Consider the following 144,179-nt stretch of genomic DNA (forward strand, 5'->3'; position numbering starts at 1 on the left):
CGCAATGCAACCTAACGAAGTCTTGTCCGCTGTGCCAAGGTCGTCACCTACATATCTTGCATGATATCAACACCGGGGAAAGAAAAGGAGCAACTCCAGCCGTTTCATCACAAGATGGTGGTGAGAGTTCTACCAGAGTGTTATACCTTGGCAGGCCCACAGAGGGCGGAAGGACCCTGGTTAAAGTTGTCCCTGTGTCCCTATACCATGCTAACCGCACCCTCGAGACCTATGCAGTGCTAGATGATGGGTCAGAAAGAACCATGTTACTGCCGATTGCCGCCCAGAAGTTAGGCCTGCAAGGCCCTCCTGAAAGCCTGCCACTACGCACGATCAGACCGGATGTTCAAAACTTTCCGGGCAGTCGTGTGTTCTTCATGATTTCACCCAGGGCTAGGCCAAGGACTCGATATCGTGTCAGCACCACCTTCACTGCAGGTCCAATCGATTTAGCAGACCAGACTTATCCCATAGAATTGCTCCAGAGAAAATACCGACACCTGTCAGGCGTCCCCCTTCAGGCTTTCCAGGATGTCAAACCGCTGCTGCTCATCGGCAGCCACCATCCACACCTTGTCACTCCCACTGCGCCGGTGCGCATGGGACCTCCTGGCAGTCCTGCTGCTGTCCACACCCGGCTGGGCTGGACCCTCCAAGGCCCCTCAAGTGTCATCTGCCTGTCGACCGACCCTCAACAGTGCCTATTTGGCTCTGTGTCACCTCAAGTGAGCGACTTGATAAAGCATGTAGAGAAGGGGTCTCAAACTCGCGGCCCGCGGATGATAGTTTGCGGCCCCCGCCTTATTATGAAAGTTTAATGTTCGTGCGGCCCGCGAATTTGATATGACTGGCACTTTACAGTGTAAACTGCCAGTCTGTAGTTATAAAGCTTTAACTACAGTGTAATTAAAGCTTTATAACTACAGAAGTAGGCCTACTCATCCCAGAACTATGGTTTATGCTTAGGATCTCTGCTATTTGACAAGATTTTGATTTGATTGACAGGAGACCCATGCGCGAACAGGATGTACAGTCTGACGGAGCTTTGCATCAGCACTAGCACAGACGGGACTAATTATAAAATGTAGGATTACCTGGTCACAGTGGATAAAATTGAACCGCGGATTATTGTTGGGCACATCTTCAGCTTTAAAACGAGGGTAGGATTGTAATTTTTTTTCGATGTTTTAGTAGGGGTTTGATTGATGAATGTTCCACTCATGTTCAGGACAATTCATGTTCAGAAGAAGATTAAAGAACTGTTAATACAGACATGTGACTCATTATTATTATTATTATTACTATTATTATTATTTATTACTGATTAATATTTTTATTAATTCCTTATTTCTTTTCTTATTAATTCCTTATTTATTTTTAAATCTTAATTTGTGTTAAAAAATTAAAATAAAGACATTTTAGAAGATTAGATTTTTTTTATTTTTTTCTTGCGGAAAACCTGATGCGGCCCAGCCTCACCCAGAGTCTGCCTCTAGTGGCCCCCAGGTAAATTTAGTTTGAGACCCCTGCACTAGTGTGTATGAGCGAAAACATTTCACCTAGGTGTATGAGCGCATTTCACTAGTGAGTATGAGAGCTATTCCTGAATTATGTCCCGAACGGCGCCTCATAAAGGAAGGTGGTGGTGTCACTCTCCTGAGAGGGCCGGCATGCCAACAAGAACTGTTGGTCAGACGGTTGCCGGTGTTGGTGGCCAGTCCAAAATAGTCCGTAATCTGGATTGGAGTCTTCCAGGATGAGCTGAGTTTGTACGAGTGACTGGGCGGGCAAATACGAACCCAATCTGACACTACAAGTACAGCTTGTTTAACCTGGTCTTTCTCGTCGGACCATTACTGCATTCGCCACTGCCACCCTGCAGGATGGGAACATTTTTCAGATATCAACAAAAACAAACTGCAGGCCAATGGTTCAAGTGGGTCAAGAACTGACACAGGAACACCAAGATAACTTCGCCAATATAGGATTGGAAATGCGCTCTTAACAGACAAGCCAATACTTGCTCTTTTCATTTTTGCACAACAAGACTTCAACTGCCACCTTCCACTTCCAGTCGGTCTTAACCCTTGTCTGCCACAACCTGTACATTTTACGCACCGCTGTTGAGGTGTATGGGTGATCTGCAGCATATTCCATCGGGTGAGAGATACAATACACCCAGGAATGGTCGCCATTTTGCCCGTTAGAGGCAGATAAGATAATCATGAACACTACGGCTGCAACTTCCACACATACGAATTTTTCTTTCTTTTTCATTTTCCCCCCCAAGTTGCAACACACTCTTATTCTCTTCACAGATGTCAAACAAGCAGCCTGACAACCACAGAAGAGGATGGCTCTGCGTTTGTCCTCTGTCTTTACTGGGTTAGTTTGCCATTTATATTGAAGATAAACCAATGGACCACCACTCAAATTTTTTCGAAAAAGGTTTGGACAATTTTGTATTCTATTCAATGCAATGTCTTATATAAAAAGATTGACCAATTGGCCGCCCCTGTAATTGTGAGCCGGTCTTTTAGATGAGTGACTCAGAGGCCTCCCCATTTCTCCAGTGTGCCCAAAGGCCAGGCCAGCCATTGTAGAAGGGGTGAGTTAGTTCTTCACATGATGATTTAAGTTATACAACGACCGTATAGTATATGACTGGAAGGCAGTGTAGAACTCTGTGGTGATAGCATGCTCCATGTTCAGCCAGGAAGAATTCGGATGGATTGGATAGAATGAACATTTTTGTAGTTAATAAATCAAATTTCAACAAAGGAACTGTATGGTCATACATCTTTCTAGGTGGTTTGAATAGGACATAAACTATAAACAAATTAATAAATAATCCCTCAAACTTTAGGAGTGCTGGGGTTCAAATAAAGATTTTTATGGTTACCCTTCATCTGTTTATCTCGTCTCTCTTTTTTTACACTCATTCTAAAAGGACCATGGGTATTTTTATGGTTCATATGAATTTATTTTTCTCTAAAATTTTCTTGACATTTAGCTATAAATGGCACGAATGTGCGACAAAGAAACAAAAGATTTAAAAGCACAATATTTGAATCTGTGGTAGTGTCAAAAAAAAAATTCTCCATCATCATAATCTCATGAACAGCAAACACGCACACTAACGCACACAACCACACGCACGCGTACACGCGCACACACACGCGCGCACACTATGTGCAGGTGTATGACTGCTTGGTGAATGTAGCGTGATTGCTTACGGCTGCCAGAGCCTGTAGCGCACAATGCTTAACCTTTGACCTCTCCCATCTGGCTCCGACACCCCCTCGAACCACTCCGTGCTGCTCTGATACCTTCTCAAAACTGCTTTCTGCCTCAGAAAGGCAGTGTAGTCAGAGGCCTTCTAAGGATGCCAGCTGTTCTTTTGTTGGCACATCTCGTGCAGTTGTACATCTTGGCCTCTAGAGTGCGGTGTGGTAACACTTTTTTTTATAAATATGAACAATGAACTGAACTAGTTGATTAAACTAATTTGTTTTTTAACTCGGTTACGAAGAAAATTAACTTTCTCAACACTGTTATACACAATTTGGGCCACACAAAAATTGCAAGAAATAAGCCATATATAATGTCAAAAATTTACAAGAAAAAACGTATGAATTAAAAGTTTCCTTTTTAAGTTCTAAAATTGAAATCCACCCCAAAACCATGCAAATTTAAATAAAAAATTTCAATGCATGTATAAAAGATCCACTATTCAACAACATGCTGTGCTTTTTTGCGCAGTGCAAAAGACTATCTTGCATTAAAATGACCATACTAACAGATATTGTAGGTGTTTTTCCATGTCAACTTACTCAAAATCTTAAAATTATTGAAGTACTATGTTATCCTGGATAGCATTCTAAATCCACTCAAAAATAATTATTACTCTTGTACCTGGTGCAAATGCAACTAAGCCACGTCTACCATCTAGTGGTGGATTGTGATACTACAAATGAAAACTATCTAGTGGAACCATTCAAATCGTGGGATGGCTCGTGAATTGGAAAAATGTGCATATAATCAATGAACATATATATGCATTGGACAAAACTGCAAACACCCCCCAAAAAAATCTAAAATAGAAAATGCTGTCAAAACTCCAAAAATTGAAAACAAAGAATAAAAATACACATTTGAGACTGGTGCCAAGCCGTGAGTATTTGACATGTTTATAATTCCACATGCATATAATTTATTTATTTATATATTTTAAATTTTTATTTTTTAGGGGGGGCGGTATTCAAGGGGCCACTCAGAATGTGGTTATGGGCCCTCCAGCAGTTTCCCATACCTGGTATATATGATTACATTAACCCAAAGACTTCAGCCCAGCTTCTAACGAACTAACCCAAACATCTGGCCGGTCATTTCAATGTCAATGTTTTTTTGGAGTCACTGATGGCATGGTGGTACATCCACCTGACTTGCGTTCAAGCAGCGTGGGTTTGGGTCCCACTTGGTGACGGTGTCAGTGACTGGCTGCCAACCGGTTTAGGGTGTGGCGTGCCTTTCGCCTGTCGTGAATGACTGTTTGTACTGATGATGTTTTGAACGACCAAAACTGTAAATAATTGTATGGAAAACTTGCACTGTGTAATTCGTCATGATTCATATCAACCGTAACAGACATACGGTACATATTTATGCTTGTACGACGGTATAACAACTTCATCCTCGTTTAAAAAAAAAAAAAAAAACTTTTTCTCTGAAAATTCAAACTTTTTTTATAATATTTGATTTCACACTATTCAGAAATACTTCAACGAGGCCCTCCCACACCGCTGTATACTACTCTAAAAGCTTCGATAGAAAATTAAATCTTAAAAATTATTGAATTTAGCATTAAAGGAAACTGAGGTATTAGGGGCATCAATAACACAACCACAAATATAGACCTCCATCATCTGTTTTATTTTGGCTCCTCACCATTCAATAAATACAAATACAACCCAGCTTCATGTTCTTAAAAAATAGTATTAAAAAAACATCCAATAATACTTGATTCAAAACAGACAGGGGGCAAAAGAGTAACAAGTGAAGCAAAACAAAACTGAGATCAACAAGAGGCTCAAGGTTAGCGGAGAAACAAGAAGCAGCTGAGCATCTTGGAGCTTGTCAATGTGTGATCTGAAGGCTGCCAAAATAGAAAAAGAATAACATTGACGGGCTCACTTGTGTGGAAATACACTCTAAGAGGACAAGGATCTTTTTGGAAACTCACTGAAATGCCCCCAAAACAAACATAAACAAAAGCTGTCCTTGTTTCACTTTTCTCAAAAAGTTGAGCTTGGCCTTGCCACCCAGAAGGTTTGCCGTCACGTCTATCTGAACAGCTGGTTAGCTGTGATTTACAAGGCATCACATGCGCACACACATCTGGACTCAGACAGATTCACACATTCATACGTGTCTTTACGTTGTCCAGTGAGAGCACTTGTAGTCGCTACAGTACAGTAGCTATGGCTGTGCTCCAAAATAGAAGGCCATTCAACTGAAACTCACTCAACAGCCCGAAGCTTCCATTCAAAAGCTGCCTTGTTAAGCTGCTGAACAATTTTTTTTAATTTTTTTTAAAGCAAGCAAAAATCTCCAGGAAAATTTCAAGACAGGAAGCAGGAGTCTGCAAGTTTGTAGCGTCTGTTTGGTCATCTCCAAGGTCACTAATCCCTTGGAAAATTCTGTCATTGGTTAAAGTTTTCTTCTAATTCGGCGCCGGTGCTCCTCTCTGTCCTTTACAATCTTAAAGCTGACAACAGGGTGGGTGGGAGATGGTGAGGTGGGGGGGCTAAGGGTGGAACTTGATCAGCCCAGGGTTTGGGTTTGGGTGAAGGGTCGGTTTGGCAAAGTCGTCATCGGGGTTATTTGAGCGTTCTGTGTTTAGTCAGTGTTTCTGGTTTGGCCGTTTGTCTAGAGCCTTCATCATGAGTTCATCTTCATCGCTCGAGTCTATAGAGGAGGAAAAAAAGTGATGAATACACTTGGGATTGGATCCAGGTTGTAGCAGGCTTTTTTTTTTCTTTTAGAGGCTTGAGAAGCACGTACCGATGCAGTCAGGACAGCACGAGCCTTCTCTGCGAGTGATGTTGGAGCAGGTCAGCACTGGACATTGCTTACGCTGACATTTGGTCACACCATGCTGTGGGAAATAAGAAAGGAACACTGGTTGGACGTCTTGGTGTATGAAAAAAAACAGACATGAAGAAAGAACTGCTGCGTCATTTCTCACTTTTATTAAATTAAACTCAGAGGGACTGGCCATGGTTCCCAAACAAAACACTGACACGTTATTTATTAAAATTGATACGGAAAACAAAAGCAAAGCTTATCGACACATCTGGCAGAAGCAGCGCAACTACTTCTACTTTGGATATAAAAAGAATGCAAGTGCAATATTTACTTTCCGATTAGTTCAGTTTTGGTGCTCTCAAGGGAAATTTGTGCCAATTAATGATGTCATGCACCACAAGTCTCTGCTTTTGTGAACCACATAGCTCTCCTTTCCTATCTCACTGCGAAGGATGTAAATATAGTCGTAGATCCTGTGCACTAATGTGGTTGATGGCTTTCGACAGGAACCAGGGTAAACCACATAAAGGTCCCCAACTTTTAGCCCAACAAACCGGTTATTCGGAATGGTAGAGCAATATCGCAAAATGTTTTTAATTTATACTTGAGTTTATTTTTTTTTTAAGGAGGAATTAATCCCAAAAAGCGTCTTTGCTTTTTTGGGGGTGACTTAACCTTCAAGATCATAAAAACCCCTTAAAAAAAAAAAGCATGAAAACACGGATCTTACTCAAGATCATGGACTTTTACGACAGGAATTGAAAATTTGCAATTTAACTTCAACTTCATATGACTAGCCCGCACTCCGTCGTCAGTGTAATGAAAGCTGGACTCGCCGTTGGTCTTGTTGGCTTTATATCTCTTTACTTTATTTCGATTTACTTTATACTAAACTTTATGTCCGTATTGACTGGGTTCATTTCGCTTAGCTTTGACAATACTTACATCACACCAGCAGTTGATGCATTTCATCTCTCCCACCAACGGCACCCACGGATGCCAGTTGTCGCTGTTCTGGTAATAGTTCTTGCCAAATTTGCAATGTCTCGGCCCATCTGCCTGCATCATGTCGGTATGTACCAGGTCGCCGAGGGTCTTCTCCTCCTCCGGACACTCTTTACAACAGTCCGACGGATTTCGTCTCACTGGATGACTGCACGTCAACGCCGGACATGTCACCTTTTCACAGTGTACCTCACCTGTTGAACCCTGTGAGAGGTGAATACAATTCATGAATCAAAGCGGAAAAAATAGACACAAAAGCATTGTGGAAGGATCCAATGAAATATGAAACAATCAAATAAAAAAAATCATTTTGATGGTAACTGAGCGCGCCTCACAGCCCTAAGGTTCATATTTTCATGAAATCTGGGCATGTTAATGTCTTTTTTCTGCATTTCAGCCCTCAGAAAATGCTCATTGTATTCCCACATTTTACTGAACTCGTGAGACATGTATTCAAGCCTGTTTCTTGGGAGCTAACACAAGTTAAATGACCCATTAGGGGCCTTGCAAAGTAAAGCCAGATGTGAGAGCTGGTGCATGTATACCTTGCAAGTGCAGACGGCACATTTAATGTAACCAAAGGGAGGTACGAAAGGATGCCATGTTGTTCCCGGGGCATGCATCTTCTGGTCTCCCTCGAAATAACAACCTGAGAGAAAGACAGATTGTTACGCTGATGACAGCTGGCAGGAAAATACCCAAATGATTTGCAGTCTATACTTGCAAACGGACACATGACACAAACAAATTCCAGATGAGAGGAAGAAAAACACCCACCTTCAGGATTTTCTTCTACTTTTTCTGGAGCTTTTGTGTCCTTTGCATCCTTCCTCTCTGGATGTCAAGAAAGGGATGGAGACATGAGAATGATTTCATACCAAAAGTGGGATGCATACTGGCAGTACTGTTTGTAAAACAATACTTGAACGTAATCCATCACGATTAAAACAAATACTGCGACCGGTTTAAAAAACAAAAAGTGTCGCCAAAGGTGAATAGGTTTATTGCCATCTATAGTGGAAAAGGATTACATTGTTCTGCCTGTCAATATACGTCACTGACATAGATAAATGATCAAAGATACAATATTTGCAGTCAATAAATTAGTGCTGCCAAGCGATTACTTTTCTTTAACTATCCATCCATTATCTGTCGCGCTTCTCCTCACTAGGGTCACGGGGGGTGCTGGAGCCTATCCCAGCTATCTTCGGGCAGTAGGCGGGGGACACCCTGAACTGGTTGTCAGCCAATCGCAGGGCACTCATAGACAAATAACCATTCCAATCACACTCATACCTAGGGGCAATTTAGAGTGTCCAATCAACCTGTCATGCATGTTTTTGGAATGTGGGAGCAAACCGGAGTACCCGGAGAAAACCCATGCAGGCACGGGGAGAACATGCAAACTCCACACAGGAAGGCCATAGCCAGAATCAAACCCACGACCTCTGCACTCTGAGGCCATCGTGCTAACAAGTCGCCCACTGGGCCGCCTTTCTTTAAGTAATTAATCGCAAAAAAATCCGTAATTAATTAAGATTAATCGCATATTTTCCATTACTATTTTTTGTGAAGCTTGTAACAGTTATTCACTTGAATAATATCTTGTAATTAATGTAAAAATCACCAAATATGAAGTATATTTTAATTCAAAGACTGTTCTAATAGCTTTCTTTGATCCTTGAATGCGATCTAAATGGAGTCAACTGTAGAGGAACTTTTCTTGGAAAAATGTATACGGTTCATTTAGTAGTAAGCACCACACTCCCCACAGTGTTTCTTTGCTAAGCCCAGTGGTAACTTAAGCAGGGTGTTTTGTTCTGAGACGATATGCGAAAGATGTATTTGGCTTTGCAAAGAATCAAAATTAATTTTTGAAGTAAATAAAACTGACTTAACTGAGTTAAAATATTTAATCGTGTGAATTTTGAAAAAAAAAAAATCTTGAGTTAACGCTTTAATTTTGACAGCCATAAAATCTAAACATTTATATACAAGTAAGTAGAATTGGACAATTTCCCGTGGCAACGTCAATGTTGTGAAACCAGAATCTCACCATCACAGATTGGGCAGCATTTATCATCAGGCTGAATTGTTTGGGAACACGTCAACACCGGGCAGATTACGGGATCACAGATCACAGTTCGCTTCTACAAAGATAGAAAAATGGGATTTCCTTACGGTTAGGGTCACACTTGAAAAGTCACAAAAACTTTCTGAAAGATTCAAATTTCACTGTTTCTTTTTATTTACCTGGCAGCTGCAGGAGAAACATTTATCATAGTTGGGAGTCCAGCGGGCACCGTGAGCATGGTACTGGTTCTCAAAGGAGCAAGTATGAGGGTCTTTCTTCAACACTTCAGGATCTTTGACAAAAAGGTCGTCAAATTCAGCCTCATCTACGACCCCTTTAGTCCCAAACTCGCAGTTATTGGGTGCATGGACCTGGACAAATGACAAGATCGTAATGAAAATTAAAAGCGAGCTGTTACTGGACACATGTTCATTGGTTCTAAAGCGAGTTTCTGTGCTCACAGATGGCTATTTATGTGTTGGACGGGTTTGATATTGAAACAGATGGACTCAAATGTTTCTCTTATTAACTGGACAAATTATTAAAGCTGCCAGTCGACTTCCAGTCATAAGAGAAGTGTTCATGTGCGTGTGTCACCACAAAAAACTCACTTTCCAACAACTCTTGCCGTCTTTGCCGTGAGCATTTGTGTGAGTTCGTCAGTGCTAAGTTAACTAGCGCACAGACACATAAACACATTTAGCAAGCCACCTGCAGATCTTTTCTGGTGCTGAGACAATGTTGTCATGTTCAGAAGGTAAATATTTTGGTTTTATGTTATTATTGTTCACCCTCAACTAAAACTAACATCATTCCTCAGTTTACTATTTAGAAGTGATGTCAAGCGATTAATTTCTTTTCACTAATTAATCGCAAAAAATTCCGTAAATAATAGCGTTTAATCACATTTTTCAACTACTATTTTTTAACACGTATTTACTTGAATAATATCTTGGAATTAATGTAAAATCACCTAATATGAAATTTTAAATTTCTTTGTTTTGTGAAAACATTGTTAAAATTTTATTAAAATTTTTTTTTTCTTTGATCCCTGAATATGATCAAAATGGAGTTGGGCATTTTTCTTAGAAGCAAGTCTCAAAACTTCCCGAGTACATTTAGTTGTGCCCACAAGCAGCACACTCCAGCAGTGTTGGTTTGCAAGGCACAGTGGTAACCTGAGCATGGTGTTTTGTTCTGAGATTATGTACAAAAGATGTAAAGTTTATATTTGAATTTCCAATTTGAATTTGAATATAAAAATATTTTTGAAGTAAATAAAACTGAGTTAACTGAGTTGAAATATTTAATTGTGTATTTTTTTTTAAATTAATCTTGAGTTAACGCTTTCATTTTGACAGCCCTACTATTTAGACGTGGTTTGAGACTTTTGAAATTGTACCTTAATAATTCACAACATTCACGACTGTAAAATAATAATAAACATAGTGTTACATGGATACCTAACATCTAACATCTATATCAGGGATGGGCAACTAACAAGAGAGCCCTTTGCACTAAAAAAAAAAAAAGAAAAAAAAAAAACACAATATGTGGGTATTTCTTTGTTTGCTTTAAACCCCTTGGAGTTGGGTTAGGATAGTGAATATTTTATACAACCATTGAGAAAAGTATTATGATTAATGAAATACCATACATTAAGAGCACAGATTATGCGTGCATCCATGTATTTTGTGCATATTTAAAACAACATTATTGTCATACTATTTTTAACAACATAGAGTATTTGACAAGTGCAGCATTAAACAAAAACAAAATATTGTGTAATAAAGTAAAGTAAACTAAAATTATCTAAAAACTATTTAATCGGCCTTCTGTACGGGCGTACTGCAATACCAGAATAAATATATTTGAAATGAACCCTGAAAGCTACGAAATGACCTAGATAAAAACAAAGGGCTTTTTCATAATATTATAGTTAGTTTTACAAACAGAAGTTTCCATAAATGTTTGTTTTTGAAAATGCATTTTTAAAAATCATATTTCGCTGAAGATAATTTGTTTTCCCATTTTCGTTTCAGTTATTTCTTTAGTTTTCATTCACTATTACAACCTTACATCCTAGACAACAACTAATATTTTCTAAGTAAGGTTATTGGAGTCAAAGGTTATGTATCCTCTTTTTGCTATGTTGTTTTGGGATCTGGGGGAAGTTTAGCCTTGCCATATAAAACAGTTTACAAGAGCACTTGTGTGGGTAGGGGCAACGTCCTGCAGCTATCCTTTTAGTAATAAAATAAAGGTGTCTGGTTTTTCCAGTAGGTTTTATCCCTCAGACAAAGTTCCTAACTGCACAAAACAAAAGAACTAATCAACACATGTCAAGCTCTGTCAAAACCTATTATGAATAAAAATGTTATAAATAAATCCCAGTCCACGAAACATGAATGAGCTGAAGAATGTTTAAGTAAGAAAACTTTTCTCCACATACCCGTCCACGAATTTCTCCCCTTGGGTTCAGCTTGGTGCTGACCTGGATGAAGGCTGTTCCTTGATCCAAGTGCTGCAGTAATTCTGCGCTGATATCCCTCAACACTCCTTGAGCCTTCAGGAGACGAGTGAAGGGTTAAAACAAATTGAGATTGTGGACTGCATTTTCTCCAAAGTGTTTGTGGTGATGTACCTGTGAGCCGTAGAAGCCAGTCAGCAGCCTCTTGTGGTTGACACTGCTGTCAGCCAGCTCACCGATCTCAGCGAGGCCGTGCAGGTGGGCGTTCACTGTGAGGTCATCAGCCTTGCTGAGGCCCGCCACAACAATCTCATAATGAAGGTTACAATATTTGTCCACAGATACCCAGGCATGGCCTGAAGCACCGGTTTTGATTGGGGGTGACACAAAGTGGCCAGCAAGAGGAGTGGGCAACTCTAGATTCGGACGGAAATGATTTAATGAGTTGTCGGGATGGTTACGTAGAAGTAGAATGGCTCCAACTGTGTCAAGTTGCCAATGATTCTTACCGTGCCGTGGAGCCTCCAGACCGCTATAGGGCAGTGCTTTGATCTGGCCTCTTAGTTCCCCCTCTTGGTTTTGAGACGTAGCCACATTGATGAAGAGTTCATTCTGCAGCAGCATGTGAATGTTTCGGGCCTCCAAGCGACTCCAGCTTCCCACTGCCCTTCCCGTAGCCTTGTTGTACTCTGGCGTCAAGTCGTACAGTACTGAACGCTTGTTTCGCCGCCTTGGTTTCAGCTCAATTGTGAGGCCGACCATGTCTCCGGTGAGACCCGCAACTTGAATCTGAATATGGGGTAGAAATATGGAATTTGTATTGAAATTGCACATTCCACCAAACAAACATCTTACACGGTCCTGCTAAATTACTGCTAAAAAAACCCTCATCACTTAATAATATCCAAAAGCTATAGAAAACATCAGCATAATGTGAAGAGATCCATACCTGATAATCCAGCGTGCCGTTATCATGGAGGTTAAAGACGGCGGAGCCCGTGCCTCCTGTCTTCCCAGGAGTCAGTGCATCACCGCTGGACAGCACGCTTTGGATAGCTGAACCACACACAAAGTGAGTTTCATCAAAATCTCCGAAAGAGCATTTTTGTGATCAGATTACCACAGTTCAACACAGTCGCCCCACAGCGTAATCCCCCCCTAAAACTGTTGCAGAGACTAATAACATGCAAAATGAGGGAATGATTACTGTCAGATTTGCTTCTTAGATGAGGGTAAAGAGGAGTGGGTAATATTCACACTGGACATATCCAATGAAAAGTCAACGGGGACGCATATTCTAATACCTCCAACATCTGATCGTATGTGAGACATTGCAGCCCCATATGACGATAGAATATGTAGTCGTACTGTCTGGCGACATTCACAAAAACACACCCAAGGTAAAGTCTTGGTATGAGGTAACTCTTGCTGAATGCAGTGGGCTTAAAAGGATTGGGAGGAATTAGAAGCAAAGGGGGGGATAACATCGTATGAAAATGAAAAAAAGGGCAGAATACAGGCAGAATGAACGAGGCCATAGATGTACTCAGAGTCTGAATGATGAAAATGAGAACAGAGGTGAGAGTGAAAAGATCGTCTTGGGTTTAAATTCTTCACATATTATATCACAGCACGAACAGTAACAACCGACAAGGACTGTCATGTCCAGCTGATTATGACCTTGAGGTGTGTAAGCTAACTTTAGGTGTGTGTGATTGTGTGTGGGCGAAGAATAACATGCAGGCATGGGGAGAACATGAAGACTCCAGAAACCCTTCGTCAGAAATGTAAGGAAGATGATAACTACTGTACCACTGCGGTAAGGAGAATTTAGTTGCAAAATTCCACACTTCAGATCTCCAATGCAAGACATAAGCAAGCAAACTTTTTTGTTTAAACAATGACATGAGACATTTCCCAGAACCACATCGCGTTTCAACAAGACATGTTTGGTTGTACTTACTGTCGCAGGATTTTCTGCCAGTAATGAATCCAGAAATATGCTGGGAACGGTGACCGTCTGTTGCCACGGCGATCTCCAGCTGCCCGCGAGAGAGCCAGAAGAGTTCGCGGCTATTCAGGTCTGTCAGCACCTCTGCAAAGTCTGGATCCTGCACAGATTGGAACGGTAAAACAGAAACTAAGATGCTGATTGAACAAACAGCTAAAGTCATAGAAATGAAAAACCTATTCAAACGCAGTCATTAAACCCTTAATGAACATATCAAATATCGAGCAACTCTTTCCACCTTAAAAACATCTCACAAATTTGAGCAAAGAACAGCCAAGACAAGCAAAAGAGTGAAGCAACAATAAAATCTCCCACCGAGAATTTCAGAAACCAAATGAGCATAGAGACTACAAATATCATAAATGACCGTGTTGAAGGAATCCCAGGACTCGCATTAAACAATGCCTTCAAATTCTGGCTTGCGTTGCAGCTGCACGCTGAGATAAATTCCTCGCAGACTGGAAAGATGTGCCTCGGCGAGAACACTGAGGCAACATGCTAGATTAACAAGGCAGATGTACACATGTGATGAAGCAATGTTACTTTGACGACCCTGGGGCCTCAGCTCAGTATAAATATACATATACCATAAAGCGGAGCTGGGAGGAGCCTAAAGTACTTAATGGACGGTACAACATGGATAACAGAGTTTGGGATTAATTACTTGGCATTCTTTCACGCACTTCACAAACTGGTGTCAACACTCATTATCAGGAGAAGGAAGGATGATGTGCAACATGTTTTTGGTTGCCAAAGTGACTCTGCTTGAGCCACAATGAGTCAGTGAATTGGGTTTAGGGCTGGACTTCAAGGCCATTAAAAAGAGGTCATGTGGCAGCGGCTGAACACAAACTTGTCATGTGGTCATGCTCGCCGACAGGCCTGAAAGAGACACGTCGGTGCTTCACGTCATTCCAGGCAGAATTAAAACCAGGCTCTCCTTTCATCGATTCGGCTCCCCCCCTTTCCTCTCTCCATCCATCTCAGCCCACAGACCACTAACCACTGTCATGTGTGAGAAGTGTGGATGCAGTTCATCTTCCGTCTCTCATCCCGGCCTCACCTCACAGCGAGACACTCGCTTGCACTAAAACACTTTCTCTTCTTTGCGCTTTCCCCTCATTCTTCCATCCATTTTTTTCCTTTTATCATGTCTTCGAGTGGTTATTTTAGATCAGACCGAAGGCGAAAACAGTGCTCGGATGTGGTGGTCAGACCACATCCATCTCGGAGGAAAAGAGAGGGCGTCTTACAGTATCTTGTGCTCTTTAACTACAGTAACCGATAATTTTAAATCTGGGACCAAAAACCTTAAACTGCCCCACTTATTATATGATGCCAATGAGGTTATGTTTCTATTCCCTGTTTATTTGTTAGTTACAATGAGTATGCAAAATGTCGGTAGAACGGCAAAAAAATCACAAAAATAGTGATTAATTTTATTCACTTGCAAGCAAAAGGCATTTTTACAGTTACTTTACCGTAAGCAGTCCATGAATATATCAATGAGAAAATATCAGCTCAAGTCGGAGGGGAATAGTTTGCATTGCCTTTATGAAGGGTTCTTGGGTTCCTATTTTGGTGGACTGGTGACGGTGCGTAAAAACAGGCATAACTTCTTTTTCGTGCAAGAGTAAGTCTAGTCTAGCATGTTTGGGGCCGCGTTGCGCCTGTACCGACGCACGATTTACATTTGAAGTCGTTGGTTCTTTTATCACAGACAGACAATTAGATTGTCATTCATCTGACATGTTTCGGTGACAGTAATTTGCCTTCTTCAGAGTACGAGTCTAATTTCTGTTTCCGCATGTCAAGCACGCCGTACTCGATCATGCGCTCTGTACCTCCCTGATTTTTAAGCAAACGAGAGATGTCACGAGGATTATCCTGGAAAACACTATGTTCTGTCCCGCAATGGCACAAAAAGGTGCACACACCCCATTACATCTATTTTTCCCTATGCAAAGTCCAGCCAAGTCCCAAAAGAAAGAAACTGCTACCCATGCACACAGTTAGACTGCACTTTGCGTTCATTTTCTGTTATTTGTCAAAATAAACGTTATCAGCTGCTTGGACTATAACTCACATGAGACGTGATGTTGGCCTGAATCTCTCTCAGGACATGTTGCCTGTAAAGCAGTTGGACTCGAATGGGGAGCAGAAGCGGTTCTGTGGAGAAGAAAAACAAAGAGAAACCAAAATAAATCCCCAGATTTAAGACTTATAATAGATGCAATGAAAGAATGAGTGATGGAATGAAAACCACAACAGAAATGGTTTTTTTCCTCCAAATAAAATGAACTCGGTGTTCTCTTCATTTACTGTCTCCAGTATTTTAAACTTAATTCACTTTGCCTACCTTTGTCTTTGTTTTTGATCAGGCCTTGAAGGATGAGAATGAAGTGGAGGTTGTTCTCCGTGTCACTTAGTGTCAACATGGCGATGCCTCCCATGCCTGCGTTCTCCTCCTCTGATGTCAGAGTTGAGCTGAATGTCTCTGTTCACAATGAATAATAAACATAAACCAAGTATTTGTATTCACTTACAAAACTTTGAAAATGTACATACAATTCGGCCACTCTGTAAACACTGACATTATTGAGCGCTACAAAATAAACACTGGGAGCAAAAAAAAAAAAAAAAATCAATAAATAAAGCACGCTAACCTACTCATTGGTCACTCTATTAGGAACACCTGCAGAATGTAACGGAATGCAGTGTTGCTCTATAGACCAGTTAGAAATTCCACATGAATTGTCTGTTGTGACGAAGGATTTAACAATAACAGTTATCGCAATACTAAAATGCCCCCGATATCATCGTCATCCTGATACATCATGTTACGATATTTAAAGCAGCACATCTGCCCCCAAATAAATTACTTTTTGCCTGTTTCTGCAAAATGCTACATTTTGAACAACATAGACAACAACATGATACTTTGCACCACGTAGCCAACAGGAGCACATGACAATAAAATGACTGGCTAAGCCGATTGCTTTGTTATTGCTGTTGAGTACAAAAATATAATATTATGCATTGCGACCCTCCCGACATGGTTCCCGACCTTCTGAATACTACATGTTACTAGCAAATTTAACTTTAAAATAAAGTAAGAGGAACATGAGCTACAAACCTGAATGCAGACTATTACGACGGAATGTTGGCTAATAACTACATTAAAGTTTTAATTTTTATCCTAAAATTGGCATACCTTAACTCGAAACCTGCAGTGCATTTCGAGCCAAAGGTGGCTATATCTGTATTCATTCTGAAAATGGTGTGATAATTTTCATTCAAAAATCTACGAGGAAATAATCTGTTCTATGATGACCTTGATGGAAAAGAATTACAATCACGATTCACTTTATTTATCTGGGTGATATATAAATAAAAATGTTGTTACTATTTCAGGTGACGATGTCTTTTGTGCCTTTTTTAAGAGCAATGTATGAAACCAATGCATAAAAGGCCAAACCTAACTGCACATATGCAGCATGCTGAGCAATCACTGCTGGGTGCCTCGGTTTGATTGGTGGAAAACAAAAAAGGATGAGATTAATTGTTTTCACCTTTTTCTGCCTTGCCGCCCAACGGAGAAACTAAGCAACATCTGAGGCAGCAAATGGACCCGGACAGTTTTTTGTGCACTTGTCACAGTACAAACCCTGAGAATACTCCCTAAATGGCTGCTTCAAACCAGACTTCTATTTTATTTTCAGCCAGGGGTCTTTCAGACTTTTCCAAGACTCCAATTTCCAAAGAATTTTGCATCAATTGGTTACATTGAAAGGTATCAGTAAGAAGAAGTCAACAATGCGAGGGAAAGTGATGCCCTGAAAAAGCTCACCAGCAAACAGAGCCCTGTGTTTGATGATCTTCCCTTCTACCTCCTCTTGTCTGCCGGTTGACGTACTCATGCTTATGCGCAACTGCTCGTTCTGCAGCTGTCGTAGAAGAGGCTTGGCGACGTTTTTCCATACACCACAGATCTGGAAAAAACAAAACAAAAAATGAGTAACTCATTCATTGTCAACATGGTATAGATTCGGTTTGACAGAGAAGAATTTATCCAATGATACTCGTAGACAAGACATCAGACAAGTTTTTCTTTCAACCCAGGCTGCGAGAGAACAAATATGCGCGCGTGCCGGCACCTCATAACTCAGAGTTCAGGGGTAATCTCCATTCTAATGAACGTGTGTTTGTCGCCTCACTAGGCGGTGATGTCACATGTGAAAAATGCTCTCCTTCCAAAAAAGTTTTGCCCAGGCGAACTCCTTCATCACCTCTCATTCCTTTTATGCGCTGGAGTGTTTTCTCCGCGGCTGTCTGGTGTTTGACACTGGCATTTATCTAAAAATAATAATAGGCCAATTTGTGGGACCTGTGTTTAAGGGGCACCTGCCTTACGGAGCTGCGTGTTGAGCCTGAAATGGAATGTGTGATATGTGAATTTTGGCAGGAAGTGATATGTAGTGATCCCTTCAGACATCGAGGAATATACGGAAATACGTGTAAGAGTACTACTGTTACATGCATACTACCGCTGACTAATTTAAGAGGATAGTCTCAGCCTTTTGAATGCGACAAAACGTCAAACACTCGAGGGCAGTTTCTCAGGGATGTTCCATTTTCTACGTTGGAGTGAATAATTGTTGATAGCTTCCCAAGTGGTTCATGTTTGAGGGATCTCATGAAGCCAGAGACTGCTGCTGTTTATTGCTGCAGCGTGAGTTATGGCAAAAAGTCACGGAGTCAATGCGTAGAGCACGAGAGAACTTCTTCTGTCTCTCAGGAAACACACACATCAATACACACTTCATAAAAACGCTGCTAACAGAAGCAAGATGATTTCCTTTTTCCAGATGAAATCTTACCATGTCTGACTGTCCCTTGGGGACTTTGTATTCAAAAGCAGTGGCACCATCTGTACCCAGGAAGAGGATTTTACTGGGGCGGGCCATTCTGGAATAACAATAGAAATTCATTATATAAGTGAAACTGTTGCAATCAACAACTCTCTTGTTTTGTTCTTTCTTGGCAACTGCTTACTTTTGGTATGTGATGGAGAAGGCCAGGCTGGTTCTGGTCAGAGAAAAACGAGCTCTGGCAACTGCGCTGGAGCTCGGCAGCCATGATTCTGACACTCCTGTCAACAGTGCTACAAAGTCTGCAGAGAGGGTGAGTAATTTGGTCAAAAACACATGCTTGCTTAAATCATCATACATTTGTTTTTTTGTTTTTTTTAATGAATTAAAATGCCATGAATAATGTCAAGTTTTTAAGAAGCGTTTGCGTGGACTGGTGGTTCATCTGTGGGTGTTCCTGCTCACCAGTGCGGCTCTCCTCCGGGCCCATGTCCTCTGAGCTGAGGTAGGATCTGTCGTTGTAAGATTTGTGCAGGTCGTCCTCCTTGCCTTTGCCCTTCTCATGGAAATACTCAAAGCTTTCCAGCATTGGGTCGGCCTGCTTCTTGTCTTCCTCACCTGCACATTGAGAACAATGAAATGCTGTGGGAATTTACCCAAATTTCCCATAAATGCAATTAAAGTGAAATAATTAAGCTCAAGTCACATTTTAAACAATTATAGCTATTTCTCTTCTGGGTATTGTAACGGCTATTCTCTTTTATCTGGCAAGTCTAAACAAACTGCTCAAAGCACATCCTGCTACATGTTCCCCCAAAGTCTGGTGGACAGATGTGACAATAGTGTCAGCTGTTTGCTTTTGTTCCTACATTTGCATTTGAGGATGAAATATGTGAACATGGGCAGCCAAAGAGGAAGTGTGGCGAGTGAGAAAGAAGAAAAGCAAGATGTATTAAAACAAGACGCTTCAAGAGTCAAGACAGCAGACACCACTTCATAAAAGTCAGCGCTGAGTTAATTCTCTTTTACCAACAGAATTGATATCAGACACCATGAATCCCGATGTTAATTCACAACTATACAACAATATTTGGGTATAGAACAGGAGTTCAGAACATTTTGAAAGATTCTCCCACCACATTAAGAATACAGCGGGTATTCTGAAATTCCCAAAATATGCATGTTAGTTTAATTGTAGACTCTAAATTGTCATGAGATGTGAATGTGAGCGTGATTGTTTGCTTACTTTGCAGTGAACATTTGATGACAATAAACTCATATCAGCCAAAGATAACCAAAGTTAAAATAAAATGCAGTTCATATGTCTTTCACATGTCAATGGAGAGGATTTTTGCCCCAATCACTATCGTCACCTTTCGAACATGAACGCCCTTTTAAAGGTTATGACGCAGCTTTTTCAATCAGATTCAAGTCTAGACTTTGTCTAGGCAACTCCAAAACATTATTTATTGATTTATTTTTTTTAAGCCATTCCGAAGCTGACTTGCTGATGTTTTTGATCATTGTCGTGATTAAGAACCCAAATGCGCTTCATCTTGAGGTCACAAACTGATGGACAAACATTCTTCTTCAGGACTTTCAGGTAAAGAGCAGAATTCATGATTCCATCAATCACAGTAAGTCATCCAGGTCCTGGAGTAACAAAGCAGCTGCCGCCACCATGTTTGACTGTTGATATGTTCTTTTTTTTTAAATGCTATTTTCCATTTACGCGACCCACACCTAAAAATGACAACTTTGGTATCATCTGTCCATAGAATATTCTCAGAAAAGCCTTTGGAATCAGTCAAAAATTAGATGAACCTTTATGTTCTTTTTGTTAGCAGCGGTTTTCGTTCTTTCAACTCTGCCATGGCTGTCATTTTTCCCCAGTCTCATCCTCATTGTAGAGTCATGAGCATAGACCTTAATTGATATAAGCGGTTCTTTAGACTTTGTTGTTCTGTGTCGTTTCTCTGTAATTTCTATTGGCTGGCCATTCATGGGCATTTGGATCATTGCATTTTGTTGCAGCTTTTTGAGATCTTTTGGCCAACTTAACTCTTTTGGTCAGACAGGTTCTATTCAGGTTATTTATGGACTGAACAAGTCTCCAGGGAATCAGGTTTTGTTGTAATCAGTGAAAATGAATTGAAAAATGTGATGATTGGAAATCCATGATTTAAAAAGGTGGGGTAGGTACCAGGGGCATTGCTAGGCATAAAGCTGACCTGGTTTACTAGTTTTCCAGTCAGCAGACTACTTTGTACTGGGTTGTAGAGATTTATATATAAAAAAGAATGTACGTTATCGCCACAGCAGAAAAAAACTACCACTTGTGATCTTCATGGATGAACGAATTACCGTAATAAGTCAGATTACCATTTTAAAACTGTACATTATATTTGCGTAGGTTATCTTTGTCTGATATTTACATTTGTTTGATCTGAAACATAAAGTGGGGCAACTATGCAAAAAAAAAATTAGAAGCTGGCACTGTGTCTGTACCCCTGCGAATGACTTGCGAACACATCCAGGAAGTTAGCCGAGATTGACTAACCTGCAAACCTAATAAGAAATCGATGGATGGTCATTTTTGTTTGTTTGTTACCAATATATATTCATACTGAATGTACAAACATGAAGAAATGCAAAAGCGCTGACACTGTGTTAAGGCATTTTTTCCAAAATTAACAGAAGTGGACCTACTGCTTTCTTTTTTTAGTGTAATTTGCATCCACACATCATCACTTGTCAATGCGCCACATGGCACACGCACTATTTGGCTTCTGGGTAGTGTCACACTCAAGTCCCTCTACCTAGTAATACCGAATACTCAGGTGCACCAGCCACACACGCGCACACCCCCACCCACGCACGCAAACACACACACACACTCAAACTTTTTCCATCACTTGCACAAATATACAAGCTGCCTTTGTGCCAAAGCTAAGGCGAACACACTCAATTTTTTTTTGTGAAAACATAACCACAACACACATACACAGTCTTGACCCTATCCTGATTTTGACACGAGACACGCATGCATGCACATACACACACAGACATGCACCCCCCCCCCACACACACACATACACCCCGACACGCGCACACACACAGAACTCAGTGTTGTCCCATTGATGGAGGCTGCAATGCTTTACTTTTTACTTTCCATTCCATTACCAGACAGCAAAAAACACAGAATCTACTGAATAAGAGCAGCATGTACACCCACACAGTGTGCGTTTGTGTGTACATGTGCGTCACTGTAGGAATATTATAATAAGATGGAATTGTGTGTTTGCAGAGGTGTGTAAGCAAGGTGGCAACACCGTGAAGCGAAATAGAGTGGTTGTGTATTTACTGTAGTTAAAAGTTTTATCCCAAATTTTGTCCCATCTTAATTGGACAATCAATTAATCTCTTTACACTGCCTAATGATCCACTCTCCTGAAACTGCAATTCCGCAAACTGTATGGAAGTGCATATGTACAGTATGTACATGTATACATTGGATATATGGATCATTTTCACATAATAGACATAAAGTCCTATTTTCAAAAAGTTATTGATAATGAAGTATAATAGGCCATATTAGAAAAGACATTGAAGAAATAAATATACACATTTCCTGGCAGTCCAAATAAAAATATAATATGACCAAGAAGAGTTCAAGGAAAATCCTAAACAAGATTGAAATTGAGATTTTTTATTATTTATTTATTTATTTATTTTTTGGTCGATGGGGTGGGAGGTTGGTGGCAGGCAACCCTTCAACATTCATCCTAAAACAACTTGAAAATTGAACCCTTGTCTCCGGTTTGGGAGCATAGAATGCTGATCACTGAGTTAAAAGTCTGGGTTGCTAATTTTGCTGAAAACCATATTACAGGGCACCGGGCAAACTTTTTGATTGGCGGGCCACAATGGGTTCTAAAATTTGACAGAGGGGCTGGGTCAGTAGCAGATGGAGTTTTTTGGAAAAAAATTAAATACATTTAATTTGAAATGAAAGTGAACAAAAGCATTACAACAATATATATGTTTTTGAAAAACCACAGTATTTAGAAAATAAAACACTAACAAGGTTTATTCATTTAATTTTTTTCAAGCTCGGCGGGGCCGGATAAAAACGTTTAACGGGCCGCAGGTGGCCCCCGGGCCGTAGTTTGACTACGCCTAATGTAGCGTATGTTCAGTGTAATGGCATAAGTGGCCACTATGAGGCGCCAGTGCTGGAGACTAGAGCGATGAATGGGGTACTGGAGAGGAGGTGCTGTAAACCATACAACACAGGAAGTGAGTTTTTCCAACCACCCAGCTCAAGTTGGCATCGGTTACACATTCGAACCCGCGCCTACAAGATGAATGGCCCTTCACCATGCACATAAATATATTATTGATGCGTTGTGATGGGAAAATGAAGCTTCAAGATGCTTCAATAACCAACCGTTGTAGTTTTTGACTCCTCTAATGGCACTGTTGGTTGGAAAATGGTTTACGAAATGGCAAGTCAGTGTGCTCATCTAGAGTAGTTAAAAAAAATCCAACAACTGGTTCAAGAAGCATCTTGAATGTTCATTTTCTTCTAACCCTAACCCACAACTTTAATACTATTGTTTTTAGCCTGTATCAGCAAAGATTTGAAGTAACTCAATACGTCGGAAATGAAAAACTTAATAATACGTGAAAGTGACATTGCCACCTACTGTAGTGGATGTGCAATTGCATTTTTTCTAGTATGGCAAAAAATAAATAAATAAAGCATGTCCCCATCCCCATAAGTGCCCCCTCTGGCCTACACTCGGGAAGTATAAAATACTACAATATTAAAGTATATATTTACATTTGTGAGGTATGTGCCATCATTAAAGTCAGACCCAGCATTTGTTCAAGAACGATTAAAAAAAGAAATCCAAAGACATCAATATTAATTCGTGTTAGTTTTTATGGAAAATATTCTTTAATTTAAAATCGTATCTATCTAATAATGTTATTAGTGTATTCAGAAAATATGTAACATGTGAGCTAGGACAGGCTCCATCACGCCCGCAACCCTCGCGAGGACAAGTGGCTTGGATAATGGATGGATGAAATTTCATGTAGGACACATAACGGCAAAGAGATTTTCGCATTACAAGTGTGAAAATTATTAATTTAGAAGATCATTTCTTAGAAAAACAATTACCTTTTTAATGATAGCACCTCCCAACAATTCAAATATTCATCAGTATAATTAGTTGATTTCAAAATGAAATTCAGTGGTTCACGTATTTACCGTTATTGATGAAATTATATGAAAATGACCCATTAAAATGTTTTTATTTTTATTTTTCCTCTGTGATGTTGACCACCACAAGCGTAGCTTTATTGTTCAGTGTACTTGAGTTTTTTAATAGGTGCTTCAAATAAAATGCAATAACTAAAACTAATAACGTAATTATGTAGGCTTGATGCGAGAAGGCGAACTGAAGACAGTTTTTAACAGACAAATCATGTATGTGGATTACCTTTTGGACAGGTTTTGCAGCAGTGTCCTGGCAGCAAGATGGGATCCTCACAGTCTGGATCAGGACAGTCCTGCTTTATGTTCTTGCAGTTGACTTTCCCAAACACCTTTCCACGGCGACTCTTTTGCTGCATGACATAAGCGGGAATGGATTTGTTTTACCACGGCGCAAAATTTGAGAAGCACAAATACAAATGCATGCATTGGAAACTTACAGGGTCACAGTGGCACTGGACACAATGCATTACTCCAAAGGGCTCCCCCAAATCCGGGTGCCATGCGTCCTCCAGCGAATAGAACCGACCCCCAAATGAACATCCTGTCGAAGAAATAAAGTTGAATAGTACTCTTGCCTTGACAAAACATTACAACATTTTCTATTTGGCATGACATCACCACTCATTGCTGTTTTAGAGCAAGAAATATGTGACACAAAGAAAGTATCCAATTTTGCAATGAACCAGCAACATCCTGCACAGCTCAATGCCCTGGCATGTTGGAGAGGAATGAAACGCCCAGAATGCCTCACAGGTTTTGGGTCTCACAGTCCTGTATCCTGCCTCATCTCAGTGATCCATGCATGGGAGACATTCAACTTTCCACTCAGAGTTCCCTGACGTACTGTATACTGCATGTTCCAGATTTACCCTTTTAAACAAACATATTTATCTACAAATGGTGCAGAAAAGCGGGTGATTGGATTGAAAATGCATTGGCCGATTAAATTAAATAAGTAGTGTGGTTCAAAACTAGTCAAGTTAGAGCACATTTTGTTTTGACTCACTGCTTGTGTTTTTTTTGTTGTTGTTAAAAGATTTAGTTGTGTGTTTGCTGAGAATAAACAGATTTCCATTGTCCCCTATTAAACTGATTGCACTCTTCAACTAGTCCAAACTGTGAGCCACTCCAGCTTGAAATGAATCATCTGCAAAAGGAGCACATGCTTGTAATGGAAAGTCGATTGATTAGAGTTTCCATTGCAGAATTACACGTCGAGGCGCTCTCCCTGGTCGTTAGGTGCCTCGTAAAAAAGCCACAAGAGGCATTGAACGTGCGGGGATTTTACACATGCATCAAATGCGGTTATGACTCACGTGTTTGTCTTTAGTTTACACATGAAGCAACGCAAAAGCGGATAAAGTCACCAGGACACTTGGGTATGGACAGGCAAGGAAGATAAATGCTTTGTCCGAAAAGAAGTCGTCATGACAATGAGTATATTTCTTGAACGCGCACAATACATTTGAGTTGTAGTAGAGCTCTTTACCTGACAGGCCTTTAGAAGGCAGAGGTTCTCTCTCAGACTGGATGGGTAGCGAGTGAGTCTTGAGGCGTGAGGCGGCCTCCACGCTCGCACTAACGCAGCTGAGCAAGCACAGCAGCGCGCGGAGCACGCGTGCGATCAGCATCGCAGTGGTCCCTTTGCTGAAATTCTGGCCGCGAGAATATTCACACAGCGAAATTAATAAACAAAATGTCTCCAATTGTTTTGCAATGACATGTCTCAAGTCACCTTTATGTCCAAATGGTGCTCTTCTTTTAGCAACAAAAAAAACCCCGATGTGACAAGTTAAGTGCAGTGTGCACCAGAATCCTCCAAAGTGCCGTCCCTCTCACTTTTATAGCCTGCTTCCCTGACAGCTTGAAGCAGCCACCGGCTGGGAAGAGAAAGGGGGCAGATAATAGGTGGGATGGGTGATGGGGGTGGGTCAAGGCTGGATTACCAATTGGAGCCCTTGTCGTTGTTTTTTTTTCTTTTTAGTTTTGTCTTGGTGTTGGGGGAAGAACATGCAAAATATGGCTTATGCACATGTTTCAATCAAATGACTCTCCGATGCAAACTCGTGGAAACAATCCGACGAAAATAGAATGAGATGAAAGTGCTTTTGCAAATTACTGTGTACTGTATTGTGGAAAAATGTATGTGTTTTTAGTTGGCTGAAGCCCTCCCGCCCAACCCCAACTCCCCTAACTTCTCAGATCTAAGTGATTTAACAGAAACGAATGAAAATATTTGGAATATTTGGCTCTCTGCACAACTTTTTCCTCTATTGTTTCCTTTGGCTTGCCAGAGAGCTCAAACCTGGACACTTCCACTTAAAATCCCATGTGCTGTGATGTCATTAATTTGAGTGAGCGCATATGCCAAAAGCTATTTAAAGTCGAATTTATATGCGGGACATTTTTAGCCGTGAAAATGAATTGACATCAAACCAAATTATCATTCAATTATATAGCCCCATATAGTGGCAACAAAAGTGAGCCGTCACATAAATGCGCGTTTAAGTAAAATCAATATACGCCAATTCAACTAGAAGTGAGTGCATTTACTGGCATATTTCAACATCGCATAATCCTACTTTTCTCGTCAGGGACTGTGGGAAATATTTCCACAAGCCTCGAGTGTTTTTCTGTTGCACGACCACGTAAACGTGTCACATCCAATCGGTTTTGTGCGCCAAAAGCGCCCAGCGAGGTGTGAGTGCAAGGTGTTATTTTAATGCATATGTCACATAACGTCTCCTGTGGGAGCCACTTCCCACAGGGTGTGGGGATTCACGCTGCAAACCCCCCAGCAATGGGAGTCGATGATGGCCTGTTTGCACTTCATCATTGGGTGCTAAGCGACGCTTTTCTCCTGCAATGCACACATTCATTAGGCAGACGGCATTCCAAATTGTCCATTGGAGAGTCCACAAAACGCAGGCAATTGGAAGTACTGGGACAATTTTGTGTATTGGACTGAACCCAGTTCATGTTTTCAAGTATACGTTTAACATATGGAAGAAAGTTAACCTTTAGCATTCTGATTTAAACAAACACATTTATATTTCAGCAGAAAACAGTTTATGTTGTTAAATTTGATTTATCTAATAAAAAAAAAGATAAAACATCGCTGTTCAACAATCTTTTCCTTACCTTTTAATCAGAAATGCAAGTAAACATTTCTATATTTTTTGCATTGATTCCAAATTTGCCCTCATTTTTCATAAAAACTATGTATATATATATATATATATATATATATATATATATATATATATATATATATATATATATATATATATATATATATATATAGTTATAATATAATTAAGGGTTAGATTATTCAGCAACGTCATAGCTACAATATATTCCAAAAAACATAGTAAAATCTGCACTACGCAAGCTTTTTTTACGGTCAAAATTAACTCTTTCGAGCGCAAATTTTGATAACCTATAAGGCGGTTTAAAATGTTTTCTTTTTTAAAGATTTGTTCACATAGGAGAGAGAAAATTTTGAAGAGCTGTCCACAGTAGTGACCATTGTCCTGAAAGGGGTTAAACAATATACGCAATATAAAAAAAGTAAATGTAAGTTTTAAATCACCCTTAGTTATACGTCTATACTCACATAAAGCTATCTCTGATTAAAATTTGCTGTTGACACGTGTACTGTATTGGCAAATTCTATCTATCTATCTATCTATCTATCTATCTATTGAAATAAAACATTCCTCTCAAGAAACACGGAGCAGCAGCGGCAACAGATTTCCAAGCGGAAATGCATGGCCATTAAAAGAACATTATCTTGCGCGTGTGCGTGGGCGGTTACACATCCATAATGGTGCGTAATGGTTCCATTGGATGGATACACACTCTCAATCATGGCCCTGTGTATTTGCGGGTGTCTGACAGACGCTTGCGGGGCCATTAATACGGATTGTTTAACGATATCACCCCCATCACAATTAACTTCTCCTCCCCCATGCTGCTTTGCTTGACAACGCAGCGCCCGCTTGGGAGCGCATCCTGTTTGCTGGACCGTCTTGGAGGCGTGAATATTAAACCCGTGAGTTATAATAGCTTGGCAGATGCGCGACCACCTACCCCCATCCTCCCGATTCTGCTCTCCATCTCACCACCTGTTCTCTACCCCATGGTAAACTGCATGACTTAGTGCAGTTTTAAATAGAACGCAGAGGTGTCCGTGTGATATTTTGTAGTTTAAAAATCTATGTCTAATTTGATGCACGAAAGACCGTGCAAGTTGTACATTTTCGCCTTGAATTTAATTGAATCGTTTTATTTCTGACTCAGGTTTGCATAAGATCATGGTGTAATGTGGCGTCTGTCGTGTTTAATACTAGATTAAAGCCAGTATGATAAATTGTTTCCCCACAAAAGGAGAAGCGGTTGTTAATCTAACCTCATCGTTGCATATAGTTAAAAGCAAGATGTGGCAGGGAGCAAAATGACGCAGCAACTCCACAAGAGGCTCATGTTGCTTCCCTGCCACTGTTATGCTGATGTCAATAATGATGGTAATAAGAGGCGTACCGCTCACTTGTAAAGCAAATTTTTGCGCTGCTTCTCCAGCGGAAAGAAGCGGAAGGGCCTTTCCTCTCCCGATATGCAAATGGTAGAAGTCTTGCAGATGCGATGTTTATTCATACAAATGGCATCGATTTACAGACAGTCAAAACTTATGCCAAAAAGAAATCTTTTGTTTCGTACGATTTGTATAGGAACAAACCCCGCACCCTCACCCCCACGGCCCCGCCTGTACATTAATTAGCGAAGCTATTGAAACTGTTATTATTTCGTTGGTTCATTGCAATCAATAGATGTGTAATCTTTGGAAATACATATCCTCAATGGGGATTTAAAAAAAAAATATTTTTGTAAAGTATAGGTTCATAAAACAACATTTTAGAAAATTATGTCATAGAACAATAATTATACATTAGATAACGTCCTGCCAGTAAAAACAACAACGACAACAACAACACATTTCTTTTCAGAGAAAAAGTCATAATGAACATATAGCCCCCAAAATATATTATAATTCAGTTCATAGTTGAAAAACGTGCATGTATGACCTGAGGTATAGATCGTGGCATTGGCAACTATATTGCAGGTAATTAGCCATCACAATATTTTTTTCTGTGTGGAGCGGAACAAGTCCCACACCATTGGAAAAAGGCTACAAATAGGTATAGAGTCACATGAGCAACAATTAAATTCACTAATAAAAGATCATAACAAGACCGAAACAAGGATGCTTTTTTCAAATTTGAAATTCAAAATGAAATTATGATCGTTCACTTAAAGTCGGATTATTGTTAATACTTTAAATCAAAATGTATTTCATATAAGAGAATAAAAAAAAAACAGGCTTTCATCATGGCATAATATTTACATGATCTGCTTCGATTGACGGATACATGCAGTTTGAACTGATTTATTTAATGACTTAAGAACAGTACGAATAAATGAAAATAAACAAAATCATGACCTCTTCTTGAGTCCATGTTTAAGTTGCACATAGAAACAGAAACAGCGGAGTACATAAAGTTGAATTCAAGCCCTTAAATGAATGGGTTCATGAATTTAATATCCATTTAGAATAAACAGAAGTGAAATTGTGAAGAGTTTATACCACCAACCCCTGACCTCTTCCCCCCTCAACCCTTTTAAACACACAGTGCGTCAGGTTGGTCTCATTTCTGTTTACGCAAGTAAAATTGCTTCCACACACTTTCCTGCACATTTCCGAAAGCTGATAGAAGTGCACTTTACCAAAAGCAGTCACGGCACACGCACGTTTTAGTAGTCTGAGCATGAAACATCAACACACAGTCATGCTGATGAATGGTGGTAGAGGCGACAGTCTAATAAGAGCCCATTTGACTCATCGGCTATTATGCCGTCTGCTGGTGTGTGTGCAAACTGAATGTCTTGTTGATAACTGGCCAAAATCAACCTCTTGTTTTTCAGCACTAACTTTTGTTTCAAACCAAACATTTGTTCATCGTATCATAATACTGTAATTTAATTTAATCAGAACAAAACACAACCACTAAAACCAATAGGATAAGACGAGCCTCTTGAGAGTTGACATCAGTGAATCGAAACGTGACAGCATGGAGATTGAAATGAAAAGTGTCCAAGTGTAAATACACAGTACAGTAGATTGGGGCCTCTGAGCTTATTAGCTGGAATAGTCATTTGTGCTTATATATAATCATTGAAATCTCAACAGCTTAATATAACATGATTTGGCCAAGAAATCATAAATAAAATGTGTTTTAAAATAATAAAAGTGAGGACACCGCTGATAATATTGCGAATATTTTTTAATATAATGTCATGGAATAATGTAGACTAAATGAGATTTGCTCCAATCTAGTCAATGTACAGCTTGCATAACAAAATCATTTTACTGTCCCCTCAAATTAACTCAATATTTAGCCATTAATGTCTAAACCACTGTCAACAAAAGCGAGTACACCGGAAAGTGAAACTGTCCAAATTGGGTGCAAAGTTTGACTATGTGGCGTGGCCACTATTATTTTCTCTATTATGTCCTCTCGGGCATGGAGTTTAACAGAGCAGGTATATGTTGCCACTGGAATCCTCTTCCATTCCTCACAGGCGACATCTCTGCGCTAGTGGATGATAGAGAACTGGTGCTCCTTAAACTTCTTGGCACCATAGATACTCAATAGGGTTTAGGTCTGGAGAAACAATTGGACAGTTCACAACCTTTAGCCTGGTTTTTTGCAAGGCAGTGGTAATCCTCAGGGTGAGTTTGGGGTCATTATCTTGTTGGAACACTGCCCTGCGTCTCACTCTCAGAAAGGAGGAGCTCATGCTCAGCTTCAGTAAGTCATGGTAAGGTTGACTTGTTTCCTTTAATAAACTATTAAAGTGCTGTTCTTGGCCACTGTACTGCAGCTCCATTTCAGGGTGTTAGTAAACTTTTTATAGCCTTGGCCGAACCTTTCTGGACAGCAAAAATCCTTATTTCATGTCCTCATAGAGTTCTTTGCCATGAGGCGCCATATTGAACTTTCAGTGACCAGTATGAGAGCGATAACACCAAATTTAACACACCTGTTTATCACTCACACCTGAGAGCTTGTGAAACTATCGAGTCACATGACAACAGGGAGGGGAAATGGCTAACTGAGGCTAATTTGAAAATGATCATTGAGAGCGTTTGTTGGCCCCAAGCTTCAACTTCTTCCACAAGTTTTCTATTGGGTTGAGTTTGGGAGACTGACGTGGCCATACTTTAATGAGTATTAGAAAAAAAAAAATCTCCTTGAGCCACTCCGTTGTTCTCCTGGCAGTATTTTGGGGTTATTAATATGCCGAAGATCCATCCAATCAGCCCAACCTTAGTGTTTTTGCAGGGAAAGATGGTTTTGATCCAAGATTTTACTGTTCAGGGCTCTGTTATTAATTTAAGTGAAGTGGCCCTGTGTGCTTGCTTCCGCCTCTGTGCCTGCTTCTGGGGATAACAATAACAATAACAATAACAACTTTATTTATATAGCGCATTTCACAACAGCTGGAGCTGTAACAAAGCGATTTCCATTCTGGGATGTTGTTGTTTAAGGCATACTCAGATTTTCTTCATCCATTTTACAGAGTGCACCATAAATAATTCAACTTTGGTTTCATCTGACCGCACCACTCTCTAATTCCGATATTCACTGTCAAATTTAAGGCTTGCCTGTCCATGTACTTTCTTGAAGAGGCGGAGCCAGTGGGAAATGCAAGATTTTAGTCACATTATTATTTTGTTTTGTTGGTTAACTGGTGTCCAAATTTCTAGAGGTGGGGGGGACTCGACTCATGACTTGGCTTGAGTTAGACTCAAGTTGCCAATTTTAGCAACATGGCAATTGCTTGGCTAAAACGTATGAAAGAATTGACTAGACTTTGACTTGGTATTTATGAGAATCAAGCTGATTTTGGCTTTAAAAACATGACTTGTAAGTATTTCCTGTTTGCAGATTAATATCAGCATTTTCAACACATTTTGCCATTTTTTTTCTTTTTTTAAATAATTTTTATGACAAAAGCAACACAGAACGTCTCCGTCTGCCATGTCTAATGGCCAGCTACTCTCCTTCCCCTCGCTCCGGGTACATGGCTTTCCCAGACAATCAAATCAGCACTTAACCAACACACATTAATGTCCTTAAACGCATAGAAGTCTTAACACAATTTCACATAACACATAATTGCAGCGTCATTCACAATTTTAAAGAATCCATTCCTAGCAGCAACAAGTTAGGTCAAGCTGGAATTTGTTCTAACCCCGCTAGTTTTCTTGTATTTTACTTTGTTTATAAAATGCACAGCAAAATTTTGTACTGGGTGTTTTTATGCTATTTTGACCAATATTCTGTCTGGTACATACATTAACAACCTGGAAAACTGTAAAGTTGGCCACTGTTAATTTCTTTGTATTTCCCTCATTGTCAAAATATTTGTGAATTCATTTATAACAGACAAATGAGTTGTTTAAACACTAAAGAATAAATACTGACAGCTTTGCCCATACTTATAATGCAACTTATTGGCCAATGCAACTCAGTGAAAGTTTTGATTTAATTTTCAGGCAAAGACTTTTGATCTTTTCAAGGATTCTTGTCATGCAAGCTGTTGGGAAATCATCCCTCAACTCATTTCTTTTTACCGTCACCTGCTGTCTTTACTTCATGCATGCTGTTTTCTCTTTTTCCCCCTCTCTGTTCTCTTGAGCTCTGCTGTCCTTTTGAAGTTTTCGGGAGTCCTGTGGCTTTCAAAGGGTCAAGAAAGGGCAGCCTACTGTCTGATCGAAGGCAGAGCGTGGGATAAACGTGTGGTACCACCTGTCCTTACTGCTCTGAGTTGACACCAATGGTGTCACTGTACTTACACCTCTCTTTTGCACCTCATATTGCTTACGCATTATTTCTGCTTGTTTACTTACCAGCAATGTAGGAACAACATGGAGAAAAGCTCACACTTATGGTCGTCAGGCTTGTGCCCAAGTGCACAGGGATGTGTTGCGAGTGTAAGGAGCCCTACTGTCCGACAACCATCACACAGAGACAAATCAAGAAGTCATACTGGTAAAAGCCAACCCTTTGATTAAACGTCCCAATATTGAGGAGAGCATCGGGGGGTGTTTGATTGAGGGAAAGAACTGTTTCCTGCGGAGAGAGTCAATTATATGTCTGGGGTCACACAGAGAACGGAAGGAGGCATCTGAAAAGTCCTTCAAGATGGAACATTTGCCTTTCAAATAGCAGCCATAGATCAAACCTTTCTGAGGATTTGTGGGTCTGTCAATGGATGTCTCCATTGTAGAGTAAGATTGTCTTCTCCTGCCTTAGTTTCCATTCCTCTGTGCCCGGAGAGATTTGTGCCACAGAATCCTCAGGAATAGGCTGATCCAAAACTCGGCTTCAAAGCAAAGGTTGATGCCGACAATTCCTCAAACTTCTGTATAACTTTACGTACTGACTGGAAGGGAATATCCCTGTGCCTCCGGCCTCTACTGGATCCACAGGGCCCTCGATAGGCTGAGTTTTTACTGAGGAAAACATAGAGCGGTGGGGGGAGGCCACAACGTAACCGTAGCCATCCCTGACCGAGGCCCAGAGTTGGCAACACTCCTGACAGATTAAAACGGGTAGGCAGAGTGACGAGGTGCTCCTGGGTCACAGGGTTATGGAAACTAAGAGCACCTCCTCCAAAGTTAAGAAACAATCCAATGGTTTTGATCTGAGGTGGGACAGTGTTGAGCAACTCCCTTCTCCCGTCATAAACTGTATAAAATGACAAACCCTGTCTTTCCAGCAACCAGCCTTCATGACCGTCCAGAGAGGCCACACCTGAAACAACAAGTGTGCGGTAAGTGACTGATGTCTTAACAAAGCTTACATGCATTTTGCAATCCTTAAGAAGTCCTGTCATTTGGTAATACTGTCCATCCACCTGGTTGTTTGGCCTTGGTCACATAACCATTTGGTTTATGACAGCCATGCAACTCCCTGGTGGCGATCACCCGATGATGAACTGGTCCAAACCAGTTTGTAGTCTGCCTTTTGTGCCTAGTGTGAGCTCTTCACTCACACTCGTCATTGGACCAACTTGACAACTAAAGTTTGGTGTGTTTGACAAGCACTGTTCAGCGCACAAACATTCTACACTTCCGTGGTCCCAGTACAGTAGGAAGAGGTGAGTATGTGCATGAGTACAATTGCTCGTGCTTGAGCACACAACCTGATATTATGCATGTATGATAACATAAATGATATTGTTGCGAGTGTCGTGACAGAACGGATAACAATATATTCAATGGGATCGTTCTGTCGCCAGTGATTAATAACCAGCACTTTTTACAGTTGATATAACCAGACAGTCATGAACTTTGCTGCAGTGCAGTGTTGTATTTTGAAGTGATAACATACAAAAGTGTGCTTTTGGACTCCAGTTTCCAGTCAATCACAGTTACAGCCATTATCCACAAATGGAGAAAACATGGAACATGGAGCCTACAAATATGCGAATAAGAGCACAGAGGAGAGCCAGTCTGAAGATTTACTCCCGCCAGGCATATTATAGTTAGGGGATTTTAATTCAAGTGAGTTTTTATTTTGTTTTGAGTATTTCTGATTTGATTATTAATTTATTTATTTTTTTAGTTAGTTAGTTTTAATTAGTTGTCACGGCGGGTTTGCTTGCATTTATAAGTTTTAGTTTTTTTCAATAACAGTTTTAGTTTAGTTAGGGTTTAGTTAGTTTTAGTATTAGTTTTTGTTTTAAGTAAAAGTTGTATATATGTTTTCTTTCAAGATTTAAAACAAAAGGCCATGGTAAGCAGTGTGCATTTAAAATTCAACAAAAATATTATTACAAAACATTTTGACGATACAGGGTTATGGTTTTAACAGTCCACTGTATATATCTTTGTCATGTAATAAGCAAAAAAACCCAACAAAAACACTTTTTGCCTCACGTTGCGTTTTGGGCTGAGTTAAATGTCAAGAGCAGGTGAGCCATGCTACAAACATTAAGAGGATGACAACTCCCAGATGACTTTTCGACCTTCTCTTCTTCCAGGAAACAGCTGTGCCATTAATATCAAAATATATTAAATGCTTTTAAAATCAACCCACAAAGCTTGTGTATCAAATAAATTGTCAAATACAAAAACAGAGCACATTTTCTCTACAATTATAGTTAGTTTTGTAAACGTTTCTGTTAGTTTTCGTTTACCAAATTGATTTTAGTTTTTAATTAATTTTGTTCTTTCAATCTTTTTTTTCAATTTTAGTTTTAGTTATTTCATTAATTTTCGTTAACTAAAATAACCTTGACTCTCATTCAAGTGCACTAGAAAACATTTGGAGTTATATTCACTCAAAAACAAAAACAAAAAAGTTAAGATTTTTTTTTCTCCTCAGAAACTCAGAGTCAATTTTACAAGGAGAGTTTTTGAGTACATTTTACTTAGATAGATATTCATTTATTTTTTTAAGAAACACAGTCAACGGTTGAAGAGCAAATCCATAACCATCAAGTTACCCCTTGAGTCACGTTGCCCCAACTGTGTGGTAGTAAATTTACAAGAGACATTTATTTTGACTTTACATGGACTTTAAGTGTCATAGAGTCCTTGTATGATCATTAAACTTTAATGCTCCAGCCAAATACTGCAAATGGGATAGGCAAATTCTTTCATACACCGTAAAAGTAATTAAAATTTACTCTGAATATATTACCCTCTTCTAAATGTAAAATTAGAATTGTCATTTAGAAGCTGCATTTTATATTTACTTATTAGCTTTGTCTGACATTTACATGTGTTTGCTGATCTTAAATATTATAGTTCAAGGCACTGTATGTACCTCTCTTTTCATTGCATGAATGATCCCCAGTAGGAATTTCAAATCGGAGTCGGGGCAAACTGTAACGGCAAGACCCTTTATGCTATACATAGCCTCTGCCAAATCAAAGTTTGAGGTAATCCACACACTGTTACGTTAATACAATTTTTAGCAATTACAGTTACAATTGATTATTTATAATCAATGGTGTCACAAAGGTTTGAAACTACGAATGTGGAGTAGGACTGAATCAATATTAATGACAAAACCTTCTTACCAATGTTGTAGACAGAACTGTTGCAGACCTCCACTTCCCAGTAAAACTGCCCTTGCGCAATGATAACATCAGCGCAAACTTGAGGGAGGGAAGCCATTAGCGCAGGATCAGAGGGAATCATTGGCCTGTTGGCGTTGTTGGGAAGTGGATCAAGAGATATTGCTTCTTGGTAAGACACAGTGAGAGAGGAATTGGACAGGTGAAGGGAAGGCGAGGCTGTTACTGGGTTCAGAGCAAAATGTAAACCTATAAAAAAAAAGCAGTTTGTGGCAATGGAACATGCTGACCACCTCATCCAAATTTGGAATCTGAAGCATGATTTCCTTACCAAAAACAGACTGCTCCATCGCCTCCTCCTGTAGTTCTACATTGCCCCCAGCTGGTGATGTGGCGAAACTACATGCACTGAAACCTGGATTTAATATAATAGCATGAAGTGTTATCATAACGGAAAAGAAAACCCACGTCCATCCGCTTTCTACGCCACCTCTCCTCATTAGGGTCGGTCATGTGAACCAAGGCTTTTCCCAGCTGACTTTAGGCGAGAGGTACACCCTTGACTGGTCGCCAGACAATCACATAAAATAAACATTCATGACTATTGACAATGTAGTCTCCAATAAACACATGATGCATGTTTTTTGAGTATTAGAGGGCCTCAAGAAAAAACTCGCATGCATGGGGAGAACATACAAATGAGCCAGTTTGTTTATCCTTCAATACGTCTCCATAACCTGGTGGTGCTGGTCAGTTAAGACATCTTTGGGGGGGGGGGGGCAAAGGCACCTTGATAGAGTTCCCTCTGTCATCAAAAATTGGAATGTGTCATGATGTAGTTGTAGGAAAAATAGTAGTGAATTCGATGAAACCTACTGTGTCTTAATATCTGAAGTATGAGTGTGTTTTTAAATCTCGAACGGGAATATTATGAATCAAAAAGAAAACAAACTTTATTTTTAATTCAAAATAAAACGTGAACATTTGGACTATTATATTATTTGTGAATGGCTGATTTGTGTTCTAGCATACACATTGAAAAGAAAGAATAGCACCATCTGTTGGATGTGGTGTTCTTCACAACATATTTGGACCTGTTACAGTTACACCTCCTCAGTGAAATGGAACCTGTCTGATTGGTCTTCGAAATTCTGAGAGTAAATAACAGAATTGGTAACGATCTGAGCGTATTGCATTCACTTGGGGAAAAAACAAACTTGTTTTTCTGAGTAATTTTTTTGGGGGCCTCTGTTTTTTTATATATATTTCTTTCTTCTCTGTTTTATGGAGTATTTACGGAGCCGTATTTTTTCTGTTTTTTTGAGTATTTTTTTCTGTTTTTCTGAGTTTTTTTTTTTGTTTGTTTTGTTTTTCGGAGTAATTTTTTTCTCTGTTTTTCGGAGTAATTTTTTTTTTACCTCTGAACTCCAAGTCGCTTATGGCGGACTCCTCCCCGCTTACCTCAAACTGCCGACGATTTATACTTAAACCGGTTCAATTAAGGTAAGGCATGTACAGTAATTAGTAACGCAAACATTCGTTGTGTTTTGTGCTTTTTAACTGTATACTTTACTCAAAATATAAGTTTTTATCGTTTTACGGAGCATGTCAAGCGACACGATTTCAATAATGTGTTCTTCACTTCGTTTTGTCATCACCCGGAAGTTCCTTCCTCAACACTTCAATACAAAGCATTATGGGACATGAAGTCCCAAATACCTATTACTACATAAAGTACACAGTTAAAAAGCACAAAACGCAAAGAATGTTTGCGTTACTAATTACTGTACATGGCTTACCTTAATTGAATCGGTTTAAGTATAAATTGAAGGCAGTTTGAGGTAAGCGAGTCTGCAAGACGTCACTTGGAGTTCAGAGTTAAAAAAAAAATACTCAGAAAAACAGAGAAAAAATTACTCCGAAAAACAAACATACAATAAACAAAACTCAGAAAAACTGAAAAGAATTACTCCAAAAAACAGAAAAGAATACTCCAGAAAACAGAGAAGAAAAAGATTACATAAAAAAACAAAGCCCCCCAAAAAATTACTCAGAAAAACAAGTTAGTTTTTTTTCCCCCAAGTGAATGCAATACGCTTCCGTACATTTCTGAGATACATTTGAACATGTGTAATTGTCATCTGGGGGCAAGTGTTCAAAGGTAATCTGATTGGATCTTGGTTATCAGATTAAATCAAATCTAGAAAATGGGTAGTTCAAAAGGGAAAAAAAGGATTCTGAAATTGGATTAGATCATGTAATCCAGACATGTCCAGTTTTGGTCATCGAGAGCGGCTGTCCTGCCCGTTTTATGTCTCCCTAGTGATGGGAAAATGAAGCTTCAAATTTACTTCATGAACCAGTTGTAGTATTTTTGAGTCCTCTAGATGGCACTGTTTGTTTAAATAAAGGGTTTAAAAAATAGCAAGTCAGCGTGCTTTCAGCCCAATGTTGAACAGAGAGTGCCATCTACAGGAGACCAAAAATACTACAACTGGTTCTTGAATCAGATTTGAAGCTTCATTGGTTCATCAATCAGATTTGAAGCTTCATTTAACCATCACTATGTCTCCCTACACACCTGATTCAAATGATCAGATCATCAGCAAACTCTGAAGGAGCTTGATAACGATCCTGATCATTTGAATATGGTGTGTTGGAGCAAGGAGACATCTAAAGCAGGCAGGACAGCGGCCCTCGAGGACCAAAGTTGGTTATCCCTGATGTAATCCAATCCTTCCAAACATTTTTTATTTTGTTCACTAATTTACATATTTTTTGTGTAATGTCAGTCTTACTTTACATTACTTCAAAGTATCCACAATGTAATTGTTTATATTTATTTGTTGTGTTGTGTTTTCATAAAATAAATCTGGAATAGAAGTGGATTGTTTGTTATTTTGTTGTTTTGTCTTAAAATCAGAGGTGGCAAATCCAGTTCCAAAAAGTAAAAAACTTGCCACAATTGGTCTTTAGCCACAAATTCAGCCACAGATGGGTGTGAAAGCCACAATTACTTCTGCTCAACTGGCAGGTAAATTAGCTAATTTTGTGGCTAAAGACCAATTGTGGCAACGTTTTTAGGATTTGCCACATCTGCTCAAATAATAATAATAATAATAATAATAATAATAATAATAATAATAATAATAATAATAATAATAATAAGAATAATAATAATAATAATAATGATAAACATTTCAAGTGACCCAATGTTGGCTCTTCTACCTGTTGGCCTTTAAATTGTTGATAGCTCACATAGTGATACGTTGTCCCATTTAGAGCATTTGTAATCCACATTTGGTAATCTTGAAAATGGTGTTCTGGATCATGGTGATCCAATCCAATGTTGTTTTAAAAATAAACGCCATAAAGTCAGATTACCTGATCCTGGATAGAAAAAAATTGAATTTCCAAATCTGGATAAATTTGCTAAAATTTACATTTTGCAAACTGGCCCATGAGTGTCAAATCAAGTTAACCCGCATTGCACTCTTCTGTTACATTTTTAAAATAATGGATTAATGGATTAGTCAAATGATCAGCATTTTTCTCAAATGTCAAATTTGTAAAAAGTTGACTACTGACTTTGTTTTTCAACTTGTGTGCAAATTTAGAGGCATTTTTCACAAGTGTTGGATTTACTTACACAACTTCATGGGAATTGAAACCACAGAGGTTTCATCTGAATATAAAAAAAAAAGATTTTCAACAAAAATGCCTTGGGTCTCCATGTTATCACCATGTGCAGATAGTTCAACACCACTCTAAACAAGAACAATTAACATTTGGTTATGTAATACCTGTGCAGTCACTCGAATTGTGGACAGTTAAGGATGCTTTCTGAGGAAGCTCTTGTATTTTAGCCGATAAAATAAGACTCGTACATGAATCAACTCACATTGTGTTGTCTCTCTGTACGCAGTCGCAGCAAAGGAGTCCCCCTGAATTTCACAGCGGAAGAAAATTTGACTGTAAATTATACAAATATTACAAGTGCTTCAATAAATTCACAAAAGTGACAACGCTTACTTACTGATGGTGGTGGTTGGTGTGGATCAGATGCTCCCTCGCTTCTGACACCTCCAGATTTAAGAGTGGGAAATTTTGGGAGACAGGATAGCGCAGTTGACCACGTCCTACATGGTAGCTCCACATCATACAGACATAATGGACACAAGACTGAGCAGACACGTTCGCTCAGATCATAGCGGGGGGACTGACCTAACCTCTTCTCCCCTTCCTTTGTTAAACAGTGAATACACATGGTATGAGAACATGGCAGGATTAGGATTTCGTCATTTTCTCTCTTACAAGCAGGACATTTGGAGAACTCCTGAAATCCTTCTGTATACTTGCTCTCATCACGATCAACATGTTTCTTTTTTCTAGGACAAAAGGTCAGTAGCGACATTTTGATGCTTAAACAATAGCTTTCTCCTCTCAGACGGCCTAATTTCTGTCAAAAGTGCCGGTACAGAATTTTTTTTTTTTTGCTCACATGATGTTTGTCATCTGAGTTTACTTTGAATTCATGAGGAAAAAAAGCAATGACATAAAAAATATACAATAATTCCATTCACTATGTGAAAGCGTGACTGTTCCGAATTATGCTCTTCAGAAGGCAAGGCCTCAGGCTTCAGTGAACAGCTTCCCATCCTTTTGTTTAGAAGACATGCGCCTAGATGCAGATGCTGTGGTGTTTAGAGATATCCTGCTTCAGTAAAAATGACAAAATTCACTCTTCTCTAAAAGACCAAAAGCACACCGACAGCCTGGAGGGTATGAAGACCAAAATCCCCATGTTGTGCTAACTCTGTTGTGTCCCAAATGACTGTTGCGGCTGCATTATGTAGAATGGGTTGAGAGCTGATAAAAGAGAAAAAGGGGGTGGTCGTGACAGAGTAGCCCAGCCTTTGAAAAGGCACTTACTGCTTGGTGTTGCTACGGTAACAGCCCTTCCCATAGAGAAGCGCAGCCACACAAGATTATGTGTTGGGAAGATCGCTTGCTTGAATAAAGTGAGTGTGTGCGCTTGTCTATTTCAAAAGCAATGTAATTTTTTTCACTCAAGTTATATTAAAGAGGCCCAAACAATGTGATAAGCAAAGTATTCTGTATTCACACAGAAATACCTCCTACGAGACAACTTTTTATGAATGGCACATATAATCAGAGTGATTTGTTATTGGCATATAGTATCAGTCCCAAAAAACTCGGAATATTATTTGTGACTGCTGTAATGTGCCTGGAAATCAATCCAAAAAGTGACATTGTTAAAATACTGACAAGAGTCTAAACTCATACTGAATGCCACAAACTAGACCAAAGTGTTGGACGAATCACAACATAAGACCTAAAACAGAAATGCCGAACAGCAATTTACCTACGCAAGATTAGAAATAGAATCTCCTTTGTCATACATAAGTGTGAAATACACAAACAACACTATAACAAAAAAAACAGGAACACTACAGGATTCTTGCAAGTTAATTGAGGCAACCAAATACTCAAGCAACTTCACCCTGCGACAGAGTTTCTAATATAGCCGGCTGATTGAAACTGCCAGCAGGTACATCGCTGGAGACTCTACAGAGACTGAGAAAACCAACCAGGCAGGCAAGTAGATGAGCAGGGACATTACAGAGGAAGTTAAACGATTAGAATGTAGACAGGAAATGCGTATTTCCTTATTTTATCAATGCTTCATTCAGTTTGTTAGCATGTGCCACATTGATCACATTGTGAAGGTTGCTGGCAAACTCATTTGTGCCCCTCGGGCACCTCTGATCTGAGGCTTTGATCTGATCTGATTTTGTCACAATGCCTCTGATGGATATTTATTAAAAATATTAATAATTAAAAAAAATCCTCAAATAGGCCAATGCCATACTGGGTTGCTTTAAAGAGGCTAATAAGAGGGTGTTTTCAACTGAACAATGTGTTCAGCGGGTACGTTTATTTTGTCTGTATAGCTTTCCTCCCCTTGAGAAAAAAAAGAGTATATTCATACGGGCTTGTGACTTCGCTATCTCTGATTACTCTTACAAACTCTATATGTTGATGAGTTGAAAGTTGCTATGATATTAATTGTAAAAAAAAGTGTGTAGTTTATCTTCACTTGATGCTACAATCCCTCAAAGAAAAAGAAGTAGACTATCATGATCAAGTGTTGTGACAACATGACCCGTGATTGTTGCAACACCATTGAAAAGTGAATAAAATGGCAGTGTGGTAGTGGATAGAATTGGGGAAAAAATATAATAAACCAACGAAAAAAACCCTGAATTAAACACTCATTATTCTGCTGCTGCTTCTGCTGCAAAAATAAATAAATAAATAAAATTGCTGTAGATGTGAAAAATAATGATCTGCAATAGACCAATTAAAGAATCAACATTTAGAGCCCCCTCATCTCAGAATAATAAGAGACTATGTTGTCTCTGGAGCAATAGAATTACACCAGTAAAGTAGTGTGAACTGAACATAGATAATACAAGCTTTGGGATCAGTGATTATTTTGCGTTTGAAAGAATATCATAAGATTTCAAGATATTTGAGGTCTTCTATGTCACATTCCTTTATGCTTCTTCTTTCCTCCCCCATTGAGCTTTAGAGTGTTTCCATGGCCGCTCGGTGGGAGGTGGCTAGTTCAGTCGATGTTCCTAACCCTGACCTAATTTGTTAACTGTGACTCTTGTGATTAAAGGCTATACAAATAAAGTTGACTTGATGTCATGATGGCTGCCTGCAGTTGGCCGCCGTGCTCCCTCTCAGGTCAGTCTTTGGACTACAACGGACATGTGGTGTAAGACCAGAGACTTGCGATTACTGGTGGAGAGACAATGGCGATGATAAACTTGCCAAATTTGTAAGTTTGGTCACTTTCAAAGAAATTTAAATTCTCCAGTTTTGATTGTTGTTTATTTATTACGGAATATAATATGAGTCTAAAATGTTTACAAATAAAAAGAACACTGTAGAAAATGTGAAAGAAAGTGCACTGTAAATGAAATAAGGGTAAGTAAATATAAGATGTTCTATTCAACATGCAAATTAAAAAAAAAAAAAAAAGCAACTTCCCCCAACTTACGCGCTTCTTCTTTTCCTAAACATTTTTGTAAATTTTGTGTCTACAATCTTGTAAGGAATGGTAACAGTGGTTTGCTTCACATTTGCTTGCCCTCAGGTGAACTCTTCATCCAGCAAATTAGATGAAAACTCTTACCTCATGTGCGCGTGTGCGCAGAGGGGGCTTTCTGGCTGGAGAACATTCAAAAACCTCCTCCAGTACATATTAGATGGAAGCATCAGGGGTGAGCCAGTAGCGTAGATTGCCCAAACAAAACACTCATCTCCATACATCTCTGGCAAGGTTCATCCATCAAAGTAACATCTGATGCCAGAGGGACCGGGAGCTGATGAGAGGGTATCTGACTCTGGCACAGCTGATATAGAATCATTTTCCTCTGGTGTGGATTACTGGCCCATTGCACAAGAATTGCAAATTGGAATTTATTTGCACTTCGTACTATACTGCTGAAGTCACTGATGGTGTAGTGGTACACTCGCCTGAGTTGTGAGCGGGCAGCGTGGGTTCAGTTCCCACTCAGTGATGGTGTCTATGTCTGCCCTGTGACTGGCTGGCGCCCAGTTCAGGGTGTAGTGCGCCTTTCACCCGTAGTCAGCTGGGATAGGCTCCAGCACCCTCCCCTGACACAGTACAGGATAAGTGATGTGGATAATGACATGACTGTACTGCTGCAAGTTTCACGTTCTAACTTTATTTATACCTAAATAATATTTTATTACATTTGCACGTGTGAGGTGTATAGGAAACATATCTTGTTTTTGTTTTTAAACTATAATAGACGATATGATTTTGTGGGATGACTAATGCATAGGCATGGACAGATAAACATAATTACACAAGCTAAACAACTGAATTAAACTTATGAATGTTTTGCAAAATAAAACAATCATGCAGTAGGGTATTTATCAAGATCTATCTATCTGTCTGTCAATCTATCTATCTATCTATCTATCTCCTTATCACCACTGCCTACCCGCATAGCTCTGCGACTGATATCGATGCTGGAGCTGTAACAAAGCGCTTTTTCTAGATTCACTTTGCTGTTTATAGATTAATGGGCTTTTTCCTCTTCGTCTCAATCATGGTTTCTTGGGGAAAATATGAGAAAAATAATAAACTAAACCTCCCTGATGGTATGTCATCAGCAGGTAGATGTGACAGCAGTGTGAAGCGCTTTGAGGGCCTTATTAGGTGTAAAGGCGCTTTCCAAGCGAAAGAGCAAAAGAGCAAAAGACCATTATGTTATGAAGCCGGAATCTTGTCAAAATACACAAAATTGTTGTGATTGGTCTGAACAAAATGTGCGATTTTAATTAATGGGCCGCTGACAGATTTTAATGATACCCTTTCGTCAAGTGTGATTTGCATACAGCAATACTACCGGAAATTGTATTTTTTTTTTTAATTTTTCTGGGTGTCATTTGGTTTACTAATAAAGCTGTTAATTTAAGTAAAGTACTTTGGAAATATCAAATAAACGATTTGCTTTTCCCTGCTGTAGTATCGATTAAGTGAAATGATTATTATAGGAAGAGTTGAGCTCTTAATTTGAATAACAAAGCCGGAAATGCATGCGAATTCTGGAACTTGATGTTTGTGCATCACATGATAGCTCACAAGTGGATTTGCAGAGAAATTAACCAACATGGGAACCTTTTATGGACGTGCACCCGACTTTTAAAACTTTTCGGAACCTTTGCTCAACGTGGTAAACCATCAGATTTTTCCGCCCATATCGATCACCCATTTCCGACGATGCTATGTTGTTAGCCAGCAAACATTTTTTCGAGTCGCCGGTCAGGTCATGTCACTGATTAACTTTCCTGATGTAAAGTTTATAGACGCGCTATTCATTGGAATATCCACCAGAAAAACAAAACAAAGCAAAAGCGTGATATTGTGAAGCAAGTCAAGTTTCAAGATGACAGAGCGGACCCCTCTCCTCCACTATCGTCTCTCCACCAGCGTCAATGAATCCGAGCTGCGGGCATCTCCACCCGGCCCGGTTCCGGAGGAGAACCCGGTCATCACTCGGCACCGGTTCTCCCACTCGAGTCACCCAAAGAAACTTTCCACCTTCTTCGGTGTTGTCATTCCAACCTTGCTGTCAATGTTCAGCGTGGTTGTATTTCTGAGAATCGGTGAGTCTCGATGGAAGTATCCAGTAATCAATATTACTTGTTATGCGCACCCGCGTATGTGAAATCTATGCATACTATTTTGAATCTTGAAACTTTATTATTTTTCCCGTGAACAGTTTTAATAAGATGGATGTCCACCCAAGCGTTATAACATGTCAACAGTTGTGAGTTAACCACATAGTAGGTTTGTTCGTGCTCAGTGTAATTTTCATTCATGAGATCAAGCATTTTTTTTTTTTGCTTACATAAATCACAGATGTTAACAAGGCACATAGAGGATATGTATGGAAACTAACATTACACCTGTACTTCCTGTTAGGAGGTCGTTCCTGTAAGTGTGCGCGCACGTGTATGTGCGTGCGCATGATATCACTTTTATTATGATAAAATGCAGAGCTGGGCACTTCACCCTTTTTGACGGGCAGTTCCGCGCCCTCCGGCCGCAATCTCTATACATTTCTGGCCTTGAGCCTGCAGACTTACTCATAAAAATTGTAGGCAACCGACCCAGTTCTGGTAAAACATGATTCCATACGATTCTTGATTGATGTGGTATAAGACGATTAAAGGACGTAACACATTTAAAATTTAATGACGTAACAATTCGATATGGGGGGTAAGGCTGTAGTTTTTGTCATATTTATTAATATGCAATATGTAAAAGTTCACCAAAGCCAAATATATCCAAGCTAATTTAATTAATAGAAATCGCAAATCATCAGCAACATCAAACCGATTTATATCGTACATTGCGCTGTATAAATAAAGTTGAATTGCATTATATTGTATTTCTCATCAAAGATGTGTGGCACCATTCAAGGTTCCAATCATTTAAAAATCTAACTTTTTGTTTAGTTAAAATGAAACCGATTTTACAATTCAGATCTGGTTTTGTTGCATCTTATATAAAATATATTTTGTTCACATTGTAGCATAGAGGAGGTGTGTGATTTTCTCTTTAGGAATATTGCAATCGACATCATTCCATCATATATCCATTTTCTATAACGCTTAGCCTCAGTACCCAGAGAAAACTCACACAAGCATGGTGAGAACATAAAAACTTCAGAAAGGAAGGCCAGTGTCTAGATTCATACCTCCAACCTCAGAACGATGAGGCAGACTGGCTAACCACTTTTCCGCCATGTTGTCTTTAATGCTTCGTATAAATGGAAATTCTGGGCACTAGATTGCACATCTGTTTCACAGCTCTGGTTTCAAAGTTCAAATTTCAGCTCTGGCCTTTATGTGCGGAGTTTTGATGTTCTCCCCATTTTTTGCATTTATTTTCTCCATAATCCATCTTTCACTCGATGTTGTGGATATGGATCCACAGAATACATATTTCGATTAGTAAAACTACACCCACACATTTTTAGCCTCAGCTTGCTTATAAAGATTTCAATGTTCAAGTTTACGGTCAAACCCCTGCTGTACAAAGGCTGGCTTCAATAGGAATCACCATTTGATTTGGACTAGAGGTGCCCTTCCATCATTATCCAATATTATCTACTATTTTATGCATAACGTATGTCAAAATGAGTCAGTGACCTGGTTGACGTGTTCCATCTATGGGGTTTGTAGATTGGCCTATAAAAACGGCCCTGTTGTGATGTAGGATCATGACTAATTATTATAATTATTGTGTATGTGGCCATTGAGTGGTTGTTACACCTTTGTGAATGTCACGTGACCAAAACCAGAAAAAAAGTGAGCTGTGACGTTTGCAATGCCAGTCTTAGTAGACTTTGACGTCAATTTCAGTTGACAGCAGGGGGCAGTGCTGCCTAAAATGTCTGCCTCCTTGGATGCCTGAAAATGGGCGGATTCATCTTCAAAAATGTTATTACATCAACCTAATATTAATCAGAATAGTATAACATGTTTAGACGAGTGGGAGGTATATCATCATATTTTAAATAACATTTTTAACTTGCCTTCCATTTTAAACCCCCCCAAAAAATCACACGACTCTGTACATTGAGAAGCAGCTGGGGAACGTAACCTCGTTCACGATGGCCAGTCCCCCTCAGAGTGCTCATTAGATGCTCGAGAGGTCATCGGGCGTCACCATTGAGGTGTAAAGCTATTCTGGAGGGATGTGCAGTCTTGCTGAGTACAATTCCACCGACTTCCCGCTAAATTTCAATGGCGCCAAAACAGTAAAGAATCGGTGGCCACAAGACACCCATACTTCGGAAACATTCAGAGGAAAGGTATTTCCCATATCGAATTAAGGAGAAAAAAGACCCAACCATAGCAAAACTTTGAAATATTGGATATTTTTTTTCATGATTAAACGGACCGTTATATATCAGTTCTTTCTGAGTAATGAAATAATTTTGAAACTAGGGCATTTTCAACTCAAATTATGTTGCGAAGCCGATAAGAGGATATGGTAGGTTGGGAAAAAAAATAAAATAAATAATAAAATAAAAAAAGTGATAAAATGGGACCTTTCTGGTTATTAAATTCTCACTCATAAATTCTGGCCACCATTATCCATGTAGATTCTAAAGCAAACACAATTGTTAATGTGAAGCGGGAAATAATAAAATGACATGCAGTTGACGGTTTCACATCATTACTGTGAAAGCATCAAAAAAGGCTAAGACAATCCATGAAGCACTCGGACAGAGCTTCACATTCATGTTACTCCGTGACTTTCATTGAATCTCTAGACAGGCTATGCGAGGGATGATAGACTGTTTCCAGTCTCTTAGTTCTACCACCATGTTATTTTCTACCCCCACCCCAAGTCTCGTGAGATGTCAGCTGCTGTTGAGTGCGTACACATGCCTGCGTGCGCATACGCATGCACACAGTAGCGTCTGTGTACGACTTAAGACTATTCACTCACACTAACATGCTCATGACTTCAACAGTGGTTTTATTGTTTAACTGAAAGCTATAACATACGTGTTTCAATTTTTAACATCACGCTCTTATGGCGCTATTAATATCTATATGTTTATTATTGTTATTATTATTATTATTATTATTATTATTATTATGTGCAGCCTCACATTTCACTAACTCCACTACTAAAAAAAAGTACAAGGACGAGTGGTATTGTACTAACACCTCTGATTTCTGTGAGACTTTCTGATTATATGTCAAGAACAGAGCATATTTTGTTGCACAAAGGAATCAAATGTGGAAATTATTGTACTTTATGAAACAATGAATCCCTTTGCCGATTAACGCAAATAGCACATTCTAATCCGGATTCTACAACACTATGCAGGAGACGATATCAATTCCAACTTCTTGTAACTTTGTGAAGCTGCTTGACGCAAGAATACTGTAATTATAATATTTCACTGAGAAGTTGTTTGAAGATGATGATGTATTATTTGGTGCGATAATGTAATAAGATCAGATAAGATAAGATAAGATAAGATGTCCTTTATTAGTCCCACAATGGGGAAATTTGAGGTGTTGCAGCAGCAAAGATATAGATCACAAAACATTTGCAGATGACTTTCTCATGCTCAAACCAAACAAATAGGTGCCCAACCCAGTTGTGTTGTCTATCCTTCCTCTTGCCAGTTGAGCGATTAAGGTCATCTTGTAAGAACCCAAATGAAAAGAAATACCCAAAATAAGCCACAAATCTGGCAAATTGCATTAATGCTGCCTTTTTTTTTAATAACGTGATGCCACATGCAAACATGCTCAGGAATGGGTCATGAATGCATTTTCATTTTGTGCATGGATGAACCAAGCAAGACAAGTGCAATTCCTTTACAATGCATCAGGTTTGCAGTTGTGTTTCTATCGATATTATGGTAAGATGAGAGCAATATTCCATTTCTTCTATTTTATTCTCAACAGCCAAACTGCGTTTCAATTAAGTCAGTGATGAGCCCTCATTGCCTTTATCATAATTGATATGTTGTTTTTTTTTCTGTAGGCTTCTTGGTTGGCCAGTCTGGACTGTACCAAGGAATTGGCATGTTTATTGTGGCCTACTTCATAATCTGCATGACTGTGCTGTCTGTATGTGCCATCTCCACCAATGGAGCACTAGATGCTGGGGGCGCCTATTGTATCCTCTCACACATATTTAACTGATGTGAAAGCTATGCTTTCTGTCCTATGAATTTTACCATACAGAAGTGACTCAATTGCATGTCTGTTTTCATTTATGTCACACGGCTAACCAATCTCAAGAAAGTTCATATAGAGCAGGTTTAAAAGCCCACAACAATTCCCCTGCATGAGACAAAAAATTTAGCCAAAGTGACAGGGGGAAAAAAACGCTAATTAGGGTTTGATTTGTTCAAAATACAATATTGTCTTTATCACTGTCAATATGATACACATTTAAAATTGAATTTACTGGTCCCAAACTACCTTTTCTTAAAATTCCTCAGATATGATCAGCCGAGCATTGGGCCCAGAATTTGGTGGTAGTATCGGAATTATGTTCTTCTTGGCTAATGTGTGTGCTTGTGCTCTTTACGTGCTGGGTTTAGTCGAAGCCATTGTGGCCACCTTTGGCGTGCCAGAGGGTAAGTTTCAACAAAACTAGTACAATTTTATCAATTGAAAAAACTGTTAGCTTTTCATTTATTGGTTCCTAAATGTACTTTCTATATATGATAAAGAGATGACTACCTATGCATAACATAACACATGACATGAGTTATTGAAGATTTTTTTTGTGAAATAAGGAAATACCATACCATTATGTAGTACTGTATGCGTATTAATAATGACAGAGTCACTTATGCTCATTCATCTTTTAAAACATGGCCTCTCATATCTGATCCTCTCTTAGATGGATCACTTGCCACATCATCCAACCAGGTTCTGCCATCAGGCTACTGGTGGTCTCTGCTTTACGCCACAGCCATCGCCCTGCTATGTTTGATTGTGTGCATGGTCGGCGCTCACATCTATGCCAAGGCCACCTTCCTAATCTTCCTAGTGGTCATGTTTGTCTTGGGCACGATCTTCATCAGCTTTTTTGCCGTGCGTCCTCGCACCATCTTTCTGCCCAGTACTGCTGATTCCAATCCTACGGGAAATGGAACAGGCCCCACCACAGCCAACTTTACTGGCTTCAAATTGGAGACCCTTCAAGGGAACCTGTGGGGTAAGGCCAAATATTAGAGCGTTGAATATTGTGTAAAATCAAAGGAGGCTATGAGTTTCCTTCTCACCTCACAACTGTCTACTGTTCACTTTAAAAAAGTACATTGCATTGTGGGAATTTGTCAACAGATATCATTGACCTTGCTGATTAGAGATGGAAGCAAAGGGAACAACTTCAATAACTTATCTTCCATTGTCTCTTAACACAGCCGACTACACTGTGGATTACACAACCGGAAATCTGATGACCTTTGCCACTGTTTTCGCTGTGATGTTTAATGGTTGCACCGGCATCATGGCGGGATCCAATATGTCAGGTATTTGAGCTGCATGTGCACACTCGTGGCCAAAAACTCTGATGCACTTGTGCTTCTCTCAAATAATGCACCACTTCACCCAGAACATTTTGCAATTACAGATGATTTGGCATTCAAGTTTATTTATTCTGTTTGCATTAAAGCAAAAATAAAAGCCAATAGGTTTGCATGTAAAAATCTCATCGGTACTAAAATGCTCCCTCCGAGAAGACCCTGCAGTGATTTAAAGGTTATTTATTTATTATTTTTGTGATAAGATTCACGACAAATTGGCACGCCCCCTTTTGGAGCTGGGCTTGTTATTTTTTTCCGGGTTCAGCATTGACGTCACTGCAGAGAGGCAAGCGAGGGAATAATTGCTTACATAATTGACAGTTCTGTTGTTTAAAACGGCGACCGATCGCCACCAAAATGCAAATTCACATTACTACTCTTGTCCACTTCATCCTGTGAAAGTATAAAAGCGTTCTGCACAATAGTTTAGATGTATTGACATCAAACATGAGCTCATGTGATCACTTCCACAAAATCAAAAATACCGTGCCAATAGATTCTCCACTTACAAAGGCTGACGCGGACAAGAGAAAGAATGTGCACACAAACCCCAACTGGTTATATTTCGGACATTTAACTATGCTAAACTTTTGTTAGGTGTGAGGAGGCAGCCAGGCATCAATGTTTAAACCTCCCACCCCCCACGGGTAACAACAGTACGTTCTTCGACGGTGTTAAAATTAAAACAAACAGCACTACTCATTGCACCCCGAGTTCTTTGACGGTGTTAAAATTCACAGCACTACTCATTGTACCACAAAGTCTTCAGATTTAAAAAAACCATGAACACATCCAAGGCATCCGGTACAAGCAGTAGCAAAGCAGCACTGAACCTCCACATTGTTACACCGTTGGCACTGTGTTCCTGTCTTTGAAGGCCTCATTTTGTTTTTGGTTGACAGTGCAGCACATTGATTGTGCTTTACAAAAAGGTTCAACTTTGTCCTAATTTGTGCACAGGCATTCTCCCTGAAAACTTAGACTTCTTCAAGTAAGTTTTGGCAAACACCAGCTTGGCTTTTTTATGTGAGTACGTCAGTAGTGGGGTCTTCTAACTTGGTGTCCCTTTTCTTCCAAACATCGATAGTGCAGGCTGCGACTGTTGTAGCCTGTGTTTGCAAAGGTGATTTTGGATATGTTGGAAGTAGTACGAGGTTGTTTAGCCACCATTCCAACTATTCTTCATTGTCATCTTTCAGTTATTACCTTCCGTCCATATCTAGGGAAGTTGGTGACAGTGCCATGGACTGTGAACCGATTGATGTTGCGCACAATGGACGCAAAATATTCAGTTCTTTAAAGATGAAATAAAATCCTTTGCTCTTCTTTCTTCCTCCGTTGCTCAGTGTGGAGCGTACAGAGACACAACACAAAGGTTAAGTTATTTTGTCTCTTTTTTAACTGGCTCCAAGTGAGATTCATAAATTGGCAGCACCTGTTAATTGACATAGGTGAGTTTAATTACAAATGAAAGGAACATGGCATGCTTACAATACGGTTGCTTAGAATTTTGATAAGGTGCCAATAATTTTGTCCAATCCATGTTTTGAGTTCTGTGTGGAATAATCAGATTTGGCTTTTTGGATTTTTTTTCCCAATGCAAAAAAAAAAAAAAAAAAAAGGAAAATCGAATGCTGAATAATATGTAATTGCTCCAGTTTCTGGGAGAAGTGGTGCGGTTACACCGTGTAAATGTTCATGACTATTAGTGGACATTATGTATACAGACTGCCCTATAACTGAACATACTTGACCCAAGGTGACCTCAAGAACCCAAGCTACTCCATTCCACGTGGTACGATCACAGCTGTCATCTTCACCTTTATAATCTACAACCTGCTCAGCGTTCTGGTGGCCTGCTCCTGTGACCGGTCAGTAACATTCAAACAGATCCTCTCAAGCATTTTTCTTAACAAGTTCGTCAAAACCAAGGTTACATAAATGCAAGGTGTGTATTGGATTTCTTACAGCACACCCAAAGCGGTAAACCTACAACAATAAGTTGTGCTGGTTTTACTTTCATCATTTTAAAAATAATTACTTATTAGTTGTCACACAATTTCACTTTATATGCTTCACCCAACTTATTTTACCCCCCCCCCAACAAGTAAATTTATTTGGTTACAGTTGGGTCATGCTTTTGGTGAATTTACTCATCAAAACTGTGAAGAGTTCATTTCTCGGTAATCAGTCAACCAAAATGTGCAGTTTTTGTGACATTATGTTGTCCGTTATTGTTGATAAAACTATCTGTATGACTTCTACGTGTAATTTGACTTTTTAAGAAACCACCACGACTCAGGAAAAACAACCACATCACTTCATTTAATTTTTAAATGATTGTACCCCTCTACATAAAAATGAAACCGGTAACATTTTGTGTTCAAGCAACACTCTGTTACGATAATGTCATGCTGCTATGAGAGCAGCTGAGGTTAACGACGGCTCGTTGACAGTGCATGTCTTATGAACGTTATTGTGGGGCATGGCTTTGTTCAGAGACTCGGGAGTCGGTTGTGGGGGGCGGGATTAATGAACTGAGACTTTGAAATGACATTATATTCACTCACTAACTTGTTTGTGAACTGGAAATAACATCACATTCACGGACGGAATCGTTTGTGAACGGCAATAGCGTGGCAGTATGTTCAGTAAAATTCCTTGGCCAGCTGACGCTGGCAGCGGATTGGTCGTTTGAGAAGATTGATGACTAGCATGTGGCTGAGCTCAAATGAACTGAGAAGAGAACGAATCACTTGAAGAGGTGGTCCATTCACTCACGTTCACTGAAAAGATTTTCGAACAAATTTTTCCACGAACGACACAACAGTACCATCCTTTCATTATCTGAGCCGCTTCTCCTCATGAGGGTTGCGGGTTTGCTTTTTGTTTTTTATTACTATTTGGGTCAGACACTTTCTGCTGGTAGCTTTGGGTGGAATTTTAGCATTTCCAAAATGATCAAATTTCCGGAAAAAAAAAGCATGATTGTTGAGCCAATTACAAACCCATGTGGGGAGTGAACAATAATATCGATTTGTGAAAAAAATGTGACAATGACCAAATTTGGACTTTGGAGTTTTCCGCCTGACAGTGTCGTTGTCAAGAATTTCGATTATTTGTGGAAAAGTCCTTTTGAGAAAGATGACTATGGGAAAGTAAATCAGAACTGCAAGTTACATTTTGCCTTCTGTCACTATAAAAATAAGATTTTTTTTTATTTTTTTATATTTGTATTTTTTTCCCCTAAAATCTTTTTTTCTTGCTCTTTCTTCACGCTCTTCCTCTCTCACATAGTTTTCTCTTTCTACATGCCCATTGCTTAGTGCCAGATTTCACTATTGATTAGCTCTTCAGCAAGTGTTCCTCAGGGGCTAAATTGACATGACAAGACTATTAAAGAGCAATGGAGATCAATGCGGCCATCATTTACTCTGCCACACCATCCTACCGGTATCTGCCTGTGTGCTGCACACACTCACTGAATTAAGACAAAGTTTCATATCAGACCCCCTGGACGTTTCTTACTAAACATTGAACACATACACACTAAAAACAAACAGAAGAAAAAAACTTTGTAGGTGCATATGGATGAACTTTAAGTGTTTTGAACAGAGCCCGCTTTGGCTCTATTCACATGGCGCAACACAGACACGATGTCTGTCACATGGTATGAGTGCATGCGCAAGGGCTTGTTGGTATTTGGGTGTGTCTCTGTCAACACATACACTCTACAAATGTAATTCATGCCATGACGGAAACCTTTGTGACGATGATTAGATAGTGACAGAACACTTGAAATTAGTTACCGTCATTTCGAGAGAATAACACGAACTTAAATATTATACGATCTCCCAATATCATCCTTCAAAAGCAATTTTTGTCTCGGTACTCATGTATTATATGGTCCCCACATTTTCTGCAATCCTTGCTCAAAAACTGAAGTATTGGCTGTATAGTAATTTACTAGATTTGGATTTTCAATGTTCTTACATATATTTTGTGCAAAAAGAAGTTCATCTTCCTTGTTTGCAGCCTCGCGTGTGACGTCACAAATGCAAAGAAGAATTAGAAAAAAAACTCCCGGGTATGCACCGATTGTCTCTGAAGATGACCAAACATTGTAAAAATGGCTACGTGGGCAAAAAGAATATTTATATATATATATATATATATATATATATATATATATATATATATATATATATATACACCAATCCCAAAAACTATAACCTATTGGGGTGCATTAAGTGGTACTGAGTCAAAGCCTACATCTGAAAGACAGCAATTGTCATATTCACATTTTATTCGTAACTTAAGACATTAAATATCATATTTGAATGATATTACAATTTTTTCCAACCCCAAGCTACAACCTAAGCATCTATGCAATATGATATATTTTTCTTTAATCTGCAAACCAAACCCAAGCTTTTTCTCTGTACAGAAATGCAAGTGGCTATAATTTGACTCTTAAAAAAATAATGGTCTTTTGTAATTATTCCAGTTTTTCTTCTACAACAGGAAATTGCAAAACACTTTAAGAGGATTAATAATGCCATTTTCGTATTAAAAACGTCATTAATGATCTCCATTGTGGTGTTACCCATTTACCGAAAATTGTTACTGATCGTCGCGAAATTAGTCGAGCACTATAATAACGCTTGTTTCAAATCTACATTCTGTACCATTGTCATTGATTGCCACTTAAACTTGATTCAGATTTGATACTTGTGGTAATGAGTGACATTTGAGAGCTAAAATTGACAACAGCTAGATTTTGCTGTACCTTTTCTCTACTGTACCTGACGTTAGCTTCGATCACTGCCAATTTTGATCTAGGCCTTACTCTGCACATCTTCTTAAGAAGTTTACCACCCAGCTTTGTCTGGCATCAGCTCAACATGAGGCCCCCGTCTGCCTGTCAGAAGTCTTCTATCACACTGTTGTTGCCTGTCAAGCTGACCGACAATTAGCTACTGCCACTCTTTCTGCCACTCCCCTCACATCCTAACTCTGGAATATTGGCTGCTGGTTACTTTATGGTTGCCTAGCCCACATTAAATCCCTTCAGCTTCATTGTCCTCGCAATGTTAAGGATGCAAGCCAATACAATCTTGCTTTCAGCCCCCTTTACCTTTACACAAAGCCACTCTTAGTTATGTTTATCCTGGGAAGCCTTGTTCTTGGTGTGATGGCTACAATTCACCATTTAGCTGAACAACATATTTAACTTAAATAGCTGACATAAACACCTCATTGAAATATCTGTCTTTCACCCTGACTGGGACCGCCCCACTCCAAATCATATTCATTGACCAAAGTCCCAAACCACTTTGCCTGGTGGTTTCAACATTCGAGTCGACTCAAATACCTGAACACTGGCCATTGAATTCTTCTCACTACTGGACGATTTTAATATCCAACAGTAAATTAATTTTTCCATCCACATCAAATGTAACACATAAAATGTGGTATGCTCCACTGGCAGAAGCCAGACAGTTGCCTGCTTCCCCCTTGAACTAGGTACTATGAATCTCCCTGGACGCAAAGGAGAATAGCACAGAAGACAATCTGGCCTCACTGCCCACCAAGAGGTCTACAATGATTATCATAAAAATAAATAAATAAATAAATAAAAAGCCCTCTCACATAACAAAAAAAAAACCCAAACTTCTCTCCTCTCCCATCATAAGTAAACCGCATAGAAACCCAAGGAACCTCTTCTCGGTTATTAACAGCGTACTCCGCCCAATTTCACACATTTATTAATAAATATTTTGTTTTATGTGGATGTACTGCGGTCTCCCCATTTCTGGCAATCTAGTCTTTCAGGTAATTGTGTGCTTAACTTTATCACTTCAATGAACCTTATCTGATGTTCGGCACTAACTTGCTTGTGATTCCACATGCCTTCGTGCCACTCTTGAAACGTGACAGGTTGATGATAAAGCAATCAGGCACGGGGAGAACATTTATACTCCATACAGGAATGCCGGTGCCTGGACTATGCAAATAGAAACTTGACAGCACAGAATGGTAATTTAATGGATCTGGCCTTAGCTGAAATGATAATAAACACCATCTCTGCTAAGATATACATATACTAATTTCACAGAGGGGATTTCTTTATTATCGTTACTGTTTATCTACTGTATGAGCTGTTGAATAGTGGTGGTTTCGTTTGCTGAAGAGATTGCCACCGTTTCTTTTAGTGAAATTCCATTTTTCCATGTGATAGTTTCGCATGTGCATTGAATGGCACTTCATGCACACGATGGTCTGTTGTTCACAATGATAAGAAAAAAAAAAGTCATGAGGTAATCTTTGACACATATCTTAGAATAATACACTCATTGACTAAGCACTGCTATTTGATACTATGAGGGCAAAGGGATACCCATAATGATTTCTCAAGAATTCTAAGAATTAAAAGTACTGCATGCATACTTCATCTTGCGCATGCAAGCAACCTGTCCACTACTAAAGTGGTTCTTAAACTTTCTACACCGAAACCCCCTCCAAAAATGCACAACTCTCCTAGTACCAACATAATGACACAATTAAAATACAATAGCATAGTAGGCATAATAATTCATCAAAAATGAGGCATAAGCGTCAGTGAAATCGATCCAATGCAAATTTGGTTCAATCTAAATTGATTTTATGTATAGTGCATAGCATCAAATCACGACAGAACTTGTCTTGAGGCTGTCACGATCCGTGCCTCGTCGTTGCAGCAGAGTGGGCGGGGTCGACGGCGCGTTGCCCGGAGACGCGGCCACGAGCGGGGCGAGCTCACGAGACGCTCAGCTGTAACTCATCACCCCATTGATTACTAACTATATAAGCCTCCGACACGCACTTCCGCGTGTCGGATTATTGCTGACCCAACTTGCTCTCGCCATTGTGCCATTGCCGTAGTTTTTGCCAACCTTGTTCCGTGTATTTGTCGTGATTGCTTGCTTGCTTGTTTGTTTGTTTGCTTGCTTGTTTGATTGCTCGTTTTTCCTACATCTACGTTTCGGCTCGCTTTCTGTTTTCGATGTTTGGACTTAACCTTACCCTTTGGAGGAAGGACATTTTCGTTTTCGTGTTTCTTGCATTGCAAGCTCCTTTTGTTAGTCGTTTTGGTTCCCCTGGGGGAAGATCTTTCCCCCAGCGTTTTCCGTTCGTATCTACCGACGCCAGTAAATATAGTTCCTCTATTATTATTGATAGCAACCCTCCTTGCCTATCGCCTGCCAATTGTTTTTTGCCGGCCACAATAAATATTGTTCCTACCATATTTTCCCTTGTCTGCGCTTTAAGAATCCACCCACACCGCTGCCCAGCCCCGGCTGGGGAGCGATCCTCACAGAATAATCCGACCATGGATTCTGCAGACAAGGAGAACATTTTTCATGCCTTGACCAGCCAAGGACGCCTAGTGGGCCAACAGGCGACCGAGCTCGCGACCCTGCGCGCCGCGGTCGGCCAACTGGTCCAGCAACTCATGAGCCTAGGGGTCCGACTGAGTACCCCAGTTCACCCTGCCTCGCCGGTTCCCAACCCGGTCGATCCCCCTTCCGGGGCTCCGCCCCCAGGTTACCCGGTTAAGGAGCCTAACCTGGCTCATCCCGACCGCTACGGCGGAGAGCCTGGCCTTTGCGGCCCATTTATTCATCATTGTATGCTGATTTTTGACCAGCAGCCCCTAACCTATGCGCTAGACAGCTCAAAAGTAGCTTTTATGATGAGCCTCCTGACTGGTCAAGCGAGTGCATGGGCCATGGCCGTGAGCAACGCGCACCCAGCAATCCGCTCCTCATTTCCTAACTTCCTCGCCGAGTTTCAAAGGGTGTTCCACCACCCGGTCCGCGGGAAGGAGGCCGGAGCCGAACTGTTGGACTGTATCCAGGGCTCACGATCTGTTGCGGATTATTCGATCACCTTCCGCATCCGAGCAGCCGAGAGTGGGTTCGACGACTGCGCCCTGAGGTCCGTGTTCCGGAGAGGCCTGAACTCGGCTCTAAAAGATGAGCTGGCAGCCCGTGACAACGCCGAGACGCTGGAGGAGCTGATCACCCTGGCGATTCGGCTGGACAACCGCCTGCGAGAGCGTCGCCGAGAGCGAGGGGTGGAGCAGCGCCGCGCCGAGCTACCGCTTTTCCGGGTACCAGAGCCTGCACCAGCTGACGAGCCCATGCAGATAGGGGCAACCCGCCAGGCGCCCCGGGAGCAGCTTCGAGAGCGGGAGTGGGAGCAGCGCCGTCCCGAACGTCCACGCATCCGGGATTCCGAGTGGTCAACCTCCGACGAGTCCAGGCAGCCGGGTCCGGGCCGCCCGGATCTTCGTGAGAGGGAGCGTCGGCGCAGCACGGGGGCGTGTTTCTACTGTGGCCTGCCAGGACACCGAGTAGCAGGGTGCCCGGAGAAGGCCGCTCGCCAGGGATCGTCTCCTCGCCCCCCAACTAACTGTGAGTCCGCGGACCGCTCCTCCGCGGCCAAAGAACCCCGACAAGAGCCGGCTGCCAGCGTGGCAGGGGATCCGGACAGTCCCGGCACCCCCTTGAGACTGGAGATGGCCGGGGAGATCATGGGACTCGGTGGTAGCATCAAGATTCGCGCACTCATTGACTCTGGCGCTGACGAATGCTTTATTGATGCGGGCTTAGTGTCCCGACTCGGCTGCGTGGTCACCGAGCTCGATAGATCCAAGAAAATCTATGACCTCGACGGGCGCGAGCTGGCCGATGTCCGGCGCTTAACCGAGCCTCTTACCTTAAAGTTGTCGGGTAACCATATCGAGAAGCGCTCCTTCTTCGTCATGCCGGCCAGGTCAGCCCCCGTCGTGCTAGGAATTCCGTGGCTAACCTCACACAACCCAGTCATCGACTGGGGGCGCCTTTCAATCCAAAATTGGAGCCCGTTTTGCTACGCGCATTGCCTACGGTCCGCCGAGGAGGGCGTGCAGGTTAGGGATCAGGTTCCCCGTCTCGGCTGCGCCCGGTCCACCTGCTGCGCCCGGCCCGCCGCAGCCTCTCCGTCAGCGGCACAGACCAGGCCGCCCCTTCGCCAGCTGCTGAGCCCCGTTCCGGGCTCCCCGCCAGCTGCTGAGCCCCGTCCCGGCTCCCCGCCAGCTGCTGAGCCCCGTCCCGGCTCCCCGCCAGCTGCTGAGCCCCGTCCCGGCTCCCCGCCAGCTGCTGAGCCCCGTCCCGGCTCCCCGCCAGCTGCTGAGTCCCGTTCCGGCTCCTCGCCAACTGCTGAGCCCCGTTCTGGCGCTTCAAGTTCCTGTTCCGGCGGTGCACGTCCCGCGTCCGTCCCAAGTCCACGTTCCGGCGGAGCACGTCGTGCGTTCGTCCCAAGTTCTCGTTCAGGCGGAGCACGCCCTGCGTCCGTCTCAAGGTCAAGTCCACGTTCCAGCGGAGCACTCCCTGCGTCCGTCCCAAGTTCACGTCTCGGCGGAGCACATCGTGCGTCCGCCTCAAGTCCACGTTCCCGTCTCGACGGGGTTCGACGATCAGCCGCCGCTCCACGTTCCAGTCCCGGCGGGACTCGACGACCAGCCGCCGCTCCACGTTCCAGTCCCGGCGGGGCTCGACGACCAGCCGCCGCTCCACGTTCCAGTCCCGGCGGGGCTCGACGACCAGCCACCGTTCCACGTTCCTGTCCCTGGTCTGGCCTCCCGGACATCCGCCAGACCGGTCTCGAACTCGGGTGGTGGTCCCACCTCCCAACCCCTTCCGCCCACCCTTGTTCTTGGACTGTGTATTTGTGTTGTTTGGGACGTCTGGAATCCGTCCGTTAAGGGGGGGGTACTGTCACGATCCGTGCCTCGTCGTTGCAGCAGAGTGGGCGGGGTCGACGGCGCGTTGCCCGGAGACGCGGCCACGAGCGGGGCGAGCTCACGAGACGCTCAGCTGTAACTCATCACCCCATTGATTACTAACTATATAAGCCTCCGACACGCACTTCCGCGTGTCGGATTATTGCTGACCCAACTTGCTCTCGCCATTGTGCCATTGCCGTAGTTTTTGCCAACCTTGTTCCGTGTATTTGTCGTGATTGCTTGCTTGCTTGTTTGTTTGTTTGCTTGCTTGTTTGATTGCTCGTTTTTCCTACATCTACGTTTCGGCTCGCTTTCTGTTTTCGATGTTTGGACTTAACCTTACCCTTTGGAGGAAGGACATTTTCGTTTTCGTGTTTCTTGCATTGCAAGCTCCTTTTGTTAGTCGTTTTGGTTCCCCTGGGGGAAGATCTTTCCCCCAGCGTTTTCCGTTCGTATCTACCGACGCCAGTAAATATAGTTCCTCTATTATTATTGATAGCAACCCTCCTTGCCTATCGCCTGCCAATTGTTTTTTGCCGGCCACAATAAATATTGTTCCTACCATATTTTCCCTTGTCTGCGCTTTAAGAATCCACCCACACCGCTGCCCAGCCCCGGCTGGGGAGCGATCCTCACAGAATAATCCGACCATGGATTCTGCAGACAAGGAGAACATTTTTCATGCCTTGACCAGCCAAGGACGCCTAGTGGGCCAACAGGCGACCGAGCTCGCGACCCTGCGCGCCGCGGTCGGCCAACTGGTCCAGCAACTCATGAGCCTAGGGGTCCGACTGAGTACCCCAGTTCACCCTGCCTCGCCGGTTCCCAACCCGGTCGATCCCCCTTCCGGGGCTCCGCCCCCAGGTTACCCGGTTAAGGAGCCTAACCTGGCTCATCCCGACCGCTACGGCGGAGAGCCTGGCCTTTGCGGCCCATTTATTCATCATTGTATGCTGATTTTTGACCAGCAGCCCCTAACCTATGCGCTAGACAGCTCAAAAGTAGCTTTTATGATGAGCCTCCTGACTGGTCAAGCGAGTGCATGGGCCATGGCCGTGAGCAACGCGCACCCAGCAATCCGCTCCTCATTTCCTAACTTCCTCGCCGAGTTTCAAAGGGTGTTCCACCACCCGGTCCGCGGGAAGGAGGCCGGAGCCGAACTGTTGGACTGTATCCAGGGCTCACGATCTGTTGCGGATTATTCGATCACCTTCCGCATCCGAGCAGCCGAGAGTGGGTTCGACGACTGCGCCCTGAGGTCCGTGTTCCGGAGAGGCCTGAACTCGGCTCTAAAAGATGAGCTGGCAGCCCGTGACAACGCCGAGACGCTGGAGGAGCTGATCACCCTGGCGATTCGGCTGGACAACCGCCTGCGAGAGCGTCGCCGAGAGCGAGGGGTGGAGCAGCGCCGCGCCGAGCTACCGCTTTTCCGGGTACCAGAGCCTGCACCAGCTGACGAGCCCATGCAGATAGGGGCAACCCGCCAGGCGCCCCGGGAGCAGCTTCGAGAGCGGGAGTGGGAGCAGCGCCGTCCCGAACGTCCACGCATCCGGGATTCCGAGTGGTCAACCTCCGACGAGTCCAGGCAGCCGGGTCCGGGCCGCCCGGATCTTCGTGAGAGGGAGCGTCGGCGCAGCACGGGGGCGTGTTTCTACTGTGGCCTGCCAGGACACCGAGTAGCAGGGTGCCCGGAGAAGGCCGCTCGCCAGGGATCGTCTCCTCGCCCCCCAACTAACTGTGAGTCCGCGGACCGCTCCTCCGCGGCCAAAGAACCCCGACAAGAGCCGGCTGCCAGCGTGGCAGGGGATCCGGACAGTCCCGGCACCCCCTTGAGACTGGAGATGGCCGGGGAGATCATGGGACTCGGTGGTAGCATCAAGATTCGCGCACTCATTGACTCTGGCGCTGACGAATGCTTTATTGATGCGGGCTTAGTGTCCCGACTCGGCTGCGTGGTCACCGAGCTCGATAGATCCAAGAAAATCTATGACCTCGACGGGCGCGAGCTGGCCGATGTCCGGCGCTTAACCGAGCCTCTTACCTTAAAGTTGTCGGGTAACCATATCGAGAAGCGCTCCTTCTTCGTCATGCCGGCCAGGTCAGCCCCCGTCGTGCTAGGAATTCCGTGGCTAACCTCACACAACCCAGTCATCGACTGGGGGCGCCTTTCAATCCAAAATTGGAGCCCGTTTTGCTACGCGCATTGCCTACGGTCCGCCGAGGAGGGCGTGCAGGTTAGGGATCAGGTTCCCCGTCTCGGCTGCGCCCGGTCCACCTGCTGCGCCCGGCCCGCCGCAGCCTCTCCGTCAGCGGCACAGACCAGGCCGCCCCTTCGCCAGCTGCTGAGCCCCGTTCCGGGCTCCCCGCCAGCTGCTGAGCCCCGTCCCGGCTCCCCGCCAGCTGCTGAGCCCCGTCCCGGCTCCCCGCCAGCTGCTGAGCCCCGTCCCGGCTCCCCGCCAGCTGCTGAGCCCCGTCCCGGCTCCCCGCCAGCTGCTGAGTCCCGTTCCGGCTCCTCGCCAACTGCTGAGCCCCGTTCTGGCGCTTCAAGTTCCTGTTCCGGCGGTGCACGTCCCGCGTCCGTCCCAAGTCCACGTTCCGGCGGAGCACGTCGTGCGTTCGTCCCAAGTTCTCGTTCAGGCGGAGCACGCCCTGCGTCCGTCTCAAGGTCAAGTCCACGTTCCAGCGGAGCACTCCCTGCGTCCGTCCCAAGTTCACGTCTCGGCGGAGCACATCGTGCGTCCGCCTCAAGTCCACGTTCCCGTCTCGACGGGGTTCGACGATCAGCCGCCGCTCCACGTTCCAGTCCCGGCGGGACTCGACGACCAGCCGCCGCTCCACGTTCCAGTCCCGGCGGGGCTCGACGACCAGCCGCCGCTCCACGTTCCAGTCCCGGCGGGGCTCGACGACCAGCCACCGTTCCACGTTCCTGTCCCTGGTCTGGCCTCCCGGACATCCGCCAGACCGGTCTCGAACTCGGGTGGTGGTCCCACCTCCCAACCCCTTCCGCCCACCCTTGTTCTTGGACTGTGTATTTGTGTTGTTTGGGACGTCTGGAATCCGTCCGTTAAGGGGGGGGTACTGTCACGATCCGTGCCTCGTCGTTGCAGCAGAGTGGGCGGGGTCGACGGCGCGTTGCCCGGAGACGCGGCCACGAGCGGGGCGAGCTCACGAGACGCTCAGCTGTAACTCATCACCCCATTGATTACTAACTATATAAGCCTCCGACACGCACTTCCGCGTGTCGGATTATTGCTGACCCAACTTGCTCTCGCCATTGTGCCATTGCCGTAGTTTTTGCCAACCTTGTTCCGTGTATTTGTCGTGATTGCTTGCTTGCTTGTTTGTTTGTTTGCTTGCTTGTTTGATTGCTCGTTTTTCCTACATCTACGTTTCGGCTCGCTTTCTGTTTTCGATGTTTGGACTTAACCTTACCCTTTGGAGGAAGGACATTTTCGTTTTCGTGTTTCTTGCATTGCAAGCTCCTTTTGTTAGTCGTTTTGGTTCCCCTGGGGGAAGATCTTTCCCCCAGCGTTTTCCGTTCGTATCTACCGACGCCAGTAAATATAGTTCCTCTATTATTATTGATAGCAACCCTCCTTGCCTATCGCCTGCCAATTGTTTTTTGCCGGCCACAATAAATATTGTTCCTACCATATTTTCCCTTGTCTGCGCTTTAAGAATCCACCCACACCGCTGCCCAGCCCCGGCTGGGGAGCGATCCTCACAGAGGCACTTTGTACATGGAGCAGGTTTGAGACTCACACTCCTGATTTATTGAAAGATTCACTGAACACCACGTGAGCAAGGAACTGCAAGGAAGAATTCGTGCAAACGTGTTGTACTTAAATGTTAACAAATTTACAGCACTGTACTGGATTAAAAAAAAAAAAACACCAGTAGTATATTAATTACAGTTTGATCACTTAATTTAGTCATTCTTTTGCGCACCACTAGAGGGAGGCTGCATACCAAACTTGGAGAATCACTGCACTCTGACATCTGTCACACAAAAAAATCAAACAAATATACTACAAAAAATCTGAATCACAGATTTATTATCAAGTAATTGAACTTATAAATCTGAAATCCAATTGTATTTTCGCCTCTAATAGTTTGGCGCAGCCAGGAGGGTGGTGCTACCGTAGAGAACACCCCCCCCCTTTTTTTTTTTTTTTACTGATCAGAATAAATTGCATGAAGACTAAAAACAATGTTAATAAAGTTATTCTTTGTTGTAAGTTGATCTAGAATTCTTTGTTAATATGGATACACTCTTATGCAGAGCTATAACAATTTTATTAACAAATAACACTATCTATCTAATCTCTCGTCGTGGCGGAGAGTTGGTGGGGTGCAAACTATTTTCTTCTTTCGGGGAGGTCTAACAAAAAATAATAGAGAAGCACTGGCTGAGGAAATGTTGAAAAAAACACAAGCTATATCACATTTCTGTTAGATTATTTAGAAATATTTGCATATTGAACAACTAAAGCTAGTGCCCAATTGTGTTAGAATTGTTAAGGGAAATCTAAACTCATCTTCCATTTATCTGGTGCTATCTTTACTTTATGTCCACTGACACAAGAATAAAAAAAAATTGTCATTACATTAAAAAGAAAGGAAATCCAAACACATTTTCATGGACTAAAATGTAAGCTTCTAAAAAAGCAAAAAAAAAAAATCATCTCTCATGTCATAATTCCGCCTGTTTACATATCAGGACAAGGATCCATGCACTGCCGCTTTCCAAGGATAGGCAAACATTTCAGAAAGAATATAAGTTGGTTTCATTTACATTCTCCAGGAATCTACTTACTAAAATAATTTCTGATGATAATGTGGTTTGAAAGTTGAACTTATGCATATCATAGCATGTGTTCTGTTGTTTGTGCTTCAAACAATATAAATGAATAAAATACAATAAATAAAGGTCTGCAGAATGACATTTGAGCTCCAATGATAAAGTCGGCCGCCTTCACTGCAATTGTGCAAGTCGTCCAAATGGTGGCAGTCATGCTTTCTAATATACATTACCTGCTCTGCTTCACTCCAGAGGAACATTTAATGACAAACTAACCTCTGCATTTCTAAATTGTTGTTCTGCATCAAATCTTTTAAACAAGTCAATAGTGCATTCAAGAGAATGTCAGGGAGCTTTGAGAATAACTCTTGAAGATGATTGTTGTGCATAACAATTGTACACTTCTAAAAACATAATAATTGCTCAGCCATGTTCGTGGGGAGCGACAATATCACAGCCTCCACGGTAGCAGCAGAGATGAATAATGTCAGCGCTGACTGTAAGAACCAGGTTTTGCAGCAACAGCCGATAACGACGCTCAATCTCTTGCACCGTACTATTATCTGAACCTCCCACTAATCTTTAAGCTCCTTGAACATAAGTTGTGTTTTCTGGCTTCTAGTTGTAGGGAAAAGTTGTGCAAGTTGGTGTCACAATCTATTCCATAGACGTGTTCCCATGAATCACATGTGTTGTTAAAAGTCAATTTGTCAGTGTAGAATATTTGAAGACATTTCTTGGTTAGTAAATCAAAAAAACGTGTGAGTACTTTTTCCTGTCATAGGTCATTGGATCTCCCCATTATACGAAATTTAAATGTTTTATTTCGGCAAAAGAAATCACCACATGGAATAATCTCTTTTGCACTGAAAGGCACAAGTCAACAGGAACAGAATAAAAAAATGTCAGTATGCTGATTCTTGTGAAATATGAGAACGTCAACACATGAACACAGCCTAGTTGCATTCAGTTCCAACCGCTGGAAGCAAACACGGCTAACATGATGTATTGATGCACTAGCTATGGCAGCCAAAGATATGTCATATCAATCACTTTCCATCACTTTAGGTATATACAGTACTGGAGAGAAATAGTTTTCTTTGTCCTCTACTGCAGCAAACAACGTCTTACTTTATGTACTCACGAATGGCATTCTGCAATTTGTATCACCAGAGAACATGTAGTTGCAACTTTTCGTTTGCTGTCAATTTAGGCAGTTTTGGTTTAATTAACATTACCATGATGAGAGAGATATTTGAGCAATGAAATGACATCCAGTCAGACATTTGTATTCAGTCATCTCGTCGTTTTATCATCCTCATCACAATCAATACTTCACTCTCATTAACAGAATAAGAAAATGTAGTTTATCGGGAACCAAATGAAGCTCATTTACAACACCTTGCAATTGGTTTCCAGGTTACCTAATAGAATGTCTTCATATTTAGTCATTTTTTTAGATAACCATAAGTGGTATGACAGAACGGTGAAAGGGACAGCGATGGTGGCGATGAAGACTTAGCCAATATGAGATATGGAAAATCTATTAACCTCCTGTGACCAGCTAGCCAGGCATGACAGATTGCCATGTCCCATTTTATGAAACTTATGTGCGTGTGTGCGCGTGTGTGCGTGTGTGTTTGACCACTCAAAGCAACCGTTATTGTACATTTTAAATCAATTTTTTAATTGAATTACTGTTACATATTTATAATTAACTTCCATCATTAGTAGCGACTATTGTGGAACTCTCTGGCTGACATTTTAAAAATCTTTTTATTTGACATTTTTTCCTCTGCTCCTCATGTAATGCAAATTGTGTATTTGGTGAGTGTAAACAATATGCATGTGTGTTTCTTGCTGCACGATGTTGTTGTGCATCAATGACCTGTGGGCTAATCCGGCCGGAGCTACAGAAGCATTTCTATTAATAAATTACTTGATAATTATATTAGTTTGAATCTGCGCTATCTCTGACATGCAGCCTCGTGGAGGTTTGTTCAGCCCACATATCCCTTGAATTGTCTTTCATCTGCTAAAAATAAAGACAGCCCCACACATACACGCACTGCATCTAATTTTCATTTTTTTTTATGTATTACATTTTCTCAACCTTCTGTATGTCTGTATTCTATTGGCTCTACCATTTATGCTTTATTCATTCTGGTTTTTAGATGGATTGATCAAGCTCATTCTCCAGTTTAATATTTGCATACGTCCAGACTTTCCATGGTCATTTGTAAATTTCATTGAAGAAATCCCCCTTAAGTGAAAAGATTTTAAATTTTAAAATGACATGGCGACGCATTCCAATCTAATTATTTCCATTAGAGATGGGCGAGTACGGTATCGGGCCGATACAGGCCTAGCGTTACAGTCACTGGCGCCCTCTTGTGGCCGGTAGAGTACATTAAGTATTAGAACAGAAATGGCATGCATGGCTGACAGAATGTTTCAAATGTGAATGTGTCAAATAAGATGCAATTTTTGCAAGTTTATTTATGGTTACAAAGTTTATCTTAATGCTTATAGTGCATTATTAGTGTGTTGCTACCACAATATTTCTGTTAATTTTCCTAATCCATATCTACATGTCTGCCCGAGCAATTTTGTCTTTTGAATGTCTATCCTCTTATGTGATCGTTAAAATGGAATTCAATTTTTATCATGTATAAGTACGATCTATGTTAATATGGTTTATTCTCATACTTACATTATTTGGGTTGTTTTGTTATCAAAATTAATTAGTTTTTGATTACTTTCTCCGTTATTTACACATTTACCTCCATTCATTGATTGAGAAAAAGGAAATGTTGTTATTATTCAGTGCTTAGTACTATTTTTTTTGTACTTGTATATACCTATATTTTGTAATATGAATCTAATTTTTATCTGGAAGATTGTACTTTATTTTTTTCTTACATTTATTTAATATTTCTTTTCTCATTTTGAATAGATTATAACAACAAGCATTTATCAATATCAGCTGACAATTACGTGATACATTTTTTGGCTGTATTGCCGAGCACTATTTTACATCTTCAGAGTGCCATGCTTAACATTTCATGAATCATGTATTTTGTACCTCTACCTTTTGAACAAAGACAACTACTGTTAATTTTTCATAAATTTAAATGTATCTATTGTAGAGTGAATGTTCTGCCTTTCGTACCAAATTAAAAAAAGGTCTTTCTTTAAAATTATATGACATTGGTAAAATTGAATTTTGTTGTATCAAATGTTGCAGTGGTATTGATTACTTGTTTTCTGTGAGTACTTGAGAGTTGAGTACACTTACTGGTATCAGTCTGAAAAAAAAAGTGTCAGATATCCCTAATTTCTGTTAAATTCATTGTGATGTTTTTTGACAGAAAGCCGTTCCACCGCAATCACTGTTATGCCATTATTATCAATTGTCGGATGCTCCGTAGCGGGAGCATTTACTACCTCTTGTTAACTTTGGCTTGGTAACATTGTTTTAACATGTCAGTTACTTGTTTTTGAATTGAATGATTTTTTTGCAAATATGTTAAAAATCACCATTTCTACAAACTGCTCAGTACTACTCACTTGTCCCATAAAGGAATGAACATTCTACATAGTAGATACGGTATGATGTTTTATTTGCTGCATTGGCTGGAGTATTGAATGCATTGAAAAAGGAATATCTTTGAGTGTAATATGGCATGTTGGCTTAAGCAGTAAAGGAGGGGTTGTGTCCCAATTTGTGAGACATAGTAAATTGGACAAATAAATTGATGAAATAGATGAAGTTGCTTTGATTTGATTTTCGATGTTTTCCGCCATAATAGATTTGAGATTTGATTCAAATGTGTGAATTATTCACGCTCTTTTTCCCTTCTTTCTGAAGTTTTGGCCACCAAAATGTAATAAGATCCAGAATCAGCAATAGCCTCTCTATCGCTCCACTTTTCTTTCTGTTCCTATCTGGAATATTTTTCCCAGTCATCTCAATCCTTTCTTCTTTTATTTCCGCCTAGTTCACGACTACATAGATTACTACCAATAATGCCTTGTTTTTTTTTCCACTCATTTTCTTATTTAATTTCGGAGCGTTACCATGGGCCTGGCATGTGAGAACCAGAGGAAAACTTGACTTTCTTACAACGTGTCACAGAGCAACAGGCCATGCCCAATTCGATATCACACAATAAAATCGACAACATAAGGACCGTAGCAACTGCATTGCAACTGACAACACACAGTCTCAACAAGTAAGTCACCGCCAGAACACGAAGGGGTGAGGAAAAGAGATACTTTCTTGGGCTTCCGTCAATGGCTTTTACTGGTCAGGGCGAGTCCATGGACTGGCTCGCAAGGGGGCTTTTGGGTTAGGGTGGGCACTTGTTGATAAAATGGCCAGAATTTCCACAAAGATTTCATATCCACAACCCGACTGGTGACTTCCTCCTGGGATAGGTGAGTTCTGCCCAGTTGCATTGGTTTTTCCCCGGCAGAGGCAGGCATCTCGGAGCTTGTGAAGAGACAGTAAAGAAGCAATAGCACGGGGGTGGAAGGCTGGGCTCCGGCGGCTTTTTCTGATGCAATTGTCAATCTGAATCAGAAGAGAGATAAACTGCTCGAGAGACTCTGGTTCTTCTGATTTTGGAGCTCCTCAGACAGTCCGCAAACAAGTTACTTTTCGTCCAACTTCATAATCTAAAATAATTAATTTAATCATATTGTTTGCAACTTATTGTGAGGCCGGATGTTTGCCGGATGCCTGATGAATAAAGTTTGGATCAAAAACATTAGGCATATCAAAAAAGAAAAAGTCTGAAATAATGGTCGGGTGACGGAATGTTGGGATCCTGGTGAAAATGCGGAGCAGCGGCAGGTGAGAAGCTCACTCCCTGATTGGAGGTTGTGGGAGGGGTTGGAACAGCTGATAACATCTGACAGGAAGCGCAATGCTATTGACGTTGATGTTGGGGGAGATGTTCTAAATGGAGTCCATAACCTGAGGTGCGCGTGTCTGCCAAGGAGTTCTCACAGAGTGCTGATAGCGTGATGGATTATGTTTGAGTCTGCTGGGTCCATAACTGGTCACAATGTACAGTCACTTGAGGAACAGAATTCTGAACCAGAAGCAGACAGGACACTCAAATAAAGTAAAGTAACTCTTTATGTACAAAAATACAAAGTAGCAACAGTCAACATACAGTCACGACTGCCTATCTGAATTAAAATCTTACAATGTCAGAGAGTGAGAGGGTGTGATGAAGTGCAATGGACAGAACGGAGAATAAAAGAAGGATTTGGGTGACACTTTGAGATGTTGGCCTTTAAAAATGGTTTGCCAGCCCATTGGTCATGTGTTTTCCATGATGGGCACAATGAAGTTTAGGATTTATGTTCAAGGTGATTGATGAGTACCTCATATTCTCGACATGGCAAGTACTAAATGTGAATTGTAATCCAACCATTTATCATACGCTTGAAAAGAAAATCCACTCTCTTTTCATTTAGAGCCGTTGTAATTTTTTTCAGGATAAGGTTAATCTATATTTCCAAAAACTCATCAATATATCGGGTGTGCTAAAATTGTGTTTACTTTTTTGTTTCCATAATTGACATTTATATAAAGTAATCTACTAATCTAATCTCTCTTATATAAAGTAATAATATATATAATCAATGTACAATGTGCAGTAATTTGGATGACGGTGCAAAGACTAAAAACCTTACAAAGGTCATTGAAATAATTTAATAAATGTGATAATGCATAATCTTTACAAAAAATTACAGCAGCTTTATTTATTTTTATGGTCCAGATTTTTTTTGAAAAATGAACACATGAAACCTGCCAGGATACAAACGGTGATGCCATTATCTTTTGTTGCACCTGTCAATACACTCCTGGTGAGCAAAGTCTTCTGGCGGTTTCTGGTTTGCACAGTTCTTTTTAATGACTGATTGTTTCAGCTACGTCCAGAGCCCTCCAATGAGTTCGGATGATTTTTAGACCCATTTCAATGATTTTTTTTTCTTGTTTTTCTTTCTTTCATGGAAGTGCACCAAAGAGTGTTGTCCATGTTTTGTAGGCGAGGTAGCAACACATTGCCAAATGCGAGGGGGGAAGAAAGGAAACCACAGTTAATGCTTAAAATGCTCAAGACTCCTAAACAGAGACATGGGCTGAATATGAAAATGTGTGTGCGCGCGCGTGTGTGTGTGTATACAAACAGAGATCTTGTTATTTATTGATTCCATTTAATAATCCTTAACCACAGTCAACTCCCTTGAGAGCACTTATCTTTCACTTTCGCTCTGTCTCTCTGCCTCCTACAATTCTCCCCTTGCCTCTCTTTTACGCTCTGCCTCTAGTTTATCTGTCTGTATCTCTTTCTTGCCCCCAGTGTAGCTCAGCTCTACTCTTTAAGTACCTACAAGGTCATGGTAAAGTGGGGTTAAAGATGAACACTAAATCCCAGCAGTAAGGGAATTTAAGTTCGGTGCTAGTGCCTTTGTTTCCATGCAGTTGACTCAGTGGTTTCTTCAAGGCCTCAGATAATACACAACTTGGGCTGGGCGATATGGATAAAAATTCAGATCTTGATATCTTTGCCAAATATCTTGATAATGATATGATAACAACATTACAGCGGGTTCAGTGAAATCCAAACATTTTATTAAAAGAAAAAGCTCATTATTAATCCAAAAGGATGTGGCAAATTAGAACTTAATGGCAGAAATCAACATTAACAAAGTCGACAATAAATAATAAAAAAATCACATTGTACTAAAAAGGAAATTGCAATATCTGTCATAAAAATAGCAATACAATTTTCTCCTAAAATCATTCAGCCCTAGTGGACATATGCATGTATATAAGTAATTCTGAAAGAAAAGCAGGTTGGGTGGTGATTTGCACTCATGGCGAGAAGGAATTTCAGTTCCCCCGCAGCTATTCAAGTTTAAATTACCATCTCAACGCAAAGCATGCGTTTGTTGAATATATGTATGTATAAAATATGGCATATTTTGGAGAGAGTTCGAAATGCAACCAATTATGAATAATACATTTTTGAGCTGTGTTTAACTCAATTAAAATTTGTAATCGTTTGACAGCCCTTATACCAATTTTTATTATTACTGGGAACTCACTTGTGAATTTTCACGCAAGCTATTGAGTGTCAAACGCGTTCAAGAGTGAGGCGGCACAGATGATGAGGTAGCATGCCACAAGCCGTGATAAATGATAAGTCCATTGATGAGTGCCTTTTTTATGGCATATGGAAACAAACCAGAGCTTGAAGGTCCACGCCATACTTTGAAGTCTCCTGTTTGGGAACATTATGGTCTTCCTGTTAAACTCATCAATAGGGAAAGGAATGTGTACAAGTTCAAAGTTGTGTGTCGACGTTGCTACGCAGGGATCGGCTATGGACCATTCTTGCAGCAATACCATTTACAAATGTGTATTTCAATCCACAAATGTGTAAAAAGAAACCGTATCTGTAACTACTGTCACAAATGTGTAGTGATGGGTAAATGAAGCTTCAAATCTGCTTCATGAACCAGTTGTAGTATTTTTGGACTCCTGTCGATGGCACTCTCTGGTCAACATTGGGCTGAAAGCACACTGACTTGCCATTTTTTAAACCCTTTATTTAAACCAACTGTGCCATCTAGAGGACTCAAAAATACAACAACTGGTTCATGAAGCAAATTTGAAGCTTCATTTTCACATCACTACAAATGTGTAACATAAATCTGCAAATGCATGACTGGACTCACTAATGTGTAGCGAGAATCTACTAATGCGTGATTGAAGTCACAAATGCGTAACAAAAATCTGCAAATGTGTACATTGATTTGCATGGGCAAACATGATTATATGCGGATAGAAATCCGTAAACACATGATCTGTATTTGACTGAACAAATGAGTCTATGAAAATAAATGGTAAACTAAAATATTGAAGCAGCATGCCTCAAGGAATGCTAAAAACCGGGAGTAAGATTTCTGTCACTCCGTTTAAGTGATTTTGATTTATTTCCTTTTTACCTTAAGCAAGCTCTGTTAATCCATCACTCTCTGCCCCACACCTTAATTCCCCTCTTCATTGCTCATTTCACACAGATGATTGGATCAATAATTAATATCCAGGCTCCCACAGTCATACACGATAATTCCATTGGTAATAAATTTACACAAAATTATTAAACATACTGCGGAAATTGCACTCATCCAACATGGACCATATACTGTAACTGTAGCCTCAACTTTCTCTTATCTCATGTCTCTTTCACCCAAACCGAGCATTTGTAGTCACTGTCACCAATGCTACAACCTTTTATTTGAAAGCCACTTTGCAAATCTAAAACTTGTCAAGATTTATTTGGCCCTGACTGCACATCAGATAAACCAATAATGAGACCATCAGTTTTAACCCAAACATCACACCCCTGTGGGCCATTAACACAGAACCTTAATTCTTTATCATGGTTGACGCTTAGGCAGTGTTCAATTTGTTGGAACTGTTGTCTGGACCAAACACTTTGAATTATTCCTCTAGTCCAGTGCTTATCAAATAGTGGGGCAGGCCCCTTTGGGGAGGGGGGGTTCGATGCTGAGCGGGGTGTGTATGACCCTTGGGAACATGCTTTTTTTCCGCTGTACTACAATAAAGTGTAATTGCACATCCACTCCGGCAGTTGGCAGTGGCGTTCCCCAGCCCATTGTGCACAGCAAGTATTAACTCTATGGTGTAGCTTTGTTTTGCAATCAAAATGCCATCATTTATAGTTGCGGCGGAGAGTGGGTGGTGGTTGGGGGGCGCAAATTGTTTTCTTCTTGTTAGAGGGGGGCGTAACAGAAAATAATTGAGAAGCACTGCCCTAGTCCTTGATCCCTATACCATTTTTATCATTGCGTCAGCAGGTGCAAAAAAGCTTTTATATTAAGCTTCTGCACAATCATTGGACAGTGTTTATGATGTATTGTGTGGCAAAATTCAAACTTGAATCTAGGGCTGGGCCATATGACCTAAAATCAATATCGCGATAAATTAAGCAATTTTACCTCAATAACGATAAATGCACGATAAATTTCCGCCCGTGGACCAAAATCAAAATAAATGCAGAAAATGCATATTATTACAACTGGTACACATTACTTTCAATGAAAAATAAAAGTACAAAAATAATTTGTATAAACATTCCAAATAGCTTGCTTTGCATGACTTGAACAATGTCACAAAGAACAGGAGAGAAGGAGTACCTCTCGCAAAATCTTTTCTGCAAATAGATTGCGCCAAGGTGCTGTAATGCCATGTGCAAAGGCCTAGATTTGTGTGAACGTCTCTTGTAAACAATATAAATAATGCCATGTGCAAAGGAGCTAGTGTGGTCGGCAAATAAAATGGGAAAAAAGTCAATGCAAATAAACAAGTGTGCATCATCGGGAAAATGTGCCGTCTCGAGTACTCTGGTGCGCAGTCGCCACTTGTTGTCTATATAAAGCACAGTCAAGGCTCAAACAGGGATCCATGTTGCGACTCGACCACAAGTCGGATGTGGATGCAAAATGCTTGACATGTCTAAGCTCCCGTCCCGATGTTGTCCATATTGGGAAGTACGGTTTGCGACAAATATTTGCGGACCTCTTGTCGGCTACTTTCATGAGGCGTTTAAATCCTGTGCGCTCCACTGTAGCCAGAGGAGCTCTATCTTTAGCTATGTGCTAGGCTATTGCGTCCACCTCTTAGACGCTCTCTCGTATAGTGTCGCCTCCGTTATGGGCTGTTGTCACTTGTCCAACCTTGCTTCTCACTTTGAACTTTTAGCACAAGCTCCAAGTCAACAGCATGGTTGTGTTGTGTTTGGTGAAAAAGAAAAGGTTGGACGCGCTGTTTCAGGTGCTTACGACGCACTTTGTAGTTCATGTTCTTTTGCTCAAACATCGTCTTTATGGAACCCAAAACATTTGCAAACGACAGATGTCAAATTTCTTTTTGGGACAAGCGCAACAGGAACAACTTCAACTAACGTTACTTCGTCTTCAGCCGTGTCAGCCGCTTCTTGATTTGAATCGCCAGCTACGACCGTGTCTGTTTTCCTTTTTTTTTTGTTCAGTTGGGTGGAGTCATGTGACTACAGCCGCTGTAAAGGGACATGAATATAGCCGCAGACAAACAACACTTTTTTTTAAACACCGAATATACCGACATGGGCAAAATGATGTCGGTCATTGTATAAAATTTCTGTAACGGTAAATTTTCCGTTTATCGCCCAGCCCTACTTGAATCAATATACTATTTTGTTGTGTTATTTTTCCTACTGAGCTGTCATGAAGAGCTTATAAAATGGATATAATTTCTTCAAGATATGCCATGCAACATCAAGACTTTTAAAACTGTTAGTGATTTACATTTTTTTAATATATTTTTGATCTGACAATACTGGTCCATGTTATCATCACGTACACGCACACTCGTTCAGCTGGTCCAATTCAAAACAGAATTTGCTTGCAAGCAGATAGAGACCACCTCTTCAGTTGGTCTCAATCAGATTTTTGCGCACCAGGATTTGAATTATGGCGTTCACATTTGACCAATGGCACCTCTCTCACAAGAGCAAATATATGTTGACCGAGGGCAGTGGTTCTCAAATAGTGGGGCATGGTGTGATGCTAAGGGGGTTACCCTGGGAAACATGCTTTTTTTCCGTCGTAGTACGAAATTGCAATCTCAGACAACGCAAATTTGAGATTGTCAAAGCTGCGCTCTGTGCCCCTAGTAGGTCACGCAGTACTGATTTAAAAAAAAAACAAAACAAAAAAAGCGTCGCCCTGTCGCTCGTTGTCCCGGAAGTAATTTCTTTCGCCGCTACGTCAATGCTAGCCGCCAAGCTATCTTGAGTCGCAGCTGATAGGTTTGCTGTTCGGCCGAAGCCGACAGCGTTTGGTGGACTCTAAAAACGCTGACCAGAAAAGGAGGTTTCGACAAGATGTTTATGGTGTCCGGCAACAACACCGATTTGACAGAATGAAAGCACGCGAAGCTGACCAGGTATCAACTCACACCCAACATGGGGCTTGAACCCGCAACCCTGAGATTCCTAGTCACATGCGCTACCAAGTGATATGCCAATCCTAACAGAGACTGTATAGCACCCAACGTGGGGTTTGATCCCAGCACCCTGAGATTAAGAGCCGCATGCTCTCCCAACCAAGGTGCCAATCCTACCAGAGATTAAACATCACACAACGTACGGTTTGGACCCATGACCTTGAGATTAAGAGTCTCCTGCTCTATCAACTGAGCTAGCCGGGTAGAAAACCTGCCACAAGTGGAGATTTTCAATCGACAGTAACAGAATAAATGAACTGCCAAAATTGCCTGACGTTTGACAACGCGGGTCACGAAACGATGACGCAGAGATTCAGGGTATCATCCACTACAGACTGAGTCTCATAATCTACCAATTTGACAGAATGAAAGCATGCTAAACCTACCAGAGATTAAACCACTGTCAGAGAAGTTTCTGTAAAAACAACTAGACAAGCCTGCACAAATGAATCAACCAGCCAAGATTGTCTTTGTCACTCGTGAGGAGCAGTCCGCTGTAACTCTCAGTGAGAAGGCCCAGAGAAAAGCTAAAATCTTTCCTGCTCCTGTATGTTTTATTGCATCACAGCAAAGCAATTTGAATATGCAAACTCATACAAAATGAAAAATTTGAACACTGACTTTTTCACACCCGTCCACGTGCTTCTTGCTATTCTAACAGTTTCAGCTTGCAAGACATCTTTTGGTTGACACTTCTGCTAAATTTGAGCTGACCAGTTTCCTGTGCTAAACGGTTTGAGATGTGCCTCTGTTTTTCGGTTTCCTGCCAGCTCAGGCACTTCTATTAACACTGAATCACAAAGGTACATGTTCACTTGTGACCTTCTATTGACCTGTAAGCATAGGTTTGAAACTTGATAATATGACTATTTTATTTCTTTGACAACCACACACACCGCAGGGCTTGGACCCACAAACCTGAGGTTGAGAGTCGCACGCTCTACCAACGGAGTTGCCAATCCTACGCCAATCCTACCATTGACTATACAGCACCCAAGTGGGGGGTTGAACCCACATCCCTGGGATTGAGAGTCTCATGCTCTACCATCTGAGCTAGCTAGGTTGATTAACTGAGTCAACCGGAGATTTTCAATTGACTGTCACAGAATGAAGGCAAACGTGCTACAGATTTAACAATGCAGGTCACAAAACAGAAATTAAGGTTATCATCCTCTATAGTCTGAGTTTCATAATCTACCGATTCGACAGAATGAAAGCACGCGAAACTGACCAGGAATTAAATCACACTCAACGTGGGGTTTAGAACCCACGGCCCTGAGATTAAGAGTCGCATGCTGTCCTAATTGACGTGCCAAATCTACCAGAGATTAATTCGCACCCAACGTGGGGTTTGGACCCAGAAACCTGAGATTAAGAGTCTCAGGCTCTACCAACTGAGCTAGCCGGGTAGAAAACCTACCACAAATGGAGATTTTCAATCCACAGTGACAGAATGAGTGAACTGCCAAAGTTGCCAGAGATTTAACAACACGGTTCACAATAACACTACGCAGAGATTGGTTGTATCATCCACCGCAGACTGAGTCTCATAATCTACCCATGTGACAGAATGAAAGCATGCTAAATCTACCAGAGATTAAAACACACCCAACGTGGGGCCTGAACCCTCAACCCTGATATTAAGAGTCTCGGGTTCTAACAATTGAGTTGCCAATCCCACCAGAGACTATATAACACCCAACGTGGGGTTTGAGCCCAGCACCCGGAGATTAAGAGTCTCATGCTCTACCAACTGGGCTTGCCAACTGTGGAAAACCTCAATCAAAGGGAGAATTTTAATCGACTCTGTGACAGAGTTAACCCACAACCCTGAAAGAGAATTAAGAGTTTAATGCTCTTTCGACTGAGCATCATAATCACATGGATATTTTCACTGGACTATTTTCTCTAATAATCCTAACAGAAATGAATTACACTGCTAAATGTCATTACAATTCGACTCTGTATCATTTATATTTCCATTCATTCCTATGGTAAAGTTTATGAATCTACATCCACTAACATATTTTATTCAATGTTAGAAGTTCTACTTTGGGACATTTAATTTCTGTTAGTTTATACGTACTATTCTTCTTTCAACCTCAGTAGATGCTGCAGAACATGGTCGTGTACGGGCGCATCTCAAATAAGTGAGTGCCACTTGGACTCCATGTATAATAATAGTGTGCTCAGTTCTTCAAGTCGAGTGAACAATACCTAATAGGGCCATAATGGTAAGTATTAAAATCAGTGGACCTTAAAGTTGACGTGATGAGCCTCTTAATTACCATAGCAAGCAGGCAAGAAAGAACAAGAATGAGAGAGAATGCATTAACTGTGCTTTTACTGTAATCTCGACATATGAATTGCAAAAAAGATCAGTCAGAGAGCAACAACGGTTTTGATTCAATGCTCATGAGTCAGGAGTAGATAATGTTGGAAGAAAACACAATGGATTGGGTTTGAGTGTGTGCCAAGTGCTACACAAAAATACATACTTATGTGTTTCTCTTTCTGGAATGCTTTTAATATCGCACTGGGTTGTCATGTACATGAAATGTGCTATACAAATAAACTTGCCTTGCCATTCATTTGGTTAAGCAATTTAGGGGTGGAATTTTTTTTTTCTTCATGTCAGAATTCAGGTAAAATTCTGTGTTTGCCTCCATGTGTGCGCACACAGGTGTGTATGCACTCGCGCATGCATGTTTTGAAACACCACAAGAGATTGAGAGGGATCAGGAGAGAGTGAGAAATGCTTCACACTGTAATTCCGCTCTCTGGCTGTGTTGTATTGGAAGGAGGTGGGGAGCCAGCTGTAATCATGCACATCCTGCTGTGTTTTTTCATCTCGGATCTCACTGCCTCCATGTTGAGTGCAGCATCTTGTGCGCTAATACACGTGAGCACAGTCACACTCATGCACACTTACTCACAGTAGCTCTCTGGAGTGAGTCCCTTCATGGAGCTCATCATTAGGCACCTTGGCAGAACAATCATCACTTTGCTCTCTACATTTTCATTTGAAAAACCACTTTGCCCCTACAATAACTGAGTTTAAAATGACAACACCTTTTGAGCCACTTGATTTTGATCCCTGATGTGAAGGTAATAAATTCATCATCTCTTTTTATGCCTGGAAAAAATGGATATGTTCCATACCATTCTTTCAGACACAGCTCAATGCCGTATTGTATTAACGATTGAAGGTATACTTCTCATTTTCAAGCCTCTAGGTCTACTGTTACTGTTGGCCAAGTGTTTCTGCTAATCCACTGATACAAAAAAAACCACTCATGCTCAAACCATATATCACTTAATGTAAACATAGTGTCATTAGCCATTAGCAATGGGAGAACAAATAATAAAATGTGGCAAATTAGTTATTTTCTTACTTAAATGTGTGACAGATGAGCAAATGTGTGTTTGGTGAAGATGGATTCTAAAGGTATAACGTTGAATATAGTGAAAAATAAAGCCTATATAATACAGGTGGAGAAACCCTGTCTTCTCCACTGTATATATTGGCGCCACATCTTTAGCGATGGACAACTCTCACGCTTTGCTGATCGCTCTCTAACATGCCCCTTTCTTGGCATATGTGCTTACTTGTGTGAATTACTCCTCCACAGCAAGCTGCTTTTTAGCGGGAGTTTGTTGGTTCTTCCCTGTTTAAAGTTTGGCCTTTCACACCCTCGGCTGGAGGCCTCTTTTTGAGATGCCCAAATAAGTTCATTGTGTTACTGCTTGTAGTTGCAATGAGCTTTAAATAAACTCAGCGACATGCAAACCCTTTTTGTTGTACCTCTGTCGCCACAAACGCAGACCAATCCCAAACGACTGACGAAAACTATTTTCTTGGAAACAAATGTTTCGCACTCTAGCGATAGCCACAGCTGGGCACTTTTTTGACAGTCAGTCCCTCGTTGTCCGGCCGCGACCGAGGTACCATTCCGGCCTCAAAACCCTCCGGCCATATTCATAAAAATTGTCGGGAAAAAAATCGTCTACAACAACATTCAAATTTATCTTCAAAAGTCGATATAGCGCCAAGTCTAGTGGAACCTCCGCCTACTTATGAAACAGCTTTCGGTTTCTGCCTCAAGCCGCGGAAAGATACAACTACTTTTCAGTTTACAGCAATGTATATATATTCATGTTACTAATTACAAATACGCAGCAAGAAGAAACACAACATAGATCCATCCACTTGTCCATGCCAAGACCGTTCGTTTGTTGACAATAGGATATAATTAGAGGTAATATTGCCGCGAAACATTTGTGCATAACGCGAATTGTACTTAAAAAGAGGCATGTAACTTGAGGCTCCACTATGATCATATTTATCATTTAATTGTTTATTTATCGTCGTTCTTTTTAAAAGCCTGCCACACAATGCATAATTAGTTCGGACCAAGCCTGGTTAGTAACAGTCGGATGAGGATGTGAAAGAAAATAATTAGGATCAAATTAATCATTTGAATGAATTTGAATGTGCGGACGCTGTACGTAATATTCGCTAGACATGATTGGCCACAAGATTTCGCTATTTCACCAAAATGAAATTAGAAAAATGGTTAAGGATTTTTTTTGGAAACATAAGGTATAAATCGTTGGCGTCAGACAGAATCCTCATACCTCCAAAATCCCCACTTTTGAAAATGCCGCCTTCAACACTTATTAAAGAAGACCTGTACGCATGGAAAATCACCAACGCTTCCACTCCCAAAACGGTCACTATTTAAAAAGATGACTTTCAGAACCGAAACAAGGTGCAATTTTTTATTTCACGTGACCCGTGTTCGGTAGTACTGACCCCAAGAGAGAATATTTCACACTCCCCTGATGCACAACAAACTGCTCTCAGATAAAAAGGCACCCAGAGACACCATCCTGTGTGATCATGCAGCTAAGCAGGAAAGTTAGAACATTTACATGTGGTAAAAGTGCAAATAAAAATGGGAAACCAAAGGGTCTGGGTGATTTGAATCATTGATTGCTATGTTTTTTCCCTTCCAGGGTGCTGCTTCAAAAAGATTACAGTTTCCTGAGAGACATCAATGTCTGGAACCCCTTTGTCACCATCGGAGTTTACTCTTCCACGCTTTCAGCAGCCATGAGCAACCTCATTGGAGCCTCACGCATCCTTTACGCATTGGCCAGAGATGACTTGTTTGGTACGTAGCACATTTTCTTTCTAGTTCTTTCAAAACACATTGCAATGGTATGTTGTATATACTTTCACAGGTGATGTTATAAGAACTCACACAGTCACTTTCTAACAGCTCACATTTTTACGATTTTCATTTAGTTTTTTGTACTTTATGCAAAGTAAATAATTGAGGCACCAATGAATTAAGACATTAAACTAATTACTTAATAACAAACATATCAGTCAATCTAATGACTTAAAACTGTGGTTAACGATATACAGTGTATAGATTTGTATTTTATTCATAATTTGGCGCCATAAAAATATTCTTTAGTTCTACTGCAGTCCATTTTTGGGCAGAAACATGTTAATGTATTTCTTTTTGTTTTTACAGTCAGGTATAGACTTAGTGTGTCTGGAAGATAAAGCTATCTTTGTGATTTTACCTCAATGCACCACCACAGTGTATATTGCATTAATGAATATTTTTTTTGAAATAAAAACTTTGAGCTTTATTTTAAGAAGTTTAAAACAAATCTGACATAAACAATTCAGGTAATTACATCTTATTACTGCATTCAACCATTCCCCTACACATTTATCCTGTTCAGGTTCAGTGGTGAGCAGGAGTCTATCTCTAGGTGAATGGCAGTGTACACAATCTGGCCTGTTCTCCACTCATGGGGCACATTTTTGGCAGACAAGCCTTCACATTCACTCACATGGACAATCCAGCGTCTTTAATTACTTTAACCTGCCCATTTTTAACACAGTGCCTGTGGTAAATCCATGCAAGCACACAGACTTAAAAAACCCCCAGAAAAGCCAGATTTGAGGTTGGAAACCGGACCCTCTGACTCGAAGGCAGAAGTGCTGGTCAAAAACAATTTTTGGTACATTATTACATGTACATAAGGCCAGCTCCACATCCCAGCGCGGAGGCACCACACGAGGAAGCACTGGAGGTAAAATATCTAAAAGAAAAACAATGCTAAAAGACAAAACAATGACGCTAAAAAAATTAAAAGACAATCATAGTAGATAAAACAACAGTCCTGAATTAAAATAATAAAATAAATCATTTAAAAGCCAAACTAAAAAGGCGTGTCTTGAGCCTCCTCTTAAAAATACCAAAAGTCTCTGCAGACCTGATGTCCTCTGGCAGGCTATTCCATAGACGAGGACCAGAATGGCTGAATGCAGCCTCACTGTGTGTTCCGGTCCTCACCCTAGGAATAACTAAAAGGCCGATGCCAGAGGACCTCAGGGTCCGTGAGGGTTAATATAATAAGAGTAGCTCAGATAAATAAGATGGCCCAAGTCCGTTTTAAAAACTAATAAAAGCACCTTAAAATCAATCCTGAAACACATGGGGAGCCAACAGCCATTTTAAAAGTGGTGTAATATGTGCCTGCCCTCTGGTCCTCGTCAGCACCCGTGCTGCGGAATTCTTAAGTAATTGTAACCTGGAAATACTCTTTTTAGGAAGACCAGAGAGCAGGGCATTACAATAATATAAACGGCAGGAAATAAAAGCATGCATCAGCACTTCCGTGTTAGCCTGAGAGAGAAATGGGTGGACACCAAATGACACAACATCTCATAAGAAGACGATAAATTTTGAATGTTGGTTTGCTTTTCTTCCTTCAGGTAAAGTGCTGTCGCCTGCTAAGAAGACGTCCAGCAGTGGCAACCCCTGGGTTTCTGTGCTCATTTCCTGGTTCCTTGTACAAGTAAGTGAAGAACACCATTGCGATATAATCCTTAAATTCTAATTCATTAATTAATGTAAAATCGAAAAAAAAAAAATTCTAACATTGGAACTGTGAGTGCCAATTCATTTATTTCTGCTGTACACTTTTGGGTTTGATGACAAAAGAAGAGATGAGAGATCAACTGTTAAGCTGTCATTTCCAGATGACAAGAAGACAATGCCTGTTGTATGAACACACCAATTTTCTAATGTGAGCAAAGGTTTAAGAACACGTGGATGCTGTTTGTTTTGTTACCTAGGTGTGTCCAGGAACATTGATAATCAAAAAACAATAGTTTCATATAATTTTCTTGTATTTTGCCTGCGATGAATATGAAGACCATAGAGCGCAGTCTGCTCAATGGGGGTAAAACAAAAACTATTTGCAATGTTCTGAAGAAGAAGCCCAAAATACTAGTGAACTAAATAATTGATGCCAAATGAGTGTCTCACGAATAACAACTGACATTAATGACAGGAAACATAATTAGAGTTGTAAAAACAAAAAGCTAAAATAACTTTATCAGTTACATCGTAAGAGGACATGTTTGAAGATCATGAACAGGAGCACTATTTACCCAGAAGTCCTCACCCAAGCAAAAACATCAAAATGATTTTGCAAAAGATCCGTTGAATATAATGTAAGTGGTTTAAAGAAGTCATTTTTTGGTTGAAGATGAGACTATTGGCAGAGAGGATTGGCTGAGGATAGAGAAACACAGGGGTAAGCTTTTGCCGTTTAGAGGCCTGAGAGAACCATCATTATTCAAAGAGAGAGGAAGAGGCAGAATGGTTTATCATTACTTGCCTTCTTTGTTTCTTTTTCTCTCTTTGTCCCGCTTGTGTCCTTTTCACCCATCTCAACTGCCAGTGAGTTGAAGGGGAGCAATTAGATGGAAATCGTTAGCTCCTCGAAGATCATTGACTCTCATCTTCCTGCTCTATTGCGCCACCATTCCAATAATTCACTGATGACATAACTCGGATTGTAATCTTGCCTCTAGCACACACACATTATTGAATTGTGAAGAGCTCAGCATATATTTATTTTCAGAATTTTTCATTTATGTAATAGTATACAGTATGGTGAGTAAATAAGAGGCAGTCAAAGTCATAATGCAATACACGGAATAGTGCAGGCGATGTAAAACAGTCTTGTTTGAAATATTCTTGTTTTCGAAGCATAATTTACAGACACATTTCAAAACATCATGAACTGTAGATATATATATATATACAGTAATACCCCGGTTATCGCGGTTAATGGGGACCGAGACCACCCGCAAAAACTGAAAATCCGCGAAGTAGCGGCGCACCTTCAAAAATTCTTAAAAAAAAAAAAAAAGTGCGAAGTAGCGGCGCACCTTCAAAAATGCTTAAAAAAAAAAAAAATTAAAAAAAAAAATAAATAAATAAATATATATATATATATATATATATATATATATATATATATATATATATATACGGGTAGAGAGAGAGAGAATGAAATTCATGTTATAACAAAAAAAAAAATTATTATTATAACTTATTTTTTTATTCCCCAGCCATTATTTTTGTATTTATTCAATTACTTCTTTTTGTATTTATTTAATTACTTCGACTTTTACCTGCTGGTACGCCGTCCGGTGTGCCCTGTGAAATGAAAGGTGGCATTCTTCATTTATTTATTTATTCATTTATTCATTCATAACTGACAGCCTCGCTCTGCGCTCGTGCCCGGGCGGAAGAGGTGCTCCTCTCCGGCTTAATTGTCACGTACGCCGGACCTGCTCCCCCGAAGCGTGTCTCCGTTTGGTTGAACTCGGTTTCATTTCGGCCCGCCCGTGCCTGGGGAAGGTGCTCCTATTCGGCTTAACTGTGACACAAGCCCGCCCTCCTCCCCCGGAGCTTCCATTCGGTTAAACTTAGGGGCCGCTTGGAACCGCCCGTGCCCGGGGAAGGTGCTCCTCTTCGGCTTACAGTGACGCGAGCATGCCCTCCTCCTCCGGAGCTTCCATTCGGTTAAACTTAGGGGCCGCTTGACACCGCCCGTGCCCGGGGAAGGTGCTCCTATTCGGCGTAACTGTCACGCACGCCGGGCTGCCTCCTCCGGAGCTCTCGTACGGTCCAAACCGCGGGGAAACGTCGCCCCGGATCGTGCCCGGGGGACGTGCTCTTCTTCGTCCACTCTCCTCTTCGCCCACGCTCTTCTTCGGCGCACGCCGGCCGTCTAACCGCTCCAGCGCCCCCTCGTGCCGCTCGGTGAAACTACAATGCCCCCGAATATTTTTTAGACCCGCGAAGCACTGAACCCGCGAAAGGTGAACCACGAAGTAGCGGGGTATTACTGTATATATATATATATATATATATATATATATATATATATATATATAGCTTGATCTCTGTCCCTAAAATGGGCATCCATTCATAGATATACTGTATACACAAATAATAGATGGCGAGTAAGATGAATGTAAATGTATAATGTAATTATATATGATGTGAAAAATAATTATATAATTATCTGGGATCAACTCCAGCATGCCCACGACCCTTGTGAAGATAAGCGGTGTATATATTTTTTATCGCAAACCCCACCCTCCGCCAGCAGCCACTTACTCTAGTATTAATTTTATACTAATCAGTGAAACAAAATTCAAAATTTTACTTATACAATCCACCATTAAAGAATCAAATGTTTTTTGTCTTTGTCTTCATCATTTGTTCGTGCTTGTTTCCGTCGGTGTGGATGCATTTGTCATAAGGCAGTGGAGATTTCACCATTAAATACTGTATTTTAGGCCGCTTGACTGGCATTTAGTGTTGTTCCTTTCCTTTGTTGCAAATCCGGTGGTCGAGGGTCGTCCTTAGCTGCAGCTACTGAATAAAAAGCATGTTCCAGATATGTGTCTAGCACGTCCTGTCTTTTGCGTCTTTCAAGCTTGGTTTTCATCCGTCAATCGTGGGTGTTTGAGGAAATATGGCAGGCAATGCATTGAGTTGTAACCGTCGTTTATAGCTAGACACACAACAGTTATCTATCTAATGAGGAGAAGGCGATGAAAGTCCAAGAATGCGTTTGATCTAAAATGACGACATCCGTGGGTCAAGTGGACTCGTCCAAGCGCAACCTCCCAGTGTGTTCTTAACTTTCTTACTTTCATTCTCGTTCTATCTTTCTTTCTTTGTTTCTTTCTTTCTTTCAGAAAGCAATGGAGCCTTGCCTTGATTTACTTAATTCTACTTTGAAAATTTCAAAAGCTGCACAGCGTGGCATTTTGACTCCTTTTTGCTGATGCTAGTATAGTTCATAATTGTTTTGCTTTGATTGACAGAGAGCAGCAATGTGGGCAGCAGCCATATCACGTTACCTTCCCAGAATGCATTGTGCATGCATGGCGGTCGCTGTGTATGAAATTATGACGCAATTGTTTTTACTGAGTTGTTATATATTCCTAACAATGTGTTTATATAGTATAGGTTAGCGATTGTATTTTGAGAGCCATTTGTCATTATGGTCGGGGTTAATTTTAACAACAAAAAAATTTCTTTTTGCAATATGCATTTTGATAGTTTCTTTCAACTGCCCATTGGGAGTCAGACAAGAACTAAGGCGTATACGCAATGAAAAATAGTTATCACGCGCATAGGTTTTCCAGAGCTTGTATCCTCTCATTTTCCTTAACTGCCGCAGGTGAAGAAGTATGTGATAGTGGAATTTTGTCTGAAAAAGAGGATAGTGAATATTATTTCAAAGTTGTTTGAAAATTTGTCACAGTTACATCACTCTGATTCAGGTTCCGCATATTAAGCAAGCAAGCATTGATCTTGAGACTCCATCTGTTCCATCTGTAGTCTTGTTGCCAAGTACTCCGGGTCATATGCTTTACCGAAAAAGATAATTGGTAATTTCACAAGACAGATTTGATAAAGGATGAATGTGTCCAATAGCACTTTACCTAGAGCCGGTCAACCTAATTTGGAATTAATCAGTGAGCGAGTTGAAAAAGAGCATGGGTTTCAATGTAGAAAACTTGGGTAGAAATTTCAAGGTTCAAGGAGTGTTGTGCCTGGTTTCCTGTACACTTTCCATTTAGAATAGAGGCCATGAGGTTTGGGTTCATGCGATCAGAAAATCTTGTTTCCGGCTGTCTGGGGGCCCTTTAGGTGTTTTGGGGAAACTCTTTAGTGGCCTTCTTGCACAGAGCGGAGGATAATGATATTTGACCAATTATTTTCTTTCTTTTTTTTTTGTACAGTTAGATTTACATTTTTTCTGCATTCAATGCTGCAAAATGCGGCTTTTTTCCTCCCATGACATTTATGTTCCTTTCTTGTTTTGTTTTCTTCTTTTGTGTATTTGCTGTAGTTGGTGCTGTTTTCTGGGAAGCTCAACACCATTGCCAGTATTGTGACCATTTTTTTCCTGCTGGTTTATGCTGCTGTGGATTTGGCATGCCTCGCTCTGGAATGGGCCTCTGCACCCAATTTCAGGTAAGACAACTATCCAAATATGCATTCAGCTAGAGTGTTATAATCCACCACTTTCAGATATGCAGTTGTACGTCTTACCTGTCACACCCTCACACAGGTCACATTTTGATAATAAAAGCAATACATAAAACTCGCTAAGATATATTATTTTGTTGCACATTTTCCCTTTTCCTCTCTAATCATACTCTCCTCCTGTTCTCTCTTCTCTACGGGTACCATTGTTTATGTGTGAAAGGGCTGCTTGTATTCCAGCTGGATGCTACTATGGCAACTGTGTACTAATTAAAAGACATAAACCTGGTCGCTGCTTATGGCCCCATATTGGAGAGGGACCAGCAATAAAAGTGTTTGTGTTGGAGGGTGTACAGTGTGAATTGGTCGTTCAAGTACCTGGGATTGGAGATGCTAAGAGATTTAAATTTACAATGTTTGTGTTTTGGCGTGTTGCTTGTATTCCTTGGACACTGGTAATGATCCTGATTTATAAAAGCTCCCTAACGCTGTGTTCACACATGAGGACAGAGTCAGTGTGTCTTTAGCTCAATGATTACATTGTGACACTGCTGGCATTTGGTATTTGAATCACTTTTTATGAGTCATTTCATATTTCTGGTTTCTGCTGCTTCTGCTGCTGCTATCTGTCATTACAGATGTGCATCTCCAAACGTAGTAACTGGGACTGATTTCCTAAAGTCATACCTTGCAGGATTAAACCCTTCCTTGGGCTGAGAATGTATCTACATTCTAAACATGATAAGTGCAACTGCTTTTAATTTGTCGCACTGGAGAGAAGCTGTTTAGGCACATTGCATCACTCCCTTGTTATGACATATCACCTCCAGTATTGCATTTTGTATTATGGATTCCCCTGCAGTAAAAACTTGATATTAGTCCTGAAATTTATGAGAATACTTGGAGCTCCCCCAAGCATGTATCAGGCCGAGTGCAGCTATATTGAAGATACCAAAACCGACGGTGTAAACACAAAATTATTTAAAAGCAACAAAAAGGTTGAGCACTGGTTCAAATCAAAGATGTTTTGCCAAATGTGAGAAAGTTGCATTTATTAAATTTAGCATTTTGACAGAGGTCTATAAATTCGTTTTAGATTATTCTGAGCAAAAATGCATTAATCAAAACCAGCAAATTTCACAAACATTGCAATGGTTTCTTGAATTTAATACGAGCCCGTCGCTCAATTGATATATATATCAAATGAATTCTCCTCATTGAAATTAATTGAAGGGCCGCACGGTGGACGAAGGGTTAGCATGATGGCCTCACAGTGCAGAGGTCGTGGGTTCGATTCCGGCACAGGCCTTCCTATGTGGAGTTTGCATGTTCTCCCCGTGCCTGCGTGGGTTTCCTCCGGGTATTCCGGTTTCCTCCCACATTTCAAAAACATGCATGGCAGGCTGATTGGACACTCTAAGTTGCCCCTAGGTATGAGTGTGAGCGCCGATGGTTGTTCGTCTATGTGTGCCCTGCGATTGGCTGGCAACCAGTTTAGGGTGTACCCCCGTCTACTGCCCGATGATAGCTGGGATAGGCTCCAGCGCCCCCGCGACCCTCGTGTGGACAAGCGGTACAGATAATGGATGGATGGATGAAATGAATTGAAATTCCTTTAATTACGTTTAAAAAAAAACCACCTCAGACTCAAACAAATAATCCTTTTCAACCTGTATTTAATTGAATGTACTACAAAGATATTGAATGTTTACTCTAGCATATTAATATATAATTGGTTATATAACGACTGCAATGAGGCATCACATGGATTGATTTTAAACAAACAAGCCAATTTAATCCAGCAAACATTGCCATTCCCACTTATTGTCTAGAAAAAAACATGCAGACGTCAAAGAAAGGCAACATTTATGCCACACAGCTTCAGCAGAAAGGGGAAAGTGAAGTAGTTTGCCATACTTTTGCCACATTTCTCAAACATAAGTTACAGACCAAGTTGGGTATGGAACATGAGTATCAATTTCTGGAAAAAAAAAAGAATTTGACCTTATTTGGACGGACGAGAGGTCCATTGGACAGCGACGATAAACAAGTCGCACCTGAGAATAAGTCACAACACCAGCCAAACTATGCAATCAAGAACGATACGGAACTTCGTTTGAAGCTGCAACTGTTTCCGCCGTGACCAGTTTGATGCAATCCATACATTTCAATAAGAAATATTGAAGCAATAATTTCTTAACGATTATGGTTACATAGGAAAAAAAACATGTTTTGCTGTTGAATGCATAATTCATAATTAATTTTACTTACAATATAATACAAAAACTGTTTTGCAGTAACGTTCTAGACAAAATGTAAAAAAAGTGTAGTTTTTAATTGAGACAAATTGAGATGGAAATGAATTTGTATAGGCTGGGAACTGAATTCAGTGCAATTGTACGTTGAGAAACTTTATTCTTGAACTGTTGACTATTTGCACACACAATTGTTCAAGCGCATGTGTCTCAAGCTTGCTCTAAAAAAAAAAATTTAAAAAAACAAAGCCGAAACTTAAGAAACTCGTAAGTTGGGGCTTTCGTAAGTCAAAACACGTCCTGTTCAAGAAATGTATAGCCTTAGTCTTAATTTGTTTAAAGTTAATAGTGTCTATACACAGTAGCACGATCATGTTTGAATTTGGCTCTCTCCCTTAATTTGTTTGCTTAAATATCTCCTCATATATTTTGGGAGATGGGAAATTTATTTTTTTTTGCTCTTCAGCTCACAGAGCAGGCTTTAGTCATTTTCTAAATTGCCAATTCTCAGTTACTCAACCACAACATTTTATGTCTATATTAATAACAAATGCTGCTGTTTCTGCAGTAATATGCACTGCTTTAAGATCTGAAAGCTATACTGGGGAATAATTCTAACAATCCTGTTTCTCTTTGTTGTGTATTGACTGTGGGTGCAAAGCAGGTAAAACAATATAGGTTTGGAGACAAATGTAAATGCAATACAATATAGTACAATACAATTTTATTCATATAGGGCATTTCACAACAGCTGGAGCTGTAACAAAGCGCTTTCCATATAATGCAGTGGCGGGCCAAGCATTTCACACCTAGGCCTTCAGTGAAGTCCTGCTTAGTCCCACTTGAATAAATCCCCCTCATAATACCATCATTTATGACACCACGGCTGGACAAATATACAGAAACACACTTAGACAGTACGAAGTGAGTGTTGGATGACATAGCTTCTCTTGAAAGGTGTATCCGCAATTAAATCCACACGTTTCTGTTACGCTCCGCGGGTGGAGGAGGTAGGAGAGGAAGAGGGGAACCCAAAATGCAGGGAAGCCAAAGCAAGGGTAAAGGGTAACTTAAGGGAGTTTAATTAACAAAACAAACCAAAAGCAAACAAGGTACTTGGAACCAATAAACGAAACAATGAGGACAAACAAAACGCGACTGGATAGAACTAAACTTGACTATGAAACCGGGACAGTGACAAATAACCATGAGCTGTGAGCTATGAGCATGAACGAGAGCAAAAAGCAACAGTGACATGAAGAACGGTTAAGGCAAGGGCATCCAAAAAGGGGCAATGCACCGACCCGAATAGTCAGCGCCGGGCGTTTAAGTAGTGAATATTAAATGAGTATGACGACGAATGACGTCTCTCCAGCGGCGAGGTGATCACGGAGTCAACGAGTGACAGGTACGTGGATGGTGGGCGCGTCTCTCCAGCCAACACGACACGCGCTGGAAGGGAACGCCCCCACGCCCGTTGAGCAAAACATAAACAAAAACCTAACATGACGGAACGGACCATGACAGTACCCCCCTCTTAAGGGACGGATCCCAGACGTCCCAAAACGTAAACAAAAAAGGGAAAAAATATCCAAAATGAGGGTGGGCGGAAGGCGGGACCACGAACCGCAATCGAGACCGGTCAGGCGGGCGTCAGGGAGGCCAGACCAGGGAGTCCAGTCGTGGCCACTCAGGCGGACGTCCGGGAGGCCAGACCAGCGAGTCCAGTCGTGGCCATTCAGGCGGCCGTCCGGGAGGCCAGACCAGCGATTCCAGCCGCCTGGAGGGTGAGGCAGAGACGAGAAGCGGCGGCGGTTCGTCGGGCGCCGCAGAGGCAGTGACTTGGAGCGGCGGCGGGTCGTCGGGCGCCGCCGAAGCAGAGAAGAGACGCGACTTTGACGTGACTGCTGCCCAAAGTCTACCCCAGTGTCCTCAATAAATAACTTTTTTACAGACTGTCCTTTTCAAATGACTTCTCATTCACCGGCCCCCGTCCATAACATGTGCGTCTGTCCGAGAAGGACCGTTCCGTCCCTGGGACGGAATGCCCAGCTCTGATTTTGAACCACAAACCAGAGCCAACAACAAAATTTAAGAGCTAATACATGTTTTTTTCTCAATCAAGGGTGAATAAAAATGTGAGCAAAAAAGTCTAAAAAAATCAATCAAACAAAAAAACTACAAAATCATCATAACAGGGAAACAAAAAATACATAAAAGTGAACTCGTTGAGTACAACGGACGATACACGACGGCTGTTATGAATTGTACATGTAAATGAAAATAGTAGCAACAAAACATGTTACAATAACAAAAAATCACAGCTGCATAGGGAGTACCAGAGGGGTAAGTACAAAACATAAATTCTGATAAGAGAAAAAGGATAACAGACAAAAGAAGAGATATTTCTCAAATACACAGGCTTAAAAACTGAATATGGAAGTCAGCAGCAGACCACAGGATCATACCATGGTGAGACAGGTTTTTTTTTTTTAAAGATTGAGAGATGCTATGGCATAAATCAAGAATAGTGGTTCTGTTGGCAGAGTGGTACTACGCAGCAGTAGTATCGCGTCCAACTACTTTCAGGATCAGCAAACCAGAATTTCTGTATTGACAGAGGAATAACTGCACACAACCTGTCTCGTCTGACAGTGTGGAAGAAGTGAAGATTTTATTCTGAGGCTACAAAGGATGAAAGGGGCGGCACATCATAAGCATGCTAGTGATAAAGTATTACACCATAAACATATACGTAACAAAGTAAGGACTTTGAGAGCACATCTTTAACAGGTTCGATGTTTGCCTGCAAGATTTTCTGCTTGGACAGCAGAATTCAATGTTGCATTCATAACAGGAGGTTGTCCAGGTCCTGAAGTAATGGGGTAGCCCCAGACCGTCACACTGTTTTCTCCCTTAAATAAAATAATAATTTAGAAAATAATGTATCTGTTTGTCTCTGACGTATTTCTATCAACTAGATAAAACCATTACGTGTGATGGAACATGCAGAAAATGGGTACAGATTGTCTGTTCCGAGAGCCTGTGTCAGAGTCGCCGGTCGGCGAGGAGGGGGGTGGACCCAGAATGCGAGGAAGCAGGGCAAAGGGTAAACTAAAGGGAATTTATTTACAAAACAAAACCAAAAGGCAAACAAGGTACTAGGACAAACAAACGTGGCAGGGTGCAAAATAAAGTCGAACTAAACGTGACTAAACAGAACAAAAACCGAGGAACGAAGACAGTGACAAAAACTAGGGACAAGAGCGGGAGCAAGAGCGGGAGCGAAGCGAGAACATGAGCGTGAACGAGATCAGGGAGCGGTCGTGACAGTCCAAATGGAGCAATGTTCCGACGCTGAGCTGTCGGCAAGGGGTGGTTAAATAGTCCATTGATTAGGGGAGCAGATGGGAGTCAGGTGTGTGATTGTTAACGGGGGGCAGGTGTGTGGCTGACGAGGATGAGTGCTGAGGGGAAACGCCCCGAAAACAAGCAAAACAATAACACAAAAGCATGGAATGAAAAAACAATAACAAAAACCTGTCATGCCCGACGCGGATCATGACAGCCTGTTCAGAGGATGAATAGTTCTTAAGTCGAGAAAAACTTAATTTCACTCTATAAATGCCATTTGAGGTCCATCATTAAAAAATTACTTTAATCTGGTGCGGAGGAAAAGGAGCTGCAGGAGGTATATCGCAAAATTAACGTTGCGTCACCAAAATTCAAAATGACCACTTACCCACTTAACTTAAGAGCGACTCGATGTGCATACCTCAACGGTGGGTGAGGAAGGAATTATTGTATTAGAGTTTTTATTGGAGAGTTTGTCATTGTAGATTTTTTTGGAGACGTCTGCAGTGGAATTCCTTGGCGATATCTTCGGTAGATTAAGAGTGCAAAGTTCAGGTGATACGGTATTTTGCAAACAGTTATGACAATTATGGACATCAGTCAACATTAATTCGTGCCCGTGAATGTTTGTAAGTGGGATTTTTGTAACTCTGGGACTTTTAGATATATTTACAAGATTTTAGTGACATAATGAATTGTTGGTTACAATGTATTAACTGATTAATGTAATGTACAGTGCAAATAATTTGAAAATGTTATTCTTTGCTTTCTGTTATTTCTGGAAATTGTGCTCTGTTGATTTCTGGTACAGGCTTGGAAGACTTACTGTAAAGACTGAGGCAAAACCTTCCCCAGTGCTGCTTTCCCAGTCAGCCCAGGGACCTGGAGTCACCACAGCTGATAATGCAGCTTGTATGCTTGCCGTACTGTTTTTTTCATCTCTAGTTCTTTCCCCCTTTTAAACTGTCTGCTTCTTTCATTGCTTCGTTCATTGTGCCCAAGCTGTCTCCCACGTCTCTTTCCAGGCGAAAAGAATTAAAAGCCATTTAGCAGCATCTTTCCCCGAAGAGCTTCTCTGTAATTAGCATAACTAATTTAGCAGAAATATTTCTCTTTCCCTTAAATTTGGCATTGTGTAGGAGTGGGTTTGAAATTATGATGTAGCGTAAAAAATATCTGCTTGTTAAGTGTGTCTGTGTGCAAGTGTGTGTTTGCAGAGGCAGTATACAACAGAAGCGTAAAGGCATGAAATTTAGAGAAGGCCTTTGTGTGAAGTCATGCTGCAGGTTTTTTTTTTTTTTTGTTCCCGATCATCGGTGTGTGAGTAAAGCTGCCTGACTCTAGTATTGTGTGTGTGTACGTGTGTGTCAGGGATTGTGTTGTGGTGTGTGTGTCTGTGTGTGTTTCAGTTGTTATCTTTGAGTGTGATGTGGCCTGTGTGTGGGCTACAGCTTTATCAGTAGCGGTTCCAGCAATGCAGACTATTCCTTAAGGCCATCTGCGGTCACTTTGCAGGACTGCCTAAGCACACACAAGTGCACACACGCGTACCTAATAGAACATACACATGCAGCATTATTTTGTCACTGAGCAAGATTTCGGGAAAACCAAAACTCATCGTTTCAATGTGATTTAATTGTATTTGTGACAGCTATTAGGGTGCATAGTCCCGGTGCAAATGGAAGACACCCAGATTCCCTTCATCAACCACATTCTATGAATCCACTTTGAATGGCCCCTGTTTTAATGTGAATTGACCATCTGAATGAACCGCCAAATGCTCTATATGCTGCTAAATATTACGTGCGGACTGACGGGGAACACTTGATACAAGAATCACTATGAAACAAATAAAAGTTTTTTAAGCTTTAAAATATGAACTATATAACATGAACCCTGACACCACGGATACATTTTAGCACATTTGTGAAGTACTTCGAAGTAGAAACCTTTTTCACCTCTTCTATTTGTACAAGCACCACACAGGCACTTTTCAGTTACGTCCATGTCCCAAATAATCATAACCTGTTAGTGTTTAACATCTGGTTTTGCCCTAACTGCTCAAATATGTTTCTTTTTATTGACTTAACAAATCTACAATTCAAATGTTCCATTGTTCCCCTGTCAAACTTCGAGTCAATACTCGGAAAATACAAACTTGGACATTTCTGACAGCCTTGAAACAGAACATTTTCATGTATTGCGGGAGCGGCATGGCTCGGTGGTAGTAGAGTGGTCATCTCCCAACTCAGAGGTTGGGAGTTCGATCCCCAGCAAGTGTGACCTTGTTGAAGTGTCCTTGAGCAAGATACTGAACCCCCAGTTGCTCCTGATGCTGTGTCATCAGTAGGTAGATGAGGTAACAGTGTGAAGCGCATTCAGTTCAGAAGGTAATAAAGTTTTCACGCAAACTTTCAAATTATAAAATCTTAAACTTTTTGAAAGATATTTTGATAGTAGGAGCTTTCTCAGAAACATGACAAACTGATAATTTAGTTAACAAAACTTATTTCTGGCTTACAAGTCTGTTCTGTAACTGTAAATCTGTAAGACGTAGACGAGTCTCAATTTTTGTTAAGAAAATTAAAATCCCACTGTTGGCTGGACTTGAACTTGAATGTATTCTCATTTCGTCGTGAAAATATTTTTCAAATGTAACTATTACGGTCCAATGTCTATGATCAACACAACTTTTAATCTCCGGCATTTATAGAAAACCGGGATCCAATATGGAGCAATATAACTATTCTTTGAAAGGGCTACTATGGTCATTTAGATGTAGAAAATGTGTATTGTGGAGACTTGAATATTCATTTGCTTGAATATGAATCGAATTATGCATCACAACGGTATTTAGATTTAATGTTTTCTTTCGGCTTTTTCCATCTTGTTACCAAACCAACAAGAATCACATTGAATTGTTCTGAGGGAACATTTGCCCAGCTCTTTCCGGGTGTGTCTGAAGCTTCCTAGCATCCAACAAATCATCCGGTTCAAATAGCACAGTCTTCTGGTAGTGACTAGGGATGGTAAAATGAAGCTTCAAATCTGCTTCATGAACCAGTTGTAGTATTTTTGGACTCCTATAGATGGCACTCTCTGTTCAACATTGGGCTGAAGGCACACTCACTTGCCATTTTTTAAAACCCTTTATTTAAACCAACAGTGCCATCTCGAGGACTCAAAAATACAACGACTGGTTCATCAAGCAAATTTGAAGCTTCATTTTCCCATCACTAGTAGTTACTATTATCATAGCAAGCATTAAAGATAAAAGAACCAGCCAAGATCAACTCAACAGCAATGAAAGAACTCAGTCAGTCCAGCGCTCCGTGTTCTCATACTTTAACAACAGAGGGTGCTACACACACAACGTGTAATGTGCCCATTCAGTCAGGTGGAGCTCTCATTAAAGTTGTTAGATATTTGGAACTCGGTTGACACAAAAGGCGCTCTCCATTACAAGGCGCTTCGTCCATTTTGGAGAAGATTTGGGACTTTTAGCTGCGACCTATGGTCATGAAAATACAGTATATGCACTTGTTAATTTACCAGTAGCTACATCAATCGAAGTAACGCGAAGGTGCAGGCAAACACTGTGACCCACATCAGGTGACAAGCGCTTCTCCTCCGACAAGAAGCAATTTCTCGCAGGGGTTTAACTCACTTATAAATACGCAAATTGCCTTTCATTAAATTAAACCAGCCGCACCTATTGTGTCAGTGTTGTAAATCACCAAAGAATATACAAATTATCCACATGAAAGGGGCTTTTAACAGGTCCAAATTATTGCTAATTCTCTTAAAATTAACTTGAATTGGAAATTCTAAGTATCTTTCCATCAGTCCACAAACACAAAATTTGATTTGCACAGGACTTTGTTAGGTGTAAAAATCTGACTTACCCAATTGTTGGTATGCAAATGGTAGATGGCGCATTGAAGTTGTCCACTGGTAGAAATTGCTGGCTGGGTGGGGTTAAAGTTTGCTTTGCAGTGGAAAGAAAATGGAATGCCCAACAGCCCACTTCCCATGATGCACCGCTGTTTACAATAAAGTGTGAAAGTGCTGCAATTTATTTTTTATTTTTTTGCTCCGGTGGAGGATTGTGTATTACAGTAAAGTACTTGATAACAAAATACAGTATACTACTGTGCCAGATTTTCAGCAGGGAGCGATGGAAAACACGCAGCATAGGTGCCCTCGAAGACCGCAGTTGGTGACCCCTGCTCTGGTATTTGCAGACTTCATTTTAGAAAAACACATTTGGCATAATTATTTTTCAGTAGCAGGTTATGCAAGTACTGCGTCCGACAAACATTCTGTTTTATATTGCTTGAGTGCCAGCCCTGATATTTTAAGGGGAAGCAATATCTTTGCTTTATAATCTGTCACTTCTTATGTTGCTTAAAGTCATTCAGTACTTTCTGTTGGCTGACGTAATGTCTCGTACACTAACTTTCTTAGTTTGTGTGTCTGCATGTGGGTGTGGGTGTGTGCGTGTGCTCATAAGGTTTCTGTCCCTGCTTTACCATAATTATGACGTGATTCTGGGCAAACGTCCAAATTTAGTCGCCGGTTTTAATCCCCCGATTGACAGTGATTCTCTTACGGTACTTTTGTGGTGTCAGCAAAGTGACATCAGCTGTTGGAGAACCACAGAGAGGTGATGGGGTGAGAGAGAGGTGATTGTATAGAGATAGCATTGTCGCCCATAATGAAACAGAAAGATGAGATGGATTGGTGGGGCAGTTAATGTGAGCTTTTATTGTTATTACACCCCCTCACCAATAAGGGTGAAGAAGAGACTGAGACATGTGGTCAAGACTTAAAAGCAAAGTTTGAAGTAGTGAACCTCTGCAGTGGATCAGTGGGTACAGGTCAGGACTTATCTTAAAAGTTAAGTATCAGTTATGATATCAGTTACTATATTGTTCCAAGAGTTACTGTAGGTCTCTTCCGTCACTGCTGTGGTGTTCTCGTTTTTCATTAGATTGTTTTATATTTCTAGGGTAGTTTTCATACAGATTCATTCTTTGTATAGTAAAACTACTGTAGTAAAAATTTGCTACAGTATTTGCTTAGATTTGTTATAGACAATGGCACGTTTACATTAACGTACAAATATAAATAACGTGGGCAACATCCTAATGCACCTCCTGTATTTATATTTAATTACACTAGCACAGGTGTGCCGTTACATTTGAACTAAAAAAAAAAGAAACAAAAAAGAAAACCTATAAACACAAAATTGGGATTGGGTGAAAAGGGTTACCAGATTTCAATTTCTAAATCCCTCCAGCATTGTCAATTGCCAATTTGAAACTGACACAATTTTTTACTAAATATTCAAACCCTAGTGGATGATTAGACCTGGTGATTTTCACGATGTGGTCTGCAATTTTGTGATCAATTTAAAATAACCTGAATTAATAATTTAAATACCTGAATTGTCTGTGGGGATAGAACCTGTGCCGTCGGTAAGCTAAAATTCCATGCTGCTGGATCCGCTCAGCACGCTATTTGAAGTGATATTTGAAAAGTACTACAATAGCAGTAACAGTTCCAAGTCCTTTTTTTTTCTTCAAAAAAAAAAAAAAAAACATCTATGGATGTTAGACTGGTGCAATGTGCAAGCTGGTGCGTACATCCTACATCCCTCCCAGTCAACTTGGAAGCAGTCTGTGTTCTAGCAGCCAACCGCCATTGACTGATTGGGCATTTTTTCCTATTCTAGAGGTTGGCACAGTCGTAAATAGAGTAGAAGCATGTGACTGTATTCCCATTATTTTATTTGAACTGAAAACGGACAAAAATCACACTGTTGCTCACACCTTAGCACCTGTAATATTCCAAAACATTCTAGACGTTGTTGTCATGTGTTTGAGTTAATCTTGGCCAATTCATTCATCCGGCCATCCATTATCTGAGCCACTTTTCCTCACTAGGGTCACTTGTGTGCTGGAGCCTTGGCGGTGTACACCCTGGACTGTTTCCCAGCCAATCGCAGGGCGTGCAAAGACGAACAACCACTTGCACTCACAAACACACCTAGGGACAATTTAGAGTGTTCCATTAACCAACCAAACACGTCTTTGGAATGTGGGAGGAAAACAGAGTACTCAGGTAAAACCCACGCAGACCCAGGAAGAAAAATGCAAATTCCACCCAGGAAGGCCGGCTATGAGGCGCAAGTGCTAACCCGTTTACCTCTGTGCCACCTTGGCGTAATATAAGAGTGGGTATTTGTGAGCTCAGTGACCTTGGCTCACAATCAGTATGAGTTCATTCCAATGGTGTTTGCCATCAGATTCTTCTACATTGAATTTATCCAGCCATATTTTACATGCATTGCCTTGCATTGTGCAGTTGGAAGCATAGATTTATCTCAAATGGTCTTGGTCAGCCGAAACAACTTGTTCAGCCCCTTGATAAATTAATTGTGTTTCATCAGTCGATATTGGATTCATCGTTTTTAATGTGTGTGTCCACACAGGGCGGCATTTCTTGGGTGCGACAAGACCCCTCCCAAAAAAAAGAAGCTACAAATGTTTTTTTTTATTGACTTTGTGACATGAACAATTCCTTGAATAAGTATTTATACACCTTTTTACTTTTTCAGATTTTGTTTTAACTGAGATTTTGTATGACTGTGCAACACCAAGTAACACATAACTGTGAAGTGCATTGGAAATGATAGATAACATTTTATGCAAATTAAAATGTGAAAAATGTAATGTGCATTTGAATTCAGATTACCTGAAGCAATTCTTTGCACCTTTCCTTGCCACTCCAGTTGCAAGTCTTTTGAATGCCTCCACCAGCTTTGCACATCAAGAGACTGAAATGTGTTTGCAAAAGAGCTCAAACTCAGATTAAATGGAGAGTGTCTGTGAACAGCAATTTTCAAGTCTTGCCACAGATGCTTAATGGGATTTATGTCAGGACTTTGACTGGGCCATTCTAACATGAGTATTATTTGATCTAAACCATTCCCTTGTAGTTTGGTTAATTGTCTTACTGAAAAATTAATCTCTCTCCAATCACAAGACTCTTTGGTTTTCTTTCAGGGCTTCTCTGTCTTCAGCTCAATCAATCTTCCCATCAACTCTGACCAGCTTCCCAATCTATCTGAAGAACAACAATCCCATAGCATGATGTTGCCACCACAATGCTTCACAATGTGGGTGGTGTGTTCAGGGTGATGAGAAAACAGTTATATTTCCGCCACAGAAAGCGCTTTGCATTTTGGGCAAATATGTCCAACTTTGGTCTTATCTGACCAAGCACATTTTTCCACATTTACTGTGTTCCCTGCATGGCAAAGGGTACTTATTATCCCTTTCTTTTGGTTGCCATCTAAATTCCACATTTCTGGAATCCATGACTTATAGTTGTCCCGTGAAAAGATTCTGCCACCTTTTACTTCTCTGACTAGTGATCTCCTCGTTTGATTGGACAGTTTAGGTGCACAGTAATAAATTGGTAGGTTTGCAACTGTGCCATATTTTCCCATTTTTGGATGATGAGTTGAATTGTGCTCCTTGAGATGTTCAAAGTTTGGAATGTGTTGCCCAACCTAAACTCCTTGAAACTTGATGGTGTATTAACAAGAGAAAATTGAGGGCCATGATATCCAAAAACAAAGAAGAGCAGACAGCAAGCATCTGGGAAATTTAGGCTTCCATAATTCCCAGGCAATTCAACAGGCTGGTTGCATCAAGGCAGTGATAAAGGCAAAGAGATTCTCAACCAAGTACTGATTCTCCATCCATCCATCCGTCCATTATCTAAACCGCTTCCCCTGACGAGCGTGGAGCCTATCCCAGCTTTGGAATCCCTGTTTTTGTGGGGTTCGGAATTATGGAAATAAATCTAAGTCAGTATATCTCAAATGTTACTATATTTAAATGTTCTGTCAATCGCTTTGTTAGACCTGCAGCTGCTTTGAAAGCGCTATATGAAAACAGATGTTGTGTATTTTCCCCTCCAAAGGTATCTGCTTGGACCTGGTAAATACATATATTATATACTGTATTTTCCGGACTATAAGACGATAGATTTTTCCTAGATTTTGAACCATGCGGCTAATACAACGGAGAGACTTTTCTTTGGATTTTTCTTTCACCTGTAGGGGCGCTCTATAGTTCAGAAAATACGCTAAATAAATCTTAATTTTTTTTTCCTCTTGGGTCTGTTCTGTTTTAATTAGCAAAGTTGTTGCTGTGTTAAAAGGCACTGTTTTTAAGAATCTGTTTATGTACCTTTTAAGCGCATTCACAGTACAAAATCGTTCTTTACCAAATTAGTTTTTTTCCAACATAGAAAACTGCGGATTTTAGCCTGGTGCGGCTTGTATGTGTTTTTTTGTTTGTTTTGTTGTTTTGTTTTGTTTTTTCAAAAAGGGCTGCGGTTTATATACAGGTGTGCCTTATAGACATATGGTAATGTCCATTCCGATAAAGAAATGTATGCTTGAATACTAAAACTATAACTTCACATTAATATTTATCTGAAGAATCAGAGATTGAGAAAACGGCACCGTAGTTCTGGTTCACTAACGAGGGATTTTACTTTGTTTCCTTTCCAGGCCCACTTTCCGTTACTTCACCTGGCATACGTGTGCGTTGGGCATTGTGGGCTGTGCTGTCATGATGTTTCTCATCAACTCCATCTACGCCTCGGCCAGCATCGCCTTCATGCTGCTGCTGCTTTTGCTGATTCACTACCTCAGTCCAACATCCAGCTGGGGCTACATCAGCCAGGCTCTCATTTTCCACCAGGTTTGAAATGCACACAATACGTGCACACATACAAACAAATACACACAATACTGCCTCGTCATTATTACAGCGACTGAAATCTCTCCCCCTCCACTTAAAAAAAAGGTGTTCTTGCCAAGCAATCTCTTTAAAATGTTTGAGACACACAAACACAGACTATTGCCTCCCCAAGCCAAGTGTATGCAGCAGACAAACATCAAACGCTGTCTCTCCAAATTCATACCCCTTCATTTTTGTGCAGTCATCTATCATTTTTATATCAGACCAAACTGACACACACTGCATATCTTTCCCCTCAATGAAGTGCTGCACTTGTACACGCGCACTCATACATAACTTTATATCATACAATTCGCTATGTCCTCTATAGGCGGGCCTGTTGCTCTCAAGGTGAGGCAGCTCTATTGCCAGCAAGGCCCGTTGCCAAGGCGATTCAGGGCGGTTGGGTTAGCGAGCAGTTTGTCAAGAGGCAGAACATTATTAGAACCACTCAAGTTATTGCACTTTTTCTCCTTCCCCCTCCTCGCTTTTCTTTTCTTCCCTTCACACAGATGCCTCCCTTCATATCATATACTTCCTCCTCCCTTCTCTGCTTTTTCTCTCACGCAGGGCAGTTCAACAATTTAAATGACTGCACGCAGGCACAGCAGTAGAGGCTACATGTTGGATGCCACAGCACACAGAAGTCAACAAGTTGCTAGGGTTTTGTGATAAATATGAATTGCAGCAATTTCTTTTGCACTTTTAATGTGAACAAATATCTGTTCTGTTCTGCTTGAAGAAAACAATTTTTTCCTTACTGGGAAGAATTAAAAATGAATTAATGACCTATATTGGGCGGCATGGTGGTCGACTGGTGAGCATGATGGCCTCACGTTGCAGAGGTCCTGGGTTCGATTCCGGCTCCGGCCTTCCTGTGTGGAGTTTGCATGTTCTCCCCGTGCCTGTCTGGTTCTCCTCCCTGTACTCTGGGGTCCTGCCACATTCCAAAGGCATGCATGGCAGGTTCATTGAACAAAATTGCCCCTAGGTGTGCCCTGTGATGTGCCGCCAACCAGTTCAGGGTGCATCCCGCCCACTGCCCAAAGATAGCTGGGATAGGCTCCAACATCCCAGCGATCCTTGTGAGGACAAGCGATACAGATAATGGATGGATGGATGGACAATCAATATGAGCTTCAAGTGCGGAATCAATTTGAAAGTAGTTACAGACCCAAATCATGGGAACGTAGTTGGAATTGCAACACATATACATTATACATCAGGGGTCTTCAATCCTGTTCCCCGAGGGCCGGTGTCCTGTCCGTTTTCCATCTCTCCCTGGTGCAACACACCTGAACGATCGTTATCGAGCTTCGGCAGACCTTGCTGATTATTTGATCATTTGAATCAGCTGTGTTGCAGCAGGGAGAGTTGGAAAACCTGCAGGACACCGGCCCTCGAGGAACAGGAATTGAGGACCCCTGTTATACACCTTTTTAAGTAACCAAATATAATTAGACAATAAAAAAAGTAGTATTATATTGTAAACATACATAATGATTACTCTAATTGTCACTTTTCAATACTTTGTTGCAAATCCTTTGCAATCAAGGACAGCCTGAAGTCTTGAAACCATGGACAGCCCTAGACTGGTTTTCTTCACTGGTGATGCTCTCCCTGGCCTCTTCTGGTGCAGCTGTCTTCAGTTCCTGCTTGTTCGTTGGGCATTTGATTTTCAATAATTATGAGACTGCTGATAATGATGTAAAAATCTTCAGGGCAAGAATGTCACTGAATACTTGTCTGCTTGTCTAACCAATTCAAGCTTCTGCCATTCCCTAACCTACTACCACAACCTTACTTGCAATTACACATTTTCATGTTTGCATCAACAAGTAACCAGCAATAGTTTCAGAGGTGCAGACCAACTGCCTCCACTCATCTAGTCATCTGTCTTCTTTATCGTGCCATTTTCTTCGGACTTCTCATCCATCAGGTTATCATCATTCCTGTCTCTTCAGTCTCATCCATCACTTCATTTTCTCAATCATTCATCCTCTCTCCATGCTTATATTCTGTCTCCATTTCTTTACTTGATACCATCAGCGTCAGTTCGCCTTTTTTGTCCCCAAGTCTTTCCTTAACACTGTTGTCAGCAGCTTGTTATCTTCTTGTGTGTTTTTGTTGTGTTCGCTTCTGTCTCGATGTCTTGCGGCAAGACTATCGAGCTGGCATTCTGCCAAACTGGGTGCTGTTGGAACTTTGACATATTTACAGTGCTTGTAACGTACTGCTACAAACCCATGTCGTTTGCTGTTTTTGTAATCAAAAATTAGAGACCAAGATAAAATAAAATAACACAATTATGGACTGGCACAGTTTCATTTGAGAAATACATTTAAGTCCTTTCTGGGTGGGAAAAGGATGTAAAATCACTTTCAACATAGTTAGGACTTGTGTTGTAGATTTTCGACAGTTGGAAATGTTAATAAATGCTAATCCCTATATCCTTTATCATATTTAACAGTTGGAAGGCATTTAATTGGTAATAACCATATCATACAATAGAAAAGAATATCCATCCATTATCTGTACCGCTTCTCCTCAATAGGGTCGCGGGCGTGATAGAGCCTATCCCAGCTATCTTCGGGCAGTAGGCGGGGTACACTCTGAACTGGTTGCCAGCCAATCGCAGGGCACACAGAGAGGAACAACAATCCGCGCTCACACTCGTACCTAGGGGCAATTTAGAGTGTCCAATCAACCTGCCATGCATGTTTTTGGAATGTGGGAGGAAACCGGGGTACCCGGAGGAAACCCACACAAACACAAGGAGAACATGCAAACTCCACACAGAAAGGCTGGAGCCTATCCCAGCTATCTTTGGGCAGCGGGCGGGGTGCACCCTGAACTGATTGGCGGCACATCACAGGGCACACCTAGGGGCAATTTTGTTCAATGAACCTGCCATGCATGCCTTTGGAATGTGGGAGGACCCCAGAGTACAGGGAGGAAAACCAGACAGGAACGTGGAGAAAATACAAACTCCACACAGGAAGGCCGGAGCCGAAATCGAAACCTGTACCTCTAAACTGTGAGACGGATGTGCTAACCAGTCGGCCACCATGCCGGCCCATATTGATGGTCTCTTTTGAAATCCATTATGGTGTACAGATCTGCAATGCAAACTGTTTGAATGTCCAAACTTTTATGGACCTTTACATATGTATATTTGCGTGTTATTCTCAAAGAGTAGACTGAATGTCATACAAAAAACAACACAACAATTTCTACCACATTTGGACTTATCAGATTGACAGAATGTAGTAAATGTCAATCAGATGAGCCGCTGTCGACCCCTTCCTAACTATGACCCAGAATTAACTGGCCAGTGAGAGTAGTCAGATTTTGAATGCGCATTTCCCTCTCATTTCCTTGTTTCGTCTAGGTACGCAAATATTTGCTCATGCTGGATGTGAGGAAGGATCACGTCAAGTTTTGGAGGCCGCAGGTTCTGCTGATGGTCTCCAACCCTCGAAGCAGTATCGGCCTCATCTCCTTCATCAACGATATTAAAAAGAGTGGACTGTACGTGCTGGGGCATGTCCAACTTGGCGATCTCAGTAAGAACACTGCTATGGGACTCGATTCTGATCAAATGGAATTGTTTCAGAGTCTCTGCTAAACTGTCGAAATTGAGTAGAAAAGCACACAGCATGTGTTACATCAACATTTTTTTTTGTTTGTTTAGGTAGAGATATCTCTTCACCTTCCAAAACTGAATTCCAAAATACGCTCCTCAAACATGGTAGAGATGGTGCAGTAAAAATGTTCCACTTTGCTCCGAACACACGTCCCACTGTTACTTCTTTCAAGGAATAACGTACATATTTTCTGTGTGCGGTGGGGACCACAATTTGTACTACATTAATTCAGATTTGTTCATTGTCTTGTTTTCTATTAATTTTAAACAGACCTTGAATATAATATCTCATATGTACAGTGTGTATTGCAGTTTTAGTTTTATTTGTGTGTGTGCATTAATGCATTCCATGTTGATACGTTACCGTTGATTCAATATGTGTAATCTCGCGCATGTACATATGTTGCAGACTTGTTCCTCATGCACGTATATTTTCTTTTCATGCGGAACACGGGGCTGGCCCTCAATGAATAGTTCATAATGAAAATCGGCTGAGTGTCGCCTGAGCGCAACAGAGAGGAATGATATTTTCATTAGCAGATGAAGAACCCTTCTCTAATTTGAGCAGGCACTTGGTGTTGAAATATATGAGGCAGTTATTCACAGATACAGATGGAACTTAAGAGGACTCTGTTGTAAAGTATATCCAGCTGTGTTATTTTCAGGCCATTTGTGCCCCGTAGCCCTCAGATGAGGCCTGTGGGCTCTGCTCTGCTGAAATGCATATTATTCTTTTGACTTACGCATATGTTTGTCTTCCCCCCACCCTCACTCACAGACACGTTACCCTCTGACCCTCTCCAATCCCAGTATGCCTCCTGGTTGTCCCTGGTGGACCATCTCAACATCAAGGCCTTCGTCAACCTGACACTGGCTGATTCTGTTCGTCATGGAATCCAGCATCTTCTGTTCATTTCTGGACTAGGTCAGTGTCACCATGAGTACAAATCTCACATTTTCTTTCAGGTATGTAATATGCTTGTGCACACACACCAGATACGACTGTACATTCTAATGAGATCCAATAGTGCGACGTCATGTGGCATAAGCCAAAGCGTTCAACAACGGCACTGCTAGAAAACAAGCCCTTCCATGTCATCTGACCAAGTCTTGATAATTGAGGGACTGACTAGTAGATTCGGTAGAGAATAATAAATGCAATACAGCAATGGTACCCAACCACTGCTGCTGCGGTCCGATACTGGTCCCTGTGCCACTTTGGACCGGACCACGGCGGGCTGCACAGACAAAAGAAAAAAAAACTTGCAGTACTTCTGGTTTATTTATTATTTGAGGCAATAAAAATATTATTACGTCTTCCAAAAATTCATCAGATGTTAGTTTAGTTATCTCCCTTTTATTATTACAACACGGCTACTGTGGTTCGTAGCTGTCGCCAACAACAGCGTAACAAGCATGTTTAGTCAAGAGTCACACCAAACTTCCTCTCTGCCTCTTTGTCCGCTCCCTTATTCCACTTGCACAACCCACCCGTCCCGCAAGTCATGTGATGCAGTCAGAAAACTCTGAAATGCCATAGCTCAGCAAAACTCTTCCCACAACAACACATATATACAATTTGTGACATTATTTTATGCTCTATTTTCTTCTCTCCGTTACCGTGTCTCAGTTGCATTACGCTAATATTAAACCCACAAGCTAGCAAAATGAATATTTTTTTTTTTTTCCAAAAAGACCAAGTACGACACCCGCTCTGCACAATCTTATTTTCCTGATACCTTAGAAGGCTGCTACTGCTTGAGATTGACTTTTTTGTGCTCTGATTAATAGCACAGCCGTGATCTTTTGATGGTTAAATGGATTGCGCACTTTAGTCTACTCAGGTAGACTTTCACTCAAACTTAGTTCCCCGTGATGATGAAATCAGGACTCTAAAAAAAATCAGTAGTAGCTCCACCAAGCAGAATTGCTATCTCATTATAAACTATTTACGACGTCCACTCGCCTTATCTTCCATACCCACAGGCTACGCAGGATTAATTTTTCCTTTTTTATTTATTTATATATTTTTTTTTTAGGGGAACTATGGAAAAAAAAAACTTTTGGGGTATGTCTCGATGCACAACCCTGGACACAATATGTTTTAGTTCGGGTCAGCGTTAGTCACTTAGTATCAGCCAACTTGAAATATTTTGGCTCACGATCGGTAGGCTACTTGGTTCTGATAACAGCAAGCTGTTACAAGTAAAGAAGTTTGTACCACAAGTCTATGTTGTTAAAACATTTTTATTTAGTTTTTTAAGGTTTCTTTCAGTGAAATAAAGCCACAACAGTTACCAAATAATATGTTTTGGTTCTCGGCTTATTTTGGAGCAATGAGCATTGATTCCACTGTTACCACTTTTATCTGTTTGTAATGCATAATCCTTAATTAGTTGATCAGAAAGTATTTGTTATTGGGTGGAAACCTTGTATGCCTATTTTTAACTAAAACGGACAAAACCTTTGGAGTTTTCCTCAACTAAAACTAGACTAAAACTATGGAATGACAAAATGACAGCACCGCTCAGCAGTAGATGATGCTTATTTCACGATATGGTACAGGGCTCGGCCTCAAAACCCCAGGAGCTTTTCTTATCAAACAGTGTGCATAATTCTTGTTTGTACGCACAAAAACAAAAATGGCGTACTACAGAAAATAATCAATCCTATCAAATCAACCATATTTACACCTGTAATAAATCGCACATTGATAAGTCACAGTCCGCTTTGAAAAGTGTGTTCGTGGAGCTTTCTCATTATCTCATTATCTAATTCATACGCTACAAAAAAATATAAAATAAAACACCGTAAAAAAATGAAGTAATCCATCACAGCCACGAATTATGCTTCAATTAAATATATATTCATCAACATTTTATTATTTTATTAATGTATTCATTCTTAACGTCCTCCACCCGTACGCTGAGCACTGGTTCCCCACAAGGATGCGTGCTGAGCCCTCTCCTTTACGCCCTCTACACCTACGACTGCAGCCCGGCCCACGGTAACAACACCATAGTCAGGTTTGCTGACGACACGACAGTGGTCGGTCTGATCTCGGAAGGTGACGAGACAGCCTACAGGGAGGAGGTCCAGAGACTAACGGCTTGGTGCGAGGACAACAGACTGCAACTCAACATTGCAAAAACGAAGGAGATCGTGATCGACTTCAGGAGGAACAAGACGCTGCCGCCCCCCCTCTGCCCGTGTGTGTGGAGAGGGTCCACACGTTCAAGTTCCTGGGAGTACGGATCTCCGATGACCTCTCCTGGACACACAACACCACAGCAGTGATAAAGAAGGTCCACCAGCGTCTGCACTTCCTGAGAGTCCTCAGGAAATTCAACCTGGACAGGAAGCTGCTGCTGGCCTTCTACCACTCGTCCATCGAGAGCCTGCTGACATACTGTGTCTCCACCTGGTACAGCGGCTGCACTGAGGCGGTCAGAGTGAGGCTCCGGTCAAAACAGCGCAAAGGATTATTGGCTGCCCTCTCCCCTCAATGTCGGACATCTACACCGCCCGGTGCCTCAGCAGAGCTCTCAATATCGTCGAAGACAATACTCACCCAAACTCACACCTGTTCGACCTGATGCCCTCTGGCAGGCGCTACAGGTGCATCAAATCAAGGACCAATAGACTGAGAAACAGTTTCTTTCCAAGAGCCATCTCCATTCTAAACTCTCACGCTCACACACGACCACCCTTACCTTGCACGACAGCAACGTGATGTGTTTTTTTATATCCTATTCAGTATTATTTTCCATTGCACTAACTATTCTCTTATTTATCTAATTTATATATTTAACTGAATTATTGTTGTATTGCACTGGAGAGTGGAGCTCTCTAATCTCGTTGCACACTTGAGTACAATGACAATAAAGGGATTTCTGATAAGGCAAAGCAAATGAGCAGTTTTTGGTTGTTGTAATTTAAAATAATTAAATTGGATTAATTACATAATTTAAAGAATCCTTCCAGTTTCCATGAAACTTTATGTAAGCTTTATGTAAAATATATTTATATTTTGGCACAAATATTATAATTTACAAATTCATTCATTCATTTATTTTTCTCCAAAAATTAGAATTTTCAAAATGAGCTTTAGATAATTAAGAAGAAAATTGATACATATATATATATTTGTGTGTATATATATGAATATATATTTGTGTATATATATGAATATATATTTGTATATATATATATATATATATATATATATATATATATATATATATATATGCGTAATTGGTGCAACATTACACACAAATGTCAACGCAGAATTTATGTTTACCTGTTTACCTGGCAATCAGACTAATTGGTTGACATCTTGGCATAATTATTATGTCAATCTGATCCATCTCAAGCAATCAATTGCAAGGCTTTATTTTTCCCTGAGGGGCAATTTAAAAGGCATCAGGTAAAAAGGACGGACAAAGCACACAAGTACTCTATATGCAAAGTCCAGCTCTATTGAAGTTGGAGTGTTAAAACAGAATACTATGATTTAGAAATTCTTAATATATAATCAGTCCAGCGCTGTCTCCTAGCGAAAATGCATGTCACATTATGAACCCTGAAATAGTATAAAACTGTGACCTCAAACTGTGAGGCAACTGAAATTTTGAATCAAGCAAAAATGGGAAAAAAAATCTACCTATATTACAAAGCTTTAACAATTTGTGTCCTCAGTTCCTAAACGTACAGTGGCAGTTCTAGAAGCTTTACCTGGTGTGACAGTAGGGTGGCAGGAGCACACCATCTTCCCAGAGGGATGATGGGCGGTGTGGCTCAGTGGTAGAGTGGTTGTTTCCCAACCGAGTTATGGGTTCCATCCCCAGCCATTGTGACCATAAGTATGTATCTTAAGTATCTTTGAGCAAGATACTGAACCCCCAGTTGCTCCTGATGGTATGTCGTCAGTAAGTAGATGAGGTATTAGTGTGAAGCTATTTGACTACCTAAGGTAGAAAAGCGCTATAGAAGTGACAGCCCATTTACCATATTATCCCACCCCAACATACACACAGAGACTAACATTTAGTTTCCCACAATGCAATTTTTTTCCCAATATTTTTCGTGGTATAAACCTACAAAATGGAAAAGCAGAAGTTTTGGACTACAGCCGCCCAAGAGTATGCAGCAGTTTCTGCAGAAAAAACCCCAAAATACACTAATAAGAGAGCACCTTCCAGAATGTGGTTTTGTCTTGTCACCACAAAGACTGAAAGACTTACAGTTATAAGGCCTAGACCAGTAAAAGACTAACCTTCCTGGAAATTATGGAAACAATTTGCACCTAGTATTGTGACCAAAGAATGTTTACATGCCTTCCTTAGGGTTGTGGATCTGTACCTGAATGGACTTGAGTGATTGATCCATCTCCAGTCACCGTCATGATGATAAGCTCAATGTTGATGCGTCACTGTGTAGAAAAACATCTGAGATGAATTGCAAAACGGATTTTTGTTTTGAAACCACTCATCTTGTCTCACTGACTCATTTATTCCCTCTCTCCATTCCAGGTGGGATGCGTCCCAACACTCTTGTCCTGGGTTTTTATGATGACAGCCTCCCAAAGGACAAGCTCTGCACAAATCACACCACAGATCTTACATGCCTCTCTCATGAGCTTGAGCAGCGCCAAACTCTGTTCCATTTTGCTTCCCTTCGGTCCAGTAATAGAGCTGCAAATGATGACGTGCATGGTGGGAAGGTTTTGGGGCCCCTCGAGTATGTAGCTATCATTGCAGATGCCATGAAGATGCTGAAGAATGTGGTGTTGGCCCGTCATTTTAACAGTTTTGACCGAGCACAGACTCTGGCAGCAGCCTCCTCCTCTCAAGGGAAGAGTTTTGTGTACGTCGATGTCTGGCCAGTCAACCTTTTACGTCCAGACAGCACAAGCTACGTGGATACATGCTCTCTGTTCTTGCTGCAGCTAGCTTGCATTCTCAATATGGTCCGAGCCTGGCGCAAAGCTACACTACGGCTCTTCCTTTGCGTGGAGGAAGGGCGAAGCATGAGAGGCTTGGAGGAGAAGCTAGGACAGCTGCTGAAAGAATTAAGAATAAAAGCTCAAGTCTACCCCGTGCCCTGGGACCAGCAAGTGGCACTACACTGGCAGCGTCAAGGTGAATGGGACAAGAAGCAATCATCACGGACCCCCGAAGTCATCAATGGTGAGAAGAAGCTGACCAAAGACGAAGAGGAGGATGAAGAAGATTACGTCAACAGTTTCCCGAGCAACACCACACGGTTGTCTGATGACTACCTGTCAGCTGTCAATCAGTTGATTCTCGACCAGGCCCAGCCACCACCTGCTGTGCGCTTCCTGTACTTGCCCCGCCCACCAGCTGACACCCGTCGTTACAATTCTTACTTGCACCAGCTTGAGCTGCTGACTCGTGACTTGGGCCCCACTTTGCTCATTCACGGAGTTACCCCTGTCATCACCACTGACATCTGAATACTATATTTCCCGTCACATGCAGTTAGGAAGGACTTCTATGCTGCGTATATTCCCATTGGCTTTTCAAACTGCTGTCTGTCACTGACTTGACACTCAACGACAGACTGGATAAACAGCCCTAGAATTTCGACTAATAACTGAGTACCCCAGTATGGACCAAACCATATTGTATGTTTTATTTTGACTTCATGAACTCTTGGAGGGCTTGTCAGAGACTGTGGACAAGTCCGATGTGGTCCACGGGCCATACTTTGCCCTCTGATAGGATACAGGAATGTTTTAAATAAAAGTAAAAAGTAATGATGATTTTCAATGGGCATGTGAAGAATGGCCCAAAAACACCATAATAAGCACACCTAAATTGAACAATAGGGTGTATCTCGTGAATATACGACATGGCTATCCTGTATGAAATGAGCAAAGTGAAGTACATGGGAATATATCCGCTCATCAAGATGGCCAGCCCACCCCTTTCCCTCATATCATTCCATTCCACACTAGTGAGAGGTTTCCACTGGCCGATACAGTCTGAGCTGAATTTGAAGTGTCCTCCGGGTTCCCCTGTGGCCTATTTTTTTTCTTCCCATTTTTAGAGAGGGGTAGAGATGGGTTGCCCCTCAATTTTCTTAAAATGATCATTCCGTACTGCTTCAGATCAAAAAGTGCAGCGGGTGTTAGCGATCTAATGTCTGGAACAAGTCCAGCCTGGACAGGAAGTCTGACTGTTAATTTTTTAGCAGGTACACTCAAGAGAGTCACTTTCCATTTTTATAGGGATAGCAAGCTTTATTTTTCCAGCAATTTTGTGCAGGGAACTGCACAGCTCACATTGTTTGCAAATGCTGTTATTCTCTCTTAGATTTAATGACTTGAATGTATTTGAGGTACTTTGCAAATTTTAGAATAGTTTTCCCTCATTAGTACTGCCCGATCAGTTTGAATAATTAAGTGCCAAAATAAAATGCAGTGCAAAATTGCCACAATTCTAACTCTGCAGTGTCATCTCCACGCAGCTATTACTGAAGCACCGTGTGGAAAATAATATTTCACGTCCGTATTAGTCAGTCTCCTCCAAAAAACAGTGTAAATTAAACCTAAGTTATGTTGCATCAGTTGAACCGAAAAGTCCTCATCACATTTACTTAATTTGGTTTTGACATTGGTTGAGCTAAAGATATTTGTGGTACTTGCGGTTTGATTTCCACTGGTACGTCTCAACACTCCTCAGTACACAAATATTAATATACATTTCTTGATAAAATTGTTCATGATGTATCGTGCTTATTTATGAAAGTATTTTTTAAATATGTTTTGATCACTGTGAAATTCTAGCTCAAAAAAGGTGCTCAAACAAATGTAAATTAAGATGAATAATAAAGACTTTTTATTACATCATTCATTTGTTTCCTGATGGCATTTATTTAAAAAAAATATTGACTCTATGATCCCTCACAATTGATTTGTGATTTGATCGATTTTCCAACGAGCCCCCCTTTTTTCCCGCCACGGACCGGTTCATACAACTCCATAACTTTTCGCAGAGCAGTCTTTGTATGTGGCATGCTAACTTGTCGGTTGAATATTTGCATAATGTGACCGAGACAATTAGCATCTCGACATGCGTCAACTGGAAGTTTTTTTTTTTTTTTATCTTTCATCCGTGTGGCCCGGTACCACTGTTCTAAAACGCCGTTTGCCTTGATCAGTGGTGGAGTAATGACCAACAATGGCTAATTAGCCCACAACTAATATATTACTTCAAAATTTATGCTAGGTTATAAATCTGGGGTGTCAAGATCCAGTCCTGGAGGGCCGCTTTCCTCCAAGCTTTCAATCTCCCCTGGTTGCAACCCACCAGATTCAAATGATCAGCTCATCAGCAAGCTCTGAAGAAGCCTTATAAATATCCTACTCATTTGAATCAGGTGTGTTGCAGCCAGGAAAGTTGGAAAACATGCAGAGCTCTGGCCCTCGAGGACTGGAGTTTGACACCCCTGTGACAACAGCATGAAAAGATTTGTTCACGTCTTAATATGCATGAAACTCATGCAAAGAACATAAATATGTAATTCAAAAGTAAAACGTTTTGACTTGTTGCTTATAGTAGTAACACACAATGTCTGGATTTTTCAAATTGGCTATAGTCTGAATGTAAAAAAATTAATGTTCCATTACCACCAATTTCCTTCACACTGAGTAAAATTCAAGCAGTGATTGTCAATACCGGTCTGGCAATACCGGTAAGGCATGCTGCCGAGAAAAAGTATTTGACCCTTCTAAAATGTGATATTTTTATTTTTGCATAGGTTCCTCACGCTGTTTAAGATCATCAAATAAATGTAAAAATCAGACAAAAATAACATATTTAAACATAAAATGCAGTTTTTTTATGATTTCATTCATAGTGTATACAGTGAAACCTCGCTACTTCGCGGTTCACCTTTTGCGGGTTCAGAGCTTCGCGGGTCTAAAAAATATTCGGGGGCATCGTAGTTTCGCCGAGCGGCACGACGGGGCGCTGGGGCGGTTAGACGGCCGGAGTGCGTCGAAGAAGAGCGTGGGCGAAGAGGAGAGTGGACGAAGAAGAGCATGTTCCCCCGGGCACGATCGGGGCGACGTTTCGCGCGGTTCGGACCGTACCAGAGCTCCGGCCGGCGTGCGTGGCAGTTAAGCCGAAGAGGAGAACCTCTTCCGCCCGGGCACGAGCGGAGCGCGAGGCTGTCAGTTATGAATGAATAAATAAATAAATGAAGAATGCCACCTTTCATTTCACAGGGCACACCGGACGGCGTACCAGCAAGTAAAAGTCGAAGTAATTGAATAAATACAAAAATAATGGCTGGCGAATAAAAAAATAATAAGTTTTAATAATAATTTGGTTTTTTTTTGTTATAACATGAATTTCACTCTCTCTCTCTCTACCCGTATAAATATATATATATATATATATATATATATATATTTTTTTTTTTTTAAGCATTTTTGAAGGTGCGCCGCTACTTCGCGGATTTTCAGTTTTCGCGGGTGGTCTCGGTCCCCATTAACCGCGATAACCGGGGGTTTACTGTATCTAAAAATATTCAAACTTGATTTCTTCAGACCTGTTCAATCAAGAAAATCACCTTTATAAATTGTTCTGACAAAATGAAATAGGCCAAAAGATCTCAAAAAGCTGTGACAAAATACTATGATCCAAAGAAAGTCAAGAACAGTTGAGAAATAAAGTAATTGGCATCTATCATTCTGTAAAGGGTTACAAAGTCATTCCTAAAGCCTTTGGACGTAATCGCTAATCGCAGTGTGAGCCATTATCCACAAGTTGAGAAAGGATGGAACATAGTTGAACCATCCCAGGAGTGGCCAACAGACAACTACCCCAAGAGGACAGCAACAACTCATCCAGGAGTTCAAAAAGGAACTCAGGACAAAGAAGTGCTGCTCTTCCTTTGACTCAGTTAAGGTCAGTATTCATGACTCAAAAAATAATGGCAAAAATGACTTGCATGGCAGAGTTCCAGGGCAAAAACCACTGCTGGTGAAAAAGAACACACGAAAAGATTCTGCAAAACATATCTGTGTCATGATTGGTTTTGTTGATTTAGGTTTTTGACTTTAGTTTCATGTGTTGCCTTGTGTTTCTTGGTGCAAGTCTCTTCATGCTTATTGAGTCCACCTGTGTTCGTTTACCCAAGCCCTTGTGTTGACCCATACGCTCCCTCCAACTCTTTATCTTGTCCAGGTGTGCTTTGTTGTCTCGTCAATATGTTTGTATTTAGTTTTCTGTTTCCTTTCAGTTCTTGTCAGGTCGTTGTCTGCATCAGTTGTCCTTCTGGCCTTTGCTATGTCTTGTTGCTTTTGTTTTTTTTTTCCATTAAGCTTTCCTCGTGTTTATTTGTCACCTTGATCCCTGTTAATTTGAACTTCAGTATTTTTCATTTCCTTGTCTGCGTTTTTTTTTTTTTTTACTGATGGGTATAGACGGCCAAAAGTACATTAATTTTCCCAGGGCTGGCAATGAATGAGTTCAATTAAATACCTCTATAAACCGCTCCCTGCCTTGTTTCTCTGCATTTGGGCGCGCTATGACTGATTCCTAAGGCTTTTCGGCGCATATTCTATGCACAGATCAGATCAAAGTTTTTAGATGTCTTTCTTGTTGACAAAAATGGAATATGTACAGCTTTTCAGAAAATGAACATCACAACAACAGTTAAACATGGTGGAGGGAGTGTGATGGTCAGGGGCTGCTTTCCTACGACAGGACCTGCATTGCTTGCTGTGATTGATGGAACCATGAATTATGCTCTTTACCTGAAAATGCTGAGTGAGAATGTTTGGCTTTCAGTTTTTGTCCCCAAGCTTAATCGCATTTGGGTTTTGCGTTGGAACTTCTGAATGGCTTAAGAAGAAAAATGAATGTTTTAGAGTAGCCTAGGCAAAGTGCAGACCACAATCTGAGACATAATCTTTAAAAGGATGTTCGTGCTGAAAAACCCTCCGTTGCGACACATTTAAAGCACTCTTCGCCAGTTATCGAAAACATTTGATTTTGGGTGTTGCCGCTCATGATATCCTTCCCAATTATTGGGTTTCAGGGACAATATTTTTTCACTCAGGACCAGTTAGGTTTATTTTTTATTCTCCATTAATAATGAAACCCTTCATTTAAAAACTGCATTACGATTTGTCTTTGACTGATGCGTAAATTTGTTTGTTGCTGTGGAAACATTAAGTGTGGTAAACATGCAAAGAAAAAAACTCTTGAAGTGGGCAAAAACGGTCTCACGCAAATGTATTACGACAAACATGACTGTTTTTGGAACGTGAATACACACAAAAAAAGCATTGTAAGCATAGGGAGAAGAAAACAAATCCCACACAGGAGAGCCAGAGCCTAGTGTCGAACCCCCAACCTTAGAACTGCGAGGTGGATGTGCTAAACAAGATTATTAAAAAAATATATATATGACAGTATATGCATGTTTGTCAATACAGTTCAATACGTTGATTTAACAGTTAAATCAAAATATACTGACAGCAAAGAATAATTATTATAAATAATTATTTATAAATATATATATATATATATATATATATATATATATATATTTTATTTTTTTTTTTAGTATATATTATGAGTTCACATAGTCTGTTTTATAACAGTTGCTGTGTGCAATGTAATGACAAATCATCTATTTAATCCACTTTAAATAAACAATTCTTTAGGAAACCTGAGCTGAATAAATCTAGGCTTCTTTAGCTTTGGACGATTATTTCAGTCATGTTATTACTCCAAGCTGAACTCATGAAGCAATTTGTCCCACAGCAACGATGCTTAGCGCTCATTAAAGCGCCACATTTCCTCCTTCTGTAACTGAAAAGTGCCTGCCTGCAGCACGAAAGGAACGACACTGTGCTGCCCGCTTCTGCAATAGCTCCACGCGTATGCCGTTGTTTATGCTCTGCTATAATGTCATTGCAAAGTGTCAAACTGTAGAGGTGTCAAATTTAGGTCCAGAAAATAAAAACCCTGTCCCAGTTTGGCTTTAGTCACATCTGCTTCTCCTCAACCGGCTCCCAAAGAGCTTGTTTAGCTGCCGGTAAAGCTAAACTGTGCATAATGCACTTACCCAGGAAAAAGAAAAAGTCGCCATTAACAATGTACTGCATCCTTTAGACAAATCGTAATAGATTATGTTCCACTGTGTTCCTGTTCATGATATACTGTACTGTGCATTGTGTAAGAATCAGCTTTTGAGCATTTGGTATCGGTGTCGATATTTTAGTGTCAATACACAAGTTGCTGAGACTTTTTCACAGCCTTTTCATTCATAACTAAAGTACACCCTTTTGAATCGGACTGCAAATGGTCAAAACCATGCAGGTTTTGTGTAGCAGTCTTAACGTGCTACACAAAGTAATGTTACCACTAATGTTGGCTTGTGTCACCACTCGAGCAAAGCCACATCCTGTTTGCCCTTGATTTTTAGTCCATAGGGAAAGAAAATATATAGTAAATATACTTTTTCTGAATTAAACCCTTCCTTAATATTATTCAGGCTGGTTGTGTACGTATTGGTTTGCTTCGCTTTCATTATTTTATTATTATTTTTTTTTAACATGGAGATGGCTTTCTAACAACATGAGATGGAAACGCCTGCATGTTACGGCGACAGCACTGAGATGAAGTTCATTCTGGTGTGAATGTTCATAACCGACAACGAGCAACTTTTTATTTTCACAAATGTTGGGGACTTTGCGGGATACCATGTGAAAATGTGTGTTGGTATGACAACAGAATTCCTTGAGTCCTTAACACTTGACGTGAAGGAAAGATATGCAGGAGTGAAGAGGAAACACCAGTGGTGTTTCCGAAGTGTGTGTGTGTGTGTGTGTGTGTGTGTGCATGTGTGCGTGTGCACGTGCGACAGTAGCCAAGGTAGACAACATGGAGGCTTAGTGTGTTTGCCTCTCAGCAAATCATTTTTTGCTCTGTCACGTCCACAGCTCTGATCAGAGGAAACGTGTCACTCCCTGCATGTATCATAGCCTTAACACCCGGGCGCAAGGATTCACATGCTCACTTATCACTTCACTTTTAATTTCTACCCTCCCCGCATCTTCACATCCACTTTATTTTACAAGACATGCAGTTTTCCTGAGTCATCACATGGATCAGGGGAAACGAGAGAGAAAAAGAATTAAAAGATGTATGGAGGGTGGGCTGTCAAGTGCAATCTGGTCATGCTGACACACAGATTCGATTATCAGTTAAGAATTTTGGAAGCCAAACAGACTCCTGGCAATTGCTTTGAGCCACATATGCATTAAAATATGCAGAAAACGTGTCGGCTGGCAACACAGTCCTGACATATTTAAAGTGCAGCTTGGCAAGTCTTGCATAATCATAGCTGTGATGGTGAATGGAACAAGGGCTTTACAGTGTGCTGATTGGATGCCCTTCATGGGACAATTGCAAAGGGAAATACACAATGTGTCCATTTTTTTTCCTTTTACAGAAGGGGGAACTCAGGAACAATCAAATGTACTATATGCTCAATTTGTAAAAAAAAATAAAATAATAATAATAACAATTATTATACGATATTTCCAGATTGCTCCGCTGTGAGTATGATCATAGCCATTATTCTGCATTGGTCCTCAAGTCCAAATCTAAGATTACATTTTGTCTGTCACTAATGCCCAAACTTATTCACACTGACTTTACAGCAAAAAACCTGCCTTGAGCCTGTCAATGACTTGGAAGTTAGAACATTTTGTCACTTTTATCACTGATCGGCAATAAATCTTTTTTTTTCTTATCGATAGGAACTTTGAAAGTTGTCTCAGTACTTTAGAACAGATCAGTTTGTGTAGCAATACATTGTTTTCATAACATATGCCAATTATACACCCATCAGTCGCGGTGGCTTGATATTCATTTAAAAATATATTTGTCGCTTGCTTTGATGTGGAGATGTACTGTATCATACTAAGAGACATGTCGATATTGTTGCATCCAAACTGTCCTCTTTTCCAATTAGTCCAGTATATAAAGGCTTGTAATATCTGGTTGTATTTTGTAAAATTCACATTGAACAATGAATAGTCTCTGAAATGATAGCTTGAAGACCTGCTATTGGCTGATGACCGGTTCAGGGTGTAGACTGCTGACCACAGCTGGGATAGGCTCCAGCATACCCACGATTCTCGTGAAGATAAGCGGTTCAGAAAATGGATGCAAGGAAGACATAGACATAAAGCAGTGAAAGTGATGGGAAATAATATGAAGCAAATATAAAGTTAATCTGAATGAACAGCAGACTTTTTGTCAAGTATTCATGTTCATCCACCAGATTTGTCGATATTATGAAGGCAATCTGGTCTATCAACAGGGCTGGGCCGGCCATTTTTTTGAAGCGCGGATGCCCGGTGGGCCGACGTCTTTTGGGCATTTCATTTCATTGAAACCGGACTGTGGATGGTGTGACAAACAACGACTTCTCAGTGTCAAGGGCCGTAATGATACGTTTTTTTTTATTGAAACAACACGTACTGATGTAAGGCTTATCCATTGGACACAAAGCAATATATTGCAATTTCAATTGAATATAATAAAGATGCTTTCAATATGATTTTACAATACAGTAACAATAGAGTTTTTATTGATAAACCTATACTCAATAATATTAGCTCCAAATAAACACTAAGGTTTTTGGGGGGGATTTTATCTAAAACTAACTCTGCTGGGCAGATTCTAAAATGTAATAAATGAACATCGATATGAGACCAGAACCATAACCAAAGTGCAACAGAACAAGCTAGTGCTCCTTTTATACATTAAGCTACCTTATCAGAATAAGATGGTTCTTTTTATGCATTATCGCAAATATACAAGTATTAAGCTTGTATATTTTTACATTAAATCAACCTGCTGCTCAGATTAATCTGTTTCAAGAACAACTGCATGTAACGGTAAAAATTTTGCCTAAAGGCTTACATCAAAAATAGCAGCTGGTCGTCATGTTGTCTGGCAACAAGACACCTCTCTGCATGCTCTGCAATAATAAGTCGCTCTTTGAGCACAAGGAGATTTATGACTGCGATTTTGGATAAATAAGGCAGCAACACCTTTTTGGTCGGTTTCATTAGCAACCGTCGCTTTACATTCTTCACAGATTTGTTGCTGTTTGTATTGCATTATGCTTGTTGAGATGATTCCACAAATCATCTTGTTCTCGTTATATTTCACTCAGCATTTCCAGAGGCTTTTCACGGCAAGCGTCTTGCCAAGATTACCCCTTTCTTGCAAAATTCAAAGTGTTTAAACGCAATTGAACACATTGCTTCGCTTCAAAAATCTCGTCTTTGTTGCCATGACCCATGTTGCGTTGACGTAAACGACGCCCAGAGCTGACCGGAAATGTTTTTCCGTTTTATTTTTTTTTTTATTTTCAACATACTCTAAATCCATTTTCTCTCAAGAGTAAATATATAAAATTTTGGACACTAATTTGCATTGGTATTAATAAAAATGTATTGGGGAAAAAAAAATATCCATATATGGAATGAAGGCTACATATAATGTAATCCATCAGGAAAGGATCGGCAATGTGTGTGAGGCGTCCTGTCAAGCACCACGCCGAGCCTCCCATGGTGTGTTTGAATATTTATGCTGATTGTGCTTGCGGAGTCACAGGTGGACGACTATTCCTCATTTCTTATTCTGTCTCATTTGTGGACTGCACTGTACTACGAAAATCAATCATTTCCATTCTCGGGTAGGGCGGCGAAAGTTTCATAAACATGGCAACACACTGGATGAAGAACATTGCATTTCGGGGCCTCTGTTTCACCATGCGGCACAACCGCATTCGCTATGTTTATGTCTTCTAAAGCGAGGTGGAGATGTGAGGAAGAAATGACATCATATGGAACTGACAGATAGACGCCTCCAAATCCATCACAGTCAGTCACAGGATAGTGTGTCTGCCACTTGTATTATGGTGACACAATAACCGGCTTGGAATTCACTGCGAATTGTGTTTGTGTGCATGTTTTTTAATTAGGATTAAGAAAGCACTGACATGTAACAACACACATCTGTACCTCTTTAAAACCTCGTTTGAACTCTTTGTAGTCTGTATTCACTCTTTCCTGAAACAAATTTCCTCCCTCTCATTGTAATGCAAGCCCATTAAAAGGTCCTCTTGATTTTGTGAAACCATTTGGACAACTCTTTTCCCCTCAGTTGCATTTTATACAGGACACTACGTATACATTTTAAGCACCGATGAATCATTGCTGCATTGATTTGGGCGACTTTGTGCAAACACCTCAACAAATGAGTCTCCATAAAGTGTAGCAGGTCTTGCCAGCTCCAAACGATCCAACATTTATTTACTACTCTCTGTAATCCCTCTGCTCCATAGCCCGCCACAGTCCTCAATTGAATACAGTGAAACCACCAAAGCCCAAAACCACTAATACATCTCAACTTCCGATTTGTCGTCATTTCATTTTCCGTTTCTACAGATTTTTGTCCTCGTTAGGCCTATCCCGTGAGGCATACCATGGACTGGTAGCCAGTCACAGCCGTATGAATGAATTTACTGTATATTCCAGTGAGGGGCGTCAAGGCCTTCTCTGCTGGCCTAACATAAAGAAATCATGATCATATTCTTCACATTGATGTCATATTATATCCTAGTGTTGTATTTTTTAAGTGCGAGTTTTTATCCAATTAGAATTCAACAAGCTAATGTTGCCAGGCAGATTTCACAATACCAGGAGCACGCACTATTTGCCTGAGGCCTTCAGATACAATCGTGCGGGCATCTGTTGTGTCAAAGACTATGGGCTTTCAGACGGTTGCGATAGCCAATCAGATTACGAGTTGGTTAAAGTGAGCCTTCTCGCTGGCCTTGCGCAGAAGGTGAGGAACGCGTTTTTTGATTGGATACTCACTTGTGAGGCGGCAGCGCTATGCGGAATCAACACACCTGGAAGTTGTAACTGGCGACCGTTCGAAAATCTAACATACATTCTTCCTTTTTTAAACCACAATGGCCGAAGGAGGGAATAGTATGGATTTAATTGCAGATACACTTGCGAGACCATTTTCAAGACAAGAGAAGTTAGGTCGGCCGACACTCACTCAGTACTGTGAAAGTGTGTTCCTTTTCTATTATTTGTCCAGCTGTGGTGTCATAAATTATGGTTTTAGGAAGGTGATTCATTCAAGTAGGACGAAGTAGGACTTCACTGAAAGCCTTCGTGTAAAATACACGGCACACCACTGTTACATTCAAATATTGTTTCACTGGAGCCAACATCAAAACTTTATTCACTGAAGATGTGTTTTAAATGAAATTTTGACCATATTAATCATCAATCATTGAGACTTAAGCATATCACACTAGAAGAGCAGAGAATCCAACTCAAAGGACTTTGTCGACAATAAGTAGATTGATACCGACTGACAGAATTTAAGCATATCCAGCAGGAAGTGAACTAAAGAAAATAGAGAATGAACCAAAAATAAAAGCTGAAACAATGTAAATCATCACTGAATGAACCAATACGTGTTCAGCCTTCCACGATAGTACACAGTAAATTTCAGAGTACATTTTACTCTAAAAAAACTACATTTGGTACCAGTTAAAGAGTAAAATTTAAGAGAAAAATAAAATTCCGCATAGAATTTACTCTGAGAATATTTTTATATTTTTTGTTTATTTCTTTTACACACTCCCGATACACCTGACCTTTTGGTGACAGAAGTAGCCTAGACCTTAGACCAGCTTGCACAATGTGAGACCTTAGACCAGCTTGCACAATGTGTCTCATTTATGAATGTCTAATTCCAAATTTCCAAGATTTTCTTGCAAGTTTTAGAGCTCAGTAAATGTAGGAATATTGTTGCGATTTTGAGAAGATATTATTGTTGTTTTTAATTTTGGACATTGCTGTCTGGTAGAAAAAGAAATTGTGGAGTCATGATGGTTTTAGGTAGTAAAATGCAGCTGAAGTGGTTCAACTTAGACTAGTTGATTTTTTTTTTTTTACAGGGTTGGCTTCAGGGGGGCTTAAGGTGGGGACTTCACAGATACATGGTGGGGCTGAATGAATGAATATATTTGAGAATATCAAATAAAATGCTGGAGGGGCTTAATTGGGACTTAATTTAACATAGCATAACACGATCTTGTGTTACAGTAACATTTACGAAAGTGCTAAATGTACAACTAACAGCATGTTATAGCAACAAAATGAACCGTTGACAATGCAGTAATAATGACACTATTAAGTGTTGAGCTAAACATTCCAACAAAATACAGTGAGGGGGGAAAATACCAAATCCATCACTACCTTGAAATAATAAACAAATTACAAGATTTCAATTCAAAACTTTTTTATCAAATCCGTTTCAGACAGCTCATATAACAGCAGTGGGGCCAGCACTCACACACAACCACCCTTACCTTGTAGAACTGCAACATAATGTGTTTTATTTATTTCATTTCATATTTATTTTCCATTTAATGATTTAATATATAATTAATTTAATTGATATTTTTAATTAAATTATTTGTTATATTGCACTGGAGAGGGGAGCTCTCCTATCTCAAACACTGAATACAATGACAATAAAGGGCATTCTGATTCAGATTAACTATTTGGTGAGGCCAGTCTTCTAGATGGGTGAAGAGAGTGAAAATTCGACAGACATACTGTAGATAACACTGAGATTAACTGAAGAGCAGATTAAAAATAATAAAGTTTGTAAAGTCTCAATCATATATCTGTCATATATTAATCACATATAGACAACTTTTCACATAAACACTTAAATGCAATCAAATTCCTTCAAGAACACTTGGCTTTTCATATCATCTCATTGACATGTTATATTTTTTGTCAAGAAGCTGATAAATGATATTCATCAGCCTGAATGGTGGCAGCTGTGCTAATCACCAGGCCAAACACAACTCATTGACGGGTTTGGGTGCGGTAGAGGGATCCTACATGTTCTCACATACACGGGATTTAATATGAACCGTGATCCAAGCAGAGTCATGAAAATAGAAAAGTCATGGAAATGAGTTTGACTAAATGTGCAGCTTGTTACTCTAGCTGCCTAACTTGCTTGAACCAAAATATTTTAACACTATGATTGGCAAGTGACCGACACTGTGGAACTCAGAAAACGTAGCAATTTGTGGACAACACGCAGGCTACGCAGGATCTCTCGCCCGGGTTACAAGCATCTAAGGGTTTTTGAACAATTATAAATCTCATTCAAATCGAATGTATCTAACAATCGACAAATCGGCATTTGTCATTTGTATATTTTAAAATACTGTAAAGTTGGCAACGTGATATGAAATCGTAATTATTGCTAAATTAATGTTATCTCTTTAAAAAATTAGGACCTAGAAAAATGACAATTGTTTTTTTTCATCAAATATGAGTTTTGCCTACCTTGAAGACGTTAAATTCCGTCGTGCAAGTGATGAGGAAAATGATGCGCAAGAGAATTGTCTCAAATACATTACGTATTACGTAAGAGTGAGGTTTCAATTTCAGCTAAACACCAATCAGGTCCAAATCCAGGTGACAACCCATTTAACAGCATACCAATGTGACATCAGGTTATTTTTTTTTTTTACTGAGCGGTGTTAATGCAATAAAGACTTTCTGTTTCTACACCATCCCTGAACTTTGAATACTGGGATATTTGCTGTGCAAGGCTACATATTTCAGACATTAGTATTTTCGTTGGAATCGTTGCTGTCCCTGAGCGACATTTGCTTACTGTTGCTGTAACATGAGAACTCCCCTTGCTTTGAATTATTTCATCGTTATTATGCGAAGGCTCCGCAGAACCCCGCCTAGAACGTTGTGTTTAATGTTCCTTATCAGTCTGCTTCAACTACATTACGAAAGAAACTCTAGAACTCATTTGGTGTGCAGCAATCAGAGTGGTGACCCAAATGAAGAACAAAAGCGGATCTCATCTCTGCTCCGCCTCAGTCCTGCTGCAAGTCATTATCATCCCACCTCTTATTTCACTGGCTGTCACCTCCTGCTGCCCCCACCCTGCCACAGATGTAATCACATAGATTCAGTCATGAAGATTAAATTGCACCCACTCTACCTTCTCGTGCACCCACTTCCTTTACAAAGAGAAGTCCGGTCATCTCTTTGTGGCTCAGAGAACAAACAGATTGCTTGTCCTCACGCAGCCGAGATCAGCGTGATCACTCCAACGGAATCGCTGAGCACAAGGCATGAAAATGGACGATTGTTTTCTCTGTGAAATTAGATAGGCAAATTGGTACGCGGGTTTGTTTTTGTGTGTGTTTACAGCTGTAATTAGTTCACTATGCTGTGAGTAAAATGCTCAGGTTAGCCAAGCAGAGGGAATGGACAAAGTGCACCCACAATTTTAATTTTACAGCCAATGCTCAGCAGTACATTAAAGAGCAACAGGGGCTCTTTTCAACAGGTTTCATTGCAATTGTTTTTGGTCTATGGGGTATAATCCAAATAAAGCGGTATAAATTGTATAGATCGGTGCTCCCCAACCACCGGCCTGCGGACCAGTACTGGGCCGTGAGCCACTTTGGACCGGCCATTAAAGGCTGCAAAGAGGAAAGAAAAAAATATTTATAGTACTTCCATTTTATTTATGATCCGTTTTAACTCCACCCCAAAGGAGGAACGATTTTGCTGTTTATGTCATTTAAATGATATTGAAAATGAAATGTATTGTTTTGTTTTATTGTCCCCTATTTCATGTTTTGAGGAGGCAATTATTTTGTAAACTTTCAGATGTGGCTGCATATTTGTTTGCAATGTCAGAGGAAGAAAGACTCAAGTATCTGTGTAAGCATAAGCCATTTTATTCGGCTCATTTTTTTATTACGTGCCTAAATGCAACATAAGGTGTCATGACCCGTGTCGGTCATGTCAGGTTTTTGTTATTATTTGTCACCGTCCATGCCATGTCCTTGTTGTTGTTTTGTTTTGGTCAGCTGAGTGGGGCGTTTCCTTCAGCGCTCGTTCCCCACCAGCCACACACCGGTTCCCCGTTAGCCTTCACACCTGACTCCCATTTGTTCCCCTAATCAACCCTCTATTTAAACACCCCGTGCCGACAACTCAGCGTCGGAACATTGCTCCATACCAGGACTGTCACGGCCGCCCCCCTGATCTCGATCTCGGTCTCGCTCCCGCTGCTCCGTTTCGAACTGTCACGGCCGCTCCCTGATCTCGTGCTTGTTCTCGCTCTCGCTCTCGTCCCCCAGTATTTGTCACTGTCTTTGTTCCTCGTCATTTGATCCAGTTTAGTTTGCCTTTGTTATTTTTGCACCCTGCCACGTTATTTGTCCTTGTTTGATTGATTGAATAAATTCCCTTTAAGTTACCCTTTTCCCTGCTTGCTCGCATCTTGGGTCCTTCACCACCTCGCCTACCGGCGAACCCTGAAATAAGGAGACTCTCTTTTTTGATATATTTGTGAATGGCTGCATGCTGTTTATGTCTGTGTCTATGTCCATGTGGGCTCGGCACTTTTGTGCATTACACTAAACAAACACAAACTATCCGAGGCAAGTGAGCAGATTCTCTCCGTTCCATCCGTATATGAATGACTGATGACGCATGTCAGTGGCAAATCAGTGCTGTTGTTAAATGGAGATTTTTTTATTTTAGGCAGCAGACTAAGGTAAAGCCCTTCCTTTCTCAAGAGCACTTAGAAACGGTAATCCATGCCTTTGATATCTTGGTTGGATTTTTGTAATACACTTTATTTTGGAGTCAGCCAGTTCTCCTTCAAGCGTCTCTAGTTGGTCTAAAATGCTGCTGCTCGCCTCCTAACTGGAGCTCGGAAGAGGGAGCCATGAACCCAATCCTGACCTCCCCTCACTGACTGCCACTGCACTTTAGAGTTCATTTTAACTATTACTTGTCTTCAAATCTTTAAATGGCCTCACCCCACCTGACCATTCTGAGCTCAACCACCCCTGAGCTCCTCTACCCCTGCCTGTGCCTCAGGACTAAGCGGACACTCAGAGGGGATTGAGCATTTTCTGTTGCCGGTCCTTCACTCTCTTTCTTTTTGCATTTAAACCTCGAATTAAGTCATATTTTTATTCTTTGGCTTTCGACTTGGCATGAGATTGACGTTGTGGATGTAAAGTTGTTTTGCAATGTTATTGCATTGTCATTGCTGATATACAAATAACTGGATTTCTGGAGGGCCTGACTACCCAACAAGACTGGAATCAAACTACCAAGTAAGTCATTCCCAAAAATGTTTGGTGTTGTTTTGAATTTTGCCTGACTAATTTACATGATAACCACACTCACGTGAAATTGGTCAAAGAGAATTAGCCATTTGCAAGCCATTATGGTGCTGTCCAAAATGCTATGTTAAAGCCAAAAGGTAAGTAGAGCTGCATTAAAAAATGTTTTGAATGCATACTGTACATTAAGGTACAGTAACGTTGTTAGTTGCTGATAACACATATTCCAGATTCTGTGTTGAAGTTGCCAGCACAAATGCACACTCATTGACAAGCATAATCCAATGCTGACTTTAGCACTTTTTTTTAACTTGGGCCTTTGCTCACTCATCACGAGTACTTGTGAATGGTGGCATCACAAAAAACATTACAAAGTAAAACAAACAACAACAAAAAAAAAAAACGAAAGTAGATCACTTTGATGCTTACTCGGTTGAATTCTTACAAAAAATGCTGAATTCTTGCTGATGATGGTTTGAACTCCAAGTTTTATTTGACATGAGATGCATGTTTCCCCGACCCAAAAAAAAACTGTTTAACTCCACATATTATAACTTTCAACTTTAGAGAGTTGACTCTATTATTAAATTAATATATTTTTGCAGGGTTCGTTGTGTTTCAGATCATGTTGAAATGTTTATCGAGTGTATCAAAAAGTGTTTTAATATACTTCGAGTCCAAAACTATATGGTGAGATCGATAAATGTTGCTGACAAAAAATGAAAGCAGGTTCCCACTAGAAGTAGTAAACGTAAAGAAGCAAAAAAAAAAAAAATCCATGTTTCCAGATGTGTCCTCTAAGCACAAACCATTACAATTCCCTTATCCAACATAAACATCCTCTAAAATGGTTCAATCTGGGCAGTATGTCAATGTTAAATGTACACTCGTTGATAGTGAGGGAGAAATTCAGCCGTTTTAAAGCGCCATAAACAACATTCAAAGTTTTAGTATCCTCATAAAAGTCGAGGCCCGCGTGATGCTCCCAGTTGCTGTCATTTGATTCTCATCAGTACTCAAATGGACAAGTCATCGCCCTTCCTTACGAAATTCATTCAAAATGTTGGAATCACTCACTTAAGGCCATATTCTCATCTTGGGGCACCAGTCCTTTTTTGTAAGCGGCAGGGCTCATTTCATATAGGCAGATTCTCCAAACCAGACCTGTGACATATAATTTATTTTAGAAAATTAAAAACTAACTAGAACTACATTTTTACATTCATAAAACTAAAACAAAACAATTGAAATCAGGGAAAAATATTAAGAACACTTTAAATTTGTAAATGCCCTATGTGGAAGATGCAGGGTGTAGTTGGTCAGCCGGGACCTGCCGACTGTTCTGGGTAGACTTAAAGACTTTTCCAACAGAACTATCTCGCTGTGAAAGGGTTTCACAAAAATGCGCAAAGACGACGGCGCCCCTCTGCTAGTGTGCTCATTCTACCAGGAAGTAAACTGATTTAGACAATGGCACCTCGACAAGATGTATCTCGTTATTGTTGCAAAAGAAAGCCCTTATTTTGCTCTTTTTAAGAAGAAGGAGGGGGAGATAAGAAGAAGAAAAAAAAAGGAATCAGTGCATTTTTTACTAAAGACTTGGTGAGAAATTTGAGAGTTTAATTTCGCTTGTGAACTGCAGCTCCACTGAGACCGCTTTGAGGTATATTTCAGGTTGAGCGTGTGGCCCAAAGCTCAAGACACTGACACTTAGGCTTCCTCCATTGACCTCCTGCCATCACCTGTTAATAAATCTGCCGAAAAAGCCCTAAATCGCTCCACCAGCCCCCTCACTCCGGCAGGAATCACTTTGTGACGTCATGGTGATGCAGCTCTGTTTTTTTAATTTGAGGTGCCGCGCCGTCGCAGTAATGTATGCGTCACGCAGAGACGCTGCTTTTCAAGGTCCCGCCCACTCATCACTTGCACAATGAATTGGTCAGTCAACGGAGCACTGTACCCTGCTAAGTGCAGTGTGAATTGGCATTTACACTTTGAAGGAGTGAAAGTGCGTATAAGTGTGCTTAGTTGTGCGCGTGTGTGTCTCCTTGCAGATTGGTGGAGTTGCAGCTGCAGCCCATGAGTTAATAAACAGCTGCCCCCTTTTAAGAAGGCCTTGGCTGCCAGAATTAAACACTCAATGTCGACGCTCCTTTGTTTTTCACTAATCTGCCTCACACCAATCTACCGTCAGCGCTGGGTGCACACCACCTCCTCAGCCTTGACCTGGACGCATTCCCTTCAGCAAAGAAGCCTGTTATCCCTTTTGCATTTGGGTCCTCCATACAACTAATACCCTGATAAACTCCGAGTTTTGTGTGTTCAAAAGCATATGTGCAATTATTAATTTTCCAAACTGCTTATTGTACTGTCTCCAAAAAGTTACGAACACCAAAGTTTATGTTTACAAAATACAGAGCGAGGACCAAAAAAAAAAAGCAATGAATGTGACTGTGATCTGGGATGAGGAGCTGAGGGAGAAAAGGAAATAAGAGACGACATCCTCATTCCGACCAAACATCTGCCTAACTTGCCGGTGCGATCTCGCTCTGCGCCGGCTGACAGCAGCAGGTTGAGCTTTCAGTGCAAACAGATGGATTTAGACTTCCACTCAGACACTTGGCAATATTCGCTGCCTCAGGTGAGGTTTTAAAGGTTGGTATTGAATCGGGCATAACAAACCACACTTGGGATAAGAAAAGTTTTAGCGTAAATGGGATTTTCTTTTTTAATTAGGCAATCCACTGGCACGAGTCAGGAGTCCACCTGTATGCTTTTGCCTGGAGGTTCCTACTTGTAGAACCATGCTGAAAGTGTTCGGCGAAGAAAAATGGGAGGAATGCATTTGATTAAGTTTAAAAGAAGTTTAATTCCTATACAGTTAAAATAATCTATGGTTTTAATATGATGCCGTTCAAACAAAATGTCATTTCTATTCTCTGGTTAATGATCAGTGTTGCTCAGAATTACATAGGTGGTAGACATAGGTAAGTTTCAAGTCATATCCTTAAAGGGACAGTGTGTAAGAATTTTGGGATTTTCCCTTGTTCATTAAAAAAAACACAAAAAAGACAATTTAATTTAATATCACATCATTTTTTTCCTTCATTTTTATGTAAATGTAGTTGAAGTAATCGCTGATTGTATTACATAGGGTGCACCTCCCCGACAGGAGGCTGCCATCTTTCTGCTATGGATACCCGAATGAGACAAACTTAACGAATGTAGTTCCTCGACGCGTTTTGAATTCCGTGGTGCTTGACATGTGCAGCTGAGTTTCTGTTTTGTATGCCCGCCACCCATAAAACAAGATGACGAAATCTGAAATGTGAAAGTGTAAATGTGAAACAGATAACCACACCTACTTCACTCATTCAAAGTCACCTGCTGCACTTAAAAGAAAACGGCGTGACTGAAGAAATTGTGACAAAGGCAGAGTTTAAATTAGCGCTGCTAAAGCAGATGGGGATACCTGACGAACAAACAAGAACTGGAAAGTGATGTCTCAGCAGAAGATGGCTGAGGAGCACCTTTACATGAAAGGTATTGTTTAATCATGTTGATGTGGCAGACGTGAGATTTCCTTTTGCGATCTGGGGCCTTCACAACATAATCTGTATCACTAATTTGCTTTCTAGGGAATAAAGACCAGAAAAACCTGAATAGAGACTGGATCCAAGGGATGGGAGAAGTAATCGTACTTTGGGAGGGAATAAATCTTAACTATACCTATCTTGCAAGGACCTGTTCTAATAACTCACCAATGTGACATCCAAGATAAAAAAAATTCATATGAACTTCTGGGTTCCGCACTTTTGTGTGAACCAAACAAAGACTAGCTAGGAGGACGGAACATGGTTCAATAACGCGCCATCTGTGCATTAAGTATTGCGAGAAAGGTAAAGCATGTGTGCAATTATGAATCACACTACTGCTAGAATGATATTATAGTTGAAACATTCATGTGGTCTTCCAGTTGGTGGTCATCTTTTTTTAGACTTGCTTTATGGTGACAAATAACAATTTCATTCAGATTTTCTTTATTAGTCATCCTAATTGGTTAACATTTTCACGCTTAAAATATTGCCACTTTGTTCTTTTACAATTTCAGATTGGTTCAAGTAATATAAAAATAAACTGTAATGCTTTTATTCTCTCACTCTTGCATGTTTTATTGTATTTTTTTAATTTTCACTAACTAATACAATGTTAATAAGGTGCTTGTAGTGGAGATGTGTAAGCGAAAATAATAAACTGTATTTATTTGCAGATGTACACTAAATTGAGGGGACTACCAATTTCTTAAAAATCTTTTAAACTAATGCACCTTTTGCTTTGTTGTGGAAAAATTCAACATTATTTGTGAGCACATCTACTTTAACATTGGAAAAGCAAACCTTGCTTTAGCTCCAAACACTGACTGTAAGTAAATGTCGAAGTTTCGTTTGTGGTCAGTGTGAAACAGAAATGTGTGTATGCGCTCGGATGTTTTTGTGTAAATACCTGCCAGAAGCAGCCAGAGACTAAGAACTACAACAGGAGGGTAAAGAAAAAAAATACAACAACAGCTATACAAAAATCTGAAGCTCCCTTCTGATTGAATTTGTTGAGGCGTGGCATTGAGATAGATCACAAACACTGATTTGTGTGCGTGTAGTGTGTGTGAGTGTTTCCGACCATTGCCTAAAGTGGAAAAAAAATGAAATTTCCCTTCCAGATGTGAGAGACTGGTGTCAGTGCGCGCGTGTGTTTGTGCGTGCATGCATGCGTGGCGTGTGTGTGTGTGTGGGGGGTGGGTGTGTGTGCCCGTGTGTGCGCGTGTAAGCACATTTGTGTGTGCATCAGCATTCATGCAGTCCTGTGAGTGTGATTAGATATTTACTCTGTGCTGCAGTGTGTGATTAAGTGTGGTTTGAAGCAATGGTTTTACGCTACACTGCGTCACTGACTGCAATAACAATACTCACATGGGTAAAAAAAAAAAAAAAAAGGCGGGGGGTTAACACAGCACAGCACTCAATTTCCTATCTGCTTTTGAAGACTGCATCCCATTCAAGAACAGGATGTTAAACTAAGATGTCGGCTGGATAAAAAAAACAAATTGTAACACATTATCCTAACTCCATAAAGGATCGGCCTTCACTTCTGTAGTGATGATGTAGTGTCTTAGCACTTTCTTTACTTTTTTGTGATCGTAGTAATACTAATGGTTAGATTTTTTTTTTTCCATGAATCACGACAACAACAAAAAATCATTTGATAGCACAGTATTCAATTAATCTCAATTAATCATATTTTAATCAATGACAAATATACTTTCCTACAAAGTGTCATGTTTTCTCTTTGGAGTCTGTCCAGCTGGAGTGGAAGCGTTTCTCTCCAGCAGTTCGTCTGAGTCACGAGTCATCGCCTGCTGGAGAGGCGTGGCTTCCAGTCGCGCACCTGTTGCTCATCTCAGTCATTTACCATGAACTACTTAAGGACTTCCTTGCCGCCCACACAGTGTCAGAGTATTCACCTTGCTCACAATCATTGATCTCTAATGTCGAATGTTTAGACGTCATGTTTTGCCCGTGTTCCCATACCTTGTTGCTGTCAGTGCTTTTGTTGTTTTTGATATTTCTCGGTTTGTTATTTACGGAATTGGATTTCCTTGTTCTTTGAGACAAGCAATTTTTGTTATTACTTTTCCTTGTGCCTTTTTTCTGCAAGCACTTTTGGTTCTTCGCATTTATCTTCCTGGTGATTGTTTCACCTGCTTCATTTGTTGAACTTTGTCGGTCAGGCGCCAAACTGTGTGTCTTGCATTGGTCTGCACTTTTAGAATGCTGCCTTTTTATTTTTGCAAGTTACACCAGAAAAAGGAACCCGACAAAAAGTATTAGAACAGTGACATCAATTCCGTTAATTTTGATAGCCTGACATCAAAGGATAAGAGAAAAAAATCAACATTTGATATCAACATGTTATCTGTTTTTCGTGGTTACTTGGGAACACAAACCCCCTGCATAAGTGGAAAAAAATGTGAGGTAAGGGTTTTTATCTTTAATGTTTATTTTAAATGTTTTATTGGATTTACGCCTATATTGCGCCATTGCTTCAATGTGAACTGGTAGATACAACAAGGATATATGCTCGGCTGATGGGCAGCCGATCAGCACATGGGATAGATCCACTCGTGTTCTCATTGGTCGCGGCCTGGAACCAATCACGGGCCTTGTATGAGTGGCCGTGGGTATGTACAAAACGTCCGATTCAATTAATCTTGTTAAAGCAACGAGTCTTTCTGCAGTATGGCTGTACTTTTTGTTTCTTTCTTTCTTTTTTATTTTATGTTGGAAAAATCGTCGAAACACTGAAGAAGAAAGTGAAGCGCAAAGGGCGAGGCATCACTTTTTTTACATGTGGATCTGAATATATACTTATGTATAGCTATCTTCACTGATGTCATTGAACTACTGCAGCACATTTAACCACAGCTGGAGCAGTATTGAAGCAGTATAACATAAAATAACAATTCAACAATGAAAAGAGTGAAAGCAGTAAATTAAAATATTAATGATAATAATACTTCATGATACTAACACATATACTAGACACCAGAAAACAGCAGAACAGTGACTCATGCTCATGTTGGGTTGAAAGTCGAAGAATAAAAATGTGTCTTGAAACAGAGAGGCGGCTTGCCTAACATTTAATGGAAGGTCATTCTCGAGGGAAGGATTGGCCACAGAAAAGGCTTCATCAAAGGTGAGGCTCCACTTATTCCTGGGCAACTTCAGCAGCATATAGTCGGGAGACCTGTGGCTCTCGGCAGGAGTGGAGGAGCTCAGGGAGGTAAACTGGGGCGAGGCCATTTAAAGATTTGAAGACAAATCGAAGTATCTTAAAATGAACTCTAAAATACTTAGGGAGCCAGTGAAGCGATGCCAGTTTGGAGGCACGCAGCTGCATTTTGGACCAACTGGAGATGCTTAGGTCGGACTGGCTGACTCCAAATTAAAGTGCATTAAATTAACCTAGCGGAGCTGTAACGCAGGCATGGATTACTGTTTCTAAGTGCTGCTGAGAATGAAAGGGCTTGAATTTAGCCAGCTGATTAAAATGAAAGAAATTGGATATAACAACAGCACTGATTTGCTGGTCCAATTTAAAGTTTAAGTCTGTTGTCTTTAGATAAGATGCCAGGGGACCCAAGGTGGCATATAGAAGGGCCACTGGGAACAATCACCAAAACGTTTTCTTTTTGTTTAAATTGAAGAAATTCAGTGACATCCAGGCTTTGATTTCCTCTAGAATGGACAAAAGTGGTCTTAAGGAAAAAGTTTATTTTATCGTCAGCGGGACATAAATTTGACTGTCCTTCGCATAGCAGTGTGAGGAAATATCATGTTTTCATAGGATAGAACCAAAGGGCAGGCCATACAATGAAAACAGCAAGGGCCCCAAAACAGAACCCGGTGGAACACCATATGACAGCGTGGCAGAACGGGACTCAGAGCAACCTAGGCTTACACACAAAAATCCTGCCAGTCAAATTGGATCTAAACTCCTCTCAAGCGCTACAACTAATGCCCACCTGGTGCTGTAAACCATCCAGAAATATATTGTAGTCCACCGTATCAAATGCTGCAGTTAGATCCAACAAAACAAGACACTGTAGTCTGGTTTTGCGAGCCCGAACTGATCATTCCAGCCGAACCGAAAAGTTCCCCAGGAACCACAGGGACACTATGGAGAGCTCTCCTAGAGGGCTCCAACAGGCGACTGCGGCAACCAAATCTTGTCCTGTGCATGAACCAGGAAAGATAATCCAAGCCCATATTCCCTAGAGAAGAGGGCAAACATTTATCAAAAGACACCACAGCCTCCATAACGCCCCCCTGCATGGCAGAAGAGCGCAAAGGTGGGCCAAGGAGTTGCCAATACGACCAGCTCCAGCGTTATAGGCCAGCATAAGAAGAACATCAGTCACCTTACACTGAAGTCGAGGGCAGCGAACAGCCTGCTAAAGAGTCTTCTCCAAGGACATACAGTTTCATGGCGTCTGGTCCAAAATATGCGGGGGAAGCTGAAAAGCTGCAGGCAGGACGCGAGGACGCAATCACGCAGTCATCACTTGCTGGGGCACACAGCGATTAAAGAGGAAAGACTGCTGGCAAGAAAAGGAGACAGCCTAACACACTGTCATAAGCTATGAGGGGGGGACACAAACCCCAGCCGTCACTAGCATAGGCCGATCGTGACAGACCATGATGCAGCACCACACTCAGAAAAAGTTGGGAGAGGATGCAAAAACGACACAAGCAAACATGAGCAGGCAACCACGAAGAAACTCCACCGGAGAAAAGCCAACGGCGTCAAACCTTTATAGTGGACGGTGTAACCAAGCACATAAACCACACCGTGAAACGCGGCAAACAACAAAAGCGAGATGAGATAAAAGAACCAGCCCCTCACTTCGTGAAGTACAACCACACAGAGCAGCAAATACACAGAAGTTCACCGCAGCAAACACAAACAAAGCTGTTGCAGCCGCAGGAAGGCGGAAAACAAGTCCACAGCTCTGACCAACGTGGTCACACGACACCCAGTAACGGAAAGAGCCCAAGAGAACTAACAACTTTTAATCACATGGAAAAGCAAAACCCAGAGGAACGCAAGCCATCATGTGAGGTTTTGCGAAACTGTCTCACGGGTGGCATGGGCTTTTCTTCACACCCTGAGTTACCCGGGGTCACTAATGGCGTTTGCTGATATTCATTCTCATCTGGTGCTTGCGTGAAACTGTATTCTGTGCTATCAGTAGAGGTACGTCTTGGAAAAATCTCACTTCAAGCACCTTTTGGTCTATTAAAAATAAATATAGACAACAAAAGGGGCGGCACGGTGGCCGACTGGTTAGCACGATGGCCTCACAGTGAGAGACAGCATCGGCCGTGGGTTCGATCCCGGCTCCGGCCATCCTGTGTGGAGTTTGCATGTTCTCCCCGTGCCTGCGTGGGTTTCCTCCGGGTACTCTGGTTTCCTCCCACATTCCAAAAACATGCATGGCAGGCCTATTGAACACTCGAAATTGCCCCTAGGTATGAGTGTGAGTGCGGATGGTTGTTCGTCTCTGTGTGCCCTGCGATTGGCTGGCAACCAGTTCAGGGTGTCCCCCGCCTACTGCCTGAAGATAGCTGGGATAGGCTCCAGCACCCCCCGCGACCCTAGTGAGGAGAAGCGGTATAGATGATGGATGGATGGATGGATGGACAACAAAAGGGCAGCACGATGGCCTCACAGTGCAGAGGCCGTGGGGTCGATAGAGGCTCCGGCCTTCCTGTGTGGAGTTTGCATATTCTCCCCGTGTCTGTGCTCCAGTTTCCACCCACATTCCAAAAACATGCATGGCAGATTGATTGGACACTCTTTATTTATCATCCACCGGTTTACACACCCACACACAGAAAGCGCAATTTTGAAAGGTTATGATTTCCAGATGCATTTTGATTTTACAATATTCACCCGCTCTTGTTAAAAGATTTCAGATGGCTATCTTCAATTTTAACCCAGGTATTAGCTATTCCTACAATAGCTGCTAACAGTAGTTGGGAGTACAGGGGAGCTTTGTCAGCTGTTTGAGGTGTGCCATGATTTAGGTTCCAAGGCTAATTCCCTATTTCTTTTCAGTGCATGTTTGAGTGGACGCAGATTCTCATTGCCAACCTTTTTATTGTTTTCTTATGCAACCTTAGTTCAGTTTTGTCATGTCTGAATCCGTGGAAGGGTTCGTAAATGTTTATTGTGTCTTTCTCCTCGTCACAAGAATATAAACTGTCAGACTATTTGCTCTAAGGACTGAGACTAAAGTTAAGGCTGTGTGACAATCTGATCCGGGGCTGAGTAAACCTAGTGTTCAAATCCTCTGGCAATCGTGCATAAGGATTTATATTTACATGTATCTTGACAAAACCAAATTACTAAACTTTCCATACTGTCTGGAGCTGCAGTAAAGCAACTTATGTAGCAAATTCATGCGTTTATACATATAGTATGGAGCTGATGAATGTATTAAAAAATAGGTCTTGTTCCTGCTCATTCCTATTTTTGTTTTAATAAAAGGTCATGCGGAGGGTCTCACAGTTTGTTGCCCCCTGTAGTGGAAATAGACAAGGTTGAAAAAAATCACAGTTGCGCAGTTTCATCAACCAATTTATGAAGAAAATGTAGGGCGCATAAACAGCTATGTTTAATTGAGATCTATGCGCTTTAAAAGAGACAACTAAATTAAAATGAGGTCATGGAGGATTACTGATTTTAGAGCCTGTGGTTTGATGATTCATATCATTTTGCTTTTATCAAGTTGGATTAGAAAAATAAATCATTTGAGGCTAACTGAAATGTTTTCTCACTGCTCTCACTGGTACCACATGAACTCCCGTGACTGTTGACTCCTTAGTCATAGAGCAACATCAAATTTAACCGAGGAAGGCTACTGACATATAAATGAAAAACCTTGGAGGTCCTCAGAGCACACATTTTAATCACAATTGATGTACAGGTGGAACAATCAATATGTTTGCTTACATTAGGGAGATAAAAAAAAATCCAACATTGATTGCAATAAATCAATTAATCAGAATTTAAAAATCCACAAGCATTTTACTGTCATTCTGATCGACTCTTTGAAAGTTGGTTTAATAAATGAATTCTTCTATTTGTACACTGCAATCAATTAAATTGGCTCTGGATTTCTGGTCATGAGCCAGTGTTGGGCTAACCTGGGATGTAATATCATGATTACCAGATTGGAAATTTTAATCTTGTAATAACCAGGCAACATCCTTTGTGCACTGACTGAAACTTGTTAGGGTGTCAATCCAAAATCTGGAGAATGAAGGGCAGCCATGAGGCAGGGCTCGGCGGGTAGGCAGGAAGCTTCCAGCAGACACGAGAAAACAAAAAAAGAACACAGTTAAACAGGTTAGTGCAAACCGCCCAAACCAAAAAGCAGGATAGGTCACTCGGAGCACAGATATAGGCCGGACTACCATGGCATATACGGGAATAATCTGACGCCTGACTCCTGGATGCAATGAGCTTTTAAAAAGCCATTAATGAGGTTGATGAGCTGCAGGTGTGCAGGAGCAGGGTTATGCCCAGGATGGGAGAGCGGGAGCCGCCTAAGCCTTGTTGGGAAAACCAGAATCTTCGCCGGTTCAAAACACAGGAACACCACAGAAACTATAAAAAGTACCTTTTGAAATAAATATATTGGTAAAATAATTGCATTCAGTAGGCACTAAATTCCAGGTTCTTGTTTTGCCCCAAAATATCACACATTGGAGTATAGTTTATAACCTGAGCATCCATCACAACAAAAAAAGTGTTTTTGATTATTACTTTCAAAACACCTCCAGATTGGTGACAGGTGTGTCAAGCAGGTTGTCTCATGAGCAAATAAATGATCAAGAAGAACAAAGTGAGATATTCTGCTTGTTCACCTCCTCTATGAGAGCTGATCCAGTTTCCCTGTTTTGACAGGTTGAACTAACACTCCTCAGTCATTAGATCATTCAAAGACACTTGAACCTTTCCCTCTTATCAACTCTTAAGTGTTCCTCTCCTTGTCGGCTTGAGCGGTTACTTCTGAAGGCCATCTTAAATGCTTACCGCGTGTGTGTGTGTGTGTGTGTGTGTGCATGTGCGGGGTGTGCGTGTGTGTGTGTGTTTTTAACAAGACGTGATGATAGATTTATTGGCCTCTCACATACACTGGCGCAATCAAGGAATCACCCCAACTCATATCCTCTCCTCTAATGAAAAAAAAAGTTTCAGAGAACACAGAAAGCCAGTAGGGAACGAACAGAGGACAATGAATGAATTGGACCTGATTGATGAGGCAGGGAAAAAAAGAACAGAAGAAAAAAGGAGAAAAGCAAGGATGGTGAAAAGTTGTTCTACCATAAATGGAGAGAGAGCGAGAGAGAGAGAGAGAGAATTAACAAAAACATGCAATTGTTGCTTGTTGAAATGATTTCTTTGATTCAGCTCCAATTTCGAATTTAATTTTCATCTAAACTGAATCACCCCCACTGATAAGTGACTACTCTCTCATGGTGTTTTTTTATAAGACAAAAAGATGAAGAGGCGAGACAGAGAGAATCATGAAAAGTTATCAGGGATGAATTGTATCAACAGGTTCTGGTAGGGATCAGTGGGGACGGTCGGATGGTCTGCTGCCAGTAAGCAGCCAGGCAGGCAAACGGAAAGATAGCAGGAGGGAAACAAAGGGGAAAAGACTCTAGTAGCTTGAGGTGAACAATTGTAGTCAACGAAGGAAAAGATGGGAAACTACTCAACTGATCTGCCAGCACTCGTTTCCTCCATTTTTTAATAACGTCATTTTGGTGTCAGGTGTCATTTTGGTCTGTTTAGCACTCCTCTCATTAGCTTGTGCTTGTTATAAATGTGTTTTCCGTCTATTTTGAGATCTGACACCAGACGCTGCCCTACTTACGAACATTTGAGTTAGGAACGATGGTACAGCCGAGATGCTGTAAGTCAGATTTTGTATGTACATATCTTTAAAGCGCATATTATTTTATTACATGTACTCAAACCAATACAGGTTACTTATAGAAGCCTTAAACATTCATATATTAACCTTAAACATACTTTCATAAGCCTTAAACATATGTTCCATAGAAAATATAGCACTGAAACAACTTCCGAACAAATTCAGCTAACGAACGACCGTTCAAGAACGTATCTCGTTCTTAAATTGGGGATCGTCAGGACAGTGGAATCTCCTCAGTCGCCTTGTCTTCAATTTGATGATTTTCATACAGTATTTTAATGGTTATCCCACGCACGGCGGGAAAACTCATTTTTGAAAGATCAAAAATGGCTGCAAGCTCACTGGCACATCTACATCGACCAATAGCACATCACTTTGAAGTACTTGGGGACATGCAGAAAAAAAAAGTTTTGCCAAATTTGTACAGTTCAGTAGAAAATTATACTGTGTGGTAAAATTGGTGTCACCTAACCTTGAATAGGGGAGACTCAGAGGAGGTGTCCACTGGGGTAAGCGAGCCGTGAGAGTTTTCAAAGTTGGATATTCTATAAGTACTGACAAAAGTCCGTCACTGACGTTTATCTGTTTTACAAACGACTGCCAGAAACAGGACTCGTCTGTCTCGTGTGTTTATTCACCGGCTTGAATGCAAGCTGATTTGCTTCCATTGACTATAAATGGAAAAGGTTTGGGGGCGGACTGACATATTGACAATTGACAATTTATTCACAGAAGCACAGTTAAAATAAGATGACGGATTGACCAATTGACGATGACAGTTTGGTTCGGCTTGAAAAAAAATGACAACCTAATGATGACAAATGGAAGCCTAGGCCGCTGACGGATGACGGACCGGCAACATTTTGTAAATTGCCCACCCTTGGTCGTTCCTTATGCTTATCTCAACTCGAAAGGCTTTTTGCTCTTGTCCTTAAACACCCCAGGCCATTCCATTGAAACAATGGAAAGTTTGAGACATTTATGCCCACTCTTTGAAGCCTTTAGATTGTCATAAATTCTTTCGTTGTTAACACAGTGACATTTTAGCACCATTTTGTTCATTTATTCCAGCTCTTTTCTGTGTCATTGCTCTTGCTGAGAAAAAAAAAAGATTTTCCTTTTGTTGTCTCATACCTTTGGTTTGGACTCAGCCGGCTATCATGATTGAGAGAAGCCCAAAACGTTCTGTCTCTGCAGAACCGCATTAGGCGGTCCCGTCATGTGATGTCACGATTTTTGTTTTTTGTGTATCTGAAGTAATTTAAAAAATGAAAACACACACGCGCTTATCTATTTTACCCCAGAAGCACAATATATTCAAAGTAATTTATAAAATCAACAATAATTTTATCAATACTCGGGAATTTGCTCATGAGTTGACCAATGTCTTCATTTGCCCTCATTCGGTTCATGTGCTTGCATGTGCATATCAGCAGCTGTCTGTGCCTTGGTAGTTGTCACTCAACAAGCAGAATCTGCAAGTTCATGCTTTGATCGCGCAACTGCAAAAGCAATCGGACTGCTCGCATTAATCCAAGTTTTCATATCAATCAAGTACACATGCATGCTACAAATCTCAAACATTTCCAGAAACTCCAAATACTGTCACAAAGATCAAATGCACACATGCCGCCGACCTGCTTAGATATTATCCGTGGCTTTTAATGCTAATTTCATGAATTTTATCAGCTACAAATGCATCTTTGCTGTATTGTATTTATTTGTTACTATCTATGTTAACAACTTGTGCTGTCGGTGTCCATTTTTAGCTCTAGATTTATTTTTTTCTATGCATGTTTTGTGTACAGTATTCTCTAATTTAACTTTGGAAATGCATCAAAATAATCACCAGATTCGATAAAATAATTTTCATTCTTGTGGTTACAATTTATCAATCCCCTTTTCTGGTTATGTCTGCCTTGGCCGTGAGGGAGGACACAAAAAAGGCCATGTGCTTTTCCAGATAAGCGCAAGTTCTTCTCTCAGGAATAACGCATCCCAAATCACTCATGTGTCTTTCCAACAAGGTCTCTCTCTTGCCCACACAGACACACACACACACACATTCGTGGGTTAATGGGCATAACTTGCGTACTAAACAGCTCTGCACTCAAAGTCGCCAAATAAATGTGCTCCAAGAACAGTCATGGCAGAGATAAAGTGCCCACCTCCACAAGAGAGACATAGCTGTATAAAAAAGGATCGACTGTTGAGCCGGGAGCTTGTGTTAGCGTCAGTCGATCATGTGAACATGAGGAGAAATACAACAGTTGATTAGAGAGTAAACAACAAATGTTGGAGAAACTAGTTTCTCACATTGAGTAAAAAACAGCTCAGGATGTTGAACAGTCTGAATCTGTCAGGTGGTGTATCAAACATGAGGCGATCAGCTCCGAAGGGGCTTTCGTAGTCTGGTGTGAATGTTCTGCTACATGGCTGGAGGAATCGTGCTCGCAGCTTGCACATAACATGTGAAGCACATGAAATTCTAGTGTCCAACTACAATTGAAATACCTAACATAAAAACTCTCGGTATCTTAAAATCGGCTGCACAGAAGCCGTAGCATTGGTTGTCATCATATTTGAACATGTAGAAAAAGTGATTTTTATAAACTCAAATGCACTTACACTGTTGTAATACGTGATTTTCCCCCGTGTGGGACAATCAAAGTTATCTTAAAGGGGAAGTCAAGCTGGAAATTGTCTTTACAATAATATCTTCTATGCACCTCCACTGGTCTAATCATAGTATTCGGATTAATTTTGCGTTTGTGGAATATGAGAAAAATCCACCCAGTTTACCCATCGCAGTGGGCCGCCATTTTTTCACTTTCTGCCGACTGAAAATGACATAACAATTCCTCAGGGCTCAGGAAATGACCAATCGCTCACCTGTTTTCTGAGGCAAAGTCATGATTGGTCGTTGGCAGGGCCCTGAGAAACTCTGATGTCATTTTCAGTTGACAGTAAGTGACAAAATGGCCACCCACTGAGCTGGATAAAAACTGGAGGATGACACTGCTTCAATCATCAGAATTTAGTTTAGACTAGTGGAGGCCCACACAACATTTTATGTAAAAGACATTTTTGGGTTGACTTCCCCTTTAATTATCTTATCTTTTCTTATTTCATTGTTGGAAAGCAGAGATTCTCATCTGTGAGAGATTACCTTAGATGAGGATATTTCACCTAATTTGTCCTTATTTTATTTTGCTATCAAAATCATTTTACTCGTAATGAGGCTCAATCAAGGTTCTTGGATATTTAATGCCTCTCAAGTTTCCATATGTAATAATACTACTATGCCTAGACATATATCAATAGACGTTTTATACACTGTACATATTGACTGCATAATAATTCAACTCAGACAAGGTGTTTTAGGTTTTTACCCGACATGTTTCGGCTTCGTTAGAGTGTCACGTGATATTTTACTGTCAATATCACAGTTCTAACATTGCACACATAAAGAAATATT

The 144,179-nt window shown here is 40.9% G+C and overlaps 3 protein-coding genes across 5 annotated transcripts; 1 reads left to right on the top strand and 2 right to left on the bottom strand.

The window, feature by feature from the left end:
- Nucleotides 1-4,909: 4,909 nt before the first annotated feature.
- Nucleotides 4,910-25,655, bottom strand: chrd (chordin). Its single transcript, XM_088300599.1, has 22 exons — nucleotides 25,541-25,655; nucleotides 25,295-25,460; nucleotides 24,243-24,346; nucleotides 24,029-24,155; nucleotides 18,984-19,136; nucleotides 18,703-18,820; nucleotides 18,528-18,615; nucleotides 17,498-17,639; nucleotides 16,007-16,144; nucleotides 15,734-15,816; nucleotides 13,600-13,747; nucleotides 12,586-12,692; nucleotides 12,146-12,425; nucleotides 11,811-12,052; nucleotides 11,619-11,732; nucleotides 9,346-9,537; nucleotides 9,149-9,242; nucleotides 7,870-7,926; nucleotides 7,638-7,741; nucleotides 7,033-7,296; nucleotides 6,064-6,157; nucleotides 4,910-5,967 (listed from the first exon to the last, which is right to left on the bottom strand). The coding sequence occupies exons 2-22, from the start codon at nucleotides 25,434-25,436 to the stop codon at nucleotides 5,903-5,905; spliced, it is 2,856 nt and encodes a 951-aa protein (XP_088156725.1). The 5' UTR covers nucleotides 25,437-25,460; nucleotides 25,541-25,655; the 3' UTR covers nucleotides 4,910-5,902.
- A 7,573-nt stretch (nucleotides 25,656-33,228) lies between these two features.
- On the bottom strand, nucleotides 33,229-40,372 carry LOC148333840 (uncharacterized). 2 transcript variants are annotated; one of them, XM_088301372.1, is made up of 5 exons: nucleotides 40,000-40,372; nucleotides 39,860-39,913; nucleotides 36,290-36,373; nucleotides 35,962-36,207; nucleotides 33,229-33,686 (listed from the first exon to the last, which is right to left on the bottom strand). In XM_088301372.1, exons 1-5 carry the CDS (start codon nucleotides 40,370-40,372, stop codon nucleotides 33,229-33,231), a joined length of 1,215 nt encoding a protein of 404 aa, XP_088157498.1. The 2 variants fall into 2 exon arrangements, with proteins under 2 accessions (XP_088157498.1, XP_088157497.1); XM_088301371.1 differs by having other exon boundaries at nucleotides 39,860-39,912; nucleotides 39,996-40,372.
- A 4,271-nt stretch (nucleotides 40,373-44,643) lies between these two features.
- LOC148333841 (solute carrier family 12 member 9) lies at nucleotides 44,644-113,697 on the top strand. 2 transcript variants are annotated; one of them, XM_088300501.1, is made up of 14 exons: nucleotides 44,650-44,759; nucleotides 45,017-45,192; nucleotides 49,109-49,243; nucleotides 49,572-49,709; nucleotides 49,979-50,296; nucleotides 50,505-50,612; nucleotides 52,426-52,537; nucleotides 81,393-81,550; nucleotides 83,176-83,258; nucleotides 87,633-87,757; nucleotides 101,969-102,161; nucleotides 105,592-105,766; nucleotides 106,625-106,771; nucleotides 111,378-113,697. In XM_088300501.1, exons 1-14 carry the CDS (start codon nucleotides 44,710-44,712, stop codon nucleotides 112,319-112,321), a joined length of 2,862 nt encoding a protein of 953 aa, XP_088156627.1. In that variant the 5' UTR covers nucleotides 44,650-44,709; the 3' UTR covers nucleotides 112,322-113,697. The 2 variants fall into 2 exon arrangements, with proteins under 2 accessions (XP_088156629.1, XP_088156627.1); XM_088300503.1 differs by having other exon boundaries at nucleotides 44,644-45,192.
- The last annotated feature ends 30,482 nt before the right edge of the window (nucleotides 113,698-144,179 follow it).

This window comes from Idiotropiscis lumnitzeri, chromosome 7 (genome assembly GCF_059441095.1).
Source record: "Idiotropiscis lumnitzeri isolate Australia: NSW breed Sydney's pygmy pipehorse chromosome 7, RoL_Ilum_1.0, whole genome shotgun sequence".
Lineage (NCBI taxonomy): Eukaryota > Metazoa > Chordata > Actinopteri > Syngnathiformes > Syngnathidae > Idiotropiscis > Idiotropiscis lumnitzeri.

Excerpts from the sequence above, each read along its gene's own strand:
- chrd (XM_088300599.1), bottom strand. The coding sequence starts at position 25,436 with ATGCTGATCGCACGCGTGCTCCGCGCGCTGCTGTGCTTGCTCAGCTGC. Across the intron at positions 24,156-24,242 it reads TCCAGTGCCACTGTGACCCT|CAAAAGAGTCGCCGTGGAAA; the intron begins GTAAGTTTCCAA and ends TATGTCATGCAG. Across the intron at positions 12,693-13,599 it reads TGGCAGAAAATCCTGCGACA|CTATCCAAAGCGTGCTGTCC; the intron begins GTAAGTACAACC and ends TGTGTGGTTCAG.
- LOC148333840 (XM_088301371.1), bottom strand. The coding sequence starts at position 40,372 with ATGTCGCTACTGACCTTTTGTCCTAGAAAAAAGAAACATGTTGATCGT. Across the intron at positions 39,913-39,995 it reads CCACACCAACCACCACCATC|TGAAATTCAGGGGGACTCCT; the intron begins AGTAAGTAAGCG and ends TTTCTTCCGCTG. Across the intron at positions 36,374-39,859 it reads GTACAGAGAGACAACACAAT|GTTTCAGTGCATGTAGTTTC; the intron begins GTGAGTTGATTC and ends TATTAAATCCAG.
- LOC148333841 (XM_088300501.1), top strand. The coding sequence starts at position 44,710 with ATGGACGTGCACCCGACTTTTAAAACTTTTCGGAACCTTTGCTCAACG. Across the intron at positions 45,193-49,108 it reads GGTTGTATTTCTGAGAATCG|GCTTCTTGGTTGGCCAGTCT; the intron begins GTGAGTCTCGAT and ends TTTTTTCTGTAG. Across the intron at positions 49,710-49,978 it reads CACCTTTGGCGTGCCAGAGG|ATGGATCACTTGCCACATCA; the intron begins GTAAGTTTCAAC and ends ATCCTCTCTTAG.